Raw genomic sequence first — 106,875 nt, 5'->3', positions numbered from 1 at the left:
TCGATGACGACCTTGAAATGTACAGCGTCTTAAGGCAGTCACTTAATAACAGCGACTCACTGATATTAGAAGACTTTAACCTCACCCATATCGACTGGGCGACACTGTCAGGTACAGAAGGCGAGTCACATAGAATGATCGAATTTCTAGAAGAAAATTATCTAAGCCAAATGGTTTCTGAGCCAACTCGACAAAATAATATACTTGACCTTGTTATAACGACCCAAGATAACCTAGTCAGTAGTGTCACGGTAGGAGAACACCTCGGTTCTTGCGATCATAAATTAGTGCGCGTCGACATTAAAGCTCAATCATCAGTGACTGAAAATAAAGTAAAGGTGCCCAATTTCAAAACAGCTAACTTCGTAGAAATCCGACAAAAACTAACAGAAATACAACTATCAGATGACGGCAACGTAGAGGAAGCCTGGCTAAGCCTTAAAAATCACTTACTCACTCAGCAGAACACATTCGTCCCCTTGTGCGAGAAGCGAATTAACACTAATAAAAGCCCACCGTGGTTTAATAGCGAAATTAAACAATCAGTCAATGAGAGAAAATTGTTTTACAGGTTAAAGAAAGAACAATGCACGCCCGAAAACATTAGACTTTATAATGATGCCAGGCGACGAGTAAAAAGACTAGTAGGTCAGGCAAAGCGTAGATACGAAGAAAATATTGCAGCCAACTGTAAAAATAATCCGAAATCTTTCTTCAGTTACATAAACAACAGAAAGGCGATCAAAAGTGGTATTGGACCTTTAACAAACAGCGACGGTGCACTAGTGACTGACAGCCAACACATTGCAAACCTCTTAAACAATTACTTTTCCTCGGTGTTTAATACTAACAGTCTTCCTCTCGCTACCACCAACACCAGTACTATTGTAAATCTCGAGCATGCATTGCCTAATTTTGAAATAACAACCGATGAAGTCCGTAAAGCTCTCCATTCACTTAAAACAAATAAAAGTCCTGGACCTGACAAAGTATATCCAACTCTGCTGAAAGAAACAAAGTGCGAAATACTCTCCTCCCTCACAACCGTATTCAATATGTCCTTGCGACAAGGCATCGTCCCTTCAGATTGGAAAAAGGCTAACGTGACACCGATTTTCAAGAAAGGAGACAAAAAAGTACCAGGTAATTACAGGCCCATTAGTCTAACTTCGGTTGTAGATAAGCTACTTGAGGGCATAATTAGAGACAAAATTGTGAGTTACCTTGAAAGCCACTCATTGATTGGGGACTCACAACATGGCTTCCGAAACAAAAGATCCTGCCTATCAAACCTATTAACCTTTTATAACGACCTCTTCACTGTTTATGACGTAACCAAATCATTGGACGTAGTCTATCTTGATTTCCAGAAAGCGTTTGATAAAGTCCCGCATCATAAATTACTTTACAAATTAAAGCAAATAGGTATTGACGGTCAAGTAAACCAATGGATCGCGAATTGGTTGAGCAACAGACAACAAAGAGTAGTGATTGACGGATTTAACTCAGAGTGGGCGCCTGTCACTAGTGGCGTCCTCAGGGCTCGGTCCTTGGCCCAGTGCTCTTCATTATTTACATCAACGACGTGGATGTTGGACTCAATAACCGCATTAGTAAATTTGCAGACGACACAAAGATTGGTAACTCGGTTCTCACTGACGAAGACAGGCAAAGCCTCCAAGAGGATTTGCACAAAATTTCAGCTTGGCCGGATAGACGTAGACAATGGCCAGGTCCTTCAAGTTGGCACGAGGTATAAGAATTTCGATTACGAAATGCGAGGCGTTAAACTCTAAAGATTTAAATGCGTCAAAGAATTGGGGGTCAAAATCGATTCTAACATCTAATTCTCACAGCAATGCATCGATGCAGCAAATAAAGCGAACAGAATGTTGGGCTTCATTAAAAGAAACTTTGTATTCAAGAATAAAGATGTAATACTGCTCTACAACAGTTTAGTCAGACCCCACTTGGAATATGCGGTACAGTTTTGGTCTCCCACCAAGCAAAGGATATTGCTAAATTAGAAGATGTTCAGCGTCGGGCAACGAAAATGATCCCTTCCTTGCGCAACAAATCCTACGAAGAAAGGCTTTCTACCCTTAACATGTTCTCTCTTGAGAAACGTCGCCTCCGAGGAAAACTGATCGAATGTTTTAAAATACTTAATGGTTTCACGAATGTAGACAGATCAACATTGTTTATGATCGATGACACTTTGCGCACGAGGAACAATGGCGTAAAACTCAGATGTAGACAAGTAAATTCAGACTGCACCAAATTTTTCTTCACCAACGTTGTAGTGCGAGAATGGAATAAGCTTCCACCATCAGTGGTCCAGTGTAACACGATTGACTCCTTCAAAAATAAGCTCGACCGTCACTTCCTTCAACTTAATATCAACTAGAGTAGAAATGCAACGTTTTGGAGTCTTCTGATTAATGTAAAATCACTTAGGTTTAAGGACAGACCACCAAGTCTGGACCATGGGGTCTGTGTGGTCTGATTTTCTATGTAAATCTATGTAAATCTCTCTCTCTCTCTCTCTCTCTCTCTCTCTCTCTCTCTCTCTCTCTCTCTCTCTCTCTCTCTCTCTCTCTCTCTCTCTCTCTCTCTCTCTCTCTCTGCGTCCTGCCCTCACTCAGAGAGGTTAGCCGCTCGTTACTCCTGCTTCCGTGACCTCTCTCGCCCGCTATTCCACCTTTGTTTGCTGTACTGTGTACCGAGTGCCATTACGTGCTGTGCTGCGTGCTGGTTATTGTCTGCCGAGTCAGTTAGCTGCTTGCAGTGGTTTGCTGAGTGCCTGTGCTGATCGCTGTGCCACCACGTGCATCGCTGGACAGGAATAAGTGTTGACTTTTACTACCTCTATCTGCCTGTACCTGCCCTCTCGACGTAGCACCCTGTAAAACATATATACGCACATACACAAAACTCATTGTTACACTCTTTCCGCCATATTTATTATATATTTCCAGATTCCACGCCAACACCACTCCCTCTAAGGTGTGGGAGTGACCTCCCTTGACCTGACCCGAGTATTCCCCTGAGACACGCTTTTTTTTAGTAATTCTCTTATTTACCCCTTCACCTGCGTCTCTCGTTCCTCGCGTTTCGCTTCTCCTCCCCTTCTCTCGCCCCTCCCTTTCCCTTGTTCCCCCCCCTCTCTCTCTCGCCCTCTTCCCTCCCTCACGCTCTCACTCTCCCCAGCGACCTGACCTGACTTTTCCCCAGAGATTTACTTAATCTCATAATTACCCCCTCACCTGCCACTCCTTCTCTCTCCTTCCACACTCGCTCTTTCGCTCCTCTTCTCTCGCTCCCCCCCTCTCTCTCTCCCTCCCCCTATCTCGTTCCCACCCTCTCTCTCTCTCTCTCCCTCCCCCTCCTTCGCCCTCTTCCTCCCTTCATCCCTCCCTCTTTCTCCCCCCTCCCTCCCACGCCTTCCCCTTCCATATCTCTCTCTCTCACTTAAGCGCGCGCGCGTCCCTCTGCCCTATGAAAAAGAAAAAGAAAAAGAAATAAATAGATAAACACTACTCGCTCTCTCCTCCTTACCAAAATGGCGCTAAAGAAATGCTCGACTTGCACAGGAAACTTCTCAGCCCATTTCTTCGCAGGACGATCGACCGTCTGCAAGATCTGCCTGTTGACACAGCAGATGGAAATGAGACTCCTTCAACAGGACGAAAGGCTGACGGCTGGCGAGAAGAAGGTCACCGAGCTAACACGTACTGTTGAAATCTTGCAGGAGTTTATCCAGGCCAACATCGTCACCCCTGCTGCAAGTGACCCCTCATCACCCTCCGCACCTGCTCTCGATGCCCAGCCACCTTCCGAAGAAGACACGTCACAGGGGAACGGTATAACTGCACCTGACGCTGAAGGCTTCACACCCGTGAGAGAAGGAGCCAGACCCGCCCCTAGAGTCATTTATCCTACTCATTGCTGCAACAGATTTGCCATACTGGAGGAGGAGGACGACGAGCAGAGCACCTTCTTGGTCGGGGACTCTATGATTCGCCATCAGGTGGTTGAATTCTGTGGAAGAGTCCCCCGCCGTAGGCGTAACTACTGTTATCCCGGAGCTGGGGTTGACGACATCACAGCTGCCCTGGACGAGGTCTCCGTTGAGGCTTCTAATGACTCACTCTTTGTTCTCCATGCAGGTACGAACGACGTCACCACGACCCGGTCTGAGGAACTGCTGGACAAGTACCGTAGGCTCATCCATTAGTATAAGTCTAAATCCCCTAATATATTGATTTCAGGAATTCTACCACGGACGTGGGATGAGAGCGATTTCTTCAGTAAGGCTTTCAGCCAAAACAACCGCTTACAGACTCTTTGCGGAGAGCTTGACGCTGAGTTCTTTAACGACTGGGACAATTTCTACGGCCAGAGTAAACTCTTCCACAGGGACGGAATACACCTGTCCCCCATCGGGGCAGCCAGACTCGGAAGACTCCTCAACGACCCAGTACGTGACAACCAATCAAAAAACGACTCTCAGCTACGTCTCTCCACCCCGCCTGTGTAAATAGACGCCATTCATCGCAACAAACTCGTAACCTTGAACCCGCCAGTACCTCCACCTCTATTACCAAGCCTCAAGATAAACTAAGAGTCCTTAGTTTCAATGCACGTAGCCTAAGAAACAAGTTTGATGAACTGAAATGTCTTGCTCTGACAAAAATTTTACGTAATTGCTATAACCGAAACATTCATCGACACCACAAATATTGATTTAAGTACAGAATACAACATAGATGGCTACAGACATAGATGGCATAGTTACAGACAATGAAACGTTCATCTAGCTCCTAAAAAAAAATACAGTAGTGAAACAGTACAATGTTAAGTATAGGAGCAGGGGAATGCCAGGTTTCTGTCCTCTGACTTGCCTGAGAAAAGGAAAAACTACCTTGCCAGTGGCCTCCCTGCATCCAGTCGCCGTGTCTGCACAACCAAATAATCGTGCAGGACAGAGTTCCTCCTAATAACGTAGCACATGACGACGAGACTGACGAACATCAGAAACATTGGTACAAAAAATCCAGGGTACAGGTAGGGGAGATGCAAATAATCAGGCAGCATTTCCTCCAGGGTTTCCGCAAACTCTGTTTTGTTTGCGAAAGACAATGAATTAAGGGAATTAGTCACATAAGAGATGCTGGAGAAGTGAATGTTATCGAGAGACCGTAGAGGAAACACTCGATGGAAAATATTGGCCGTGAAAACCAGACGGATCCGCGACCGGTACGTTGTTATGTTAGTGGAGCGGATATAGCATGCTTCCGCTATGGCATAGTGACCAGTAACCCGTTGATAAGTGGTACCCTCCGGGCAGATGACCGATACATAGAAGGACTGAGGGAAATAGAAACAATGCAGACCCTGAAAGTTCTTATGGAAAACAGGTGTTGGTGTTAGCTGCTTGTAAGGGCACAGGGAAAGAGCGTCAGACGCGTTCACGCGGGTGAGGGCGATCTCGCATACCCCTCCCCGAACTGGTAGGAAGGCAAAGAGAGACGCAGAGCAATAGAATCGCCCGAAGACCGTCTCCTTGCAATATTGCAAGAGTGAGTAGCTACCCGTTGAATACAGAGCGAAATCCTTCGCGATTAGAACAAGAGACGGGGACGTGTCCAGGGCTAACACACTGTCCTTTGCTGAAAAAGGGAACGGAACAATTTCGTGTGCCTCAAACACGTCCGCCGTCTGAAATGGAACATGAATGATTATGACATCGGGGGTGAGGCTGGACTCAATCAAGGGGTAAAAATATTGACTCATGTCTGGGTTGAATAAAGGTGTTAGGCTATAATTTTGATACCCGATCTGGACAGTCGTTCTCAAATCGTATAGAGGGAACAAGGCAGGTGTGACTCTACCGTGCGCTGCATCAACCATGTTGCTAATAACCTGCTGATTTGCCGTTGCGACAGAGTTAATGACGTTTTCCAATACATGCAAGGCCTGATCTAGGAGGAGAAACTGATTCACCTGGTCGATCTGTTTGACAACTATGTTGATAATCTCTACCATCTTATTTGTCTGCTCTAGCAGTTCCTCAGTGTTAGTATGCAACCGCGCAAGTTTTCTACAATTGGCGTTGATCACCCTGCGATTCCGGGCAGCATAGGTACATGAGCGTAGTGGTCCCGCAAATCGCGTACGTCCTCGTCGGTTGCCGTACCGAAGAGGAACTTTGAGGCGGACCCAACGATGTTGAGCAAACCCCTCTTTACCCGAGAGTGAACTGAGTGAAAACTATAATCCATGTCTACCTCATCAACTTTTCCCCGTAAGAACAGAATCCTATCCTCCAGTAGTTGAAAAAGATTCAGAGAGTTGGTACTAGAAGGTGCCTTTGATTCCCTAGTCTTGGTAGCCCGTATGGCGTCCGCCATGCCGAGTAGTTTTTCTGAGACTATCCTGATTGTGTCAGTGGTGTTGGTCAAGGAAGTATATGGATATTTTACGAGGAGCACATCTTCTATGAGGAAGACCTCTCCTATGTGTGCCGTGAGGGCACCAGGCTTCAGGTGGATGGGTGTCGTTGCAAGCAGGGAGCCGAGGGACAACAAGATGATCAGAAAACGCAACATTATGACCTGAAAGTGGTGGGAATGAAGTATTTAAACCCGTGGTCTCAAGTTATAGCTATGGGTGTTGGGATTATCTTGTTGAACATTTGACTCTGAGGGGGAATTACCAATATCAAGGTCCAAAGGTGAGGGAATTACTTCCAGACGATCACTGTGAACTTCTAGACTGTATCTTGGAAAACATATGCATCTGCTGTTGTGCGTACCTATCAATGTTGTAGAGAGGTTGTTGTGGTTTTGTTAGGAAGTTTTACGGAAGACGTTTCTCCACCTCATATAAGATGTAGTAGGGAGACTTCCCCGTAGAGTCGTTTACCGACGTATTTATGGAAGCGGCTATATGCGATAGCCAATCCTCCCAGTTATCGTGGAGATCGTTCACGATAGGCCTGAGGACCTGTAAGATTTTCCTATTAGCCCTCTCCGGCAACCCATTAGCAGCTGGGTGGTAAGCTGTGATGAAGGATTGCGTGATGTTAAACTGAGCGCATATTTCGCTCAATACTGAGTTCCTGAACTCGGTGCCATTGTCACTCAAAAAAATTCGAGGAGACGAATGTGGACACAACACGTGAGTCACGAGGGCATGGGCCACGCGTGTGGCTGTCTTGTCCTTGAGAGGCGCTAGAACTAGAAACCTAGAGAACTGGTCGACGCACACCAATAAGTAGCGCGAACCATGTTGGCTCTGGGGGAGCTGTAATAAGTCTATATTAACAACATCCCATGGCGCCTCTGGCACTGGGTATTGCAACATAGGTGCTGGCCCTTTTACGGACCCCTTGTGCTTAGCACAAACGACGCAAAGTGCGACATGTTTTTCTACATCAACCCGTAATGTGGGCCAGTAGAATTTTCGTCTGGTGACAGATAGCGTCTTGTCTCTTCCTGGGTGACCCGCAATGGGTGTGTTATGGACCAGCTTAAGCGTCACGGGGACGTATTTGTCTGGGATGACCAGTTGTTCTATAGGTACCGGATTGGTTGGCCATGACCTACAAAGGAGGTTGTCTTCTGATAGGAAGAATTGTGAAAAGGGAACTGGCAATTCAGGAAGGTTTGATTCGTCTCCCGACTCGAGGGCGTAAATTAACCTCTTCCACACAGGGTGGTCTCTCTGAGCAGTGTGTAGCTCAGGTGAAGTGAAGTTGTGGATGACCTCTGGGGTGGTAATCGCGCCTATCGGAATATTCCGAGATAAGGCATCTGCGACCACATTTGTTTTCCCGGTGATATATTTTATCTCCGGATTGTATACTTGGATCGTTAAGAACCATCTTGCCAAACGACCGTGTAGGTTTTTTCCCTTGAAAAGATCAGTTATGGCCGCGTGGTCCGTATACACCATAATTATGTACCCCATCACTATGTCACGAAAATGCTTCAGAGTCCACACAATGGCAAGAGCCTCTAGGTGGGTAACAGAATAGTTCTCTTCCGGAGCTTTTAGTACTCGACTGGCGAACGCTATCACATGCTTTTTGCCGGACTTATCTGTTTGCATCAGAGCGGCTCCTAGTCCACTAGCCGAAGCGTCGGTACAAAGCTGAAAGGGGTCCTTGAAATCCGGAAAGACAAGGACCGGGGCCTGTGTAAGCGCTTTCTTTAAATCATCAAAGCTCGTTTGTTGAGCTGGGAGCCACTGAAATGGGACGTCTTTCATTAATAGATGGGTTAGGGGACTCGCGCGTGCTGCGAAGTCCTTTATGAAAGGCCTGTAATAACCTGCGACACCCAAGAAAGACCGTACCTTGTCCGCAGACGTTGGCTGAGGGAACTCGGCAATAGCTTTTATTTTGTCGTCCACTGTGTGGATGCCGAATTCGTCCACGACATGCCCCAAGAACTTGATCCGAGGCTTTAAAAATTGACATTTGGTGATTTTGAGCTTTAATCCGACCTCTTGAAGTCTGTGTAGGACTGCTTTTAGTGTTTCCATGTGTGCATTGTGAGCCAAATAACCATAATTATCTAATTAGTTTTCACCTGTATCAGGCTCATGCCTTGCAGGCCTTTGTACGTGGGCAATAACCGTAAGACCCTAGGTTGGGAATGGTTGTTTATATTATATTAAATAGTTAGCATTCAACCGATGGTTGAATGCTGCCACGTCAGACCACTGCCACGTCAGCCTACGGCTTTCATCGGTTGTTGGGGTACCGGAGTTAGTTAGTTGTGTTCTGGAAGCGGAGGTGGCAAGGTGTTGGTCTTTCGTGGGTCGGCCATACATAAGTATTGTTCTAGTTTTTATTTTGTAACATAAGCTCACTAGTTGTGTGAGGACGTATTAATTGTTCATTGTGGTGTGAATTTATTTGAGAAGTGAGTTATGGCTCGAAAGCTGGAAATCAGATAGCCGGTGTGTGTTGCTGTACCCATATGTTTCCACTTTTATGTTTTATAGTTTTATTCTGTGTTTTAAGTGCTTGGTCTCAGTAAATGCAAGTGTTTTTAGTGTCGGTTTGTTTTAGTTTGCCTTTAAGGCGTATGGTAATTGGTACACCCCTACGGTTGTATAACTAAAGTAAGTTCTAACCGGTGGTGTAACAAATTGGGGGCCTGTCCGGGAGCCATCTATTGCAATAGAGAGTACGTGCATAATATTAAGATGAATGTACAAAAGTTCATTGATAATCCATCACTAGAGTTTTTGAGTGCAGGTACATTAAGGAAGGATGAGTGGATTGCTTTGGCAGAGCATTACGAAATTACTGTTAGGAAAAGTTGGAGGAAGATTCAGAGTAAGAACGCTGTGATTAAAATGCTGGTAAATACTAGTGTTATTAAGGAGGAGGCCTTACATTTGTCTGAGGAGGAGGGGGCTACCTGTCTCAGTGAAAATGCACTGAGAGCTTTGGAGTTAGAGGTTGAGCAGCGGAAGTTGGAAGACAGAGAGAAGGAGAGAAGATTTCAGTTGACCATGCTTGAAAAGAAGTCTGAAATGGGCCTTATTGGAGAGCAGGCATTTGATGTGACAAAGTGCTGTAAGTTTGTGCCTGTATTTGATGAACTTGATGCTGAGGAATACTTCCTTCAGTTTGAGAATGTTGCCACAAGTTTGTCATGGCCAAAAGGGTATTGGCCCATACTTGCTCAGACTTCCTGTAAAGGAAAAGGGCTCTCAACCTACCTCTCCTTGATGACTGACCAGCAGAAAGATTACAGTATTGTCAAGGAATCTATCCTCCAAGCCTACCAGTTAACTCCAGAATTTTATCAGTCTAAATTTCGTAACTCTGCCAGGACTCCCAATCAGACTTTTATTGAGTATGCACATTTGCTGAGGAAATTGCATAATAGGTGGATTGCATCTCGTGGAGTAACCACATTTGATCAGTTACGTGAGCTTATGGTGCTAGAACAGTACTTGAACACCTTGCCATATGATATAAGAGTATATTTATGTGAAAAAGAGGTCGATTCACTTGATACAGCAGCTTTCTTAGCTGAAAACTATAATCTAATTCATAAGGCTAACAGAAAGAGTTATCCTGACCAGAACACAACTCGACATGTTGGTAAGCCTTTGAGTACTGATTATGTTGGGAAAAGTGTGAACAGTGCAAGTTTTGACACTAAAATCTGCAATTACTGCAAGAAGCCAGGTCATTTTGTGGCAAGTTGTCCTAAGTTGGAGAAGAAAGATCAGAGTAGGTCCGATATAAAACCTGTTATTAATTATGTCTTTAAACCAGCAGATGTGAGTGATCCTGTTTTAACCACGTCTAATAAGTGTCAACAGCTGTTCCAACCATTCCGATTTGAGGGTAGTGTGTCAGCCTCTGAGGCCGGTCCGTCCATCCCTGTCAGTATCCTGCGTGATACAGGTGCCTCGCACAGTATTGTGGTAAGGAGTATTGTTCCTTTTGTTGAGGATTTGTACACTGGGGAGTTTGTTGTGCTGAAAGGTATTAATGAATGTACCACACTACCATTATGTAGACTCTACCTAAAGGCTGGCATAATTTCTCAGGTTGTAACTGTTGCAGTGCAGGATTCTTTGCCTGTTGAGGGAGTTACCTTTCTGCTAGGCAACGATATTGCTGGTTGTCGTATAATTCCGGATCCTGTAGTATGTTCTAATCCCTTAACTTTTGACCCTGCAGTAAAGTTGACAGAACAGAATCCTGGATTGTTCCCTTCTTGTATTGTCACTAGGAGCCAATCAATGAACGCTGTCAAGGATACTGATGTTGACCTTGATTTGGATAAGGTATTCCCTAATGAGGCTATTCATGATGAGATGGTTGAGGAGCCTGTTAGTAATTCCAGTAGTGAGATAAAGTCTTCGGTAGAGACGGGTGATGTTCCTGTGACTCGTGAGATGTTGGTGGAGGCTCAGAGGGCAGATCCCTCTTTAGGCAAACTGTTGGATAGGGCAGTCTCGGAGGCTGAGAGTGAAGATGAGTCGGTCTGTTATTTTCTTAAATCAAGTATTCTTATGAGAAAATTTCATCCTCCAGAAGTCCCCAAAAGTGAGACATGGCATATTGTTACCCAAATTGTAGTGCCAACATGTTATCGTGACAAAGTCCTTAGTTTAGCTCACGATCATATAGGTGGTCATCTTGGTGTTAAGAAGACATTGTATAAGATACTGAAGTATTTCTTTTGGCCAGGAGTGAGTTCTGATGTTGCAAAATTTTGTAAGAACTGCCACATTTGTCAGATTGCTGGTAAGCCAAATCAGGTAATACCTCGAGCTCCATTGCAACCCATCCCGGTGGTTTCTGAACCATTTCATAGGGTAATTATAGACTGTGGGTCCCTTAGAGAAAACCAGAAAGGGACATCAGTTTTTGCTAACTATCATGGACACTACCACCCGCTATCCTGAAGCTGTGCCCTTGAGAAGCATAACCACCAAATCTATTATTCCCGTCCTTATAAAATTCTTCACGCAGTTTGGTCTCCCTAAAATAGTCCAGTCTGACCAAGGCACGAATTTCACTTCCAAGATATTTAAGGAAGTTTTAGCATCACTAGGAATTAAGCAGCATTTAGCTTCCTGCTATCATCCAGAAAGTCAGGGAGCGCTCGAACGATTCCATCAAACTTTGAAGTCCATGTTAACGAAATATTGTTTGGAGTCTGTTAAGGACTGGGATGAAGGAGTTCCATTAATGTTGTATGCTATCCGTAATTCTACACAAGAAAGTCTAGGGTTTTCCCCAAATGAGCTACTCTTTGGAAGAGATGTAAGGGGACCATTAAAATTGCTGCATGAGAGCTGGATAGATGAAGAAAAGGATACCAATCTAAGTGATTATGTGGCAAAATTAAGAGATAGATTAAAGCAGATGCAGGAGTTTGCAAGTGAGAATTTGTCAGTTGCGCAGAGAAAAATGAAGGTTCACCATGATGTTTCTGCTGTTGAAAGAGAATTTAATGTGGGAGATAAGGTTTTGTTGTTTTTGCCCATTAGAAAATTCCCACTACAGGCAAGATACCAGGGCCCATATGAAGTGATTGGAAAAGAGGGTAACCTTAATTATGTAATATCTACTCCAGGGCGTCGTAAAACTAAGAGAGTTGTACATGTGAATTTGTTCAAAGAATATTGTTCTAGAGATGATGGCCAGGAAGAGGGTCATAGTGAAGGTCAAGGACAGGCATTGTGTCAGGATGTTGCGTATGATGAACCTATTAATTGTGACTTTGATGTAAAATGTAATGTGAAGCTTAATAATTCTAATGTTCTGTCGAATTTAGAAAGTAAACTTGTCCATTTGAGTGCAGAACAGAAATATGATATTAAGGAACTTTTGTGTGAGTTTAGAGATTTATGTTCTGATGTTCCAAGTCAAAGTACTGTTATGGAGCATGACATTGTGTTGATTGAAAACACAGCCCCAGTTAAACAAGCACCATACAGGATGTCACCCCAAAAAAAAGATATATTGAGAGAAGAAGTTCAATTTCTGTTGAAGCATGATTTGGTTGAGAAGAGTAAGAGTGAGTGGGCTTCTCCTTGCATATTGGTTCCTAAAGCAGATGGGTCCATGCGAATGTGTACGGACTATCGCCAAGTTAATGCCCGAACTAGGAGTGACTCGTTTCCCCTTCCTCGAATTGACGATATCATAGATTCCGTTGGAAATGCTATGTTCTTGACAAAAATTGACCTGCTAAAGGGTTACTATCAAGTGCCATTAACTGATAATGCAAAGAGCATCAGTGCTTTTGTAACATCTGACGGCTTGTACCAATATAGAGTAATGCCATTTGGATTACGTAATGCACCTTGTACCTTTCAAAGATTGATCACCAATGTGATTGATGGGTTGGAAAATGTGTATGGTTATCTTGATGATATAATTACTGTCTCTAATGACTGGCAAAAACACATGTTAACCTCAGAGGTTTGTTTCAGAGGCTTAGAGAAGCGCACCTTACCATCAACCTAGTTAAAAGTGAATTTGGATATGGTAGCTTGAGTTTTCTGGGGCATGTGGTTGACTCCTTCCTTCCTTCTACGCCTGTCCCCGGAGTTTGTTGGTGAGTTCTCGTGGCTTGGAGCTTGGTGAAGAACGAGGTAGCGAAGGCACAGGCGCGGTGGTGACCGCTGCCAACCAAATGTAACGGGCTTGCGGGGGGCGTTTAAAGGGCGTTGATTAAGACTTCAGCTTCCTTAAGGTAAATATAGTCGTAGCCTATATGTAACTCGTCACTCCTTCACGAGAGTCCGACTGACACACAACGGAGCCGCTCTCGCTACGACGCTTCTGTACATATAGGCTACGAATATATTTGCCTTAAGGAAGCTGAAGTCTTAATCAATGCCCTTTACGCCCCCCGCAAGCCGTTACAATGGTCTCTGAACCAACTCGACAAAATAACATACTAGACCTTGTTATAACGACCCAAGATAACCTAGTCAGTAATGTCACGGTAGGAGAACACCTCGGTTCTTCCGATCATAAATTAGTCCGCGTCGACATTAGAGCTCAAACATCAGTGACTGAAAATAAAGTAAAGGTGCCCAGTTTCAAAAGAGCTAACTTCGTAGAAATCCGACGAAAACTAATAGAAATGCAGATGACGGTAATGTAGAGGACGCCTGGCTAAGCTTTAAAAATCATTTACTCACTCAGCAGAACACATTCGTCCCTTTGTGTGAGAAGCGAAGTAACACTAATAAAAGCCCACCTTGGTTTAACAACGAAATTAAACACTCAGTCAAGGAGAGAAAATTGTTTTACAGGCTAAAGAAAGAACAAAGCACGCCCCAAAACATTAGACTTTACCATGATGCCAGGCGACGAGTAAAAAGATTAGTAGTGTTGTGCTGGAAGCTTCCCCCGGCGTCCATGGGCCTCTAGAAGGCTCCGGGAGGAGCGAGCAGGGGGGCGGGGAAAAGGCGAGCCGTCCGCGCCCCGCGGGGCGCGACCAGTCGCCAGGCGGGAAGTGTTGCCAACTCGCATATATTTTTGCTACATGTTCTTGTATGATCTAAAATATACTGTAACATTCTAGACCGTACTGTTCTGGATATATATAGGAGAAGAGGGCGAGAGAGCCCCAGTCCGAGTCATAGTAAGCTAGTGGCCAGTGAAGAGTCAAGAGTGAAGTGTACTACTAAGGAAGAATATTAAACTACAGAAGCTGTGCAAAGTGTTTACATATCTCCCTCCCACGGAGTCTTGTGACGGCGACACGGAACCCAAGTAATACGTCCGGCATAACACTGGCGTCAGGAGTGTAGCCATTTGTTTTTTCGCCATGGAGACTCGTTCCCAAGCTGACCAGAGGGACGACATGTTGACTGAACTTTTGGAAGCCTTGAGACTACAGGGGGAGAAACAAGAAAGAACACTCCAAGAACTCAAAGAACAACAAGAAAGGGCACACCAAGAACTCAAAGAACAACAAGAAAGAACACAGCAACAACAAGAAAGAACACTCCAAGAACTCAAAGAACAGCAAGAAAGAACACTCTAAGAACTCAAAGAACAACAAGAAAGAGCGCAGCAACAACAAGAAAGAGCACAGCAACAACAAGAAGGAACACTCCAAGAACTCAAAGAATTACAGATACAGCTAAAAACAGTACAAGATGGAAGTGAGTCAGTGCGAAGAGAAATGACTGATGTGACCACGAACTTGGGACAACGCCTGATAGAAGTGGAGAAAAAACACACAAATCTTCAACAGGAGATGGAGGTGGTACGGGAGACGACACACAAAGAAATATTAGAAGTAAGTGACAGAGTGAAGGCCCTTGAAGACTGCTTGGCTAGAAACGGACAGCCAGTGCCTGCAGGGGCTAGTTGTATCCAAGATGCTTCTCCTACGCAAGTCCGGGGTAGTTTGAGCCCTGTTTCGCCTGAGTTTATCCCCGCAAGAAGTTTCGCCAGCCCCATGAGTCTGCTGAGTTCGCCTGTTAGAAAGAAGCCTCAGGAGTTTGATGGCAAGGTCTTCTGGGAGGCTTACCGCGCTCAGTTTGAGCTGTTGGCAGCTCGGGACGGATGGGATGACCAAGAGTGCACGGTACAGCTGGCCACTAGCCTGAAAGGGGCGGCGCTGGAGGTCCTTGCTCAACTCGACAATGCGACAAAGGGCAGCTACAGCGGGCTGGCACTGGGGCTGGAGCAACGATATGGGACCAAGCACCAGAACGAGCTCTTCAGGGTTAGGTTCAGAACCCGCAACAGGAGGCGCGGCGAGTCTCTTCAGGAACTCGCTCAGGACCTTGAGAGCATGGCGCACAAGGCATACCCAGGTGCAAGCCCTGACCTGCTGACGGTTTTGCTGCGTGATCAATTCATCGATGCCCTGGACAGCCCTCACCTGAAGATACAAGTGAAGCAAGCTAAGCCAACATCAATGCAGGAAGCTCTGGCACGTGCCATGGAGTTTGAGTCCTTTGTTAGGTCTAGCTTGTCAAGCTTCAGGAACGACTCGACTTCTGGCTTTAGGGCACGAAAGGGCGCTGTCAGCGACACAGACAGGTTCCAAGGAACGTGCTGGTACTGCGAGAAGGTTGGGCACAAGGAGAACGAATGCTATAAGAGGAAGAAAGAATATGAAGGTGGCGTTAAGAAGAAGCCCAGGGAAGGACCCAAGGGCTGGACCTGTGGAGAAAAGGGGCACTGGAAGAATGAGTGTCGGAAAAAATGTGCCCCCAGCGAGGGACCACCACTCGGGCGAGGGAAGAAGGAGAACTAGTTCACGGGGGCAACGACCAGTCTGTCCTGTACATGCCCCGAAGATATCAATGTGCAGGAGAACCACCATGACGGGCTGCCAAGTGGAGGGCCTGCCAGTGACGGTCAAGCGCACCACCATTATTCCTCCGAGGTCAGAGATGCTGTTACCCTGTCAAATTACGGGTGTCCCCCCGGCTAGTCTGTGTGTGGTAGAGAGTGGAAGTCGATGCCCGGAAGAAAATGGGATGATTGTAGGCAGTACTTTGGCAGACCCTACTGCAGCGGAAGTGCCTGTCGTCGTGGCCAATGTCTCCTTCAGCCCAAAGAAAAGAAAACAAGGGACCATGGTGGGGTTGTGCCAAGAGATCGACCAGAAACCGAGAACCTGTGTCTGCAGGAGAACCCTGACGAAGCCCCAGGAGGAGCTGCCCGACTACCTGCGCGACCTGTTTGCCAGGAGGTCCAAGTGTCTTGAGGAGCCCCAAGTGAAACAGCTCAGGGAGCTTCTCGTGAGGAATGCAGATGTGTTTTCCACAGGAAACCTGGACTTGGGGTGTACGGACCTGGTAGAGCACCACATCGACACAGGTAGCCACCGCCCAGTGAAGCAAGCTCCTCGAAGGATGGCACCAGCCCGTCGCAAGGAGATGGATGAGGTGATGGATGACCTCCGGCAACAGGGGTTAATCGAGCGGTCCAGCAGCAAGTGGGCGTCTGCTGTAGTGCTCGTTAAGAAAAAGGACGGATCCCTCAGGTGCTGCGTGGACTACCGATCGAGCCCTCAACGATCTCACCATCAAGGATTCATATCCACTCCCACGGATCGACGTCGCGCTCGACGCATTGGTGGGCTCCAAGTGGTTTTCAACACTAGATATGAAGTCTGAATATCACCAAGTCAAAATGTCGGAGCAGGACAAAGACAAAACAGCCTTCTCCTACGGTCAAGGCCTGTGGCAGTTTAGGGTCATGCCCTTTGGCCTGTGCAACGCGCCGGCCACGTTCGAGCGGCTGATGGAGAGGGTGCTGGAGGAACTTCACTGGAAGACGGCACTCATCTACCTCGACGACGTGATTGTCTTTGGCCAGACCTTCGAGCAGTAGATGGAAAGGCTATCAGAGGTCTTCGCCCGGTTTAGAGCTGCACACCTTAAGCTCAGCCCGAAGAAATGCTGCCTGTTCCAAAAGGAGGTCCAATACTTGGGACACATCGTGAGCGAGGCTGGAGTACGCACTGATCCTGAGAAGGTGGCTGCGGTAAGGGACTGGCCGACACCCACCAACGTGAAGCAGCTGCGGAACTTCCTCGGGTTGTGCTCATACTACCGCAGGTTTGTGAAAAGCTTCGCTACGATTGCTGCACCACTGCACCTCCTGACGAAGAAGGGGCGCAAGTTTGAGTGGACAGCGGAAACTCAGGTTGCCTTTGAGAAGCTCAAGGAGGCCCTCATCAGCTCGCCCGTACTCACCTACCCAGACCCCTCTAAGCCTTTTATACTGGATTGTGATGCCAGTGATGAGGGGATTGGTGGAGTGCTGTCCCAGGCATGTTCCGACATGGAACGGGTTGTGGCCTACTTCAGCAAGAAGCTCACCCCAGCCGAGAAAAACTATTGCGTGACCCGGAAAGAACTCCTGGCAGTAGTCAAGAGCCTTGACTTTTTCCATGCTTACCTGTACGCTGCAACTTTCACCATCCACACGGATCACGCTGCATTGCAGTGGTTGAAGTCACTGAAAAACCCTGAGGGCCAGCTTGCTCGCTGGATCGGTAAACTAGAGCAGCATCACTACACTATTGTGCACCGATCTGGGCTAACACACGGTATCGCGGACAGCTTGAGCCGACGTCCCTGCCTACCTGAGTGTCAACATTGCCTCCAGAGGGAAAGCGTCCAGAATATGTGCCGCCGCACTACAGTGGAACAGACAGCGGAAGTGCCATGGGAAGACTTGGGAAAACTGCAGCAGGAGGACCTAGATCTGAGACCAATAATTATGGAGTGGCTGAGTCAATCGTCAACGCGACCTGGGTGGGAAGTAATCTCGAGAGAAAGCCCTACCACCAAGAATTACTGGACTCAGTGGGACACTCTTCGGATGGACAACGGGGTGGTGCAGCGACGCTGGGTCTTTCATGATGGTCTTGACCACTACTGGTCCACGGTGCTACCTATGAAGTCCCGGGAAGGCGTCTTGAAAGAAATGCACGACAGCATCACCAGCGGACACCTTGGGGTAAAGAAGACACTGAGTCGCCTGCGCCAAAGGTTCTACTGGGTTGGCATGAGGAAGGACGTGGAAGAATGGTGTCACGCGTGTGAGGTGTGCTGTGCAAAGAATGCCCCCAAGAAGCGTCACCGTGCCCCATTGCAACTATACCAGGTTGGAGCCCCCATGGAACGGGTGGCAGTGGATATAGCAGGACCCTTGCCTCTGACGACGAACGGAAATAGGTACATCTGCGTCATAATGGATTACTTCACCAAGTGGCCGGAAGCCTACGCCATCCCTGACCAGGAAGCCACTACCATCGCTAAGGTATTGGTGGAAGAGTTCTTCTGTCGCTTCGGTGTGCCTAACGAGCTCCATTCCGACCAGGGAAGGAATTTTGAGTCACAGTCCTTGCTGAGTGCTGCAAGCTCCTGGGTATCAAGAAGACCCGGACCACCCCTCTGCACCCACAGTCAGATGGAATGGTGGAGAGGTTTAATTGGACGTTGGGCCAGGAGTTGGCCATGCAGTGCAACAATGATCAGTCTTCATGGGATCAGAAGCTGCCTGCGCTCCTCATGGCCTACAGGTCTGCCGCCCACGAGACAACGGGGTATTCACCGGCAAAGCTGATGTTTGGACGTGAGCTGCGATTGCCGGTTGACCTACTGACAGGAAGGCCTCCTGGGGAAAGCCTTCCAAGGGACGCCTCCAGTTTTGCCCGTCAATTAGAGGAACGGCTGGAAGAGGTGCACCATCAAGTCCGTGGTGCCTTGAAGTTCTCCGGGGAGGCCATGAAGCGCGGTTACAATATGAGGGCAAGCCACGTTGACTTCAAGGAAGGAGACCAAGTCTGGCTTTACAACCCGCAGAGGAAGAAAGGACAGTCTCCGAAGTTACAGAGCCCCTGGGAAGGCCCTTATACTGTGCTAGAACGCCTCTCCGACGTGACTTACCGAATCCGGAGAACGGAAAGGAGCAAGCCGAAAGTTGTCCACGTCAACCGCCTATGGAGGTACCACGGTCCGGGAAACTACACCTGGAACAACTACAGACACCCAGCAGCCGACGAAAACGCAAGGGACAACGCAGGCGTCCACAGCGATACGACGATTATTATGTTTTTGATTTATTCTCTTATGTTTGTATATAGTTAAGTGTGTGATAGGGACGATCACAATTAAGAGGAGGGGATAGTGTTGTGCTGGAAGCTTCCCCCGGCGTCCATGGGCCTCTAGAAGTCTCCGGGAGGAGCAAGCAGGGGGGCGGGGAGCAAAAGCTGTCCATACCAGGGCGCGGCCAGTCGCCAGGCGGGAAGTGTTGCCAACTCGCATATATTTTTGCTACATGTTCTTGTATGATCTAAAATATACTGTAACATTCTAGACTGTATTGTTCTGGATATATGTAGGAGAAGAGGGCGAGAGAGCCCCAGTCCGAGTCATAGTAAGCTAGTGGCCAGTGAAGAGTCAAGAGTGAAGTGTACTACTAAGGAAGAATATTAAACTACAGAAGTTGTGCAAAGTGTTTACATATCTCCCTCCCACGGAGTCTTGTGACGGCGACACGGAACCCAAGTAATACGTCCGGCATAACAGTATGTCAGGCAAAGCGTAGATATGAAGAAACTATTGCGGCCAACTGTAAAAATAATTCGAAATCCTTCTTCAGTTACATAAACAACAGAAAGGCGATAAGAAGTGGAATTGGACCCGTAACAAACAGCGACGGTGCACTAGTGACTGACAGCCAACACCTTGCAAACCTATTAAACAATTACTTTTCCTCGGTGTTTAATACTAACAGTCCTCCCACCACTACCACCAACACCAGTACTAATGTAAATCCCGAGCATGCATTGCCTAGCTTTGAAATAAAACCCGATGAAGTCCTTAAAGCCCTCCAATCACTTAAAACAAATAAAAGTCCTGGATCTGACAAAGTATATCCTACTCTGCTCAAAGAAACAAAGAGCGAAATAGTCTCCTCCCTCACAACCGTATTCAATATGTCCTTGCGACAAGGCATCGTCCCTTCGGATTGGAAAAAAGGCTAACGTGACACCGATTTTTAAGAAAAGAGACAAAAAGTACCAGGTAATTACAGGCCCATTAGTCTAACTTCGGTTGTAGGTAAGCTACTTGAGAGCATAATTAGAGACAAAACTGTGAGTTACCTCGAAAGCCACTCATTAATTGGGGACTCACAACATTTCTTTCGTAACAAAAGATCCTGCCTATCAAACCTACTGACCATTTAAAACGACTTCTTCTCAGTTTATGATGTAACCAAATCACTGGACGTAGTCTATCTTGATTTCCAGAAAGCGAATGATGATAAAGTCCCACATCATAAATTACTTTATAAATTAAAGCAAATAGGTATTGACGGTCATGTACACCAATGGATCGCGAATTGGTTGAGCAACAGACAACAGAGTGGTGATTGGTGGATTTAACTCAGAGTGGGCGCCGGTCACAAGTGGCGCACGTCCTTCAGGGCTCGGTTCTTGGCCCAGTGCTCTTCATTATTTACAACAACGATGTGGATGTTGGACTCAATAATCGCATTAGTATATTTGCAGACGACACAAAGAGTGGTAACTCGGTTCACACTGACGAAGACAAGCAAAGCCTCCAAGAGGATTTGCACAAAATTTCAGCTTGGTCGGATAGATGGGTGATGCCCTTTAACGTAGACAAGTGCCAGGTCCTTCAAGTTGGAACAAGGAATAAGAAGTTCGATTACGAAATGCGCGGCGTTGAACTCAAAAGCGTTCAATGCGTTAAGAACTTAATTGGGGGTCAAAATCGCGTCAAACCTCAAATTCTCACAGCAACGCATCGATGCAGCAAATAAAGCGAACAGAATGTTGGGCTTCATTAAAAGAAACTTTTTATTCAAGAATAAAGATGTAATACTTCCACTCAACAATAGTTTAGTCAGACCCTACTTGGAATATGCGGTACAGTTTTGGTCTCCCCACCATGCAAAGGACATTGCTAAATTAGAAGGTGTTCAGCGTCGGGCAACAAAAATGATCCCTTCCTTGCGCAACAAATCCTACGAAGAAAGGCTTTCCACCCTTAACATGTTCTCTCTTGAGAAACGTCGCCTCCGAGGAAAACTGATCGAATGTTTTAAAATACTTAATGGTCTCACGAATGATTGTTTATGATCGATGACACTTTGCGTACGAGGAACAATGGCGTAAAACTCAAATGTAGACAAGTAAATTCAGACTGCACCAAATTTTTTTTCACCAACAGTGTAGTGCGAGAATGGAATAAGCTCCTGTAGTGTTCTTCTTAGCCGGGACACTGATGGAAAGCACAGTCAAGCAGTCTTAGGTTTATTTATATACAGTAATGTACGCGGTCGGAGGCGGCGACGGCGCGTGGATGCACGAGAGGGAGTGGTGTGATGCGTGTGGGAGTTGTAGGGAGACTGGTGGTTCTTGACTTGACCTCGCAGACCTCGGGGCAGGATTAGCGAGTCTCCGAACTGGCAGCAGCTGGATAGGATTATCACCGCCCGCAGGTGTGCTGGGGGCGGGGTCCTTCAGTCTTTTCCTGGAGATTAGTTTTGCAGGGCGGAGCAGCAGATGTGTGGGGGCGGAGAAGCAGATGTGCTGCTGCGAGGACGCTACAATACTCCCCTCCCCCCCCGCCCACAGCAGGTAGCCGTTAGGAGGCTTGGAAATACTCCGGGCGGTGCACCGTCATGCCTGAACGGGTTGTGACACCCTCCAGCCGGACGTGTTCCTCCTCCTCGTCCTCGCCGAGAAAGGTGTCGACCTGGACGAGGCCGGCTGGAGTTGGTACTGGAGACAGGCGCCCCTGGGAGGTAGCCTGTTCTGTGGGAGAGAAAGACACGGAAGGGGAGACGGGAATGGGTGGGGGCTGAGGTGGAGGGAGGGAATGGAGGTCATGGTTGGGAGCTGGGGGGAGCGGTGAGGGGAGAAGGGGCAAGGGAGGTTCGCCGGCGGAGGGGGCAGGGGTCAGAGAAGGTGGAGGGAGGGGCGTGGTACCTTGTGCGGGAAGGGGGAGTGTCTGAGGTAGGGGGAGGGAATGGAGGTCATGGTTGGGAGCTGGGGGGAGCGGTGGGGGGAGAAGGGGCAAGGGAGGGTCGCCGGCGGAGGTGGCAGAGGTGGAGGGCAGGAGAGGCACCGTGGACGGGTCGCTGGCACTGTGCCCGCCCTGCTGGGACGTCGAGGGGTACGCTTCCTCCTGGAGCTCCAGGGGAAGGGCGGCAGCTTCCTGACGTGGTGGGGAGGCCAAGACAACGTCGCGAGGGTGTGGAAGACGCAGAGGCGGCTCGGGGGGCGCAGCAGGCCGTCCGTGGGCGACAGGAGGCTGGTTCTGGTGGTGGGGATGAGGACGATGGCTAGGTGGGAGGTGGGCGGCCTTTACTCTGTCCCACGAAGCGACGTAGCGGCGGCCCCCCACGTCGAGCGTGACGTGTTTGTCCCCACGGGCCAAGACTCGATATGGACCTGTATAGGGCGGCTGTAGCGGACCGGTATGTGGCCCCGTCCTCAGGAAGACTGACGTCGCCGTCCAGAGTTCAGCCGGGAAGTGAGTGGGACGGGAGGGGTGGGCTGGAGGTGTGCCATCGCGTGCCGGAGCGCGGGGAGAAACGATAGGGAGTGGCCTCCATGCCCCGGGGGGACGAACTGACACGGCAGCCGCAAGTCTTCCCCGTACACAAGTTCCGCCGGCGTGTGATGGATGTCCTCTTTCTCGGTGGCACGCAGGGTGAGCAGGATTATAGGAAGGGTGTCAATCCAATTGGTGGGGTGTGGCAGGGCGCGGATAGCTTCCTTCAGGCGTCGGTGGAAGCGTTCCACCATGCCGTTGGACTGTGGGTGGTAGGCAGTGGCGCGCTGACGTGTCGTTCCGAGGAAGGCCAATAGCTCACGCCAGGCGTGGGATTCGAATTGCGCGCCCTGGTCGGAAATGACGGTGACTGGAGCCCCAAACTGCGCAACCCAGCCCGAGAGGAAGTGGGCGGCCGTACACTCCGCCGTGCTGTCCGGCATGGGGATGGCGGTCCCCCAGCGTGTGGTTCTATCCACGCAGGTGAGGAGATACCTGTGGCCCCGGGAAGGTGGCAGTGGGCCGACCAGGTCGACGTGGATGATGTGGAAGCGGTCTGTGGGCGTAGGTATGGGCTGAAGCGGGGTGCGGGTGTGGCGGTGGACTTTGGCAGCCTGACAGGAGAGGCAGGTGCGCGTCCACTCCCCTATGTCCTTCCTCATTCCTGGCCACACCGCCCGTCTGCTGATGATGCGATGGGTACCCAGGATCCCGGGGTGGTTGAGGGAGTGGTAATGTGTAAAGATGTGCCGGCGGTACTGGCGAGGGATATATGGGCGCGCCGGGCCACAGGACACATCACACCATAGCTGCGAGGGAGATTCAGGGATGTGACGCCGGACAAGCTGAAGCGCCGTGGACCCCTCTCGCAGCCCCTGTAGCTCCTGGTCGTTCTCCTGCGCCGCTGCTATCGCTGCGTAGCCTTATGGTGGTGGGCGAGCAACTGTGGCCACGCTCCGGGGGGGGGTGTTGCCGCGGGAAAGGGCGTCCGCGACGGGGTTCTCCACCCCCCGGATGTGCCTGATATCGGTGGTGAACTCCGATACGAATGCGAGCTGTCGACACACACGGGGAGTGAAGTTGTCCCCCGATTGCGTCATGGCGTGCGTCAACGGCTTGTGGTCGGTGAGGACGTGGAACTCACGGCCCTCCAGGAAGTGGCGAAAGTGGCGCACAGCCTCGTACACTGCCAAGAGCTCCCTGTCGAAGGCACTGTACGAGCGTTGGGCGGGCTCCAGCCTCTTACTGAAGAAAGCGACGGGGTGGAGCTCACCGTCGACCTCCTGTTGAAGCACCGCGCCCACTGCTTCCGCTGAGGCGTCAGTGTAGAGGACCGTCGGCGCGTGGGGCACTGGGTACGCGAGGCGGGTGAGAGAGATGAGCCGTCGCTTGATGGCGCCGAATGCGTCCTCCGCGCCTTGTCCCCACTCTAGGGGCTTGGGTGAGGTCTTTTTGGCCCCCTTGAGGAGATCGTTGAGGGGCGCGAGGAGCTCTGCGGCCTGGGGGATGAAGCGGTGGTAGTAATTAACCAGGCCCAGGAATTCTCTCAGCTTCCTGACGGTTGTGGGGCGCGGGAAGTCCTCAATGGCCGCCACCTTCTGAGGAAGGGGCTCCAAGCCATCTGCACTTACTCTGTGGCCCAGGAAATCCACGGAAGAGGCGCCGAATAGACATTTGTTACGGTGGATTTTGAGGCCGTGGTCCTGGAGGCGGGAGAGCAGTAGTCGGAGGTGTCCCATGTGCTGTTGGTGAGAGGGGGAGGCGACGAGGATGTCGTCAATGTACACCACGACGAAGTCCAACCCCCTGACGACCTTGTCCATAAAACGCTGGAAGGATTGAGCAGCGTTGCGAAGCCCAAAGTTCATGAAGGGGTATTCAAACAGCCCGAAGGGCGTCGTCACCGCGGTCTTGGGTATGTCCTCCTCAGCCACAGGGATCTGACGGAATGCCCGCAGGAGGTCGATCTTAGAGAAGACCGAGGTGCCGTGGAGCTTGGCGTGGAAATCCAACACATGGGGTATTGGGTACCTGTCGGGACGGGTCATGGCGTTGAGAGCCTTGTAATCCCCGCAAGCACGCCATTCCCCGTCTTGAGCCTTGGGCACCATATGGAGTGGGGACGCCCAGTTGCTGTCGGAGGGGCGCACGATTCCTTCTGCCAGCATGTTTTCAAACTCCTTCCGCGCCGCCTGCAGGCGCTCAGGGGGCAAGCGCCGGGGGCGTGCGAAGCAGGGCGGCCCCGTCGTAACGATGGAGTGTTGTACCCCGTGGCGTACCTGGGATGGTGCAGACCGCTGTGAGGTGAGGTGCGGGAACTCCTGTAGCAGAGTTTCGCACTGCGTCGACTGGCGGAGGGTCGTGATGAGCGGCGTTGGCTGGGTGCAGGGCTCGGCATGGAGAATGGTGTTAGAGGGCTGGTGAAGGAGGCGCCTGCGACGCGGGTCCACTAGGAAGTCGTGGGCCGCGAGAAAGTCCATACCGAGGATTGCCTTGCTGACGTCCGCCACCACGAAGGCCCAAGTTAGGTCGCCGGCAGGCGCGAGGTCGAGGCGGAGGGTCCGGGTACCGTAGGTGGCGATGGGGTTGTGGTTAGCGGCCAGGAGGTCGTAAGCCGTGCGAGGCTGGGAACGGCGCTGTGTCTCCGTGGCCGGCACAACACTCACCTCAGCCCCTGAATCCACCAAGAAACGGTCCCCAGAGCTGGCGTCTCTTACCCAGAAGAGCGCGCGCAGGCAGGGTGAGGCTTGTGCAGGAACTTGGGGCGGCGTGGAGGCTGGAGCAGGGTGGGAAGCGCTGGGCGTCTGAACCTCGTGGCGAGGGTGGGTCGGGGAAGGCTCTGAGGGCGGGACACCGCTGAAGGGAGGCTGGTGGTGTATACTGTCCCGAGGAGGCGGGATGGGATCCGTCGGCTGAGGGGTAGAGGCGGCGGCGGGCACACGCGCGGAAGGGCGTCTCTCCGGGACAGGGCGGCTGGTGGGGGTGGAATGAGGGTTGGCGGGGGCGGGCTGGACCGTCAGCAGCCCCCGCCACCTGCCCTGGCGGGGCCAAGCACAAGGAGGCTGACAATTCCGCGCCTCCGCCCCGGAACGCGTGTGGTAGAAGCAGTACCCAGGGCGTGGGGTAGCGGAGGAGCCTGTGAGGGCGGCTTCGAGGCGCTGGAGGGAGGCTTCCACCGAGGCCAGACGGGCTTCCGTGGAGGTGACGTCGCGAGGTGGAGGGGCCGCCTGGCGTGTATCACGTCCTGTCGGCGCACGGCCTTGGATACTGTGAAGGGCGACCGGGTCAACACCTGCGTCTCCAGACCGAGGCACGGGAACCAACTGACCTGGCCTGCCGTCGCCACAGGTGCAGGAGGGATGGCCAGGGGGCGGCGGGAACGGGGCCATGTGTGCGTCGTACACGTTGTCGACCAACCTCGAGTATTCGGGCGTGGACAGGGTGTGGCGCACCGCCGCCAGCTGAAGGCGGACGGGATGTGGCATGAGGTTGGCGTGGCGGTAACGCAGCAATTCGTCCGAGAGTGGGTGGCCCGCTGCCCTGTTGAGGTCGACCATGCGAGCCATGAGAGCTGAAGGACGACCGCCATCGAAGCACAGTGTCGAGGGCCGCGAAGTATGCCTCCTGCGACTTCCCGTAGGCTGCCAAAAGGTCGGATTTGATCGCCTCATACTTTTTTTCTGTCGGGGGCTTGGCGAGAACACTGGAGAGGCGGCACGCTACCTCCGACGGGAGTACCCGCACGACGGCTTGGTAACGCTGCTGATCTGTGACGTCGGTCGCGCCTGACCATACAGCTTCGAGGTGTAGGAACCATGTGGAGACGTCATACGTGAAACTCGGCACTTTTAAGATATCACTCTTGCCCGCCATCGCGTGTCAAGGCTACACTCCGGGGTCACCAAATGTAGTGTTCTTCTTAGCCGGGACACTGATGGAAAGCACAGTCAAGCAGTCTTAGGTTTATTTATATACAGTAATGTACGCGGTCGGAGGCGGCGACGGCGCGTGGATGCACGAGAGGGAGTGGTGTGATGCGTGTGGGAGTTGTAGGGAGACTGGTGGTTCTTGACTTGACCTCGCAGACCTCGGGGCAGGATTAGCGAGTCTCCGAACTGGCAGCAGCTGGATAGGATTATCACCGCCCGCAGGTGTGCTGGGGGCGGGGTCCTTCAGTCTTTTCCTGGAGATTAGTTCAGCAGATGTGTGGGGGCGGAGAAGCAGATGTGCTGCTGCGAGGACGCTACACTCCCACCGTCAGTGGTCCAGTGTAACACGATTAACTCCTTCAAAAACAAGCTCGACCGTCACTTCCTTAAACTTAATATTAACTAGAATTGAAATGCAACCTTTTGGAGCCTTCTGATTAATGTAGAATCACTTAGGTTTAAGGACAGATCACTTAGTCTGGACCATAGGGTCTATGTGGTCTGATTTTCTATGTAAATCTATGTAAATCTCTCTCTCTCTCTCTCTCTCTCTCTCTCTCTCTCTCTCTCTCTCTCTCTCTCTCTCTCTCTCTCTCTCTCTCTCTCTCTCTCTCTCTCTCTGCGTTGTGCATGAGATATGAAGCTATGTACATATCACTTGTCTATAATGGCAGATAGCTCGACATTATATGGTAAGTATGGCAGGGAGTTTTTTTTTTCTTTTGCAAACGATAGTGATTGTTGAACCAGCGTAATTGGGTGTTGCGTAAGTGTTTTATGAGGATTGTTTGGTTATTGTATAACTGTTGACGGTTGTATATGACCATAGCTGGGCACGATAACAGAAAACCTTATTCCCGATAACCGATAACTCAGCTGATAATGGAAAACCTTAACGGTGATAACCGATATTCGTTAACTGGAGACACAAATATAGGCGATGACCGATAACCGATACCCAATATAAATCCACAATTCCGATATACTAGCTAGCGATAAGTCTGATAGGCGAAAACGATACTACATTGATATTTCAAATAAAAAACAAAGATGAATTCAAAATTTCATCATCTGTATTTTATAAAACTTACAAAACCTGAAAACCACACGTTGACACGTACCTATGGACGGTAATACTATAGAAACGCCTGAACCGGTGTTATTTGGCGTCCCCACCGTCAACGCTTTTGTTTTCAAACACTGGTCTCTCGTGAACTGCGCGTGCTGAGACCAGCAAGCGTAGACCTGTACAGTCTCACAAAGCTTTTTAACCGTAATTAAGAGTTGCTGGAAGGCTGAATCAGACATACCTACAGTACTACTACCACCATCCCCGCTGTTTCTAGAACGACACTCTGTACGAGTTGTATTTATATGTACAGAGTGTCGTTCTAGAAACAGCGAGGATGGTGGTACTGTATGTCTGATTCAGCCTTCCAGCAACTCTGTTAAAAAGCTTTGTGAGACTGTACTGGGCTACGCTTACTGGTCTGAACATGCGCAGTTCACGAGAGACCAGTGTTTGTAAACAAATTTTGACGATGGGACACCAAATAACACAACACCGGGTGCCTTTAATACCATGGCATGTTCACAAACGATTATGGAATATCAAATTTGAGGCAATGAATAATTATTTTTGGGGCAAAATTAAATGAGTTTTCTCTTTGATATATTGATTATTGAGTCTAACATAAAAAAAAATTACCTAGTGTTTTAAATGATCTAAGTGTGAAATCTCTTCACCGAAGATATTTCATACCCCGAAGTTTTTTCATACTACACCGGGCGCCCGGGCCACGCATGTGCAGTAGGGAGGAGACTTTTTTTCTGAGGCGGAAAAAAGTAGCGATTATCGCTAGTTTGGTTATAAAAGTAACGAAGATACCGATATATATATTTAAATAAGTAGCGGATGGCCGATAACCCGATTTTGTTATCAGCGATAAAGTATCGCGATAACTTATCGCGATAACGCCCAGCTATATATATGACCATCCTCCCCACAGGCTTGATCGTTTATAGGAGACTGGGTAGAAGTGGGAAAGGAATACGAGCATCAGTATCAGACAGTGTTATCACCCTCTAGGTGGTAACATGACATAAACGACAAAAGTGTTGTTGGGTGGTTGGGTGGGGATGATTGTGTGAGGGAGGAAAGGTTGGGTATGGGGGCTAAATATTGCTACGGTGTGTGTGTGTGTGTGAAGCAGTAAGACATAATTGCTGGTTCGATGGATGATTACTCATACGTCAGAGCTAAACGTCACATCGACGTCACGAGAAGATGAGTGGGGCGGGGCTAGCCTCGCTCACACAGTGCCTTTAACTTTTAGCCAAGTTTACCCTAAATTTACTCCTATAAGTGCTTCATTATCCATATATGATACCAAATCATATTTTTGCCCATTAGGTCGGGGCCTCAAACATCCACTGCCAAAATAACATCCTTGTCCGACGTTGTTAAAGTTTTATTTAGAAAAAAAACAGGGGAACACGGCCCCTAGCTGAAACCGTTTTTTTTTTTTTTTTTTTTTTTTTTTTTTTTTAGTAGGTAGATGTTGACAGGCAGAGGAGAAAGAGTTTGACCAGGCAGGGTGTCAGCACGGAAGCACAGTTTTTAAGGACAATAGTAGGCACTCCATCAGGTCCATAAGCCTTCTGAGGATTGAGGCCAGAGGCCAGACCAACGAGATGGTTTAATTCCTCCCAAGAAGACTGACTTTGTTAGCACAACTGTCTTCTCGATCAGCGGACTTCCAGGGAATTTATAAACTTTGTAACCCCTCTCCGGCCTGTTACTGCAGCAGCAAGCCAGGTAGCAAGGCATTGCTACATTGAAAAGCAGCCGTGTTCACTCCAAAAATAGGAAAAAATTATGTTTTGATACAACAGTTCAAAGTCAGTGCGGTGCTCGAGGGGCCAATAATGGCGCCCAGCAGCCTTGTACACAGGGTCGCCTATGTCGGTACTCTATCAAGGGACGGAACCACAGAGTTATATACCTAGAGCGCGCGAGCCAAACACTCGGGTGCGGCAACCGGAAGTACCTCGGCCGCCATCTTTGGGAGCCCAGTCCAGCCAACTCTGTGCTCCAGCCGGCAATTTCAAAGTGGAGGTAAGTGGTAGGTGATGGTGGTGGTGGTGGTGATGGTGGTGGTGGTGGTGGTGGTGCTATAGTGGTGGTGATGGTGATGGTGCTGGTGGTGGTGGTGATGGTGATGGTGGTGGGTGGAGGAGTTGGTTGATTTACATAGATTTACATAGAAAGTCAGACCACACAGACCCCATGGTCCAGACTTGGTGGTCTGTCCTTAAACCTAAGTGATTTTACATTAATCAGAAGACTCCAAAACGTTGCATTTCTACTCTAGTTGATATTAAGTTGAAGGAAGTGACGGTCGAGCTTATTTTTGAAGGAGTCAATCGTGTTACACTGGACCACTGATGATGGGAGCTTATTCCATTCTCGCACTACAACGTTGGTGAAGAAAAATTTGGTGCAGTCTGAATTTACTTGTCTACATCTGAGTTTTACGCCATTGTTCCTCGTGCGCAAAGTGTCATCGATCATAAACAATGTTGATCTGTCTACATTCGTGAAACCATTAAGTATTTTAAAACATTCGATCAGTTTTCCTCGGAGGCGACGTTTCTCAAGAGAGAACATGTTAAGGGTAGAAAGCCTTTCTTCGTAGGATTTGTTGCGCAAGGAAGGGATAATTTTCGTTGCCCGACGCTGAACACCTTCTAATTTAGCAATATCCTTTGCATGGTGGGGAGACCAAAACTGCACCGCATATTTCAAGTGGGGTCTGACTAAACTGTTGTAGAGCGGGAGTATTACATCTTTATTCTTAAATAAAAAGTTTCTTTTAATGAAGCCCAACATTCTGTTCGCTTTATTTGCTGCATCGATGCATTGCTGTGAGAATTTGAGGTTTGACGCGATTTTGACCCCCAAGTCCTTGACGCATTGAACGCTTTTGAGTTTAACGCCGCGCATTTCGTAATCAATCTTCTTATTCCTCGTTCCAACTTGAAGGACCTGGCACTTGTCTACGTTAAAGGGCATCTCCCATCTATCCGACCAAGCTGAAATTTTGTGCAAATTCTCTTGGAGGCTTTGCCTGTCTTCGTCAGTGAGAACCGAGTTACCAATCTTTGTGTCGTCTGCAAATTTACTAATGCGGTTATTGAGTCCAACATCCACGTCGTTGATGTAAATAATGAAGAGCACTGGGCCAAGAACCGAGCCCTGAGGGACGCCACTAGTGACCGGCGCCCACTCTGAGTTAAATCCGTCAATCACTACTCTTTGTTGTCTGTTGCTCAACCAATTCGCGATCCATTGGTTTACTTGACCGTCAATACCTATTTGCTTTAATTTGTAAAGTAATTTATGATGCGGGACTTTATCAAACGCTTTCTTGAAATCAAGATAGACTACGTCCAGTGATTTGGTTACGTCATAAACAGTGAAGAGGTCGTTATAAAAGGTTAATAGATTTGATAGGCAGGATCTTTTGTTTCGGAAGCCATGTTGTGAGTCCCCAATTAATGAGTGGCTTTCAAGGTAACTCACAATTTTGTCTCTAATTATGCCCTCAAGTAGCTTACCTACAACCGAAGTTAGACTAATGGGCCTGTAATTACCTGGTACTTTTTGTCTCCTTTCTTAAAAATCGGTGTCACGTTAGCCTTTTTCCAATCTGAAGGGACAATGCCTTGTCGCAAGGACATATTGAATACGGTTGTGAGGGAGGAGAGTATTTCGCTCTTTGTTTCTTTCAGCAGAGTTGGATATACTTTATCAGGTCCAGGACTTTTATTTGTTTTAAGTGATTTGAGGGCTTTAAGGACTTCATCGGGTTTTATTTCAAAGTTAGACAATGCATGCTCGGGATTTACATTAGTACTGGTGTTGTTGGTGGTGGTGGGAGGACTGTTATTATTAAACACCGAGGAAAAGTAATTATTTAATAGGTTTGCAACGTGTTGGCTGTCAGTCACTAGTGCACCGTCGCTGTTTGTTAAAGGTCCAATTCCACTTCTGATCGCCTTTCTGTTGTTTATGTAACTGAAGAAGGATTTCGGATTATTTTTACAGTTGGCTGCAATATTTTCTTCATATCTACGCTTTGCCTGATACACTAATCTTTTTACTCGTCGCCTTGCATCATTGTAAAGTCTAATGTTTTCGGGCGTGCTTTGGTCTTTCTTTAACCTGTAAGACAATTTTCTCTCCTTGACTGAGTGTTTAATTTCGCTATTAAACCAAGGTGGACTTTTATTAGTGTTAATTCGCTTCTCGCACAAGGGGACAAATGTGTCCTGCTGAGTGAGTAAGTGATTTTTAAAGTTTAGCCAGGCGTCCTCTGCATTGCCGTCATCTGATAGTTGCATATCTATTAGTTTTCGTCGGATTTCTACGAAGTTGGCTCTTTTGAAATTGGGCACCTTAACTTTATTTTCAGTCACCGATGATTGAGCTCTAATGTCAACGCGCACTAGTTTATGATCGCAGGAACCGAGGTGTTCTCCTACCGTGACATTACTGACTAGGTTATCTTGGGTCGCTATAACAAGGTCAAGTATGTTATTTTGTCGAGTTGGTTCAGAAACCATTTGGCTTAGATAATTTTCCTCTAGAAATTCGATCATTCTATGGGACTCACCTTCTGTACCCGACAGTGTCGCCCAGTCGATATGGGGGAGGTTAAAGTCTCCTAGTATCAGTGACAGTGAGTCGCTGTTATTAAGTGACTGCCTTAAGACGCTGTACATTTCAAGATCGCCATCAAGTGATTGCCCCGGAGGCCTGTAAGTGACAGATATATTTAAATTGACTTTTGCAATGTTTACTCGCACGCACAAATGTTCAACGTTACTGTTTCTTGGTGTTTTGTCAGTAGGTTGCAAATAGCTTTTGACAAAAAGGGCGACACCACCCCCTCTACGGTTTACACGATCATTGTTGAAGAATCTGTAGCCATCTATGTTGTATTCGGAACTTAAATCAATATTAGTGGTGTCGATAAATGTTTCGGTTATAGCAATTACGTCAAAGTTTTCTGTCAGAGCAAGACATCGCAGTTCATCAAATTTGTTTCTTAGGCTACGCGCATTGAAACTAAGGACTCTTAGGTTATCTTGAAACTTGGTAATAGAGGTACTGGAGGGTTCAATGTTACGAGTCTGTTGCGGTGTATGGTGTCTATTTACACGGGCGGGATGGAAGGACGTGGCTGAGAGTCGTTTTTTGTTGTTCGGACTGACGTGACATGACATAACTCAGGTTTTATACTCTCTCTCTCTCTCTCTCTCTCTCTCTCTCTCTCTCTCTCTCTCCACCACTCACCACTCTCTCTCTCTCTCTCTCTCACCACCACCACCACCACTATCACGTACCACCACCACCACCACTATCACGTACCACCACCACCACCACAACCACCTCTATCACGTACCACCACCACCACCACCATCACGTACCACCACCACCACCACCACCACTATCACGTACCACCATCACCACCACCACCACTATCACGTACCACCACCACCACCACCATCACGTACCACCACCACCACCACCACCACCACTATCACGTACCACCATCACCACCACCACCACCACCACCACTATCACGTACCACCACCACCACCACCATCACGTACCACCACCACCACCACCATCACCACTATCACGTACCACCATCACCACCACCACCACCACAACCACCACAATCACCAACCACCACCACCACCACCACCACTATTACGTACCACCACCACCACCACCACTATCACGTACCACCACCACCACCACCACGTACCACCACCACCACCACCACGTACCACCACCACCACCACCACCACTATCACGTACCACCATCACCACCACCACCACCACCACTATCACGTACCACCATCACCACCACCACTACTATTACGTACCACCACCACCACCACCACCACTATCACGTACCACCACCACCACCACCATCATCACGTACCACCACCACCACCGCCACTATCACGTACCACCACCACCACCACCAATCACGTACCACCACCACCACCACCACCACTATCACGTACCACCACCACCACCACCATCATCACGTACCACCACCACAACCACCAATCACGTACCACCACCACCACCACCACCACCACCACTATCACGTACCACCATCACCACCACCACCACCACCACTATCACGTACCACCACCACCACCACCACCACCACCACCACCACCACTATTCACGTACCACCATCACCACCACCTCCACTATCTCGTACCACCACCACCACCACTATCACGTACCACCACCACCAATACTATCACGTACCACCACCACCACCACTATCACGTACCACCATCACCACCACTTTCACGTAACACCACCACCACCACGACCACTATTCACGTACCACCATCACCACCACCTACACTATCACGTACCACCACCACCACCACTATCACGTACCACCACCACCACCACTATCACGTACCACCACCACCACCACTTTCACGTAACACCACCACCACCACCACTATTCACGTACCACCATCACCACCACTATTACGTACCACCACCACCACCACTTTCACGTACCACCACCACCACCACTATCACGTAACACCACCACCACCACTATTACGTACCACCACCACCACCACTATCACGTACCACCACCACCACCACTTTCACGTAACACCACCACCACCACTATTACGTACCACCACCACCACCACTTTCACGTACCACCACCACCACCACTATCACGTAACACCATCACCACCACTATTACGTACCACCACCACCACCACTTTCACGTACCACCACCACCACCACTTTCACGTACCACCACCACCACCACCACTATCACGTACCACCACCACCACCACTATCACGTACCACCACCACCACCACTTTCACGTACCACCACCACCACCACTTTCACGTACCACCACCACCACCACTATCACGTACCACCACCACCACCACTATCACGTACCACCACCACGACCACTATTCACGTACCACCATCACCACCACCTCCACTATCACGTACCACCACCACCACCACTATCACGTACCACCACCACCACCACTATCACGTACCACCACCACCACCACTTTCACGTACCACCACCACCACCACTTTCACGTACCACCACCACCACCACTATCACGTACCACCACCACCACCACTTTCACGTACCACCACCACCACCACTATCACGTACCACCACCACCACCACTTTCACGTACCACCACCACCACCACTTTCACGTACCACCACCACCACCACTTTCACGTACCACCACCACCACCACTTTCACGTAATACCACCACCACCACTATCACGTAACACCACCACCACCACTATTCACGTACCACCACCACCACCACTATTCACGTACCACCACCACCACCACTATTCACGTACCACCACCACCACCACTATTCACGTACCACCACCACCACCACTATTCACGTACCACCACCACCACCACTATTCACGTAACACCACCACCACCACTATTCACGTACCACCACCACCACCACTATTCACGTACCACCATCACCACCACCACCACCACCACTATCACGTAACACCACCACCACCACTATCACGTACCACCACCACCACCACTATTCACGTACCACCATCACCACCACCACCACCACTATTCACGTAACACCACCACCACCACCACCACTATTCACGTAACACCACCACCACCACTATTCACGTACCACCACCACCACCACTATTCACGTACCACCATCACCACCACCACCACCACCACTATTCACGTAACACCACCACCACCACTATTCACGTACCACCACCACCACCACTATTCACGTACCACCATCACCACCACCACCACCACCACTATCACGTAACACCACCACCACCACTATCACGTAAAACCACCACCACCACTTTCACGTAACACCACCACCACCACTTTCACGTAACACCACCACCACCACAACCACCACCACTATCACGTAACACCACCACCACCACTTTCACGTAACACCACCACCACCACAACCACCACCACTATCACGTAACACCACCACCACCACAACCACCACCACTATCACGTAACACCACCACCACCACTTTCACGTAATACCACCACCACCACCACCACCACCACTTTCACGTAACATCACCACCACCACCACTTTCACGTAACACCACCACCACCACTTTCACGTAACACCACCACCACCACTTTCACGTAACACCACCACCACCACTTTCACGTACCACCACCACCACCACTATCACGTAACACCACCACCACCACTTTCACGTAACACCACCACCACCACTTTCACGTACCACCACCACCACCACTATCACGTAACACCACCACCACCACTTTCACGTAACACCACCACCACCACTTTCACGTAACACCACCACCACCACTTTCACGTAACACCACCACCACCACTATCACGTAACACCACCACCACTTTCACGTAACACCACCACCACCACTTTCACGTAACACCACCACCACCACTTTCACGTAACACCACCACCACCACTTTCACGTAACACCACCACCACCACTTTCACGTACCACCATCACCACCACCACCACCACCACTATCACGTACCACCACCACCACCACTACCACTATCACGTACCACCACCACCACCAACAACACTATTCACGTCCCACCACCACCACCACCACCATCACTATTCACGTACCACCACTATCACGTACCACCATCATCACCACCACCACCACTACCACCACTATTCACGTACCACAATCACCACCACCACCACCACTATTCACGTACCACCACCACCACCACTATTCACGTACCACCACCACCACCACTATTCACGTACCACCCCCACCCCCACTATTCACGTAACACCACCACCACCACTATTCACGTACCACCACCACCACCACTATTCACGTACCACCATCACCACCACCACCACCACCACTATCACGTAACACCACCACCACCACTATTCACGTACCACCACCACCACCACTATTCACGTACCACCACGACCACCACTATTCACGTACCACCATCACCACCACCACCACCACCACTATCACGTAACACCACCACCACCACTATCACGTAACACCACCACCACCACTTTCACGTAACACCACCACCACCACTTTCACGTAACACCACCACCACCACTTTCACGTAACACCACCACCACCACTTTCACGTACCACCACCACCACCACTATTCACGTACCACCACCACCACCACTATTCACGTACCACCATCACCACCACCACCACCACCACTATCACGTAACACCACCACCACCACTATCACGTAACACCACCACCACCACATACACGAAACACCACCACCACTATTCACGTACCACCACCACCACCACTATTCACGTACCACCACCACCACCACCACTATACACTAACCACCATCACCACCACCACCACCACAACAATCACGTAAAACCACCACCACCACTATCACGTAACACCACCACCACCACTTTCACGTAACACCACCACCACCACTTTCACGTAACACCACCACCACCACTATTCACGTACCACCACCACCACCACTATTCACGTACCACCATCACCACCACCACCACCACCACTATCACGTAACACCACCACCACCACTTTCACGTAACACCACCACCACCACTTTCACGTAACAGCACCACCACCACAACCACCACCACTATCACGTAACACCACCACCACCACAACCACCACCACTATCACGTAACACCACCACCACCACTATTCACGTACCACCACCACCACCACTATCACGTACCACCACCACCACCACTATTCACGTACCACCACCACCACCACTTTCACGTAACACCACCACCACCACTATTCACGTACCACCACCACCACCACTTTCACGTAACACCACCACCACCACTATTCACGTACCACCATCACCACCACCACCACCACCACTATCACGTACCACCACCACCACCACCACTACCACTATCACGTACCACCACCACCAACAACAACACTATTCACGTACCACCACCACCACCACCACCATCACTATTCACGTACCACCACTATCACGTACCACCATCATCACCACCACCACCACTACCACCACTATTCACGTACCACAATCACCACCACCACCACCACTATCACGTACCACAATCACCACCACCACCACCACCACTATCACGTACCACCACCACCACCACCACCACCACTATCACGTACCACCACCACCACCACTATCACGTACCACCACCACCACCACCACCACTATCACGTACCACCACCACCACCACTATCACGTACCACCACCACCACCACCACCACTATCACGTACCACCACCACCACCACCACTATCATGTACCACCACCACAACCACCATCACTATTCGCGTACCACCATCACCATCACCACCACTATTCACGTACCACCACCACCACCACCACTATCACGTACCACCACCATCACCACTACCATCATCACCACCACCATCACCTCCACCACTACCACCACCACCATCACTATTCACGTACCACCACCACCACCACTATCACGTACCACCACCATCACCACCACCACCATCACTACCACCATCACCTCCACCACTATACTACCACCACCACCACCACCACCACCGCTTCCACCACCACCACCATCACCACCACCACCACCACCACCATCAAAACCACTACCACAGAGTGAGGGAAAGTGGGCTTCCCAAGATGGCTGCCGCGCCAGGGTAGCTTGCCTCACCCGCCGCCAACCCCACAACACGGGAGCGCGCGCTCTAGGTATATAACTCTGTGGACGGAACACGCGGGAAAGCCGAACAGCTGACTGCCTGAGCTGAGAGGCCGAGGGGGTTTGTTGTCAACGTTGACACGCCCCTCTCTTCTCTTCTCGCCCCTGTCCACACACTGTTACCCTGCCGACGCCGCCTAGCTGTGAGGTAAGGCTTCAGTGAAATATAAGGAAAACCATCAAGCCTGGAATCGCTTCTGAGTGTTATGACGGAGGACATGGTGTAGACATCATCCCACTGCCTCGTAACCCTCCTCCCGAAACTGACCTCCCTTTTGGCTACTCCTGAACTCTCTTTGATAGGGGCAGTGATTAGCTTGAGCTGCTTCCTTTACTGTAATAAAAAGCACGCCTCGCACCTCTTCCCCCCTGTGATAGTTATTATTAGGTGCATTTACTCAGCCACTGTTGATGACCCCTTCGGCAGTTTGTTCCAGGTGTTCACAACACTGGAGGAAAAAAACATGTTCCTCTTACAGGTGTGGTGCCTTGGTTCTAGCAGCCTCAGTGTGTGGCCGCTGTATCGCTTCCAAGGCCCTCCTCTTGATCCTCTTCTCTGCTATTGACACACTTAGATTTTCAATGGCTTAACTCTATTCATCTTTCCTTACTTTAATACTCTAACATGGAGGTGGTGGAGACGTTATCCTGCTGTCTCCTGCTTACCTAGCCATCACCAATTCCTTTAGAGAGGCCTACTGAAGCTCTGCCATAGCCAAGACTGCTGCGGTCACCAAAGATGCCTTCAGGTCATTATCGCAGCAAGACCATACAATTAACGGAGTGGACACTTACCGGGCAACTCTGTGAACAGCTAATACCAGTATATCTCAAGAACAACTCCTTCATCCTTTTTCCACATATTTTGGTTAAGATTCGGTTCAAGCTCCCTTCCATATCTTGTTTCCTACTTAACCACCTGCTGCTCTCCTGTTGTCATATATATCTTCTGAACTATAGTCAACACCCCCTTACCAAGACGTCCCCCCAGGACAGCCATCCCTGACGGCCACACACACATAACATGACAGCCCTCCCTGACGGCCACACACACATAACATGACAGCCCTCCCTGACGGCCACACACACATAACATGACAGCCCTCCCTGACTGCCACACACACATAACATGACAGCCCTCCCTGACGGCCACACACACATAACATGACAGCCCTCCCTGACGGCCACACACACATAACATGACAGCCCTCCCTGACGGCCACACACACATGTGTGGGTTGTCACCGAGAGGCGACCGTGGTGTAATGGGTAGCATGTCCGCCTGGCAAGCGGAAGGACCCGGGTTTGATCCCCGGGTGGTGCCTGCCTTTTCTGGTGAACCCCCTACCTCTAACATGGCGCAGTGAGTAGGATCTAGCAGCGATACACATTCCACGGACTGGCCTTGCGGGAGGGGACCTTAGGGGGGAGTTGTGTGAGTTGTCACCGAGAGGCGACCATGGTGTAACGGGTAGCACGTCCGCCCGGCAAGCGGAAGGACTCGGGTTCCATCCCCGAGCGGTGCCTGCCTTTTCTGGTGAACCCCCTACCTCTAACAACACATAACATGACAGCCCTCCCTGAAGGCCCCACACACATATAACATGACAGCCTTCCCTGACGGCCCCACACACATATAACATGACAGCCCTCCCTGACGGCCCCACACACATATAACATGACAGCCCTCCCTGACGGCCCCACATACATATAACATGACAGCCCTCCCTGACGGCCCCACATACATATAACATGACAGCCCTCTCTGACTGTCCCACACACATAACATGACAGCCCTCCCTAATGGCCACACACACAAAACATGACAGCCCTCCCTGACGGCCCCACACACACATAACATGACAGCCCTCCTTGATCGCACCACACACATAACATGACAGCCCTCCCTGACTGCCCCACACACATAACATGACAGCCCTCCCTGACTGCCCCACACACATAACATGACAGCCCTCCCTGACCGCACCACACACATAACATGACAGCCCTCACTGTCGGCCCCACACACTTAACTTGTCAGCCCTCTCTGACTGTCCCACACACATAACATGACAGCCCTCCCTAATGGCCACACACACAAAACATGACAGCCCTCCCTGACGGCCCCACACACACAACATGACAGCCCTCCCTGATGGCCCCACACACATATAACATGACAGCCCTCTCTGACGGCCCCACACACATAACATGACAGCCCTCCCTGACGGCCCCACACACATAACATGACAGCCCTCCCTAATGGCCACACACACAAAACATGACAGCCCTCCCTGACGGCCCCACACACACATAACATGACAGCCCTCCCTGACAGCCCCACACCCATAACATGACAGCCCTCCCTGACCGCACCACACACATAACATGACAGCCCTCCTTGACAGATTTTGATACAAGGTGCAAAATGTTATTGGTTAATGACTTAATGTAGCCTATAGCCATCAAACAAGGCAGTATCCTTCCATCCCATGTCAGTATTACTGACGATGCTTAGGCCTGCAGCTTCCTGAGTAATGTCCTAACTAGATATTTATTAGTGTGTTGGGCAGGAAATATTGAGCTTATTGAAGCCTTCTCTACTGCCAGTGACAACATCAGTGCCGTGTGATACATATCAATTATTGTCAACAATTACTCTAATAAATGTTACCAAAAATCTAGCCTATTCTAACTTGGCCTGTGTCCCCATCCCAGAATGCATTTCCTAAGTTGCATTCAAACTTCATACATCATTATGTTGAAGTTTCTTTAATTTCCCAGCAGCTATTAGTTACTGTGCTGCAGTATTTAGAGGCCAAAATGCAATACATAATGTATGAACCTCTCACAAGATATCTGTAACATGTTAATTCAATAGTATTCAGGGACTGTCATGGTATGCATAAGGCCATCAGGGCGGGGCCGTCAGAGTCAGGAGCCATCCTGATCCTTCAAACCTCCCTGAAAACCATAAGAGTGTAGAGATCACAACAGTTGTGAAAAATAGCAATGGAAGTGGTGGGAACCTGCACAACCCCCAGGGCAATGAAATGTGGAAACACAGGGGGCCAAAAGGGCAGAAGCCCCCCAGTAGGAGGTTCATGTATATTCTCTTGTCTCTTAGTGACTAGTTGAGGGGGGCAAAGCTCCCCTATTAGTAAAACTTTGCACACTCCCATTGGATTTTAGCTGTGGTGAACCAATGGTTTGGGCTGCTGCAGGACCTTGTAAGGATGTTCTGCCACCCACAGCCACGCAGGTCCTCACACATATCTCATCGCTATTTTCACTCTTGCTTTGATCTTTACATCCACATCTTCCTAGACACAGTGCCAGCACACTAACCACTCAGCCACCGCCTTGCTTTAGCCGCAGGGTCAGGCAGCGTTAGTGAGAGGTGGATTATGGCGCACCATGGGCTGACTGTTGACAAGGTTATATGCTGATATACTCAGGTTTGGTGAAGATGGGTTGCTGTCAGACGTGATTCAGTAGTGTGTACCTTTAGTTTTAGGATATATGAAGGCATCACTGCCTTCTCTATATAACTTGCTGATTTCAATATATGAAAATCACTGAATTACTAGTTGAAGAATTTCCTTTTGATTAAGTATATTATTTTGTTTCAGAACAGAATCTATGGCTGTCTGTCCTGCATTGGCACTCTACACCTGGTACCATCAACATAAGAAGAAAGGTAAAACTTAGGCATAGATATGTCAATGTTAAAATGAAACATGAAACAGTGATCAGAAAACGGAAGGTTGAAGGGGGAGCTTATGAGCAGGCAAACCCAAATTGACCATCCAAAATTGACGTCTTCACTTTTCTCTTCTATAGGAGCATCCCTTATATTTGCTTATATTTGCATTACTTGACATCACTCGTGCATCTGGTCTTCCTTAGTTTGTTCTTGTGCCCCATTAAATATTTTGTTCCTTCTTCTGACTGCAAAATAATGTCTTTTCCATCTGTCACATCCATATTGTTCATCGGCTTATGTAGTAAGTGGGTCTGTTTACTCTTCTCTAATGTTGGTTGGTTAATTTCCTTAAATCTTCCCTCATATATTAAGCCGGCCAAACTCAGAACCATTTTTGTTGCTGATCTTTGTTTTCTTTTCAGTTTACTCATTTTTTTCTTTTCTTTTTTTAAGGGGCCACACAGTTTTTGCATATTCCTGTTTTAGTCTTATCATTGTTTTATATTATGTCCTCATCCTTATAACAAAAGCATCCCTTATATTTGCTAACATATTGTATGGGGTCCCAAATATGCCAGGGACAGTATCTTGTGTTGCCATTCCTAAGCCTCTTTCTTCACTGGCCTTCCTTATTACTTCTGCTCCTAGTTTTTAGTTCCATGTGGACCTGCATATTTATTCTTTCACATATCCAGCACATACAATAAGATCTTGTATCTAACGAGTAATAGCTACATACTAAATTCTTGTATCTAACGAGTAATAGCTACATACTAAATTCTTGTATCTAACGAGTAATAGCCACATACTAAATTCTTGTATCTAACGAGTAATAGCTACATACTAAATTCTTGTATCTAACGAGTAATAGCCACATACTAAATTCTTGTATCTAACGAGTAATAGCTACATACTAAATTCTTGTATCTAACGAGTAATAGCCACGGTACTAAATTCTTGTATCTAACGAGTAATAGCTACATACTAAATTCTTGTATCTAACGAGTAATAGCCACATACTAAATTCTTGTATCTAATGAGTAATAGCTACATACTAAATTCTTGTATCTAACGAGTAATAGCTACATACTAAATTCTTGTATCTAATGAGTAATAGCTACATACTAAATTCTTGTATCTAATGAGTAATAGCTACATACTAAATTCTTGTATCTAATGAGTAATAGCTACATACTAAATTCTTGTATCTAACAAGTAATAGCCACATACTAAATATACACTTGTGAGATGCGAATACATAAACCAATGAAGAAATCGTGATACGTACATGGAAGAGTATTGGACTGAACCTCTATTTTGATCCTATTTTCATTCATTATGTAGATTACCAGTATTAATTAGTCATATACACAGTGACATAAAATATAAAGTAAAGAAGAAAACTTGTGGATTATTCAACTGTGAGTGATGAATGAGGTGCATGGGTCAGAGAAACGGTGGTATTTGTGGTGGGAAGAGAGGCTACTGGGGCACTCCTCCCTCCTCACTGCCACCACCACCACCACCAGATGTAACCATTTTTGTAGTATTCCAACAAAACTGTGAGTGGCAGTGAAGGCAAATCTACAAATACATGCTTAAAAATTCCGGTCCTTTTCAGATCTGGGTGTGGGGCAGAAAGACTGGCTGCAGTTTCTTCAGGAGCAAGCTAATCAAAATGATCAAAAGGAATACAATGCCAAATCGTCAATTAAGACCAAAATATGTAAAGGAACTGCAAAGGACGAGTGTGTCTTACAGAAATTACAAGTGGAAAAGGATTCCCAAGGAGACTTGGGGGACTGTGAGCAGAAGAAGCACCTGCAAGACGAAGGAAATTCTGTTGAATCTGTCATTCCACACCACAGTGTAAAGGTCCAGTCCAGGAGACAAACAGATGAACAGGATGAGGTTTGGGACCAGTCCTCCAGCCACAGCCAGGAGATGACAAGAGCCCAGCTTCCCCTCGGGGAGGCACCAACCACGCCATTGTCGGCCCTTCTCAACACATCGCTCAGCAGCCCTACTCTTTTGCTGCCTCTTGGTGGGTACATGTGAAAATATTATTTATTGCTTGCTGAACTGGTACTTGTTACTGGCATGATTATGTTTTCTTATGTATATATGGATGCAGTATACTAATTTGTTTCAATAAATTACCAGTTATACAAACACATAGGGCAGTTAAAGTACGTTAATCTGGTCACAGATAGGCTGGCAAACCTAACTGTTCAATTTTTCAGCCCAGTCAATGATAAGTCTTCCGTTTCCACTCAGGTGGAAGGTAAAAAGTGTGAGGTGGATTTAGATTTGAAAGTTCAAACTTTGGTGTTCTGCCTCCAGCCATGCACCATGCAGAGGAGATGGAAGGGAAGGGAGGGAGGGATTGGGGAAGGAACTTACGAGAGAGGGAAGCAAGGAGGAAGGTAGGGGCAATAGAGGGAGGGATGGGTTGTAGGTTATGAATTAAATCAGTCTATGATACAATCAATGACACAGTGCTCATTGCAGAAAATGAAAGTGACCTTCAAAATTCTCTCTCTCTCTCTCTCTCTCTCTCTCTCATAATTGTGATCCCGCAAGTACCATCACTTCTATTACCAAGCCTCTAGATAACTTAAAAATCCTTAGTTTCAATGCGCGTAGCCTAAGAAACAAATTTGATGAACTGCGATGTCTTGCTCTGACAGAAAATTTTGACATAATTGCTATAACCGAAACATTTATCGACACCACAAATATTGATTTAAGTTCCGAATACAACATAGATGGCTACAGACTCTTCAACAAAGATCGTGTAAACCGTAGAGGCGGTGGTGTCGCCCTTTTTGTCAAAAGCTATTTGCAACCCACTGACAAAACACCAAGAGACAGTAACGTTGAACATTTGTGCGTGCGAGTAAACATTGCAAAAGTCAATTTAAATATATCTGTCACCTACAGGCCTCCCAGGCAGTCACTCGATGACGACCTTGAAATGTACAGCGTTTAAAAGCAGTCACTTAATAACAGCGGCTCACTGATACTAGGAGACTTTAACCTCCCCCATATCGACTGGGCGACACTGTCAGGTACAGAAGGCGAGTCATATAGAATGATCAAATTTTTAGAAGAAAATTATCTAAGCCAAATGGTTTCTGAACCAACTCGACAAAATAACATACTTGACCTTGTTATAACGACCCAAGATAACCTAGTCAGTAATGTCATGGTAGGAGAACACCTTGGTCTTGCGATCATAAATTAGTCCGTGTCGACATTAGAGCTCAAACATCAGTGACTGAAAATAAAGTAAAGGTGTCCAATTTTAAAAGAGCTAACTTCGTAGAAATCCGACGAAAACTAAAAGAAACGCAACTATCAGATGACGGCAATGTAGAGGACGCCTGGCTAAGCTTTAAAAATCATTTACTCACTCAGCAGAACACATTCGTCCCTTTGTGTGAGAAGCGAAGTAACACTAATAAAAGCCCACTTTGGTTTAATAGGGAAATTAAACACTCAGTCAAGGAGAGAAAATTGTTTTACAGGCTGATTAAAGAAAGAACAAAGCACGCCCGAAAACATTAGACTTTATCATGATGCCAGGCAATGAGTAAAAAGATTAGTATGTCAGGCAAAGCGTAAATACGAAGAAAATATTGCAGCCAACTGTAAAAATAATCCGAAATCTTTCTTCAGTTACATAAACAACAGAAAGGCGATCAGAAGTGGAATTTGACCTTTAACAAACAGCGACGGTGCACTAGTGACTGACAGCCAACACATTGCAAACCTCTTAAACAATTACTTTTCCTCGGTGTTTAATACTAACAGTCTTCCTCCCGCTACCACCAACACCAGTACTATTGTAAATCTCGAGCATGCATTGACTAATTTTGAAATAACAACCGATGAAGTCCTTAAAGCTCTCCATTCACTTAAAACAAATAAAAGTCCTGGACCCGATAGAGTATATCCTATTCTGCTTAAAGAGACAAAGAGCGAAATACTCTCCTCCCTCACAACCATATTCAATATGTCCTTGCGACAAGGCATCGTCCCTTCGGATTGGAAAAAGGCTAACGTGACACCGATTTTTAAGAAAGGAGACAAAAAAATACCAGGTAACTACCGACCCATTAGTCTAACTTCAATTGTAGGTAAGCTACTTGAGAGCATAGAGACAAAATTGTGAGTTACCTCAAAAGCCACTCATTAATTGGGGATTCACAACATGGCTTCTGTAACAAAAGATCATGCCTATCAAACCTATTGACCTTATATAACGACCTCTTCTCAGTTTATGACGTAACCAAATCACTGGACGTAGTCTATCTTGATTTCCAGAAAGGATTTAATAAAGTCCCACATCATAAATTACTTTATAAATTAAAGCAAATAGGTATTCACGGTCAAGTAAACCAATGGATCGCGAATTGGTTGAGCAACAGACAACAAAGAGTGGTGATTGACGGATTTAACTCAGAGTGGGCGCTGGTCACTAGCGGCGTCCCTCAGGGCTCGGTTCTTGGCCCAGTGCTCTTCATTATTTACATCAACGACGTGGATGTTGGACTCAATAATCGCATTAGTAAGTTTGCAGACGACACAAAGATTGGTAACTCGGTTCTCACTGACGAAGACAGGCAAAGCCTCCAAGAGGATTTGCACAAAATTTCATCTTGGTCGGATGGATGGGAGATGCCCTTTAACGTAGACAAGTGCCAGGTCCTTCAAGTTTGAACAAGAAATAAGAAGCTTGAATACGAAATGCGCGGCGTTAAACTCACAAGCGTTCAATGCGTTAAGGACCTGGGGGTCAAAATCGCGTCAAACCTCGAATTCTCACATCAATGCATCGATGCAGCAAATAAAGCGAACAGAATGTTGGGCTTCATTAAAAAAAACTTTTTATTCAAGAATAAAGATGTAATACCTCCGCTCTACAATAGTTTAGTCAGACCCCACTTGGAATATGTGGTACAGTTTTGGTCTCCTCACCATGCAAAGGACATTGCTAAATTAGAAGGTATTCAGCATCGGGCAACAAAAATGATCCCTTTTTTGGGCAACAAATCCTACGAAGAAAGGCTTTCCACCCTTAACATGTTCTCTCTTGAGAAACGTCGCCTCCGAGGAAAACTGATTGAATGTTTTAAAATACTTAATGGTTTCACGAATGTAGACAGATCAACATTGTTTATGATCGATGACACTTTGCGAACGAGGAACGAGGTCCAGTGTAAAACGATTGACTCCTTTAAAAACAAGCTCGACCGACACTTCCTTGAACTTAATATTAACTAGAGTAGAAAAGCAACATTTTGGAGCCATCTGATTAGTGTAAATTCACTTAGGTTTAAGGACAGACCACCTAGTCTGGACCATTGGGTCTGTGTGGTCTGATTTTCTATGTAAATCTCTCTCTCTCTCTCTCTCTCTCTCTCTCTCTCTCTCTGTCAAGTAAGCAGGGGGAGCTGATAGTGATAATGATACTGTTTTGACTTATTTATTGTTTTGTCACAGATAACAACACTTCTTTGGAAGAGACAGCTTTGTACAGCCCAACACTGCCCTTGTGTGATGAAACATTCTCTCCTGCAAAGCGGTGAGTGTATTTTGACCGGGAAACAAAACGTAAAACTTGATGGTTCATCCAGACTGGAATACTTGAATAATGTACATGACTTTCCATTTTAACCCCTTCACTGACTCCGTGATCCCACACATCCCACCCACCCCTCCGCCTCGAAGTTTTTGCGGCGCTTCTAATTTCGTGGGGGTAGTTTATATATATCCTTACACCCATATTTTATCATTTATGTATTTTTTTCTCGTGTTCTGATAGATTTTGTTCACGAGATGTATACTATTTTAATCAAGAGTCCAAAGCACTCATGTCATTCCTTGGTACATCAGGAGGAACACCAGAAAAATCCTCAATTAGGGCAGGAACAGTGGCAGGACGATGATCAGCAAAGGGATGAGCCACGAGTGTGAAGGAGCAGGGGTGTGTGGAGTGTGGGGCTGTGTGGTGTTTCTTCATCGCCACCATTCACATCACTCATTTTCCTCGTCACTACTCGCCTCACTGTCATTCTCTGGCAAATAGTCTTCATCTGAGTCACTTATGAAGCCTTCTGATTGAGTTTCACTATCATCTGACCCTTGTAAGTCACCTTCAAGAGTCATATTGCGCTCAGAATCACTATCGGATGTTGAAAAGACATCATGACGTGACACATGTCAATCACACACTCCCCTGTCACCACCCCCAAGCCCAGCATTCCCAACATCCTTGAAACACAAGGTGCCAACTAATCAATTTGTCTCTACGTCATAAAAACATACAAACTAATAAAAATGAAGTCCTGTGTATCGTCAATGAGTGATGACGTACACATGTACTTCATCGATTCCTTAGCCAAAATTTTATAGGAAGCACTATGGTACGCCATCGGTACTGAAGGGGTTAATGTTCAGATATCAGCTTCATATCAGTTCATCTGTCTAGAAGAGCAGGCAAGTATTTTTGACTAGAGTGTAAGAAAAACTATGCATGAAGAAATGATAGAAGTTAGGGCAGACAGAGGAGGCAGTGAGAAAATGGTGAGCATGCAGGCGTGGTGAGCTGAGGACCTTGGTTCAAGTCCCACCAAAGGACTCTGACAATTTTCAGTCCTTGCCTAGTGTCCAAAGATTACCCATATGCTGCCCAGATCTTTAATCAACCCAAACTTCAGCGACCGTGCAAGTGGAGCACAGGGGGGCAGTATGAGCCTAGCATTATAAACTAGAAATAAAATTTGTCTGCACTACTAATGGACTGGGGTCATCTAAAAGGACCCTTGAGAGGCTAGTGACACTATAGGCAGCACCTAAAAATAAAAGAGGGGGTAGGGGAGAGATGAAAGATCATTTGCTTGAGCAGAATGGGGTACATTAAGATCAGATAGAGATAGTGGAGAATGTTGAGAAAGGTCTTTCTCCTGCAGTGGACTAGTGTGGCTGAAGATGATGATGATGATGATGAAATTGTAAGACATAATGTCTCTGAATCCAAACTGTTGTTCTGTTATCACAACATTTTCTTCCTGTTATGAAGCCCAACCATACATTATAATCTTTTCACATAGTTTACCTATCACATCTGTTGTGAGTTTACCTATCACATTTGTTGTGGTAAAGGCTAGTAAAGTGGGTCTTCTCTGTCACTATGTTTGTGAATAGGTATTATGTTTGCCCTCTTTCAGACTTCAGGCATTTTTACATCATCCAAGGATATGTGTGTGAATTGGTAAGGTATGGTATGATATGGTTTGTGGTGGTATGCATACATCTCTATCTGTACTTTTTCCTGTTCACAGGGGAGAAAGTCCAAGGGACACCATAATGGAAAGCCTGGCTGGCAACTTGGATGGATCGGAGGTGTCATGGAGCAGCGCCCTGGCCACACCCACCTCCAATTCCCTCGGCCAAGTCTTGGATGGCACCTCCCCCTCGACTCTTGAGCGCCAGACCCTCCATCCTAGGCAGGGGCTACGTGAAAATGTAAGCTGCGTTGCAAGTTGGTAACTACTGTCACGGCAATTTTATGTGTACTCTTCATATGTTTCATGCACCAGGAGTTTCTCTATCTAATCACTAATCATCATCGTTTCATCGACGCCTGCTCCTAGGAGCTCCCACCAGGGGATGACCACAGCAGAAGAGCTTCCAACTTTATCCAGACACTCCCTCCTTGCCTGCTCAAAGTTTCTCAAAGATCTTTACCCCCTCTCCCTAACGTACTCTTGCACCCTAACCCTCCATTTCACTGGAGGTCATCCTCTAGCATTCCCTTCCTCTATCTCACTCACATACACCCTTCTGGTCATCTTACTCTCCTCCATTCGCTCCATGTGGCCAAACCACTTTAAAGTCTGTTGCCTCACTTCTTCCACCACTCCACACTTCTTCCCTTCACCCCTGTGACACATTCCAAAACGCTCGTACACACTTTCATTACTCATTCCATCCATTCTACTCACACCACAAGCACTCCTCAAATAACTCATTTCCGCTGCCTGCACTCTAGACCTCTGACTTTCATTCCAGGCCCACGTTTCACTTGCATATGTGAGGGTTGGTACTATTATTGTATTTCTCAAATCCCTCTTTACCTCCATGCTCACACTTCTGCCATTGATGATTCGTCCCAAAGACCCTGCCACCCTTCTTCCTTGCAATGCCCTTTCTCTTATCTCTCCCTCCATACCACCATGATTACACACAACTGATCCAAGGTACTTAAACTCATTGACCTCCTCCATTTATTCACCATTCAGAATTATTTTGCATTCATTTTCACATTCAATTCCCACTCTATATGGGCATACAAAATCTACAACCTCACTTCTACTTCACTCACAAACCATCACTTTACTTTTGTTGACATTTACTTTCAGCTTTCTCCTATTACAGACACTATCAAAAACACTGACCAAATTTTGTTGGTCACTTTCATTTTCTTCACTAAGCACCGTGTCATCAGCAAACAGTATTGAATTCAGTACCCACTTCCTTCCCTTATCGAACAGTCTTACTCCAACTTTGCCCTTCATTTCTCTAATAACACCATCCATATAGATATTGAATAACCATGGTGACATGACACACCCTTGTCTTAAGCCCACTTTTATCTCAAAATGTTCACTTATTTCTCCAGTAATTTTGACACATGCAGATGCATCCTCATAGAAAGACTTTATTGCACTAAGCAGTTTTCCTCCCACACCATATATCTTTAAAACATCCCACAATGCAATCCAATCAACTTTGTCGTAACCTTTTTCCAAATCCATGAAGGCAGCGTATAGTTTCTTTCCTTTTGCTAATATTTTTTTCTACTACCATCCTGAAGGCAAATATCTGATCCACATATCCCCTTCCCTTCCTGAAGCCTCCTTGTTCTTCACTGATTTTCTCTTCTGTAAGTCTTTGCACCCTCTCTATTATGACTTTTCCAAATACCTTTCCGGGTATACTCAGGAGACTTATACCTCTATAGCTCCCACATTCCCCTCTCCTGCCCTTCCCCTTGTAAACTGGGACAATGATGGCACCACCCCCCCTCCCATGCTACTTCACATATCTTGACCATCTATTTAACAACTACATCTCCTCCACACTTCAACATTTCTGCTGTGATTCCATCAATTCCTGCTGCCTTTCCATTTTTTAATCTTTTTATTGCCTGATTTACTTCTTCATATGTTATACTTCTTTCTTTATATGCTCCTCCTCTACCTCTACCCAAAACTGCTGCTGTTACAGCTGCTGGACGTCCATCCTCAAAATTCATTAAGTTTTAGAAATATTCTCTCCATCTCTCTTTCACAGCTTCCCTGTCTTTCAACATCTTTCCATTATCATCCATAACTTCATTTATTTTACTTGAGGAGATATTTTCTGCATTTCTTTTGTTTTTTACTTCTTTCCAATATGGTTTCCTGTTCCCTTTATATTTTTCACTTAGTCTTTTTCTAAAGTCTTCATCAACTCTCTTCTTACTTTCTTTCATTGCTTGTTTTAATTTCATTATGCATTCTCTATATTTCTTTTTCCTTTCCTTTTTTACTTGCTCAGTCACATTTCTTTTTTGAGTTTTCTTAAAAAGTTCCCTTTTCTCTTTTGCTATCCTCCTTATCTCTTCTGTCCACCATGAATTTCCTTTTCTTTTTCCATCTCTCACCACTTTCATCCCTAACACTTTTTTTGTTGTAGTTACCATTATTTCTTTAAATGTTCCAAAACCTTTTTCAATATTTGTATTATCTTTTACACTTTCCCATTTTTCACTTAAGGCCTCTGCCATTTCACAGTTATACTCATCTTTTATTTCTTTTTCCTGTAACTTTTCTATCTTCAGTATTTCCTTTTTTACTTCTCCTTTCTTTTCAAACACCCACTTTTCTTTCAGCTTTAACTTTGCCAGCACTGCAAGATGGTCAGATCCATCGAACATTCCTCTTACTACCTTCGCGTCACAAATTTATTTTCTAAGCCTTTCATCTACTGCCACATAATCAATCAATCCTTTTTGCTCATTATCTTCTCCCCTCCTCCATGTGTATCGGTGGATATTCTTGTGCTGAAAGAAGGTGTTCACTAGGAACATTCCCCCCTCAGCACAGACATCCACCAGGCACTCTCCATTTTCATTCTTCCCAGGTATCCCCCATTTTCCCACCACATCCATCACACATTCATCACCCACTTTACCATTCATATCTCCCATCATAATAAGTTTCCTTTCTTTCTCAAAACTCTTCAAACATGCTTCACTTCCTCCCAAAATGCTTCCCTTTCTCTGTCCTTTTTTTACTTTTCACATTTACTGGTGCATAAATACACACCCATGCATGCTTTACTAAACCTACTTTTCTTTCACCCACACAATTCTTGATCCCTTCCAACCATAATCAGTCACACCATTCCACACTCTTTCAGCAATAGCACATCCTTCCTTACTCCTGCCTCTATACTTCTCATCTATCCCCGTCCATACAACCCCCCCAGGCACACCCTCCCACATACCCTCTCTACCATCACTCACCAGTTCCTTGAATATGTGTTTCACTCACTCCCAACACATCCACTCTACCATTTACAAAATTTTCAATCACTCTCCTCTTTTCCTCACCACATAAACCATTCACATTAATAGACACCAGTCTCATGCATTCATTTCTCTTCTGCCGCCCTCTGGCCATCGCTCCTGCCTCTAAAGACTCAATAAAAGTATTAGAGGCCACCAATGGGTGGCCAGTCCAATGTAGTGTTATGGAGACTTGCTCCTTGTCCAGGCTAAAAGGATTAAAACAAAGCAGCTGATGGTCGCTGCCCCCCTCCACGTTGGTTCTACCCCACAGGGTATAGTAACGGTGCGCACCACGTAAAGGTGAGGATGGGGTAGGCTACCTTCCCAGTCAGAGGGTAGCCGTATTGCTCCTTTCCCAATACCCTAAACAAGGGAGCTGTATGCATAGGCAGCAAAACGCACCTCGGATAAACCTCATTGGTTACGATACTGCCACTGCGCAATCAGTTATCAATGTCCATTTCTCCTAGCCATTGACCAAGCAAATGTAAGTGATGAATTACTGAATCTTTGTCATATACTGAATGTACATGCCTGTATTTTCTGCTTAAACGAGTGTTACTTTTGTTAAAGGTTCCTGATAATGGATCTTCTCAACTTCTTCATCAGGAAAATGAAATCAAAGGGAAGCAGGAATTTTTATTTTTTATTTATTTTTTTATTTGTTTATTTATTTATTTACCTATTTTTCGTGTGTGTGTGTGTGGTGTGTGTGTGTGTGTGTGTGTGTGTGTGTGTGTGTGTGTTTTACAATGTTTTGTAGCAATGGTGAAAATTCTCATGCTAAGAATTTTTTTTTTTCCCCAAGGTGTTAGCTCGTTCACTGTTCAGCCCACAGGCGTCTGGAGCCGCCGGTTCCTCATCCAGTGGAGAGCTGAGTCCCGGCCTTGGCATCATCAGGTGCTTCTCTCCCGTGCCAAGGTTCAGCTGCAGACCTGTGTGCTCTGTGCAGGCACGGAGGCCCAGCTGTGGTGAAGACGCCAATCCAGGCTGGCTGGAAGCTGGAACGCAGGGATTCAGAGTAAATTTCAGTATTGAAGAGAATGTTGCTCTTAAAAGAAATGTAGAGGTCACCCTAAAGGATAATCTGGAAATGAAAACAGTAACTGAAAGTGGTGCACACTCACCTGATCGACAAGTAAACATTTGTGCTGGGGTTAGGCCAGACCAAACCAGCACACCAGCTCAGCCTCGACCTGTGAGAGCAAGGCACTTAATACTTGCTGCTCAGTCGCCAGAGTCTCCAGGCTTCGTAGAGCCCATCCCACATGCCCGAGGGATTAAGAAAAACGAGAGAGTTCAGGAAACTGATCCACTTCCAGATACAAAAGAGATGGACAAGTTGAATGAAAAAGTAATTTATAGTGATGGTCTTGCAAATGACACATCAGATGTTGATGAATATTCATATGGATCAGCAGAAGATCCATTTGATATCATATGTTCACCAGTAAGCAAAGTAAAGAAGAAAAGGAAAAAAAAGATAAGTAACAGTAAACTGACTTCAGGAAAATCAAACCAGAAACTAGAGAAAAATATTGATGACAACAGTCTTGTTGACGAAGGCAATGAGAAAACCAAACAGAAAGCTATCCCTGGGGGCACGCTGAGCAGCCACAGTGGGATGGTTTCAGGTGCCTCTTCCAACAAGAATCTACACCAAGATACAGGCAAGGGCACTGAGTATAACAAGTACAAAAGAGAATCTTCTTGTAAAGCTAAAAATAATATTGCAGAGGACATTAACTGTAAGTCAGAATACTGTAGCAAAGAACATCCACCTGAAACAACAGATTGTGAGGCAGTCAAAGGTTTAACCTCAAAGCCTAATACAAACCTTACCTCTTCCCCTTCTGGAAAGCATGTTGCTGCATTGGTTGCTAAGACAGAGACGGGAAATTTGCTAGAAAATACCAACAAAGACAAGGAAGACCATGTAATGATTACCCGTGACAGTAGAAAGGATATTTTTTCAGCACAAATCTCAGAACAACAGAAGAGAAAAAGTACAGACACATTATCTCTGTATAAGAACAAGAGAATCTCAAGGAGATTTGTGTATCCAGTTGACCTGAGTAAGCCCCATGTAGAGTTGAATGTTTCACACACAAAAACTGGAAGAAAGGGAAAGGGAGGAAGTAAGCCAGCATCACCAGGCAGGAAAGGGGCCACCTGCAGCTCTCCAACTAACAGATCAGATGAAACACGACAAAATGAGGCATCCGTGCCACTTGGTCCAGAAACATCTTGTGGTACCCCAGCCAATAGATGTGGGGATGAAAAGGGAACTGAAACAGCAGAGCCTGGCAGTAAAAGAGTCATGTGCAGTAGTCCAAACACACCATTCAAACCAAAGGAGCAACTTGATGTGATAGCACACAAGCAGAAGAAATTCCTTCCTCTTGCCAGTTTAGGTCAAATTGACACTTCTGAGGCAAGCTTAAGGTCTTCAGTTGAACCATTAGGGGCTGTTGAGTATGGACATGAGGAAACATATTTGGGAAGTGAACAAGCACCCATCACTAAGAAGGGAAATGAAGGCAGTGATCATGCCCTTCAAGTAGTCCCAGTGGCTCCTAATGCCAAAGGAAGCATCATGGAGGTCACGGGGAAGATCAGCGCCAGTGGTAGCACATTAACAGAAAATATGGATGACAAATACAACTGTACCTCCAAAAATACGGAAATTAGTTTCATGGCAAGCAGTTCTGATTTGGCCAATGTTGCTCACTCACTTGTAATAAAGAACCAAGAGGCGGAGTGCAACACAGACCTCCTACAGCCTCATGTCCCTCAGATTGGTGCAGTAGGGAATCCGGCCACCCAAGGACCTGAGGGAGAAGGGGAGGAGGAGGTCTCTGGTGCACCGAACAACCAGGTGATCAGTGATACTTTCAGTGACATTGACTTTTCTGATAGTGATTTTGATATTTCTATTCCAGTAAGAGAGGAGGGTGTTGGAGGCGATCATGAAAACATAAAGGCAAAGGAGGGAAGCAATCAGTCCTTAGATGCTGCACCTAAAGAGAAAGTCAGTGGAGATCTGTTCAGTGAATGCCACTCAGATAAAAGTTCAGGTTTTAAGGGATTCATAACTGGCAGTGGAAAACAAGTCAAAATTAGTGAAAAGGCTCTCCTGGAGGCTAGAAAATTCTTGGAAGAAGAGTTGAATGAAGATGGAAGCCTCTCACCTCATCAGGTTCCACCAGGAGAGAAAGGAGAAGCAAGGCATTTAAGTGGTATGCATAAAACATCAAACTCTAATCAGTGTTCTGCATCAAAAACTGGATCTTTAAGCTTGGCCTCCGATCTGTCAGCAGCAAGTAGTGCAGGAGTAGTAGCAGAAGTGTTTGTCACGCCCCACATAGGCAACAAATTAAATGTACTGGAAGTTGCAAATTCACAAGTTATTAAAGTAACAAACATAAAACATCCACAAACTAAGGATACAGCATTCACAGATGTATGCGAGAGCTCTAGGAGACATACCGTGGATGGTAGCGTTACTCAGTCAGTCTGCTCAAAGCTTAAGAGCACATCTGATGACACAGCTTCAGAGGCAGAAAGGGAAGGGAAGGAGACCATAGAGGCAGTAAAGTTGCACTGTGCAGAAAGTACCATGTTCAGTGAAGAAGTCAAGCCACCAGAAGATACTCAAACTATTAGTAAGTCAGCACAATCAAAAGCCAATACATTTCACGGCTTTTGCACAGCTGCTGGATCAAAGGTAACGATCAGCAAAGAGGCAGCATGGAGAGCACAGTTGCTTTGGGAAGAGGTGGATGCAAATATGGAGCTTAGTTTGAATAAGGAAGCCAACATGCAGTGTGAGCATAATGTCTTAGGAAATGAACAGAGTGGAAGGTTGAAAAACTCAGCCACTCCCACAGAGCTGAGAAAAGGAGACAGACTTGATGGCAGTGAGAGAAGTGAGCTGAGTGAGACCAATAACAAAACCAATGGTGCATTAAACATGGAAGTGGGGTTCCACACGGCAAGAGGAAAGAAAATTTCAGTTGATCAAACCTCCATCACACAAGCTCAGTCATTATGGGCAGAGGCTGCTAGCTGTGAAGCAACAATACCTGGCACTGAAGGAGCTCCAACACACCTGAGTACAGCCAGTGATGGTAAACACTTTGTGCCAGTGAATGAGGGGTTCAGCACAGCAAAAGGAAACAAAATAGCAGTGAAAGAGTCCTCCATCACACAAGCTTACTCATTATGGAAGGAGGCAATCAGTTGTGAGGTAGCATCACCTGGTCATGAAGGACCTAAAAAGAAGCCAAGGATACCCAGTAAGCCTGAACATTATGGAAAGGTATTGTGTAAGAGGGTGACAAGTAAATCTGATGGGCAATCTCTTGAGGGCATGAAATCAGCAACCATTTCGAATAGTGTTCAAACAAGCCCTAAAGATCGAAATTCATTATCTGAAAAAGCTTCTGACAAGAAAGTTCCAGAACTGCAGGGCAGGGGAAATTTTTCAAACACCTTTACAGAATCCAGTGAAAGGTGTATTGAAGATAGCAGAAGGGTGTTCTCAAGGCCTGCAGGCATGCCCATGGCAGCTGGCATTGGCTCTTCAATTGCAAGTGATGTAAACATCAGAAGTGAAAACTTTGCAATCAAAGCAAGAAGACTGTTTGAAGATGATAAACCTTTGCAGTCTGGAAGTGGATGCCAGTCTCCAACATTAGTTACCCAAAACAGAAACAATTGTAAAAGTTATAAAAAAAATTATACTCATAATGAGAAGGGAGACACTGTAGAAGGATCACTTATGAAAGTGTCTGAGAATGTTGAAAGTGGACCTAAAACTAGTGGCCAGTCATTGCAAATTAATCCTCTTAATAGTGTTATAAAACAGGATTCTGCATGCCACCTGTCTAATCCGGAAAACAATAGTACTTTGGACAGGCCACTGGGTAAGGAAGGAGTGAAAGCAGATGTGAACCAGAGCATTGAACTTAATGCTCATCTTAACACAATAGAGGGAAAATTATTGGAAGGAGTGAGTCAGAAAATGAAAGTTGGTCATCCGGCAAAATCTTGTAACAGTTATGAAAGCATGCATAAAGGAAATGATTTTCAAAAGGCTGAGACTGAATTTTGTGGTTTTCTGACCGGCAATAAAAAGCAAATTAAAGTCACCAGTGAATCTTTACAAGTAGCTAAACAGCTGCTGCAGGAGTGTGCCAGCAATGAAGGCACTCCTGAGAAGGCTGCCAAACCTTCATATGAGATGGAGAAAAGTTACAGCAGCACTGATGATAAGCAAGTTACAACAGTTGAATCTTTCATGGCTGTGACTGATCACAATGGAGGCACTGTCAGTGAGAGTCATGATGCTGTACATGGGTCACCTATCCTAGGCTCTCAGAAAAGAAGTAAAGGAAAAAATGTCAAAAGGAGATCTTACGTCACTGCTTGCCAAGAATTACAGGATGACTTAGTCAACAGCCATGAAATACTAGATATCTCAGACATCACTGAGGCTTTTCTGAAGGACCAACTTTTGGACCCTGAGGAGGTTGCAAAAGGCTCCATCAACCAGAGGAAAAGGTCTCGGGGACGCGGTCAAGATGAAGAAGTCTCACTCAGCAAAAAGACGCGGAGAAATGTGATCATCAGTCAGCATGAAGGTATGAAAGGTGAGTCCCCCAAAGTATTTTATATAAAAATTAAATGAAATAAAACTTATGGCTTGGAATGCAGCAATTCAGATAGTATGCAATAATTTACTCAATTAATCAATGATTTTATTGAAGCATCCCATCGTGCCTTAGCAAAGTGTGCACCCTCTGTCATTAAGTTATGCAGGTTGCGTTAGCTGGAACACACATGAATGTGTGGAAGACAATTTCAGGTTGATGCAGTAAGTTTTCCATCAACTGTTGCCTGAGGATCACAACATGAGTCTCTCTCATTCTAACGGGCCTTCAAGACTTCTTTTCATGTGTTGGTGCAGCACAGGGTGAGCCTCGAGGCCTTCAACCAGCTCTCCATGGTTGGTTGGGGCACACGTCTGGCAGTATATCTTCTGATCTAACCAAACTTACAAAATGTATGAGTATGGGTTTTAGTAGCTTGAGAAAGAATGGGTTGGCTCATTGCCACTTCAATGAAATATCAAAATTGAAAAGTTTCCTTACAATCTGGGAAAAAGGTTCTTAACACGTTAAGCGCCATATGTACCACCGATGGTACATTTCATACTTTCAATAGTCGCCACATGTACCACCGGTGGTACATTAATGAGTTTTTTTTCTCTTCCTTTTCAACCAATATTTCTAACAAAATAGTAGGCAAAATGCAAACACAAATATTCTAAGTGATAGTTTATTTATTTATTTCTTCAAAACTATAGCATTGAAAGATGTTAATGCATAGGAAAATTTAACATTTTTACCCTAAAATAAAAAAACTTCTTTTCCTTATAAACACAGTGTTCTTTGAATTTCATTTACATTTCCTTACATTCTGCAGTAAAAAAATAGCAGATTAAAAAGTATCAAACAGTATTGTTCACTCATCAAAGTACAAAACACTTTCTATCCCTACAAACACTTTCTTCATTCAGAGTGAATTCTTTCAAAGCATGGGATACACAGATGTGGACTGCCATCACATTGATTACATACAGTTTTTACTCTCCTAGCTTTTGCAGCTGCAGTTACACTTCCTTCATTTAGACTAAGGGTCTGATAACACCCTCTGCACCTTTTTCTTGCTGTTCTGCATTGACCCTGCAATTCAACAAGGAAATGAGATGATCTTTTACCTCCCAGAGAGAGAGACTCTCTTCCAATGCTTATTTTCTCTGTTGGAATTCCTGTGGTAAGAGAAAGAACTAAAGACTCCCGGAATTCCTTCATTGACAAGGTTTTCTTTGCATGATACTTATTGAAAATCAGGAAGGAATTGACTACTGCTGTTCCCAAAATGAGCTCAAATGCTAATTTTTTATACCACTTGCGAATTTTGCGCAGGGGTGAATAATAGGATGACATCTGGTCAGAGTAATCTACTCCCTTTTTGGCAGCATTGTAATCCAAGACAGACTGTGGTTTCTGAGCCTCTGTGCCTCTTCTCAAGACAGTTGTCACTTTTTCAGCAGTATGTTCTGGAACAGTTGTTAGCATCAGAACATTGCGCTTATCTTTCCATTTTAGAACTTTTATGCCTTCTGAGTTTTCTTTTCCTTCAACTTCACCTTTTTTCAGTTTCTTGTCTGTTACGATTTTAGGATTCTCTTTCCTGTTACTCCGTAAGGTTCCACACACATATGTTGATTTTTCTAGGAGGACTCTAGCCAGGGCTACAGAAGAGTAAAAGTTGTCAATATACAGAGTCCTACCTTCTCTCAACAGGCCTTCCATTAGTGACATTGCAACATATTCTGAATGTTTTAAATCTTGAGAAGTGTCTCCCTTTCCTTTGTATATCTTGAATTTCCAAGTGTATCCATCAACTGAGCATAGTTTATATATTTTGAAGCCATACTTGTGTTTTTTGTTGGGGATGTATTGTCGTAATATTGTTCTGCCACGAAACATAACTAGGCTTTCATCTATGACAACCTTTTCACCAGGTGTAACTTTTTCGAAGCTTTCAGAGAGAAGTCTGATGAGTGACCTTACTTTGTACAATCTGTCACTTTCATCTTGGCTGTTGTCAGCAAAATGGAGAAAGCGTAGGATCAGCTCAAATTTGTTTCTTGGCATAACATTCTTCACCAGCTCTACTCCATACATTTTACTTTTAGCCCAGTAACAATCAAATGTTGGTTGCCTGTTTAAGCCCATCATGATAAGAATTCCAAGAAACTGTTGAATATCCTTGGAGGTTACTGGTTTCCATGCATTCATTTTAGAGAGCCGTGTAATAGGCTTTTCAGCTGCAGTTTGTTCAAAGTACCTATTAGTTTCCATAACTATCAAATCAATAACCTCATCAGTACAAAAAAGCTTGTAAACATCAATGGGTTGAATATCTCTGTCAGATGATGATGGTAAATTGTAATGTATCTGCTCGCTTGCTGTGCATACAAATTCTCGTGTGCCTGCAGTGATGTTTTGCCATGCAGTGTGATTAGAAGCGGCAGGCTGTTCATTCACGGTTCCATCACTTGATGATACACTTGCTGTATCATCATCTGGGTCACATATGCTGCTTGCATCAGATTCATCACTTGAATCCATTTCCTCTGGTGTTATAGTAGGATATCAATGTATTATTATTATTATTTAATATCACCACGAATTAGGCATACAATTGTCAATGGAAAAACCCCACGACAGATAGATCACGCCACCTTATAGGAATGTCGTCCGTCAGTGTTTACCGTCTCAGTTTTGTATACTTAGCACTCCGATGGTGCGTGGAGGTCACCTTGACATACGTGACCAATTGTAACAATTATTTTCCAACCTGTAACTCGCCACTCCTTCACGAGAGTCCGACTGACACACAACGACAGTCGCTCTCGCTCCGTCGCTTCTTGTACATAAAGGCTACGAATATAATTCGCCTTAAGGAAGCTGAAGTCTTAATCAACACCCTTTAACGCCCCGACAAGCCCGTTACATTTGGTTGGCAGCGGTCACCCCGCCTGTGCCTTCGCTACCTCGTTCTCCTCCAAGCCACGAGAACTCACCAACAACTCCGGGGACAGGCGTACAAGGGAAGAAGGAGTCAACGCACTCTGCCGTCCGCGGCACCGCACCTGCCGTCCGCGGCAACACGCCGTCCGGCATCTCACAAGGCGCCACCACGTGCAACTCACAAGGCGCCAGCTACAAGCATCTCCCAAGTCGCCCACGTGCAACTCACAAGGCGCCAGCTACAAGCATCTCCTGTCGCCACCTACGTGCAACTCACAAGGCGCCAGCTACAAACATCTCCCAAGTCGCCTCCCACGTGCAACTCACAAGGCGCCAGCTACAAGCATCTCCCAAGTCGCCACCCACGTGCAACTCACAAGGCGCCAGCTACAAGCATCTCCCCAAGTCGCCTCCACGTGCAACTCACAAGGCGCCAGCTACAAGCATCTCCCAAGTCGCCTCCTCGTGCAACTCACAAGGCGCCAGCTACAAGCATCTCCCAAGTCGCCACCTACGTGCAACTCACAAGGCGCCAGCTACAAGCATCTCACAAGTCGCCACCTACGTGCAACTCACAAGGCGCCAGCTACAAGCATCTCCCAAGTCGCCACCTACGTGCAACTCACACGGCGCCAGCTACAAGCATCTCCCAAGTCGCCACCTTCGTGCAACACACAAGGCGCCAGCTACAAGCATCTCAAGTCGCCACCACGTGCAACTCACACGGCGCCAGCTACAAGCATCTCACAAGTCGCCACCTACGGCAAATCACAAGGCGCCATCTACAAGCCTCGAGCACACCAGCTATAAGCAACTCTACAGGCGTCCAGCCTACAAGCCTCGAGCACACCAGCTACAAGCCTACAGGCTCTACAGCCTACAAGCCTCGTGCACACCAGCTTCCAGCAACTCTACAGGCGTCAAGCCTACAAGCCCCGAGCACACCCACAGGCCTACGCAGCCGATAGCGAGGGCCACAATCTACAAGCCGCTCCCCGCTTCAAGCCAGCACTGCCACGCACCTGCAAGCCACTCCACGATACGGCAGAGGTATTCACACCTGCAACGAGGAGGCACGCCCGCTGACCTTGGGACACCCCGCATGCCCCTCGCTCCACAGCTGGCGGCACCACCGCCGCTGCCGGAGCATCGGCCCAAACCTCTTCCGCAAACAGTCAGCAAGGGTACCGGACATCTCCCGGTGACTGCAAGCTGTTCCCACTACCGTCTCTTGCAAGGCGTCTTCTCAAGAGGTTACACACCCAAGTCGTCTTGTCTGCCACCGCCGCCCATCTCTTCCTATAACAAGGACGACGCGGCCATCATACGCCTGGCGGCTGTACCAGCTCCCAGCGCACCGCGGCCGCTCATTTTGCTGGGTCAGCAGTTTTCAACCTCCATTGCGAGTCCTCCGATGTCAGCCCATCCTCACCTCTCACCGCCGCTGTGGCGGCGGCCGAGGTTTCCTGACGCGCCTACAACGACTGCACGTCACCCAGGGCATCACAGGCCGTCGCCCTCTCCACTACATCAGCTGATTAATCTTGGTATTTGTGGATATTCCATTCTTGTCCAAATTTGCCGACTCGGCTCATTTTCATTATTATCTGTGCAGAGGCACGATTTTTTATTTCTGTGTTCTTAACGCTGTTACTCAGTCATAATTGTGGGAGTTACGTTCATTCGCATACGATATTGATTCTTTCTTATTGTTTGCTAGCGAGTCTATTGAGTATAATGTGATTTCCTGATCAAAGTTAATCTTCATCAGTGTGCCCTGCCTCCGTTTTCTTTTCACTCGAGAGAAAACGTGAGCATCAATGGTATACTCACTTAACATACCACTTGTTTATATAGTTATTCTTTCTATATATACCCATATCATTAGGGCATTCCATTATAACCTTAACTTCTATTACGTCTAAACAGGCACCTTGCTAGCCATTCTTTCTTGCCTTTTTAGGTTTTTCAACGCAAACTATTCATTCCTACACTTTCAGTTTATTTGTTCATATTTACAGCTATCAACATATGCTCCTTTTTTGTAAATGATTTACACCATCGTATGAACAAATACACTATCGCTAAACTCGGCGACACCTTTAAACAGTTGGCTCGTCCTTCAAGTGAGGAGGAATTGGAGCACGGTGCAACCACCGGTGATTTAAATGTGGTGAATTTGCGATCGGGGGCTACGTACTCTTCCCTCCCAAGGGATAGCGCCCCTTCACCTTCAGAATCGTCTGAATACTTAACCCCCACTCGGCCGAACACAATGCCTGTCGATCCACCTGCCCCTCCTCCTCCTGGGGCCCCACACCACTTCCCCGCGCCCCCGATTCGGGTCATTCCACTTCACGCCAGTATTCGACAATTCTCGGGAGGCGAGACCGATTTTTCGGCGCGACAGTTTTTAGATTTGTGTGAATCTGCCATCGTAAATTCCTCCATTACGGAAGATCATGATAAAATCGCTTTCATTCGGTCACGGTTACTTCCAGGCTCTCGGGCATTGAATTTGATGCAGTCCTCAGCGTTCGCTTCGGGGGACATTGGTGTAAACTATGAGGTTTTAAAGGAATTTCATTAAAATCTTCGGGCGGAGTAAAACAAGCATCGTTAGTCAGATGGCACACACGGTTGAGTCCCTCCAAAAAAATTCCTCAACAAAGCCGATTTGGGACGCCATGATTGAGGCCAATCAGCTGGCGGTTGACTGTGTCAAGAGCTTGGAAGACGCGCTCTGGCTTCCAGGGGGCTGTATGCAAAAGCACCAGGTGAAGACAGCTTTCGAGTTGTTTTTTTACTTATTTCATATTTCAGAGAAGAACCGCCGTTCTGCCCTTCCTTTGGCCTTCAAACCGAGCGGGAAGTTGGTTGACTTCGTCTCAGAGTTAGAGGTCAAGGTTCAGGAACACCCTCACCATCAACCCTCGCCACAGCAGCAGCATTGCAAGCAAAGTAAGGCATCTCTCACATGTAGTTTTGCAAACAATCAGGACATTCTGAACATTCTTGTTTCGCGAAACGTAGGGAATCAACACATTCGAGACGGGGCTCAGATAGGAGGTCAGGAGGTTACAGGGGCGGGCATCATTCATCACACAGGAACCCTAGGCCAAACCATCAGCGGAAGGCTGCCTTTTGCCATATCCACGGGAATTGTTTTCATGATTCAGACAGTTGTTCTGCAATACAAAAGGCCAAGGAGGAACAGAAGTACAAGTCCTCAGCGGACAGTAAACCACACTCCTCTTCTCAGAATAAAAAGACATGACTTCGTGACAGCCCCGAGGCGTACATCCAAGTGTCCCTTAAGGAAAATACTAATTGGGAGCAACTTGACTCCGTCATTGCCGCCTTGGGACGGACAAGCATAATTGCCCTCCCTTGCAAGGTGGGCAACACTTCACTCACCTTAGCGGTTGACACAGGTGCCACAGTCAATGTCATATCCGACTCCGCTTACAGGTCACTGACACGACAAGCGAGTGGGGAAAATTGGCCGCTCCAAGAGAACGACCTGAATGTGGTAGGCGTGACGGGCACCACTTTGGGTATCCTTGGGCGAGTACCACTAACAGTCAGCTTACATGAAAAGTATGTCCTTTTCGAGATTTCTTTTATGTCTCTAGCAGGTTTGCTTTACCTGTGGATGGGATCTTAGGATTGAACGCCATGAAAGACCTGCACATCGCCATAAACCCTGTAAGCAACGCGATCGTGTATCAAGGCCGACGCATACAGGGGATGGTCAATCCATCGCCTCTGTCAACTGTAATCTCACCCTCAGAGGTGGAAAATGACCAACACACCACAGACTCAGGGGCTGCCCCCGCCCAAGTGTTCCCTCTTACGGTCAAACCACACGAAACCATTGCAGACTTGTGGCGGACAGTAACGGCAGTCGTAGAAGGTCCTCATATAGTTCCGGATCGTGCTGCAAAACTTGTTAAAATCCGTTTGCCTAACGCCCCTCCGGCGGGCAGTGATGTGTGTATCGACGGAGTTCCTCACGTACACCGCGTGACGGTGGAGGTAACTCTTGCAACAGTCAAGGAGGGTGGTTTTGCAGAGGCATTGGTAATAAACACGTCTGGATCCCCTGTATCCTTAAAACACGGTGTTAGATTATGCCAGTGTCTAGTGTATGGGAGAAATGTCGCCCCGGAACCAGCTGAATACCCTTCAGCCCAAGTCTCAGGCATAACCTCGGCGTGTCAGGCTTCTCCCGAACAAGACACAGCTAATTTAGAGGCATTCCTAAAAGTTGCACACTATTCCGAAATTAAGCCAACCTTAGTCCAGCTTCTGGAACATTATCGGGGGGCGCTTGCTCTACCAGGCGAGCCGCTTGGAGTTACGCAGTGTGCTGAACACCACATTAAGTTAAAACCCAATACAAATCCTGTATATATCAATGCGTACAAGCTCCCCCACAGTCAGAGGGAGGTCGTGCAGCAACTTATCTCTGAAATGTTAGAACAAGGTGTCATCAAAGAATCGAATTCCCCGTGGAATTCACCCTTGTTTCTGGTTCCAAAGAAAGACGGTTCTTATCGTCCTGTGATTGATTTCCGGCAGAACACCGCGACCGTGGATGATCATTTTCCGCTTCCCGTTCTTAGAGATCTTCTGATGTGTCTCGGTAGAGGAAATAAAGTCTTTGCGAGTCTTGATCTGGTCAGTGGCTACTGGCAACTGCCCATGGCCCCCGAGTCACGTGAAATAACGGCTTTCAGCACGCCTCATGGCCACTATGAGTGGACGAGGATGCCGTTCGGGCTCAAAGGAGCTCCCTTGACCTTCCAAAGGACAATGAACAGTATTTTTGGTGACTTGCTGGGCAACTCTGTCTATGTGTATTTAGACGACATCATCATAGCAAGTAAAGACGTGCATGCACACATGGAAACGCTAAAAGCAGTCCTACACAGACTTCAAGAGGTCGGATTAAAGCTCAAAATCACCAAATGTGAGTTTTTAAAGCCTCGGATCAAGTTCTTGGGGCATGTCGTGGACGAATTCGGCATCCACACAGTGGACGACAAAATAAAGGCTATTGCCGAGTTCACTCAGCCAACGTCTGCGGACAAGGTACGGTCTTTCTTGGGTGTCGCGGTTATTACAGGCCTTTCATTAAGGACTTGCAGCTCGCCGAGTCCCCTAACCCATCTTTTAAAGAAAGACGTACCATTTCAGTGGCTCCCAGCTCAACAAACGAGTTTTGAGGATTTAAAGAAAGCGCTTACACGGGCTCCGGTCCTTGTCTTTCCGGATTTCAAGGACCCCTTTCAGCTTTGTACCGACGCTTCGGCTAGTGGAGTAGGAGCCGCGCTGATGCAAACAGATATGTCCGGCAAAAAGCATGTGATAGCGTTCGCCAGTCGAGCCCTTACAGCTCCGGAAAAGAACTATTCTGTTACCCACCTAGAGGCTCTTGCCATTGTGTGGGCTCTGAAGCATTTTCGTGACATAGTGATGGGGTACATAATTGTGGTGTTTACGGACCACGCGGCCATAACTGATCTTTTCAAGGGAAAAAACCTACACGGTCGTCTGGCAAGATGGTTCTTAACGATCAAGCATACAATCCGGAGATAAAATACATCACCGGGAAAACAAATGTGGTCGCAGATGCCTTATCTCGGAATGTTCCGATAGGCGCGATTACCACCCCAGAGGTCATCCACAACTTCACTTCACCTGAGCTACACACTGCTCAGCGTGACCACCCTGTGTGGAAGAGGTTAATTTACGCCCTCGAGTCGGGAGACGAATCAAACCTTCCTGAATTGCCAGTTCCCTTTTCACAATTCTTCCTATCAGAGGACAACCTCCTTTGTAGGTCATGGCCAACCAAACCGGTACCTATAGACCAACTGGTCATCCCAGACATATACGTCCCCGTGACGCTTAAGCTGGTCCATAACACACCCATTGCGGGTCACCCAGGAAGAGACAAGACGCTATCTGTCACCAGACGAAAATTCTACTGGCCCACATTACGGGTTGATGTAGAAAACATGTCGCACATTGCGTCGTTTGTGCTAAGCACAAGGGTCCGTCAAAGGGCCAGCACCTATGTTGCAATACCAGTACCAGAGGCGCCATGGGATGTTGTTAATATAGACTTACTACAGCTCCCCAGAGCCAACATGGCTCGCGCTACTTATTGGTGTGCGCCGACCAGTTCTCTAGGTTTCTTGTTCTAGCGCCTCTCAAGGACAAGACAGCCACACGCGTGGCCCATGCCCTCGTGACTCACGTGTTGTGTCCACATTCGTCTCCTCAATTCTTTTGAGTGACAATGGCACCGAGTTTAGGAACTCAGTATTGAGCGAAATATGCGCTCAGTTTAACATCACGCAATCCTTCATCACAGCTTACCACCCAGCTGCTAATGGGTTGGCGGAGAGGGCTAATAGGAAAATCTTACAGGTCCTCAGGCCTATCGTGAACGATCTCCACGATAATTGGGAGGATTGGCTATCGCATATAGCCGCTTCCATAAATACGTCGGTAAACGACTCTACGGGGAAGTCTCCCTACTACATTTTGTATGGGGTGGAGAAACGTCTTCCGTACGACTTCCTTACAACCCCACAGCAACCTCTCTACAACATTGATAGGTACGCACAACAGCAGATGCATATGTTTTCCAAGATACACTCAGAAGTTAGGTGTACGTTAAAAGCTACGAAGGTTGAAATGATGTCAAAACAACACAAACAGGCCGTCCCGGTGAATTTCAAAGAGGGTGACACAGTCATGATTAAGCAAGCGGAAAGGAGTTCGAAACTGGGGGCTAAATTTGTGGGTCCTTACCGAGTTGTTCGGAATGTCAGGGGTAATCGGTTCGAGGTTCTAGAGTCGAATAGTGGAGGCAGTATAGAAGTTCACAGTGATCGTCTGAAAGTAATTCCCTCACCTTTGGACCTTGATATTGGTACTTCCCCCTCAGAGTCAAATGTTCAACAAGATAATCCCAACACCCATAGCTATAACTTGAGACCACGGGTTTAAATACTTCATTCCCACCACTTGCAGATCATGATGTTGCGTTTTCTGACCATCTTGTTGTCCCTTGGCTCCCTGCTTGCAACAACACCCATCCACCTGAAGCCTGGTGCCCTCACGGCACACATAGGAGAGGTCTTCCTCATAGAAGATGTGCTCCTCGTAAAATATCCGTATACTTCCTTGACAAACACCACGGACACAATCAGGATAGTCTCAGAAAAACTACTCGGCATGGCAGACGCCATCCGGGCTACCAAGACTAGGGAATCAAAGGCTCCTTCTAGTACCAACTCTCTGACTCTTTTTCAACTACTGGAGGATAGGATTCTGTTCTTCCGGGAAAAGTTGATGAGGTAAACATGGATTATAGTTTTCACTCCGTTCACTCGGGTAAAGAGGGGTTGCTCAACATCGTGGGGTCCGCCTCAAAGTTCCTTTTCGGTACGGCTACCGACGAGGACGTTCGCGATTTGCGGGACCACTACGCTCATGTACTTTCCTTTGCTGCTAGAAATCGCAGGGTGATCAACGCCAATTGTAGAAAACTTGCGCAATTGCATACTAACATTGACGAACTGCTAGAGCAGACAAATAAGATGGTAGAGGTTATCAACATAGTTGTCAAACAGATCGACCAGGTGAATCAGTTTCTCCTCCTAGATCAGGCCTTGCATGTATTGGAAAACGTCATTAACTCCGTCGCAACGGCTAATCAGCAGGTTATTAGCAACATGGTTGATGCAGCGCACGGTAGAGTCACACCTGCCTTGTTCCCTCTACACGATTTGAGAACGACTGTCCAGATCGGGTATCAAAATTATAGCCTGACGCCTTTATTCACCCCGGACATGAGTCAATATTTTTACCCCTTGATTGAGTCCAGCCTCACCCATGATGCCATAATCATTCATGTTCCTTTCAGACGGCGGACGTGTTTGAGGCACACGAAATTGTCCCGTTCCCTTTTTCAGCTAAGGACAGTGTGTTAGCCCTGGACACGTCCCCGTCTCTTGTTCTAATCGCGAAGGATTTCGCTCTGTATTCAACGGGTAGCTACTCACTCTTGCAGTATTGCAAGGAGACGGTCTTCGGGCGATTCTATTGCTCATGCGTCTCTTTGCCTTCCTTCCAGTTCGGGAGGGGTATGCGAGATCGCCTCACCCGCGTGAACGCGTCTGACGCTCTTTCCTGTGCCCTTACAAGCAGCTAACACCAACGCCTGTTTTCCATAAGAACTTTCAGGGTCTGCATTATTTTATTTCCTCAGTCCTTCTATGTATCGGTCATCTGCCCGGAGGGTACCACTTATCAACGGGTTACTGGTCACTATGCCATAGCGGAAGCATGCTATATCCGCTCCACTAACATAACAACGTACCCGTCCCGGATTCGTCTGGTTTTCACGGCCAATATTTCCCATCGAGTGTTTCCTCTACGGTCTCTCGATGACATTCATTTCTCCAGCATCTCGTATGTGACTAATTCCCTTAATTCATTGTCTTTCGCGAACAAAACAGAGTTTGCGGAAACCCTGGAGGAAACGCTGCCTGATTATTTGCATCTCCCCTACCTGTACCCTGGATTTTTTGTACCAATGTTTCTGATGTTCGTCAGTCTCGTCGTCATGTGCTACCTTATTAGGAGAAACTCTGTCCTGCACGATTATTTGGTTGTGCAGACACGGCGACTGGATGCCGGGAGGCCACTGGCAAGGTAGTTTTTCCTTTTCTCAGACAAGTCAGGGGACAGAAACCTGGCTGCTCCTATACTTAACATTGTACTGTGTTTCACTACTGTATTTTTTTTTTTAGGAGCTAGATCAACGTTTCATTGTCTGTAACTATGCCAGTTGATAGCTTCTTATACATGTGTCCTTATATTTATCTTTTGAGAGGTTTCTTATGTTTCATGTCACACACGTTGTGGTTTCCCTCTCCCTATTTTATATTATAATTCCACATCTGTTCTTACATAGCCAGTGTTTTAATATAATTGTATCATAGGCAGTCTGCTTGACAAACTCCCACTATGTATGTTCATGGTACCTAGACTGCTATTTCGATTTTTATATATCGCGAGGTCGCGATCACTGGTAGGTGACCGAGCAGTGTTATAGTAGGATATCAATGTATTATTATTATTATTTAATATCACCACGAATTAGGCATACAATTGTCAATGGAAAAACCCCACGACAGATAGATCACGCCACCTTATAGGAATGTCGTCCGTCAGTGTTTACCGTCTCAGTTTTGTATACTTAGCACTCCGATGAAAGCGTGGAGGTCACCTTGACATACGTGACCAATTGTAACAATTATTTTCCAACCTGTAACTCGCCACTCCTTCACGAGAGTCCGACTGACACACAACGACAGTCGCTCTCGCTCCGTCGCTTCTTGTACATAAAGGCTACGAATATAATTCGCCTTAAGGAAGCTGAAGTCTTAATCAACACCCTTTAAACGCCCCCCGACAAGCCCGTTACACTGGTGACGGTTCATAACTTTTTTCCCCGTCACTGTCATCGGAAGATGACGACATCTTGTGATGTCCATAAAACTGATGAGGCTCCATTGAAGGGTATCTGTAATATTAAGATATACATGTGTTGTTTTGTGAAGCATAAAACTTAAAATTTATTGCATCGAACCTCTTTTAGCGTAGTTACTGAAATATTCAACATGAATAGTATTTGTATCGCCATTTGAGCCACGGGTGCACCATAGAATATTATGACCACTGGTGGCTCATATGGCGCTGCTGAAGTACTCAGACTAATGTATCGCCATATGTACCACCCGTGTAACAAGGATTTTAACGGGTCTAAGAGATTCTATTTGAGGAGCAAAATGCATACCCACCTTTTCGCTCCGCTGCTGCCACAGCACTGACCGTTACAGCGTGGTAAACATCATGGCGCCACGGTGGAGTTCCAGGACTGGCTAATGGCGCTTAACGTGTTAAAGAGACCTGACCTGACACCCCTATAGATCACTGGTGACTGAGTTAGTTGCTGGCAAGACTGCATTGTGTGGCAGTTGCCAGACAGACAGTTTTTCCAGAGCCATAGAATAAGAGAGTTTGGCCACCTTCATCACAGCCTGCACGTTGTTACCAAAGAGCGCTCAAAATTCAAATTCCTGCTGAAACGATGGTGCTTTTGTGCTCTGGTACTTAAAGATCCTGACAATACCTGGAGCACAAAAGCACTATTGTATCAGCATCAATTTGAATTTTGCGCCCTTGGTAACAACATGGCACCTGTGATCCTCTTTTGGTAACAACATGGCACCTGTGATCCTCTTTGGTAACAACATGGCACCTGTGATCCTCTTCTGGTAACAACATGGCACCTGTGATCCTCTTGTTAACAACATGGCACCTGTGATCCTCTTTTGGTAACAACATGGCACCTGTGATCCTCTTTTGGTAACAACATGGCGCCTGTGATCCTCTTTTGGTAACAACATGGTGCCTGTGATCCTCTTTTGGTAACAACATGGCACCTGTGATCCTCTTTTGGTAACAACATGGCACCTGTGATCCTCTTTTGGTAACAACATGGCACCTGTGATCCTCTTTTGGTAACAACATGGCACCTGTGATCCTCTTGGTAACAACATGGCGCCTGTGATCCTCTTTTGGTAACAACATGGCACCTGTGATCCTCTTTTGGTAACAACATGGCGCCTGTGATCCTCTTTTGGTAACAACATGGCACCTGTGATCCTCTTTTGGTAACAACATGGCGCCTGTGATCCTCTGTTGGTAACAACATGGCGCCTGTGATCCTCTTTTGGTAACAACATGGCACCTGTGATCCTCTTTGGTAACAACATGGTGCCTGTGATCCTCTTTGGTAACAACATGGCACCTGTGATCCTCTTTTGGTAACAACATGGCACCTGTGATCCTCTTTTGGTAACAACATGGCTCCTGTGATCCTCTTTTGGTAACAACATGGCACCTGTGATCCTCTTTTGGTAACAACATGGCGCCTGTGATCCTCTTTTGGTAACAACATGGCGCCTGTGATCCTCTTTTGGTAACAACATGGCACCTGTGATCCTCTTTTGGTAACAACATGGCGCCTGTGATCCTCTTTTGGTAACAACATGGCGCCTGTGATCCTCTTTTGGTAACAACATGGCGCCTGTGATCAAGTTGTTCAAATCTTCCTATTCTATGGCTCTGGTTGTTCCTCTTATCACTCAGGTGTTTGGCGTCAGGATTATTTAAGTTTCAGCTAAAGTAAAGGGTGAGTGCGCCAACCTGCTGCAGCAAATGATGGAGGGTTAAAGTAACAACATACTAATTAGAAGTGCGGTTGTAGCCCCCTGTGCTTATACCAGTGCTGATGATATTCTGCAAAGCACTGAGTGATCCAAAAGTACTTGCAAAATTACCTGTTACCCATCTACCATGACTATCCATTTGGAGCAGTATTTGTAAATATGAATCTTTGGGAAATATTTACTTATGAGTTTTTATGTGGCAAAAGACATGGTTGAAAAATAATGGGCCACTGAAAAATTCTGAGTCACAGTAATAATTTAGAAGAGAATGTAGGAAAAGTGACTGGAAATGTTGGCAAAACATCACTGACTTGACATGGCCACAGAATGCAAGGGCTAGAAGGGCATTAGTCCAGACAGCCTGAGATGAAAAGTAAATATTACAAGGAAAAGTTGATTCATAGGAGGTCAGAATTACCCTGCTAGTTTTTACATCATTTATCTATTAAAGTGTATTAAAAAGTGAATAAATAAGAATAATCTTAAGCTCTTTGTATTATATGCTGTTGCAGCAACTTGTATCACACTGAACTGGTTGTTTAAAGATTCTAATATTACTAAACTTAGGTTTGATTGGCCGAAACAAACAATAAAATTTTGAGTTCAGTGACATCATTATAGAAAGTGTTGAATTCCACTGATGTTGCACATTATACTTGATTTTTATGTCCTCAGCAGCCTGCGATGAAGCAGAGACGTCAAGGAATCTCGCCCAGAAACAGCAGGAGAAACTCGTGCAGAGCAAGGAGAGACAAGCAATTCAACCTATCCCGGGGTTCTTATACAAGCTGAGGAAGGAGAGGAAAGAGGAGAGGATAAAGCTGCAGTCACTTGGCAGCCTGAAGGTAAGCAGACGTATCTTTTGACATTGCAGTTCCCCACGCTACCACCTGGGATTTTTCAGTCACTGCCGAGTGGCCTAAGACTACCCACATGCTGTCCAGAAGACCAACCATCAACCCGGACTCTAGAAGAAACCGTCCAGTGAATCAAGAATGATTTCCGGGGGGCAGCATGAGCCAAGCATAACTGGCACCACTATAAAAAATTGCCTGTGCCACGACGGGCTTGGGCCGACCATCTGGAGCATGAAGAAAGCCTACCAGCGCAGTAGGCAGGGATGTAAAAAAAAGAAGAAAAAAATTGGGCTTCCACAAATGTGTTGCTTTGTCACTGTTGACTGTAGTGATGAAATCTGCATTGGTGACTGTGAAACCTCATTCACTGCACATACACAGTACTGTAAGTGAGGCCTTTCCACCCCTCTTGGTCATAAAATTATTGCAATAGTTATCAATAGAAAACAATGGAAGTGTTTCTGCACACTCATTTAAATCATTGCAAAGGTGTTTGGGGCTCTAAAGCAGATCGCACAGAGGTCGGTAGACATTGCTGCAGTTGTCAGTGTTTACTTCTGCTTCCCCTCACACGTTAACGTCAACGTCTGGGGTTTTCGTGTGTTATGGAATTTATACAGTTCATTGCTTTTATCCTAATACACAATGCGTTCATGGCACTATGTATCCTTGTTTGATATACAGTAAACCCTCTGGTACCCGGGTTAATAGAGCCACGGGGGCACCCGGATATGGGAAAAACCCAGATACGGTGAATGTTCAGTCTACGGACCCGAAAACCCAACTTTCACCTACCGCATTTAATAAAAATGATAAATAAACATATACTATTTCTATACATATACACACACACACACACACACACATATATATATATATATATATATATATATATATATATATATATATATATATATATATATATATATATATATATATATATATATATATATATATATATATATATATATATATATATATATATATATATATATATATATATATATATATATATATATATATATATATATATATATATATATATATATATATATATATATATATATATATAGATATATATATATATATATATATATATATATATTAATATATATATATGATAAATAAATGGCATGGAGGACCATAACAGCAGGCAGGCAGGTCTCTGCCTCTGTCTCTTCCTCTTTCTACCTCTCTCTCTGTCTCGTTTCACAGACAGACACACACATATACACCCAGAAACAAACACAAAGGCAATAAAACAGAGAGAGAGATTTACATAGATTTACATAGAAAATCAGACCACACAGACCCCATGGTCCAGACTTGGTGGTCTGTCCTTAAACCTAAATGATTTTACATTAATCAGAAGACTCCAAAACGTTGCATTTCTACTCTAGTTGATATTAAGTTGAAGGAAGTGACGGTCGAGCTTGTTTTTAAAGGAGTCAATCGTGTTACACTGGACCACTGATGGTGGAAGCTTATTCCATTCTCGCACTACATCGTTGGTGAAGAAAAATTTGGTGCAGTCTGAATTTACTTGTCTACATCTGAGTTTTACGCCATTGTTCCTCGTGCGCAAAGTGTCATCGATCATAAACAATGTTGATCTGTCTACATTCGTGAAACCATTAAGTATTTTAAAACATTCGATCAGTTTTCCTCGGAGGCGACGTTTCTCAAGAGAGAACATGTTAAGGGTAGAAAGCCTTTCTTCGTAGGATTTGTTGCGCAAGGAAGGGATAATTTTCGTTGTCCGACGCTGAACACCTTCTAATTTAGCAATATCCTTTGCATGGTGGGGAGACCAAAACTGTACCGCATATTCCAAGTGGGGTCTGACTAAACTGTTGTAGAGCGGGACTATTACATCTTTATTCTTAAATAAAAAGTTTCTTTTAATGAAGCCCAACATTCTGTTCGCTTTATTTGCTGCATCGATGCATTGCTGTGAGAATTTGAGGTTTGACGCGATTTTGACCCCCAAGTCCTTGACGCATTGAACGCTTTTGAGTTTAACGCCGCGCATTTCGTAATCAAACTTCTTATTCCTCGTTCCAACTTGAAGGACTTGGCACTTGTCTACGTTAAAGGGCATCTCCCATCTATCCGACCAAGCTGAAATTTTGTGCTAATCCTCTTGGAGGCTTTGCCTGTCTTCGTCAGTGAGAACCGAGTTACCAATCTTTGTGTCGTCTGCAAATTTACTAATGCGGTTATTGAGTCCAACATCCACGTCGTTGATGTAAATAATGAAGAGCACTGGGCCAAGAACCGAGCCCTGAGGGACGCCACTAGTGACCGGCGCCCACTCTGAGTTAAATCCGTCAATCACTACTCTTTGTTGTCTGTTGCTCAACCAATTCGCGATCCATTGGTTTACCTGACCGTCAATACCTATTTGCTTTAATTTGTAAAGTAATTTATGATGCGGACTTTATCAAACGCTTTCTGAAATCAAGATAGACTACGTCCAGTGATTTGGTTACGTCATAAACAGTGAAGAGGTCGTTATAAAGGTTAATAGATTTGACAGTAATGATCTTTTGTTTCGAAGTCATGTTGTGAGTCCCCAATTAATGAGTGGCTTTCAAGGTAACTCACAATTTTGTCTCTAATTATGCCTCAAGTAGCTTACCTACAACCGAAGTTAGACTAATGGGCCTGTAATTACCTGGTACTTTTTGTCTCCTTTCTTAAAAATCGGTGTCACGTTAGCCTTTTTCCAATCTGAAGGGACAATGCCTTGTCGCAAGGACATATTGAATACGGTTGTGAGGGAGGAGAGTATTTCGCTCTTTGTTTCTTTCAGCAGAGTTGGATATACTTTATCAGGTCCAGGACTTTTATTTGTTTTAAGTGATTTGAGGGCTTTAAGGACTTCATCGGGTTTTATTTCAAAGTTAGACAATGCATGCTCGGGATTTACATTAGTACTGGTGTTGGTGGTGGTGGTGGGAGGACTGTTATTATTAAACACCGAGGAAAAGTAATTATTTAATAGGTTTGCAACGTGTTGGCTGTCAGTCACTAGTGCACCGTCGCTGTTTGTTAAAGGTCCAATTCCACTTCTGATCGCCTTTCTGTTGTTTATGTAACTGAAGAAGGATTTCGGATTATTTTTACAGTTGGCTGCAATATTTTCTTCATATCTACGCTTTGCCTGATGCACTAATCTTTTTACTCGTCGCCTTGCATCATTGTAAAGTCTAATGTTTTCGGGCGTGCTTTGGTCTTTCTTTAACCTGTAAGACAATTTTCTCTCCTTGACTGAGTGTTTAATTTCGCTATTAAACCACGGTGGACTTTTATTAGTGTTAATTCGCTTCTAGCACAAGGGTACAAATGTGTCCTGCTGAGTGAATAAGTGATTTTTAAAGTTTAGCCAGGCGTCCTCTGCATTGCCGTCATCTGATAGTTGCATATCTATTAGTTTTCGTCGGATTTCTATGAAGTTGGCTCTTTTGAAATTGGGCACCTTAACTTTATTTTCAGTCACCGATGATTGAGCTCTAATGTCAACGCGCACTAGTTTATGATCGCAGGAACCGAGGTGTTCTCCTACCGTGACATTACTGACTAGGTTATCTTGGGTCGCTATAACAAGGTCAAGTATGTTATTTTGTCGAGTTGGTTCAGAAACCATTTGGCTTAGATAATTTTCCTCTAGAAATTCGATCATTCTATGGGACTCACCTTCTGTACCCGACAGTGTCGCCCAGTCGATATGGGGAGGTTAAAGTCTCCTAGTATCAGTGAGTCGCTGTTATTAAGTGACTGCCTTAAGACGCTGTACATTTCAAGATCGCCATCAAGTGATTGCCCGGAGGCCTGTAAGTGACAGATATATTTAAATTGACTTTTGCAATGTTTACTCGCACGCACAAATGTTCAACGTTACTGTTTCTTGGTGTTTTGTCAGTAGGTTGCAAGTAGTTTTTGACAAAAAGGGCGACACCACCCCCTCTACGGTTTACACGATCATTGTTGAAGAATCTGTAGCCATCTATGTTGTATTCGGAACTTAAATCAATATTAGTGGTGTCGATAAATGTTTCGGTTATAGCAATTACGTCAAAGTTTTCTGTCAGAGCAAGACATCGCAGTTCATCAAATTTGTTTCTTAGGCTACGCGCATTGAAACTAAGGACTCTTAGGTTATCTTGAAGCTTGGTAATAGAGGTACTGGAGGGTTCAATGTTACGAGTCTGTTGCGGTGTATGGTGTCTATTTACACGGGCGGGATGGAATGACGTGGCTGAGAGTCGTTTTTTGTTTTTCGGGCGTTAAGTACGGCGTTGTTTATGATCCTTCCAAATATGGCTTCCCCGATGGGGGACAGGTTTATGCCGTACCTTTGGAAAATTCTACACAGGCCGTATAAATAGTTACAGGCGTTAAAGAATCTGACGTCAAGCTCTCCGCAGAGAGTCTGCAGGCGGTTGTTGAGGCTGAAGGCCTTACTGTAGAAGTCGCCCTCATCCCATGTCCGTGGTAGAATTCCTGAAATCATAATATTAGGGGATTTGGACTTATACTGCTGGATGAGCCTACGGTACTTGTCCAGCAGTTCCTCAGACCGGGTCGTGGTGACGTCGTTTGTACCTGTGTGGAGAACAAAGAGTGAGTCATTAGAGGCCACAGCGGAGACCTCGTCCAGGGCAGCTGTGATGTCGTCAACACCAGCTCCAGGATAACAGTAGTTACGCCTACGACGGGGGACTCTGCCACAGAATTCAACCACCTGATGGCGAATCATAGAGTCACCGACCAAGAAGGTGCTCTGTTCCTCGTCCTCCTCCTCCAGTATGGCAAATCTGTTGTAGCAATGAGTAGGATAAATGGCTCTAGGGGCTGACAAAGCTACAACCAACCATAACTCATATTCTCTCTCTCTCTCTCTCTCTCTCTCTCTCTCTTTCTCTCTCTCTTTCTCGGCATCTAAGAGAGAGAGAGAGAGATTGGTCATAGGAAAAGGAAAAAGACGAAGAGGAGCTACTCGTCGAGTAACACTAAAAACACAACACACAAATGACACAATATACAGGGGGGTCGTCTAATATGCGAGAATATGGGCGGTTCAAAGCCTCGCATATCGCAAATTCGCATATTATGAACCTTAAAAAGCATGTAAATAATGGTATATGGGCGGTCAGCCACATTTTTTTAACTTAGTTTCCAATGTAATAAACTGCTTTTTCGAGTTCTTTGGAGGCGCCATAATAACAACAACAGCAACAACAATAGCCCACAGGCTAGCTTGCACACAGCACAGACACAGCTTGTGAGAGCAATGGCTGCTTTAGACGTGCTGATGAAGAGAACACGTGGAGCCGTCTCACAGAGTAGAGTTGCCAGATTGCGCCATTGTTTATTTCCCTTCCTTCGGGAAGTGAGTAACAGCAAGTTCATTATTTGGTAGGAAATGGATGTTAGCGAAGTCGGGAACATGAAATGAATGAAAAAAAAACTTTTCTCTTACTACCGAGTCAAGTCACCGCTCCCACGTGCTCCACCCCCCAAGGGGGGGAGGGAGGGAGGAAGGAGGTCGCATATGAGGTGGTTCGCATATCCCAAGTTCGCATATCAGGCGACCCCCCTGTATGCTGGAGGAGGGAGGGACAGAGCGAGAGAGAGCGAGGCAGAGGGAGAGGGGCAGAGAAGGGAAGGAGGGAGGCAGCAGCCAATCAGGAGATATCACTCGTGATGTCACTGCAGGGGGTGGAGCTAGCCTCCGCGCGACAAAAACCTAACAACCTTTCGTAAATATGTACCCGGGCAGAGCTTAGAGGCATCGTGCAGGCAATTTGAATGACTTTTGGCGATGCACAACAATTTTTAAATTTTTTTTTGGAAGAAATCAAATATTTTTTAAAACTCCCGGATACGGCAAGGTCGGATACGGTGCACCCGGATAACTGAGGGTTTACTGCAAACAGAATATTAAATACACAGTTTCTAGTAATAAATTGCTGACACATTAGAGAGAGTTATGTGTTGGGGTGATGTGTCAGCGCTGGGGAGAGGCGCTGGCCTCACCCAAACAGACTCCATGTTTGCATCAGACTACAGGGATGGGCAGGTACTGTTAATTCTGGTAGTGACAAGCCAGAGACTGGGACTTGCAGCATGGTGAGACCTCACTGGCCTATTTGTGATGACTTGGTGAGTTACTGAATGATACAAAAACTTTGCCAATCCAAACATCCACGGTCTTGCTGTTGTTCAGATTAAAAGACTTTTGCTATATTTGTAATCAATGTTTATCTTTGCCGTGAGTCCCTGTCAGCTGAAAACTTGAAGCCTTGCATGAAAAATAAAAAAAATTTATACTATTTGTTTTTAAAAAATTGTTAAAATCCTTTTGAAATAATGATTGAATCTGATAACATTCAATAAATGTGCTGCCTTGTTTGTTTCAGACTAATAGGAAGAGCAGGCCAGAGGCACTGGGGGTTGCTTTCAGCAGTGCCGCACAGTACCGCTTTGAGGTGCCGGATTCAAGGTGATTGCTTATAAATGTGTCTCTTGACTCTGAATACTGTCTCCTTATTCCAACCTTACACATGTATTTACTTTCAACATTCTCCTCTTGCTCACCCTGTCAGATTCATCCACAGTCCTTTGCAGCATCCTCTAATTTTCTGCCAACAACACAGATATCCAATAATTTTTTTGTCTACCTGTCATAGGCCTTCTCCTTGTCCTTGAAAGCAGCAAATAGCTTCCTGCCCTTTCCTAGGCAATTTTTAACTATCAATTTCTGTGCAAAGATTTGGTCCACACAAGACCAAGGTACTTCACAAATTTATTCCCTTGAAATAGCACTCTTGTTTGGCATGAAATCAGTTCAACACTACACATTCTTTTGAAGCTATGTCACGTTGAATTGACGTCTCACAGTACTTGGTATTGTTGTCCATGAAACAGTGCATTGCCCATAGGTCACTTCAACACCTGCTTCCTGAAAGTCCTGCCTAAAGACCCCAGATATAACTACCCAAAATGAGTGTTATCTGATCTTAATTCATAGAAATTTTAATATTCATGAAATTCTCTGCCATGTGGCACACACACACACACACACATACACACACACACAGTGGTCTCAGTCCTACCCAAAGATCAGTACTTTGAGCTCTGTGCTCTTCCGTAGGGGAACGGCTGGCTGTCTTGAGAGAGACCCGCAGCAGACCAAGAGGTGAATTACACACACACAGGAAAGGCTGGATAAATGTAGATATGGAGACAGGGCTATTAGAGCTTAGCTAGGGCCCAGTAGACTACAAATAGGTAAATACAAAAAGGTAAGTACACACATACACACAAACAGATCTTTATTGTTGTAAAGATACCGTAGCTCATTCCTGTTATGTAAATTTCTGATGATGGGCTAAGGTTATGATTGCTGTTATTTGATTAATGCTATCCTTGTAGGTGTGGCACTGTGGACTGTGGTGATGGGTGTGTGGTGGTGCCTGGCACTGATGGCTGTGCTGGGGTGGAGGAAGTGGAGCTTGGGTTCCTGGTGATGCCTGGTGTTCACCCAGGCCTTCTCCCTCCCTCCTGGGTACCCAACCACTACCACCTCATTGTGTGGCAGCTGGCTTCCATGGAAAGACGACTGCCTGATTGGTAAAGTAGATTGTCGTACTCAAACTACTTTTTTCTTTATCAGATTGAAAGTACATACATTATCATCATCATCTGCATGGCATACTACTGCTACTATTACTACTACTACTACTACTACTGATGATAATAATGATAACAATAATGATAATGATAATAATAATCAGTATGACAAATGTGTGTAAGCAGGGTGCACAGCCATGAAGAGCCCAAGAAAAGTTGAACCATTGCATATAAACAAGTGGTTTGCATGTGCTGGAGACTAGATTGTACTTCCCCTCTGCCTTGCCTCTCCTTCAACAGTCTCACTCCTCACCTGTTCAAGCATTAGAATGTCTGCAAAAGCCATTAAGTGGTTGTCATGGTGGCTGGATTATTTGGTTACACAATAATAAGGAAAGGGGAAGTGAGTGACAAACAGAAATAAGATGGAACCATTTTGAAGATATAAAGAATAGATGAAGATTTGAGTAAAAGTGACTATCTCTGTCTATGTTAAACTACTATCAAGCCTGTGAAATTCTCACTCTTGTAATACTTTTTGTCAACCAGCGGCCAAGCCTTGACACTGAAGAATGTTGTTGCCCGGCTCAAGTACCGTTACGATCGAGAAATCGACAGAGCAGAGCGGTCCATATTGAGGAAGGTCACAGAGCAAGATGATGTGCCACAGAAGACGATGGTCCTCTGCGTGACAAAGGTTAAGGTAGGGAGTGAAGGCTGAAATGTCTCGGCAGTGAGCATGTCAATTTGTACTTTATTTAACCCGGTAGCAGCGACGGGCCAAATTTGTGGCTTTACCGTGTAGCAGCGATGGGCCAAATTTGTGCCATGATATAAACCCCAAAAAATAGATGATACATAATTTGATAAATGCTTTGATATAAATTATGAAATGGTTTGTGTGAGGGGTGATTTTTTCCCATTTTTCTCGCTTGGAGGGACCACTAAAAAACAAGATCCCTGCTGCTACTGGGTTAAGGTTCTTTTCTGTGCCATGAGTGGTAGCTGCAATCTTGCCATAATTGGAATGTCTGGGAGCAGCCCATTTTGTAATGCAAACTTTGACTTTGCAGCAAGACATCCAGGCAAGTCAGATCATAATGTAGAAATATTTAATGGATTTTTCATAGAATTACATTCCTCTTGTTTTTATTCACTTTACTAAAGCATTCCCTTATACAGTAAAGTCATGAATCTCGATCAATCTCATCTCAATATGTCGCATCTCGTTGCACCATCAAGAACCCACAATTCACATATCTCGATCAAATTACACGAATCTCAATCGCTGAATTTTTTCGATTGCTTTCCCACCTTTTGAAAAAGAAGAGCTGGAAGAAAAGAAAGAACTCTTGGCACTCCTACGGAATCCGGGTCCCGCCTGGCTCAGCTTCTACTCGCCGGCCAAAGTTGCCAGTTATGCATTTTCTGCTGTAGTGTTTCCACGCTGGGCAAGTGAGCCATCCTGGCAGCGCTCCCTTCCACATTGTCAGTGAGCGGGCCATGTCATACACTCACACTCTCTCTTACTCTCTACCACAGTTTCTATTGCTCTCTAAATCATACTTGAAATAAGATATGAAATGGTAATTGTGGAGATCAACTCCGCGCCTCCAAAATACAGAAGCCCCGCACCGTTCACAGGTATTTGGTTCCGCGAGATTCCCGTGATCTGCGAATCCGTGATCGGCGGGACTATAATCAAATAGGGAAAATAGGGTCTCGTTCTACCATCTGGATCGAATAAAAAAAATGGATTTCTAAGGCAGGGATGTAACAGAGCCTCACACTTTGTCATGAGAGGGGAGAGGGTTGAGGGAGGGGCAGGGGGGTCATGAAGGTGAGGGATGAGCATGAGTCAAGCGTGGCGTGCTGGGGCGGGGCGGAGAGCGGCAGAACGTGCAGCGTGTGTGTGGCGGCGAGGGGAAAGGAGAGCAAGGGTGAGGGGAGAGGCTGCATGTGATGGTGGCCAGGCCGGGGAAAGGGTGACGGGGGGGGGGTGGCAGACACCCACCCACCCACCTGCATCCCAACAGGTGTCGCCTCCCTTTCACCAACACGTGGAGGGCGCACGTGCGACTGATGGCGGCTGCGGAAATTTACCACAAGTATTTTTACCGGTCTTTGATGAGCAATGAAAGTTGTGTGTGGACACAAGCGAGTGTGCGCCGGGCAGGAGCCAGGCCGGCGGTGCAGCGGCGGGCGGCGCGGTGTCACAGCGGCCGCCATTGTTTGTAAACACTGGCAGGTGTGGTGCATGTGGTGGCGCACGGGCCTATTACCGCACCAAAAGCTATAAGAATTAAATAATAAATAAGAGGTTGGCAGGCCATGTTACTTTTTACCCCAACTTGCCCTTATTTTTTTTTTTTTTTTTTTTTTTTTTTTTTTTTTTTTTTTATACACCGATTGACTATTTAACCTTTTCTTTAAGCTGACTTCATCTCTTCCAGCTTTGAAAGTAAACACTAAATGCGAAACGTCCGAGCTGAGCGCTACAGACCGCGTATACGCAAGTTTTCATCCGCATTGAGCGGGGGGTGTCGCAAATACCCTACCCGCGTACAAGCCTGTGCCTAAGAAGGGTGACCGTTCCAATCCTTCAAACTACCGCCCTATAGCTTTACTTTGCTGTCTATCTAAAGCTTTTGAATCAATCCTTAACCGGAAGATTCAAAAGCACCTTTCCACTTCTAACCTTCTATCTGATCGCCAGTATGGGTTCCGCAAGGGGCGTTCTACTGGCGATCTTCTTGCTCTCTTAACCGACTCTTGGTCATCCTCTCTTAGCCGTTTCGGTGAAACTTTCTCTGTTGCGCTAGACATATCGAAAGCCTTCGATAGAGTCTGGCACCAGTCTTTGCTTTCTAAACTGCCCTCTTTCGGATTCTATCCCTCTCTCTGTTCCTTTATCCCCAGTTTCCTTTCCGGACGTTCTATCTCTGCGGTGGTAGACGGTCACTGCTCTTCCCCTAAACCTATCAACAGTGGTGTTCCACAGGGCTCTGTCCTATCACCCACTCTCTTCCTGTTATTCATCAATGATCTTTTTTCCATAACAAACTGTCCTGTCCACTCATACGCCGACGACTCCACTCTGCATTATTCAACTTCTTTCAATAGAAGACCATCACAACAGGAAGTACACGACTCCAGACTGGAGGCTGCAGAACGCTTAACCTCAGACCTTGCTATCACTTCCGATTGGGGCAGAAGGAACCTTGTGTCCTTCAATGCCTCAAAACTCAATTTCTCCACCTATCAACTCGACACAATCTTCCAAACACCTATCCCCTATTCTTCGACAACACTCAGCTGTCACCCTCTTCAACACTAAACATCCTCAGTCTATCCTTAACTCAAAATCTCAACTGGAAACTTCACATCTCCTCTCTTGCTAAATCAGCTTCCTCGAGGCTGGGTGTTCTGTATCGTCTCCACCAGTTCTTCTCCCCCGCACGGTTGCTATCCACATTCAGGGGCCTTGTCCGCCCTCGTATGGAGTATGCATCTCACGTATGGGGGGGCTCCACTCACACAGCTCTTCTGGACAGAGTGGAGGCTAAGGCTCTTCATCTCATCAGCTCTCCTCCTCATACTGATAGTCTTCTACCTCTTAAATTCCATTGCGATGTTGCCTCTTTTTCTATCTTCTGTCGATATTTCCACGCTGACTGCTCTTCTGAACTTGCTAACTGCATGCCTCCCCCCCTCCCGCGGCCCAGCCGCACACAACTTTATACTCATGCTCATCCCTATACTGTCCAAACCCCTTATGCAAGAGTTAACCAGCATCTTCACTCTTTCATCCCTCACGCTGGTAAACTCTGGAACAATCTTCCTTTATCTGTATTTCCTCCTGCCTACGACTTGAACTCTTTCAAGAGGAGGGTATCAGGACACCTCTCCTCCCGAAATTGATGTTTCTTTCAGCCACCTCTTTTGATTCTTTTTTTGGGAGCAGCGAGTAGCGGGCTTTTTTTTTATTATTGTTTCCATTTTTTTGTGCCCTTGAGCTGTCTCCTTCGTTGTAAAAAAATATATAAATAAAATAAGCAAATCCGTGAACAGTGAGGCGGCGAACGGTGGGGGGCTTCTGTATGACATTACGCCTCCATATCATATATAGCTAAGGGACGCATATTTAAACTCTAACAAAACTTTAAATAACCTGACCTCTATTGGGGGGATTGGCCCCCCACGACCCCCCATCCCCCAGCGTGGTAACACTGCACCGTGACTGCAGAAGAAAATGCATAACTGGCAACTTGGGCCTATGGGTAACAGCTGAGCCAGGTGGGACCCGGATTCCGTAGGAGTGCCGAAGTCTTATACAACATGTGGAAAATAAGAATTAGCAAATTGAAAAGCCTAAACCCATAATAAACACAGCCACACACACACAAGCCCTAATAAAAATACTGTTTAGGTGGCGCCAATACAAAGGGTATGCCACCGACACTCATCATAATCATCATCAGCCACCCGTCAGCTGTTCAAACCCAGCGTGTGGTCAAGGTTGATTACATACTTGGCTACCTGGATCCCATTCACCATGTTTCCTGCGGCCAGTGGAAAGGCCCAGGGCTCGGGTAAGAGTGAGAATGGAAGTCAAGGACCACAACAAGGTGTGAAAAAAAACGGAAGTGAGAAACGCGATTATCATAAGGGCAAAAAACTGATAAAAGAAAATTGTTATAGGTTAGTTGGCAAGGCTTTGGTCCCAATTGCATTTTTCCCCATAAGAGGTTAACTTCGCATCTCGATATTTCGAATCTCGATCAGTATTTTTGGTCCAAATTATGATCGAGATTCGAGATTCTACTGTACTATATTTTGTTATGCTGCTGAAACATACAGGAAATCCCCGATATACGAAAGCTCGATGTACGAAAATTCGGATATACGAAAGTGAAAAATATAGGACAATTTTCGGTTCACGAAAGACATGCTTCGCATATACGAAAAGTACGACAGTTTCCGCGCCCACTGTTTCTCTGCCGATGTCTATATCGGTCGCCAAATCAACAGCCCTCACGCACACTCGCAGTGATTAGGCAGCAAGTGTCCATGTCCAGTCCCCTCCACTTCAACGCTCATCACTTAGCGTTGCCAGTTTAGAACCCCTTGCTTCGACTCGAATCAAACACATCCCAGCCAGCGTGAGGAAACGTGAGGTGATGGAGGGTTGGGGGCTTGGAGTGGTCGGTGGTGTACTGTTTGGCACGTGTTTCGGGCACGAGAGTCGAAACTGGCCTTTCACAGCTTGGGAAGTAAACATTGGCAATGTTAAGTGATGAGTTGTAGTGACGAGTTAGAGGGGATTGTCCTAACATATGTAATGCATTTCTATAACAGTAAAGGAACAGGAAATGGTAATTGTTTTTAATTATTTATGAGCCTTGCGTTTCATTGTATTGTGAGTAGTAAATTGCTTTTAAGCATAGTTATATTTAACTTTTTTTTTTTTTTTTTTTTTTTTTTTGCTGGCGCTGGTCCCTAACCCCCCTATTTATTAACAATCCTATGGGGGAAATGGCTTCGATATACGAAAAATCGATAAACGAAAGGTTTTTTCAGTCCCTAACCCTTTCGTATATAGGGGATTTCCTGTACTGGTTCTGGGGGGTTGATATCAAAGCATACACAGCTTAACTGTTTTCAGATCATCCATGCCTCTGTCAGAGAGGGGCTTAAAGCTTCCTGTAAGCCAGACTACTCCCTTACATCACCATCAGTGTTGGTGAATGTCATGAACAGTGCACCGGAACATTCATGAAAACTAGTTCATTATTTTCAGGCCCTTACCTTGTTGCATCTAATATGAATGTTTACAAGTTTGAAATTTTAGACCCTGAAAGTCAAAGAGCAGAGAAGAGGCTGCCTGTTTGAGTATGGTGATGAAGCATCAGAGAATTAGGGCATTGCCTATGTGCTGGAGGACTCAGCTCCAGGAATGGGGTCATTGAAATGGGAGACTTTCAGTAAAAAATGTGTCTCCTTCCAATGTTTTTTTGCTCAGTCTTTTTAACCCCTAGAGGACCGGGGGTGGCTGTATTTTCAGTACCGGCCTTCCCGCGCTAAACCCCGAAAATTGCCTGTATTTACACACTCTCTACGCTTAACCTTCGTTGCACAAGTGAATAAGATAGATTTTGTACTAACCAGCAAGTCTTCTTTCTAATGACACTATCCATAAGTCTCTACGTGCCGTGGTTACGGAGAAACAGCGAGTTGAATAGGAGAGACTTTTGGGGTGAGCGCAGCATGTGATCGATGTGGCTCACTGGCTATGTCTAGGGAGTAAAGAAAACGGGTGCCCCGCGCTCTCTTTACGCAAGATATACTTTAATATATGCTCTTTCCATGCTATACAGCCCCTCTTGTGTGTGGCTAGCGGACCTTTCCATCTTGTTTATGCCCTCCAGTGAAGTGTGAGAGCCATTATAGCCTAGTTTGTGCAGTAGATATGGTAAAAAAAAATCACACTTATTACAATCTAGTATTTTATTTTATTTTTCTGTATTTTTAATCAAGAACAAGACCAAAATTAAGATAAATGATAAGAACAAGAACAAAAATGTGTCAGTGTCATGTCACTCATGGCGCTGAGGTGACCGGGCGGTGGGGAGTGGTCAGGGAATTGGACACGTCCAAATCACTGTCAGTGCTTCCTTACATGATAAGAGTGTGGGAGAGACTGAAAGGGCAGCGATAAGTGCTGTGAGTGGCTCGCGGGCATTGTTGCCATTGAGTGTACCACAAAAAAAGGCAAAAAGAAGCTAAATTTAGCGTAAAAATAGGAAATCGGTTATAACCGCCTCCGGCCCTTCCCCAGTCAAGTGGCTATATCCGCCTCCGGTCCTTTAGGGGTTAAATGAACAATTTCTTCATGTGCATGTGTTTGTATCTAATCTAATTATAATTAGAATGTACTGAGATAGCAAAGGGTAGCATGGAAAATATTGTCAACTCCCTTACAAGACCGAGAACATCAGTCACTTATCCAGTGTTATCAGTACCTTGAGTTTTGCAGTTCATGAATTTTTTGCCATGCCCTCAGAACAAGCCAAATGAGAAATGCCCTGTATGTATGTTACACAATTGAATGTGTTTGCAAAAACTATACCACATATGCAGGGCCAGGGAGAGCCATCACTGGGCCCTGGTACTATGAGTGTCATTGGGCCCCTACCATTTGGCGAGCGAAGTGAGCCCATCCAGCTGGGGGGATCAGGATTTTAGAATTTGACCAATTTTAAGAGCCAATTTAAAGCCATAAATGTTCACTGGTAGGATGTAAATTCTGTTCATCTTGCCGTATTGGAGCTTTATTTATGACTTGCAGTTAACAACTTATTTTGTTATTACATCGCTTATATTCCAACACAGCTGAGCTGCATTCATTTACGTAATTACGTGGTGTCACTCCAGGCTTAAGATTATTTTGAAAAAGTTTTTCAACAACTATTATTTTACTGATAAACTGTAGAAACTTCTATTATATATATACATATCATGTTTATGGTGTGTTTTGCATATTAGTATTCTCTCTCTCTCTCTCTCTCTCTCTCTCTCTCTCTCTCTCTCTCTCCATTTACTCTCCCATTTTTTTCCCTCCTGGTCGGGTGACTGGCCCCCTTTGAGGCCGGGCCCCCTTTGAGACCGGGCCCTGGTGTAAAGATACCAGCTTCACCCCCCTCTCACGGGCCCTGCACATATGTATCTATCCTACACATTTATATGTTTATACAAAAAACATATGTTGCTTCTTGTCAGATGGACTTTGAGGTTGAAAGGAAAGAGGCCGTGAAGTCCTGCACTGCAGACACGAGTTTGCATCCATTGTTGGAGCTTACCGACGGCTGGTACAGAATAGGTGAGTGCAGCCATCGTCATCCCCAGCCCTGCCACAGCCATAACCATCATCTACTTTTGTCAGAGATTCTCAGATGGAATACTCCTAAATGTTGCATCTCTAAATGTTTATTTTTCAAAGAAAATACAAGATTGCAAATCACATGATCTGGCACCTCAGCTTCTTGACTTGGTATGTGGCAGCATGGTGACATGCATTGAAGGCCCAAAGGCATCAGCTTCTCTGCACCACCTGTGGACCTTCAAACTTTGCGGAGGAAGCCGCACAGTTATATAGTTTTCATGTAAATATCCGAGGAAATTCAGACCAGTGTTTCAACATTTAACCCATGCACCTCAGGACGGCCAGTTCTGTCCATGCATGTTTAGTGTCCCAGGGCCAGCATGGCCCATGGTGTCCAACACACGCTACTCCAAATTTAAGTAAATTGGAGGCTGTGGTAACATGTGACAATCGGTAGGTTAATCCTGGGTCAGTTGACAGCTGAAGCGTCAGGGCTGGGTGACAGCCATCACAAATGGGTCCATTTTGTAACCAAAAATACCCAGTAACAGTGATCTTTGAGGGCATAAAAATACTAGCGACTGCAAGGGTATGAGAGAACACTGATCCACACCCCATGCTGTTTGTCTGCCTTCATGTTCATTCAATATTTAGCTGTTTCTCAGCCTCATAGCTTCTGTTTGGACCAAGCAGATAATAAATGCCTACCATTAGCCTGGGATGACCAAAATGCCCTAGTGAAGGTAAATGCTTTTCCGAAAGTAAATGTTATTGATTCATTAACTATTTTCTTTCTTTATTTGCACATTTATTCTTTCATAATAATAAAAATTATCATAATGATAATGATGATGATAATAATATTAACAATAAATTGTTTATTCAGTATTGGCAGCCTTTAGGCTGAAATTACAAATTGTATATTTCTTATTTCCTCACTTCTGTAGGTGCTGTGGTGGACAAAGCCATGGTGCAGCTCATAGGAGAGGAAAAGGTGAAGGTGGGCACCAAGCTCGTTCTCCATGGTGCTGAGCTGGTTGGGGCAACTTCCCCGTGCCACCCCTTGCAGGTGCTGTCTTGTTTTGACGTTGCTTACCCCTTTGTTCTGTGTGTGTATCTACAATTCTAATGCCCTGCTTTATCTAGCCATAGCTCTGATGCCCTGTTCCTTTCAGGCACTTTACTTGGGGGATGAAGTGTAAAGTTCTTGAATGGGTCGAAGGAACCAGGAGACCCAGCTGGAACGATAGAATTATAAAACTGGGAGCGATCAAATTAAGAAAGCATAAGAGAAAAAGATTTAGGTGTTAAATTTCAAAATAACTTATCCCCAGAGAAACACAGAGGCAAGATTACTAGTTCTTAACCAAAACTAGGGTGGCATTCCACCACATGGATGAGGATATGATGAAGCTGATCATGTCGCAGTAAAAGTCCAATAATCTGAAAATGGATAATCTGAAAATCCCAGTAGTCTGACTTTTCCAAGGAGGCTGAAAAAAAAATCTAAAAGTTAAAAAAAAAAATCTTGGGCGTCAAATTCACTGAGCAGCGCCAGGCAGCGGGGACGAGGAACTTGTGCAGAGACTTAAATTTAGTCCAAACGTTAACAGCTGAATATTCGCTTCATTTTCGGACTGTATAGTTCCTCATATCACCAGAGAGATGCCTCCCAAGACTTTTACAAGTGTTGGTCCAGAGCCAGTGCTTGAGGTGAAAGTGACAAAGAAAGTGACCTGCAGTAGGCTTAAGGAATTGTGTTTAGCACAGTAATATCAAGTAAAGGTCTTACAAATGAATGAAAAAAGAATAGATTAAGTTAAAAACAGTTCTCAGGCAGCCTTATCTTGACTCCATGATTGTCAGAGGGTTTTGCCTTTCCAGCACCACCTCCTTGTTTGGCATTTTTGTGAACCTGCAGTGTTACTTTTTCCTGCCTTTATTACTTCTGGATTTACTCTCATTACAAGGATGTACCTTCCTTTAACTGCTGTTCAACACTTAAGCATTACTAGTGAGCAAGAAAACAGCATATATGTCTTAATTTTTTTGTTATGTAAATGCATATATTTTTTTGTTTTGAGGGGTCCCTCCCAATAATCCAAATGATGTTCGGTTCACTGCTGTTTGGATTATTGGACTTTTACTGTGTTGCAGTTAAAGGGGAATTACTATTGTATGAGGCAGGATGTGTAGAACTGCATCAATCATGAATGAAGATCTAAATGGCAGAGTATACTTTTAGAATTTTGTATTTATATCATCAGTACTGTAGGGTAGTTATGTCTGTTCAATTTGTAATACATTCTTAACACAGCTTTGTATTTTTCACTCCTCAGGCCACCTCCACGTTATGCCTTCATCTCCACACCAATATGACTCGCCGAGCTCGGTGGTGGGCCCGCCTTGGCTTGCTGCCACAGAGAGGGCCAATTCCCTCTCTCATTGAGAACACTTTTTGTAACGGGGGCCTCGTGGGGAAGGTGAATGTGATGGTGGCGCGCCTCTACACTCTTTACTATGAGCCTTCACAAGGGTTGTACATGAGTGAAAAGGCTGCCTTGAAAAGGCTTCAGGAAACTGAAAAAGAGAGAGAGAGGACAATTGAGCAGGTGAGAAAAGTTATTTTCTACTTTTATTCTTTTAGCTAAATCAAGCAACACATTTGCACTCTGTGACAACTCTGGTATTAAAGAAAAAACAGGTTCACATTCTATTTCAAATCAATGTTATGTGAACTTGTAAAAGCGCCTGTCATCCAAAGCCTAACTTCACAACCATTTACAGGAATAGCATAACACCAGTTAGGTGCACAGACCACTGGCATCCAACTGTGAGATGCATGTCACTGTTACATTCGCACTCTGCTGCCAGAAACAACAAAATCAAAAGCTATGAATATGTTATGAGTAAAATGGAGAGGCAGCCAGCTTTAGTGCTTCTGTTATTTTTGCCAGGTGTGCAACATTCCCTCACCTTTGTGCCTTTAATATATAGTGGTGGACTGATTGGGACATGCTGGCCCTTCCAAGTTGTATCGAGACATATCGGTTTATGTGCAGGAGCACTTGGGTTTGCATTATCCTTTGCTAGATGCTGGTTGTGGTTTGTCTTGGTGCATGCACTATTTATTCAAAAAATATTACAATGAGCACTAAACACCTCGCGTGATCCAGGCTAAACGAGCAGTACACTCGGAATTCATTGAGTGGTTATCAATGGTAAAAACACTGGTGAAAAAGAGCCAATGAACTGAGAGGACGGCAATGCTCAAGGTCCAGACTGAGATTGGGTCACAAAATTTAATCAAGTTAAAAACATGACTTTGAAGACCAAAGTTTAGAGTTAGCGGTTGAAAACCAAATGGAACTGTAATATTCAAAGAACACCTCAGTAAAAGAGAAAAACATGTACAGATTACATTCCTACTCGATGTCATCAGATAAAGCTAAAAATGACCTATGGCTGAAAATTCCAAACCATCTGAACTTTTGGACTCCGGATTATTGGACTTTTACTGTACTCTCTTTATGTGGCAAGTCCAATCCTATAAGTCATGTGTTCATGTAAGTCAACAATGCCTCTGCCCCACTGACTTAAGAAATTTTGTCATTCTGGTTTTATTAAAAGATATCGGCAATTTTACTTGCACGTTTTGACTCTTTTTGCTTCAGGTAAAAACTGTCTTTATTTTCAGATTACAGCAGAAGTGGAGAAAGAACTTTACCAACAAGAAAAAGAGGAAACAACCAAGAGGGATTGGCGAACCATGAACCCCGAGGAGATCAGAGGCCTCACCCAAGGTCAAGACATCTCTCGCCTACTAAATGAGACTGCAGATCCATCAAGCTTAGAGGTAGTGACTGATCTACAGTGAATTCTTGACATAGGGGGATTGCAATGGTCTAGTGGGTTAGAGCGTGCCCTACAGTACATTAGTTATGACAAATTTGACCAAACAAAGGTTTGTTGAAAAAACTATTGTTTAAAACATGAAAATGTAATCACTGTAGAAATGACTTCATACAATTATACATATTAAGTCATCCTTTCCTTTTGCCTTATGAAACATTTTACTTTCCCTCAGGGTCTTCTGACTCTGCATCAGCTACAACTGGCAAGAACCTGGCGGGAGCAGCACGCTGAGGGGGCCCGGCGCAGGCTGCATCAGGAGGTGACACGCCGCCTCGCAGAGACAGAGAAACCTCTTGAAATAGTGCCTCTGATGAAGGTAGGCATCATGCAGGGGCTGGAAGATGGATTTTTTAACGTCTCTCCCTTTTACATAAGTGACTGCACGCTATTATTAGATGTATTTCAGTTGAGACACTGAGGTCTGACTATATGCCTTGAGGCCAAGATCAAGGTGTTCAGAGAACCATGAGGCTAAGACTGGGCCAAAGCCAACCATTTTCAAAAGGAACAGGAACAGCTCACCTCCACTTCATGATCACTCCTGTCCTGAGAGAGCAGAATTTGTTAAGGGAAGCATCACACAAATATTTTTGAAAAATCAAAATATTGGAAAAAAATCTGATTTTGGAGCAGTTAAGCGATCATTTCACGAAGTTTTACAAGGAAGTAAGCAAAACTTAAAGATTTATGGCCTATTTTCTACACCCACCTCCCTTGTATGTCACTTGCGTTGGCAGGGAACACATTAGTGCATACATCTTCAGTTCATTTTATTGCAAAAAATAATCCATAATGGAAATTCATATGACATTCGCTGGCATCTGGAGGCAAACTGGCATCTCTATCACACTCAAGGCTTCACTAATCACTCCTCTCACAAGCTTAGATGCGAATGATCAGCTCATTGCCACTCATCCTTCCATCATTCCTGCTCCCTTCAGACCACTTACCCTCACTCCTTGTGTTTACGACACACTGTTTATTACACACCACATTGGTACACCACTGTGCTGAAGGCATCAAGTTGTAAAGAAGCTCAGAAACAGAGAATGTTAGCTGTAGTCCAATGCTGCCATGGGGCGCATGAAGCGGCGACCTTGAGTCTGTCACTCCCATCTCCGCCCACCCCTTTCCCCAACCATTGATACCACTGAATCCTCACAGGGCTGTGCTAGCTCTCCACAGTTTGTTTGCTCACAAAAGCCACTGCCATTAGGGATACCTCCATTCTCACCTACCACAGCACAACTCACCTAACATGGCACATTGTCTTCACATCTGTCTTGGTTTGCGATTGTTATCTTGGTGTACAAGCATCCTGTTTTTACGATTCGTAGACGCGAGCATGGGTTCCCGTTGTTCACTGCAAGACGAAAGCACTCAGAGCGGAAGACAATGGTCTCAAGCTGGTGTCACACTGGCCCTTTTTCCTCCAACCACGTTGGCGGCAGGCACAACAGGCAACTCCAACTTTTCTGGGTGTGCATCACATACACCCAAGGTTGGTTGCCCAGGGGTGAGATTCTCAAAATTCTTACGAGCTCATAAGCCACACCTACGACCACGCAGTGCCTCCACCGCAATTCTCAAAGCGCTTCGTGATCGTACGTATGCATGTAAGTTAAGGGTAGGTCTGGTGCAGTCGTAAGCCTTATAAGGTCTCCCTGATTAATATGGAATGCATTATAATTAGTGTTTCCCAACATGAAAATAGGAAGAACATGTGTTCAATAAGTAAGTCTATCAGTTATAGTGAGCAATCAACAGCAGAGATATTTGTTTAACCATTTTTGTGTGCGGTGCTGTTACAAAGCCTAAACTTCCCTCAACATACTGAAGTCACACAGCTCACTAGACTGCTGTCACTGCTTCCCGTAGCTAAATGATTGTGCTCCGAGAAGCCTAATTAAAGTGTGAGAGAACGGTGACAGATGGAAAATGTTGGTCCTTCAGTGATGTGTGAAGCAACAAACTATCACAATATTACAGGGGAGGTGGCCATGGGCAGGTGTATGAGTTTGCCTAATGTCACCCTGAGTAATTTATTGCATATATGATTATAACCGGTTGACTCCCTGTTTCTGCAAAAAAGGCTTTTTATTTGCATTACATTGAATATTGCCACGTGTTAACGAGTATGTACCAACTGTCTCGTCGAGGCACTCGGTGACCAGAGGGAGCGGATGACTAAATCACCACCAGCGGTCGGGGCTCGTGATTGGCTGGTTCACCTTAAGAAGCGACTGTGATTCGCTGCCGATTCTAATGACGTCACGTCACAGCTCCCTGAGTCTTCCACCAATCAGCTGAGGCCTGCAGGGCTGCGATCTCCTTTGGGAATTAGCCTCCCTATGTAGATGTTCGAACAACTTAGGTTAAGACAGCGTTGGCTTGCGACAACGTAACCTTTGAGAATCTCACCACATATCCCCAACTTAAACAAACCAGTCACCCTTTATCCACATGGCTCCATTTGCCAAAGTAAGGGCTGTTGTGGCTTGTGCTGCTGTCACTCAAATTATGGACTTGTTGCTACAGTTAATTGGAAGGAAGAAGCTGTTGTGGTATGGTACGATCATGGCTTCAAAGATGGGTGGACAGGAGTGTTTTCCCAAACCAACAACTCGCTCCTGGTTAGGTGTATGGGCAACTGGTTGCTCCTAGCCCAAACGTTTTGAGGAAAATGGGCAAGTGTGACACCACCTGAAGGTGGTGTCACACTGGCCATTTTCCTCCAACCGTTGGGTGTACCGTACGCCCAACCAGGAGTGAGTTGTCGGTTGTCCATGCAGTTGGAAAACTGTTGGGGATACGACCAACCGCGCGGCTGTATGTAAACAAACAGACGACAGTAGTGGCTGAGGAGTGGCCGATGGCTGCCAAGAGAATCGTGAAGTGGATTGGCAGAGCTGCTTTGTCTACAAGATAAGAGAACTCCTCGTGCTGTGGGATCACACACTTGAAAATTTTGCCAAGCATAACTTTTATACAGTTTTTGTGAGCCACACCCAAAAAAAACTTAACTTCTAGGCCTTCTTGTTGCCCTTGATGGGTGTTGAGGTCAGAGGGCCCCCATCTTGTGGATGAAATTTTCTGGAAGGTGAGAAGAGGTGGGATGTCTAGCGGACATCTTCTCAAAGCTTACACAAGGCATACACTGACCAATAATTAGTCAAGAGAGCATGGTTGGGCATTGTTTGAAAGAAAACGACTTCACCACAAACAATCAAATTTGACGGCACACTAAGTCAAAAAATGCCTTGTCGACTATTGTCAGCACCAGCAATTTGAGCCCAGGCACCAGCTGTCAACTATTGTCGACACCCGCGCTTTGAGGGTTAAACCTCGATATCTCAAAAGTGGCATTTTTTTTTTCTTTTTTTTTTTTTTCTACAACTACTTTGCAACTATTTTTCCAAATAGTTGCACAAACTGAGAAGAACCATCACAAAAAAATAAATAAATAAAAATTTCCAACACAAAAAGAAGAATGAAATTCAAAGTTCTTAAATGATCAATCATTTAGAAATTATATAATGTATAGTTGGTATTTTTTCATTGCAGTAAGTTATTAGATAAGGAAGTACAGTCATACCTTGGTTCTGGAATGTTGCTCGTTCATCAAAACACATGTAAACCAAAATGAATTTCCCCATTGGAATTAATGTAAATTTCATTATTGGATCCCATATCTCAAAAAAAATGTTTATATAAAAATCATTTTGCATGTTATTTTTTACAGAATTAAAGTTATTTTACAAACAAAATAGCGATGATAAATAATATGAAACACAAATCAATGTGTTTCGGTTGTTACGGAGGCTCCCGCAACCGCTAGCTGCGCTCGAGGGGAAGGTTTCACCCCGGGTTTTATTAGCTGTAGTTTCTGTATTCTTGAGGCACCAGAACTACGTTCGACCACCAACATGAAACTAACCCGATGTATCATCAGAGATGGAGGGTGAGCGAGTCAGTCACGTGCAGGAGGGCATGCAAGATGCCAAGGCTTGCCCCATTACTTTTGTGAGCATAGTATCCACCGTTTCTGTTTTCTTCTTTGCAGCACCATCCCTTTTAACCATCTTTCTGGGGGACATTGTTAAAACACAAAGAACTCACACTGTAGTGCTGAAACATGGCACGAGCCCTCGGGTGCTATTTCTACGAGTTTACAACGCGGACTGAGATAAGAGCCGTCATCTGGCAGTCAAGAATTACCCTAGACCGAGGAAGAATTAACCCCAAATCTTGCAAAATTTTTGCGTTTCTTGTTCTGGTGTGTCAGATTTTAAAGAATTCTTCCAATTCTTGGGAAGAATCAGGGGTCCTGCGCAAGCCGCGGCGGGGCTGGGTACGGCCACTGTTTTGCTGGCCGCACCTCCATAGGCCTATGGCGATGACCAGGTGGGGGTGGACATAAAGTTCACGAGGTTACTGTTGTGTTACTGTTGCACCACAGACCATTTTAAAGCATCACTGTATGATAAGTAAGAACTTCCCGGTATCATCATCATCATCGTTAGAAACAAGAAATTGAAACGATGCCATTTGTCAATATTTTGTAGAGAAAAAGGACGTTTTAAGAAACTCCATCGCATGCAGTGACCCTAAGTAGCTACTGAAATACTCCTAATGAACTGTAGATCCCGTAACTGTGACTAAATTAATGCGTGTTGTCCTTGATGAGTCACAGAGTGAGAAATATTGTTGACTCATCCAATCATATGGACAAGATAGAGCACTCTTGCGGATTACGGGAGGGAGGTGAAAAACAGTCTCAAGAATGGGGAGTCGTTCAAGAAGGCCATATATTGCCAGATGATGCATTGGGGTTGCAAACTTGCCACCCTTTCCTTAAAATACGGAATGCCATTTGTTCCGTATTTGCCTGTCTGAATAGTTAAGCAAATAAAATTCAGTGTTTTAAAAATGTATTGAGCGCATTTTTCGGTGAACCACAAAACCAGTCTATAAAATTATGTTTGTCAAGGGTCGTCCTGAAATATATGTAAAATACACATTGTAACATCTCTTCCCCCCTTCCTCTTGCCTTCACCAGCAGCAGGCAGTGGCTGTCAGTCATGGCAGGCAAGATAAGTTTTAGGGTTGCCATCCTTTCCTTCAAATATGGATTTGTTCTGTATTGGAGGATGGAATGTTGTGTTCCTTATTTGTTTTAGATCAAGGTGCCAGCCCTAAATGAGACTCTCTTCCCATTGTTTTCTGCTCTGAGCACTCTCGTCTTGCAGCGAACAAAGGGAACCCACGCTAACTTCTTCGACTTGTACAAAGAGACACGCTAGTCCTCGTCGAAAGACCGACTTGGTCAGCTAGGCTGACGTAAGCTGATAGAGTCAGTCTATCGGCATCCTCCCCTCCCCTTCATGAGCAGTCACTTCGAGGACGTACACGCCTAACCCTGACAGCCTTCATATAGTCCGTGTCCCCATCCGGGGGGTGGCGACAAAAAAAGGATCAAACAGGATGCTTGTATACCAAGTCACCGCTCGTAAACCAAGGCATTTTTTGTGGGACGTTTTGCTCATAAATCAAAATGCTCATAAACTAAGGTACTCGTAAACTGAGGTTTGACGGTAGTTGGGAGTTAAATTTTAACAAAAAATCAGATTCTTAATTTTTTTTGGTTTGAATCAAGCTGTGGATCTGAAAATGAGTGCAGATAGTTTCAGCATAGGCATATGTTTCACATACATACACCCATGGCGTTACACTGGTAATTAAGAAATGGCGTGATGTTTCCCTGAAGTTGATTTTCATTTGAAATAATCATTCAGCAGCTCCAGGGAGGTTATCAGCTTCATATTACATTTTCAATGATTGAAAAATGTGCTTTGGTGTGATTTTTTTCTCCTGTCAAATAATTTTGACAATTTTAATGAAAACAGTGCAGGAAACAGTTTAATTGATCATGATGACGTTTTTGTGAGTGTGAGTCCTGTTTGCCTGTACAGGTTTCCCTCGCTATTCAATGGTTCGATATCCGATATTTCGCTTATACGATCGTTATGAATTGATACCGCTCGCTCGTTTTTCGATGAAGGCGCTCAGTTAACCGATCACCACCAAACCGTAAACAAACGCACCACAATCCTAGCGCCTCCCACGCCCCAGCGGCCACCCATCGAAACTCATTCCCGCAATTTATTCAGTTGTGTTTACTCCGTCAGTCCGTCTACACCAGTGTTCGTGTTTTGATATAATTCACATTCATTGTTGGTATTACGAGTGATACATACGTGATGGCTTCCAAGCATCCTGCAACAACTAGTGCTGCTGAAATAAAGGCCAAAAGACCGAGGAAAAGCTTATCTTTAGAGAAAAAACAAATTGTTAAGCGCCATGAGGAAGGTGAAGGGGCTAACTCCATCGCCAAATTCCTGCAATTGCCCCAATCTACTGTTTCTACTATAATCAAACAAGCACCCAATGTAAAGAAAGTAGGTGAAACAGCGTCTACATTAATGGCAAAGACGCTGACGAGGCACCACCTGGGCGGTGTTTTCGTTGGGGCCCGCATGTGTGTGGCTGTGCCCACCACGGGCCTGGGCTCCTCAATTTGCTAACTCTTGTTTTTCACATGTTGCGTGGAACCCCCCTCCCTTCTTCCATCTCTTCTTTCTCAAAAAGAAGAGATGGAAGAAAGGAAAGGAGTCCCGTGCAACATGTGGAGGATGGGAATCGGCAAATTGAGAAGCCCAAACCCACAACAAATACAGCCACACACGCGCGGGCCGCGATGGGGATTCCGCTCGGGCGGCACCGATGCGGGCCGGCCGCCAAGGCTCATCATCACCGTAGGTTACTCTCCCCATTAAATTAAATTCTATTAAACCTTAAGTTCGCTGTCCGATCGTTCGTTATTCGATCTGGTTTTCAGGAACCTAACCCAACCGTAAAGTGGGGGAAACCTGTACTTTAATTCTGCACTGGATTGGCAATTGGTTCCTTTACTCAAGGTGTGTGATGCAATAATGCTTTTAGAGATATAGAGATCTTTTGTATCTTTAATGTTCATTTATTTGACCATTGCTGCTCCAGCACATGTCTCCATTTACCATTACCTTTATGCTAACTCCCTCAGGTTCGAATCATTGATGGCAAGAGAGATGGAGCGCTAGTGACTGTGTGGAGACCCTCTTTGGAGTTCAGGGAGATGCTTGCAGAGGAGTCCTACTTTATAATACATTACTTGATGGCTGTTGGGTTCAGGTAAGATAGTTATTTGGAAATTTTCAATTATATTGAATATTTTGTGAATTGTCAGTTGTAACAGTACATGTGGTTAGGGGGCACCTTCCATGCTTGAGGGTCTCCCCAAGCAAGCAGTGTGCAGGCATCCAGTCAAGGGTTGTCCACACAAATGAAGGAGTTCAGTGGACTTCTGGAAAATGGGTTGCATGCCCAAGGAATTCATGCAGTATAGATTAGTTTTAGCTTACAAAACAACCACTGGCCCACCATAGTAACCCGAGTTGCCCCATGCTACTTGAGAGGCTCTTGTTACCAATGGCCTCAATTTTCTCCATACAATCACTGTTTGGTGTCTGTATGTATTATAACCAAATTGAAAGATGCAGTGCAAGTACTAAGTAAAGATTCTAATTTTTGTCATGAAGGCATCAATTGAAGGCATCAGTAATGTTTGTGTTGTGCCGGCTGGCATGGTTGGCATGGTTCTCCTAATCCACTGGCCACTAATTAGCAAAACTAACTATTTCTTTAGCTGATTAATTAGCATTTTTGCTAAGTATGGAAACTGTTATACAAACAATTAGCTTCTGCTAAAATTTAGTGGTGCTAAATTTACGTCCGCAAATAATGCTCAAAGGTGTTTTTTTCTGTCTGTTGTGGGCGTCATCAACAGTCTGCCAACCACACTATTGCCTGACCAAGTGTAAGCATAACAAGATGTGGTTGGTGGACATGGCTATAGCTGAGCAGCATTGCAATTCTGCAGTCCTGAGTTTAGTTCACTTATGACATTGTCACGTTACAGACACGTGATGTACCGTATTTCATGGCGTATAATGCATTCCGGCGTATAACGCTTTTAAACTTTAAGACAAAAATTTTGGAAAAAAAAATAGTTCTTAAAATGCTCAGAAATATGTACGGTTAAAGAACATTGATGATGTACAGTTTCCCGAAATTTATATATTTTTGGTGTAACCTGTACTGCTTGAATTGACAAGTGTTCTAGAGTAAAGCAATGAAAATGGCAGCCGGGCTGGTGTTGTGAGAAATACATCCCCTTACATACTGATGATGCACAGCTTCTGATATCATAATTATCAAATTATTCTCACCATCACTCGTAGGTTATGACAGACAACTAGGCAAGACACAATTCACACGGTTCTGGTGACATGCGGCATGCAGCTGTTTGTTGTATGGGTGTGGTTGTGTGGTTTTCAAACAGTGCAAATGGTGGTCAGGCTGGTGTTGCGAGAAATACCTCGTCGTACAAGACTCATGATGTACAGTTTCTGATATCATATTTACCCCATTATTCTCACTAGCACTTGTAGGTTGTGACAGACAACTAGGCAAGACAAAATTTACCCCATTCTGGTGATACACAGCATGCAGCTGTTTGCTCGGCTTTGCTGTATGGGTGTGGTTGTATAGGAGGTAGTGGGGGGGAGCAAGGACAGCCCACTCTGTGACGTGGACCAATCAGAATAAAGTTATAATGGAGTGTGGAATAGTGTTGGAACATGTATTGTGAGCGGGAGATTTAAAACTGATCAATTGTTGCGGCGACGATTGCACCACCAGCATGGACAGTGCATTGCCGCTGCCACGATTTAGCATACAAAACAATGCAAATGGCGGCTGGGTCGTGTCGGCGCCTGACGGAGAAGCAGGATAACAACAAGGCATGGGTGATCCTCCACCGATTTCATTTTTTTATAGTAGTTATTTGATCGCCCTGTATTCTATGGTAACATTATAAGACAGCTATGGACTATGAAGGATCATAAACAATAATAAATGTAAGTTTGCAGTTGTTATTGGACAAGACGAAAAAAAGACCCTTAAAACACCCCAAAGAAGAAAAAAAAAATTGTTCCTTCAGCGTTTAACACGCAGGGGTAAACTTTCAGGCAATTTTTTGGTGAAAAAGGTGCGCGTTATACGCCGCAAAATACGGTATGTGTCGGCGACAGCAACGTGTGCTGTGGAAGGTGAAAATGTTTTGTTCTGCCTAAGGATGGCAGGCCTGTTGAGGAGTCAGCAGTGGCTGTAGTTGAGGAGAAAGCCATTCACGCTGAGGAGAGTGAGAGACAGGAGCCTCAGATCCTGAGGCCCCACCTGGAGGACTTTCTTCTTAAGTCAAGGGATAAGAGGAACACCATCCTGCAATTTAGTTTATTTATACACATGTATCTTCACCTGATCTTGGCAAACTATGTCTTTTCAGAAAGCTCTTGTATAAGCTATAAGATCATCACCTTTTTAGTTTTCTAAGTCTCATGGTTTTATACTTGAGCCAGTAAAACAAACCACAGCTAAATTTACATGATAAAAGCTGTTAATGTTAGGTTTTGCTAATTTTTTAGTGGTTTAGCAGTTTAGTGATAGCAAAGCTAGCTTTTTAGGTGTGTATCAGCGGTTAGCAGAGCTTTTTGTTTCTAGTTAAGTAAGTGCCCCACTTTTTGTCTTTTTGTATTCTTTACCCCCAGTGTAGTACATTTGGGAAAATATAATCTCTAATGTTGAATTTGTTTAAATGTATTTTCAGGTTCTTAACTAAAATGGTTTGTTTAAAGGAACATTTACATCATATATGCAATTATCTCCTTTTAATCCTTTCAATATGTGATGCAGATGTCAGCGTCACAGTATGGAAAGGGTTTAAGAAATGGAAGAGGATTAATCCTCTTCTAAACTTCTTAATCCTCTTCCATTTCCTCTTAATCCTCTTCTAAACCTCTTAAGAGGAAATGGAAGAGAATTAAGAGGTTTAGAAGAGGATTAATCCTCTTCCATTTCCTCTTAACCCTTTCCATACTGTGACACTGATGTCTGCGTCACTGTATTGAAAGGGTTAATCAACATTTCCTTTTGTAAGTGTAAATCCAGCACAATTCACTCTGTTTTCCTTGAGATTTTTTCCCATTAAACAATTTTTTCCTCAGGTGGGGCAGCAGGCAGTTTAAATCCACTCGACAAACCAAGTGGGAGCGCTCCATGAGAGGCCCATTACTGTGGCGATCAGAGTATGCTCGCTCAGTAACTCCTTTGTGCCTCACCAACCTAGGAGAGCTGAGACCCCTGTGGCAGGAGGTGGATGTGACTGGCGTGGTGTTGAGAGTTGGGAAGCCCAACACTAAGTTTCAGGCGGTACACCTCGTAGATCACCATCTCAATATTCTGGCAGTCCATTTCTGGGGTGGTTTAAAGGTAGGAAGTAATGAAATTTTTATTTCATTGTCATTCCACTAATCCGCTAACCACTAATTAGAGAAGCTAATTTTTTCTTTAGCTGATTAGCGTTTTCGCCAACTTTGGAAACTGTTAGCAGACCAATTAGCTTCTGCTATGTAGTTCCTCCTCCGCTAACTTTAAGTCCACTAAAAAATTAATACAGGTTTGTTCTGATCCGTTGTGGGCAGACACAGCACCAGTTGAGCAACATGGCGCAATAATTCCAAGGCTTCCACTTTTGGGTAAATTACGCCTTAAAGTTGGGTAATTGGACAATTATTAGGGGAACTTTTTGTATGAGCTACAACATATTGATATTTCAGGTCACCAGGTCTGTTTTTAAGTGTTTTAGAGACAAGATACAAAACTGAAGCTAAATCCATATAAAAAATTAGTGGTTAGCATTAGCTTCCACTAATTTCAGTTCACTAAAATCAGTTCAGTGGTTTAGCCTAAACAAGGCCAGGTTAGATAGTAGATTACCAGTTAGCGAAGCTAACTTACCGGTTAGCAGTGCCCAACACTGCCACTGAAGGAAGGTTGCAGCAAGGGTGGTACAGGACACTGGGTGTCATGCAGCTATTGCAGGAAGCTGTACTAGAAAAGGAACTCTCAAGGGTGGTAGAGGACACTGTGTGTCATGCAGCTATTGCAGGAAGCTGTACTGGAAAAGGAACCCTCAGGGGTGGTAGAGGACACTGTGTGTCATGCAGCTATTGCAGGAAGCTGTACTAGAAAAGGAACCCTCAGGGGTGGTAGAGGACACTGTGTGTTATGCAGTTATTGCAGGAAGCTGTACTAGAAAAGGAACCCTCATGGATTTAAAATAAAGGCTCACAATAGTAAACCATTATTATGGTCACCCATCATTTGAACCCACTTAATCGCCATCCATGATTGCGGGCACCTGCCCTCTAAGGGTTAAACAGAGGGTCTACTGAAGTATTGTAATAAGTTTTCAAAGTTGGAGGTGTGAAGGTAGTGGCAATACAGTGTTGGAACAGAATCAATAACAAGTAATAGGATCAATAACATTCATGGACAAAGTAGTTAGAATGGCATGAATGTTGGTCTAACCATGCTTTCCCATAAAGTATTAAGCTCTAAGACTTTATAGGTGGTTCATAATTGACTGTAGCTTTGTGCCTGCAGAGCTGTGGTTATGCAGACACTGTTGTTGAAGGAGCTCTGGTGTGCCTCATGAACTGTAGCTGGAGAGGACACAAGGGCAGCAGCATTGGTTGCATACACTTCACAGAGTTTAGCATTGCCACCTGCTCCTTCCAGATCTCATCTTGTTGAAGCATCTGATCATCTTCGCAGCAGCATCAAGGTGAGAGACTTTTTTTATATTGGGTCTATAGTGCCAGTAGTGATTCATGATGGGGCCTGTTGGTCAGCCCCAACATGTTGGTGGTGCAGGCAAGTGTTTTTGGTAGTGCCATTCTTGCTTGGCTCATGTTGTCCCCCCAGAGCTCCACTTGATCCTCTTAAGAGACTTTCACAAGAGTCCAGGTTGATAGTGGCCATCAAGATAGCACGTGGGTTGTCTTAGACCACTCGGCAATGACTGAAAATTGTCACCAAGTAGTAGCAGGTGGGACTTGAACCTGAGTCCTCTAGGGCAGTGGCTCCTAACCTTTTCAAAGCCACAGACCAGTCAAGCAAGTGAAACAAATTCTGCGGACCAGTACCATAGGCATAGATCCAAACATACACTGACATTTATATAGTCCAAATACATATTTTATTTTTGTAGCAATTTTAAATTCAGTGGGACAATACCATGTAATGTAATATTTCATATTATACAAAGTAGAGTGATTATAAAGGCTAAATTATCCAAATGGACGCCATGAGGGAAAAAAATACTACACTAACTACAGTACTTAGTACTACAGTAGACATGGAAATGACTAGACGTCAAGGTGATAGATTCATGTACAGTTGCAGAAATGATTTCCTGTACCCACAGTGGTAAGCCTTCCCTCCAACCGGCAACGTCGCAGTAGTACTACTCAAGTGTTGTTGTGAATGAGCAGTGTTAAATTCGTGTTGGTGTGAGTGGTGGAGAGGTTCACTGCTATTCAGGAAGTGTAAGGGAGGCTTTATTCATAATTAAGTGGTGAAAATATATGTAGTATGCGTATGTAACACATGTTAAACCAAGATATCACTACAAAATAATAACAGCAGAGAAGGCGAGGCGTATTATCTGGAGTGAGACTTTGATGTTCGGCTCCTCCATCAGCATTCACGTGTGAGCGTGTGCACACTAGCAGTAATAGCTCTGAGAATCTGAAAACCATGAACACCTCCACAATGAGCGTGAACCTGATCAAATGTTTGTTGTCCATTTCCTGCCTACACGCTGGTGGTAAAAAAACAATATTACTTAACCCAAAGGAGCAAGGTCCACAAACTATTGCATGAAGTATGTTATACGCACTTAGCCATGGTGGGCGTCACGTGACCACGATTTCGAAACACACCACCTAAATTATACCCATACAGTTGAAGGACCATCAACTCTAAATAAGTATATGCCACTTTACCACGGCACTGCCATGATTCACTATAGTAAGTTAACAGTAACCCACAACAACCTCTTACATGTGGGACTCTCCTCTCATAACACTGTGAACTATTGAATGGTGGTGTAGTGGGCAGGCAAGCAAACCGTCAAATATCATTCTCTCTCTCTCTCTCTCTCTCTCTCTCTCTCTCTCTCTCTCTCTCTCTCTCTCTCTCTCTCTCTCTCTCTCTCTCTCTCTCTCTCTCTCTCTCTCTCTCTCTCTCTCTCTCTCTCTCTCTCTCTCTCTCTCTCTCTCTCTCTCTACTCTCTCTCTCTCTCTCTCTCTCTCTCTCTCTCTCTCTCTCTCTCTCTCTCTCTCTCTTCTCTCTCTCTCTCTCTCTCTCTCTCTCTCTCTCTCTCCTCTCTCTCTCTCTCTCTCTCTCTCTCTCTCTCTCTCTCTCTCTCTCTCTCTCTCTCTCTCTCTCTCTCTCTCTCTCTCTCTCTCTCTCTCTCTCTCTCTCTCTCTCTCTCTCTCTCTCTCTCTCTCTCTCTCTCTCTCTCTCTCTCTCTCTCTCTCTCTCTCTCTCTCTCTCTCTCTCTCTCTCTCTCTCTCTCTCTCTCTCTCTCTCTCTCTCTCTCTCTCTCTCTCTCTCTCTCTCTCTCTCTCTCTCTCTCTCTCTCTCTCTCTCTCTCTCTCTCTCTCTCTCTTTTTTGTCTGAAGGAGAGAGAGAAAGAGACTACCCTGCAATTCACTGCGTGAATGGTGATGGAGGATCAAAGGCTTGACTCTAGATAATACGTCTCGTCTTCTCTCTGGTGTTATTATTTGTAGCAGTGATATCTTGGTTTAACATGTATGTTACATCGCATGCTACATTTATTTTCACCTTAATTACAGGCCAAAGCCTCCCTTACACTTCCTGAATAGCAGTGAACCTCTCCGCCACTCACACCCGACACGAGCGAGACACCGTTCATTCCACAACAACACTT

The 106,875-nt window shown here is 45.7% G+C and overlaps 1 protein-coding gene and 1 non-coding gene across 7 annotated transcripts; both read left to right on the top strand.

The window, feature by feature from the left end:
• Positions 1–38,250: 38,250 nt before the first annotated feature.
• LOC127001154 (uncharacterized) lies at positions 38,251–104,695 on the top strand. 6 transcript variants are annotated; one of them, XM_050865365.1, is made up of 18 exons: positions 38,278–38,514; positions 41,999–42,066; positions 43,694–44,116; positions 47,581–47,662; positions 49,422–49,605; positions 53,505–58,341; positions 73,302–73,468; positions 79,906–79,988; positions 80,921–81,118; positions 81,668–81,821; positions 88,898–88,997; positions 89,948–90,069; positions 91,340–91,612; positions 92,698–92,856; positions 93,088–93,231; positions 100,018–100,145; positions 103,079–103,343; positions 104,520–104,695. In XM_050865365.1, the coding sequence occupies exons 2-18, from the start codon at positions 42,009–42,011 to the stop codon at positions 104,667–104,669; spliced, it is 7,527 nt and encodes a 2,508-aa protein (XP_050721322.1). In that variant the 5' UTR covers positions 38,278–38,514; positions 41,999–42,008; the 3' UTR covers positions 104,670–104,695. The 6 variants fall into 6 exon arrangements, with proteins under 6 accessions (XP_050721325.1, XP_050721322.1, XP_050721320.1 ...); XM_050865363.1 differs by having other exon boundaries at positions 38,280–38,514; positions 42,004–42,066; positions 53,505–58,350; positions 73,299–73,468; XM_050865367.1 differs by having other exon boundaries at positions 38,280–38,514; positions 53,528–58,350; positions 73,299–73,468.
• Trnaa-ggc (transfer RNA alanine (anticodon GGC)) lies at positions 39,617–39,691 on the top strand. The gene has a single exon. It is a non-coding gene; the product is annotated as a tRNA-Ala (tRNA).
• Positions 104,696–106,875: the final 2,180 nt, after the last annotated feature.

The sequence above is a fragment of the Eriocheir sinensis genome, chromosome 20 (assembly GCF_024679095.1).
Source record: "Eriocheir sinensis breed Jianghai 21 chromosome 20, ASM2467909v1, whole genome shotgun sequence".
NCBI lineage: Eukaryota > Metazoa > Arthropoda > Malacostraca > Decapoda > Varunidae > Eriocheir > Eriocheir sinensis.
The sequence above is the reverse complement of the archived record's forward strand: the minus strand, read 5'-3'. Positions and strand labels throughout refer to the sequence as shown.

Excerpts from the sequence above, each read along its gene's own strand:
- LOC127001154 (XM_050865363.1), top strand. The coding sequence starts at position 42,009 with ATGGCTGTCTGTCCTGCATTGGCACTCTACACCTGGTACCATCAACAT. Across the intron at positions 73,469-79,905 it reads AGTCACTTGGCAGCCTGAAG|ACTAATAGGAAGAGCAGGCC; the intron begins GTAAGCAGACGT and ends TGTTTGTTTCAG. Across the intron at positions 91,613-92,697 it reads GAGAGAGGACAATTGAGCAG|ATTACAGCAGAAGTGGAGAA; the intron begins GTGAGAAAAGTT and ends CTTTATTTTCAG.